At 49.4% G+C, this 144,179-nt stretch overlaps 1 protein-coding gene and 1 long non-coding RNA gene across 2 annotated transcripts; one reads left to right on the forward strand and one right to left on the reverse strand.

The window, feature by feature from the left end:
- Window positions 1-15,393: 15,393 nt before the first annotated feature.
- On the reverse strand, window positions 15,394-77,128 carry LOC102447192 (hexokinase-2). The gene is made up of 18 exons (XM_075911086.2): window positions 76,927-77,128; window positions 61,836-61,998; window positions 52,734-52,882; window positions 48,609-48,728; window positions 45,308-45,403; window positions 43,461-43,560; window positions 42,692-42,875; window positions 40,795-40,950; window positions 37,605-37,838; window positions 36,290-36,594; window positions 35,516-35,664; window positions 31,858-31,977; window positions 29,881-29,976; window positions 28,715-28,814; window positions 26,451-26,634; window positions 25,318-25,473; window positions 22,669-22,902; window positions 15,394-20,660 (listed from the first exon to the last, which is right to left on the reverse strand). The coding sequence occupies exons 1-18, from the start codon at window positions 77,098-77,100 to the stop codon at window positions 20,516-20,518; spliced, it is 2,865 nt and encodes a 954-aa protein (XP_075767201.2). The 5' UTR covers window positions 77,101-77,128; the 3' UTR covers window positions 15,394-20,515.
- Window positions 69,381-71,268, forward strand: LOC142820943 (uncharacterized). The gene is made up of 3 exons (XR_012897961.2): window positions 69,381-69,419; window positions 69,917-70,284; window positions 70,480-71,268. It is a non-coding gene; the product is annotated as an uncharacterized LOC142820943 (long non-coding RNA).
- Window positions 77,129-144,179: the final 67,051 nt, after the last annotated feature.

Consider the following 144,179-nt stretch of genomic DNA (forward strand, 5'->3'; position numbering starts at 1 on the left):
CCTGGTTGGACTAGGAATATGGGTGTTTCCTTAGCAACCAGTGATGCCACAAGCAGGTTTTATTTGACTTGCTAAGCGGCCTGTGCTACTTGCAGAGAGTCTGATGTTTATGGGCCTGGATACCAGACCTGCTTTCTCCGGTTCCATCTATCACACTGCACCAGAAAAAACCATTGATAACAAGATTAGTAGCTAGAGCAGAGTGAGTTAGTTACTGCATCTATGAATGGCAGAGAAATGTTGAAAGACTAGGTCTGGGAATAAGCACGAGTCCCAAGGAATCCCCCCCCCCTCAACTCGCAGACAGATTCTAAAATTCAAGACTTTGTAAGTGGAATCAAGAGCGCGGAGAAATGAGTCGTGTTCGCTACAGAGCCAGAGATGAAAAATCGCTTTCTCCAGCCAGAGTGGAATGTGTGCACTTGCTGACGATCTGTAGTAACCTGATCGCAGAATAGCTGCTGGGCTTTGCCTGCAGCAGAGTCCGTTCGATCTCTAAAGACACAGTGCAGGGAAATAGAGTCACGGAGCGTCTCTCACACACAAAGGTCTCCAAACCTGGCCTTTGCTTCCCGCAGAGACCGTTGATTAAGCAGCAAGGGGATGAAAACAGAACCTGCACCATGCAGCTTGTACTGCAATTCAAGCTCAAGAAGATACATGAGGTCAAACTAAAACCATAGGCAGCGCTGATCTTACCCACACGCCAAATACACACCACCGTAGGCACAAATGATTGGTGCTTGTGGGGCAGGTGACAGGCGGGTACAGAATTATGGGAAGAGGATGATACTCTCAGTGAGCATCATTTCAACACCATCCCCATCAGGGCCGGATTAAGGCGGGGGCTAGCCGGGCAGCTGCCCAGGATGCCAACCTATGGGGGGGCACCTGATTGCAGCTGTAAGGGGCGCCATGCACTCAGGGGTGGGGGCCACGCATGCGCCGTGCGCCCGCTGTCCAGGGTGCAAGAATGGCTCGAGCCGGCGCTGATCCCCATACCACCGGCTGCGGCGTATACGCTGCCTGAGCTACATGCGCTGGCTGGTGAGCCGTCCAACAGGCATTTGACCTGTACTGTCAGGTTCTGAATAGTCGACAGGACCCGAGTTTCAAATTTGCTTTAAAAATATTTCATTCGTGTGTTGGGGAAGATTAGAAAATCACCGCGCTAAAAAATCACACACACCCTGGCTGCCATCGGGCACTAGTTTAATAGTGCTGGGCAGGGCCCCACGTGTCCTGAGTGTGGCCAGAGGTGTCATTTGAAATCTATATTGGGAAGGGCCACCTCATCCGGGCAACGTGGGGGGTAAATTACACGCAGGCTCGAAGCTTTGCAGTTTGGGGGAACGCCCGCCCTGCCAACCACACCCCTGCTAAACCCTTCTAGTCAGCTGGCTCTGTGGCCTCTTCTCATATCTGAACTGTGCTCCATTTATTTTCCCTACCAGGCTAAATTAACTTTCCGTTTGTCTAACATGCACCATCTTGTGGCAAGAAGGGAAACTACAGCATGAGGGTTTTTTTATTATTTATTTATTTTAATTTTACATAGACATAAGCTTCAGTAAGACTATGGCCAGGTCTCCACTGGCAGAGAAAAATTGATGCAAGATACGCCACTCCAGCTATGTGAATTTTGCATTGATTTTCTGGGGGAGGGGGAAGACCTCACAGCAGGAGGTTGATGGGGAGCCACTCTCCTGTCAACTTCTCTTATTCCTCGCAGGAGCAAGGAATACCACCAGTGATGGGGGTGCCCTCGGCATTCAGTTTATCAGGTCTTTACTAGACCCACTAAATCAAACTCCGGAAGATTGCTCACTGGAGCATCAATCCTCCAGTAGGTGGAGACATGGCCTATGTCCCTTCCCACCTGGCCTGCCTTATGGAGTATCTGATCACCTCTTTTACCAGACCATGTATTTACTCCTAATTTTATTTACTTCTGTGGCCTTTGTTCTGTAATGGAGCATCATCTGGGCCCCTAGACATTAGCTAGTACTGCAGGGTGCTGCCCAGGCAAGATGTAGCTCGACAGCCGCTGAATTATGTATCCTTTGCCTTTTCTATAGACACTTCCATGAGAGGGCCTTGAAACTCTTCCCAGGCATTGAGTCTCTCGGCATCCCCAGGGGCGCATTGGAACCATTGAACACCCATGGCAGAAGAGACTCGCTCAGGGCTCTGCCATTGGGAACAAAACCCCAGGGCCTTGGTGTATCAACAGAAAGGAGCAGGGCCTACATCCCAGGAGCATGTTAAGCTGGGTGTCAGTGGCTGGACTAAACCGGATGTCCTGTATCACTGAGAAGCAGAAGGTTGGGAAACCAAGAGGAAACCAGGCTCATTTCTGGGAGGGGAGATCAGGAAGGTGAAGAAAGGGGGCTCAGGGCTGGCCTGGAGATGAGCACGGGAGTCTGTCCCCCGCCTGTGTGCCACAGCCCTGAGCAAACCGTTCTACGTGGGACAGGAGAGGCCTTGCACTTGACAATTCTGGAGGCCCTTCAGCAAAGTGATAATGATGGCCTGAGCCCCGTGTGGGCACCTGTGGGTCACATGCAGCCCACCGGGGTTCTATGGGTGGCCCATGAGATGTCTGAGTCACCGTTGCCCATGCACAGGGTGCCAGAGTTTGCTGGCTTTCGTCCATGTTGGTTTTTTCCTACCACTGTTACTGAAAGTGACACACACGTCAAGTGCACGTGACGTGAGGTGCGTGCTGATTGCACCACACACTGACCATTAAAGCCGTGTGATCCCTCTGCAGCCAATCACAGTGCTGCTGTGGTTCAGTCAGAACTGCCCGTGAATTCTAGGTACACGAGAGCAGTGAGCAAAACTGCCCAGGAACACGCCTGGGTGACGACAGTCTTGCAGCCCCCTGAGATGAAGTGGTGGGTTCAAGTCCTGCCTCCTTCCCCCCCAGGGAGCGACGAGACTGCCAACACCCAAGCTGCCCCCAGGATAGAGGTGGCACCAGCACCTGGAAGGCGTGATAAGGGTAAGGTGGTGGGGTGGGTTCATGCAGCCCCCTCACTAGCCCAGGTTCTCCTAACCTCTCTGCCTCCCCTTATTCACCTGTCCCTTCCTCCTCCTGTGTATATTCATATGCTCAAGCATCAGTTTTCAGCCCCATGTAAACCTGGGATGCCCCAATATTAGCTGGACAGCTTCGTGGCAGTTGGATTCTGTAGATCCCAGAAGGCCAGGCTGGAATTTCAAGGGGGCCCTAAAAGAACGAGGTGCCCATTTGCCCTTGAATTTCAATAGGCACCGAATGTTGGGGCAGCCTGAGATATCCCCAACCCAGGCGTGTTTGCGATAGCACCCGGGCGCGCCTCCCCATCGCATCCCACACGCCTCACCACAGCAAGGGGCCCCTTGGTTTCCCTCCCCGCGGGCCTCGCTCCAGCATTCTTTTGGCACGCAGGCCGAGGACGGGAGGAGACGCAGCCAGCGGAGGTGGCTGCAGCCTCTCGCCCTGTCAGAGAGGGAGATTTCAAATCCACTTGGAACCATCGCTGTGACATTCCTGGCCGGGAGCAGAGGATCTGTCTCAATGAGCTTTATCAGAAACAGGTTCCTTTGAAACAGTCCATGCCGGCAGCCGGACAGTAACACAGCACAGGCCATCAAAGCATTTACACCAACCCAGGGATTCTTTTTTAACTGAGTCATTGGCAGCATTGTACCAAGAATCCCACTCAAAAGAGCGAATATTTTCCCTCTTTAGCACAAATTAAAAGTTCAGTTATGAGAGCTGGTCTAGCCCACACAAAGAGTGTGTGCTGGGTGTGTGTGTGTTTCTTTTCTTAGCTCTCGCAACCAACCCTGCCACAGACATACTGTATAGCCTGGAGCAAGCCATAGAGGGGGAAACTGAGGTACAGATAAAGCCCAAATCAAAGGTATTTCAGCTCCTATGTTCCATTGAAATCATTGGCAGTTAGATGCTAAAATACCTTTTGAAGGTCTGGGGGGAAGAATTAATCTGTGCCTCAGTTTCCCCCCAATGTCTGTTTTACACTATCTGCAAAGTAGGAAAACAATTCGCGGGGCAGGGGATCATGAGTCAGCATTAACGACACACTCCACATCCTGAGCCGAGGAAGCCAACGATCCAGCCAGCGGACCAACTTTGGCGATGAATCCTAGTCACGTACCACCACGTTGTGAGCACGCTAAGGAGAACACTTCACTGACTCATATTGGTACTGAAAGGCATATTTAATAAATGATATGGACTCACTCAGCTCCTGGAGTGGAAGATACTTTAGAAATGTTAACAAAAGTGAAAACAAGCTAAGTATCCTGACACCACTGTTTATGCAGTCTTCCATACTTTACGTTTACATGGCTTTTTCTTCTAGGTGAGCCCTGAGTGTTTTAAAAGCTTACGTGTAAGCTATTTGCAGGAACTATTCCAACCCCTGAAATGCAGCCACCTCTAGGGTGGAACACAGTGACAGTAAATAACGACAGGGGTGGAAGCAAAGAATTCCAGAACCAAAAGAGAACATGGACAAGAATTTAATGAAGCTGGACAGGAAGTTCTTTGGATGATACACCAGCCAGCGTAGCAGTCTCCATCCTTTCCCAGAGCAGGAACAGTCCAAGTTTCCTGGAAGCAAAGGGCACGGTGGCAATGTGAGGTCTGCGCCTTAGGAGGTGGAGACAGTCACAACTGGGACACGTGTGGTCAGAACACTAGGAGGGTGGGGAAGCGCTGGGATGGGTTCCCTAGGGAGGGGGTGGAATCTCCGTCCCTAGAGGTGTTTAAGACCTGGCTTGACAAATCCCTGTCTGGGATGATTGAGTTGGGGGTGGCCCTGCTTTGGGCAGGGGGCTGGACTTGATCACTCCTGAAGTCTCTTCCAGCCTTAAGATTCTATGATTCTATGAACAGGAGTTAGGCCTAATGGTTGGAGCAAAAGCGAGCCACCTGGGCAGGAACTAGGCAGGGCTGGCACGAGGCTGAGGGCCATGTTATAATGAGCATGGCAGGAGCCACTGCTGTTGGTTAAGTGTGGGACAGCTGTATAGTGTAGTACTGGTATCAGAATGCAAGTAGGATGTGTAATGACTTGCTTAGACCTTCTGTAGGCTTCTGCTTCGCGTGCTTAGCCAGTGTCTGCATTGCAAACGGAACCATGTCTGCTAGTAACTCTGTCACCCCGTGGTTGCTGGGAGCAGAGGTGTGTGCGTGTGGAAATGTCGCAAACACCCACGTGGACAAGAAGAAGAGGGAGCCTAGAAGATAACCAGGAAAGAGCCACTGGGCCCAAGGCTGAGTTAAATTATCAGAACTGACAGAACTCGGGGGTCAGGCACCCCCTTGCCCACTGCCCCCAAGAACGAGAGACAGCCTGACAATCGCCATCACAGAGTGACTGTGGAAACCCCTGAGATTAATGCCACCTAAGGATGAAAGACTGCAGCACGACACTGCAAGACCCATAGACGACAATGGGAACGTGCATGTATGAAACGGGGCCTTTGCCATTAGACACTGGGGTGTGTCCTGTGAGCCTCAGAGGAGCCTCGAATTGCGATCAACAAACCCCGACTCCTCACTCATGCTCGGTCTTTCTTGGCCAGCAAGATGGACTTGAGGGGCGACAGATTGGTGACATAAATCATCTGCCGGACCGTGTGTGTGTGGGGGAGGGGGGTGCGCACGCGTGCGCGCTGTTATAATTTCAATAAGAGTTTTCCCCTGAAAAAGACCCTGTGTGCTTCTTCTCAGCATAACACTGCAGGGTTCTGTCCCCTGCCCTTCTTTTTAGCTACTCTGCACTTATGGGTTGATCTTAGTCCCCGTTCAAGTCACTGGAAAGATCCCCGCTGATCTCATTGGATCCACAGGTACGTCAGGCTGGAAGGGACCTCAGGAAGTCATCAAGTCCAGCCCCCTGCACTGATATACAGCTCCATAAATCTAGTCCCTCTCTGTCAGGTGTCTGCCCAGCCTGTTCTTCAAAACCTCCCTTGCCGGGGGGACCAAGCTCCTTCCTGGGAAGGGAATCCAGAGCTTAGCTACTCGTAGGGAGACTTAATTTTTCTCAGTTGGAAAAACTGAAGTCGAATCAAATATTCAATCATTTGAAAGAGTCTGGGAGAGAGGCCAAAGCGTGAATTTTAAATCATTCCGGTCGATTTGTAGCTTTCAAGCCCAGAAGGAAACTGTCTAACCTGCCACAAACAACCCGGAAAAGCAGGCCAGCTGAGAAATTGGCTGTAAAGCCTGGAGAGCTCCTTACAACACCCCCTAGACTGAGATTCCAATGGGGGTTAGGCCCCTGCGTGCCTCTGTGAATACCCTTCCAGCTCTGCTATGTGCCCAATGGTGGGTGCACTCAGGATCTTGCACGTCACCGTTTGCTTTTGATACCGATCGAACTCCCGGGCGTTTACTTCCTTTGGGAGCAGCCCTGGCACCCTAAGAAATATAGCACCCTGCCGGGGCAGTCGGAGGGAAACAGAGGAGTGGGGGAGCATGTGGGAAGTATTACGTGCTGCATTACCGGTGCGAGGGATTACTGGGCATTGCTCACCAAGCGAGGAGGAAGGGAACATGAGCTGTGTTTGAGGCCTTTTAGGAATATTAGCTTTGGTTTTCCTTTCCAAGAAATTTGCCACAGGTGATGATGGGCAATCGAGGTTAGCGAGCAAGCGAGCACAATAACTGGCCTTCCTTCATCGCAGGGGGCCACAAGAGTGTTGTAACCAAGACAGTCTCCCAGGCCAGGGCAGTTTTGCTCACTATGAACATAAGAACATAAGAGCGGCCGTACTGGGTCAGACCAAAGGTCCATCTAGCCCAGTAGCCTGTCTACTGACAGTGGCCAGCACCAGGTGCCCCAGAGAGGGTGGACCGAAGCCAATGATCAAGCGATTTGTCTCCTGCCATCCCTCTCCAGCCTCTGACAAACAGAGGCCAGGGACACCATTTTATCCCCTGGCTAATAGCCTTTTATGGACCTAACCTCCATGAATTTATCCAGCTTCTCTTTAAACTCTGTTATAGTCCTAGCCTTCATAGCCTCCTCTGGCAAGGAGTTCCACAGGTTGACAACACGCTGTGTGAAGAAGAACTTTCTTTTATTAGTTTTAAACCTGCTCCCCATTAATTTCATTTGGTGTCCTCTAGTTCTTCTATTATGGGAACTAATAAATAACTTTTCTTTATCGGCCCTCTCCACATGCTTGCATGTCTACGATTTGCGGGTTGTGCCGACTGAACCGTAGCAGCGCTGTGACTGGCTGCAGAGGGAGTGCCCGGCTCTCACGATGGTGTGTGCGATCAGCGCCCACCTCACTCCACTGGGCCTGGCTTCACATGCACCTCACTTTAGTAACACAAGTAGGAAAAAATGTACACGGGTGAAAATCAGAGGAATCTGGTGCAGGGGCAATGGTAAACAAAATGCCTTGTGGGCTGCAGGTTGCCCACCACTGCCAAAGATCTTCAGGACAGAAGGGACAATTACGATCATCGGAGAGGGAGTGATGTTGACTGGGTAGAGCACTGGCGTGGGACTCAGCAGCTGTGGGTGTTGTTCCTAGCTCTGCCACTGTCCTGCTGCATCACCTTGGGCAAGTCATTTCACCTCCAGTGCTACTTGGCCCCTGGTGTAAAGCACTATGGGATCGTTTGATGCAAAAGTGCTGTATAAAAGCTAACGTTTGATGCAAAAGTATCGGGTCTGCAGAACAAAGGCCAGAGAGTTTTCCCAGCAGTTGCCCTGCAGTTTTGCCCAGAGGCCAGTAACTTTTGTTTGAACTAGAGCAGGGCTACTTAACTTTGGAAGCCCTGGGGGCCACAATCATACTCTCGGCACATGCCGACGGCCGCAACTTAAGTGTGGTTGCATATACATGCAAATATATATGCAAATATATGCAAATAGCTTCTTTCACACTGGCAGGCATGAATACAAAGATTAAGGCCAGACTACACAACACACAGACCCTATTGAAGTCAGTTCTGCTGATATTAATACTATGCAATATTTACCTGATTTCCACCCATGAGAGAGCACTTTTAATGAGCAATGACAGTCCGGGAGTTTAACTACTAAAATGCTTATCAACAGAAGACCATTATATTGACCACTCTTTTGTTTTGGCTTCCACCTGGGGCAGTGTGTTGAGCCCTGCGTAAATCCAAACTGCACCGCAGGCCACAAACAAGCGGGCTGTGTGTTGAGTAGCCATGAACTAGAGTGTGTCTTTTGGCAAGACATCAGCTTCTGATGGAAAGAGTCCAATGGATGAAGAATCTACCACATCCCTCGGTCTCCCAGGGGTCAATTCCGTCCCTGTTACAAATGTGCATCTTCTTTCCAGTCTGCGCCTGGAAGTAATTTAGTGAAGAAAAATAAACAAGTGCAACTTTTATGCCTGCTTTGGGCTTGATTTAATCAGCCAAGTCAGGCACCGGGATGGGAGGGAGAGCAGGGGAAAGGATCCAGATGTTGTCTCTTACCATCCGGCCTGCTCTGTGCGGTTAGACTTGTCTGAATCTGTAACAAACTCTCCCAGGGAGTCGTAGCCAAGGTGGGCTGACAGCTGCCTGTTTGGGGGTTGCTGGTAGTGAGTAAATCTTTTCATTCATGTGCGAGTGGCGGTGACATCGGCGCCGAACGTCAGGATCAATTGCTAGCCTCGAGAGTTTGGCGGCTGACCTTCCGGCAACCTGCCGCACACCAGTCGGGTGCATGGGCCTGCGTCACTTGCTTGATTTTAATAGAATTCCACACCAGGGATGAAATCCAGCCCACTGCACGTCAATCGAAATTAAGAGCGGTCGTAAACAGGCATAAAAAACGAAGGAGGCTGGCTTGAGTTTTCCACTGATCTAGTCTTACATCAGAGGCCTGGCCCCTGGTCATAAGAGCTTATGTACTTGGGAACAGCCATGCACAAGAGTTCTTTATAGCTTAGAAAACTGGGCAGCTGTATATATTTAGCAGGTGGGAGAATCCCAAATACAGTGCGGCTTGTTTCCGGCCTAGGTATTGTAGGGGAGCCTGCTTAACCCCGTCTTGACCAGAATAATGGTCCAGCCCTGCCTTGACCGGACTAACGATGGCTGTCTTGCCCAAAGCGTGCCCAAAGCAAACCCAGGCCTGACTCAAGTCTGGTGCACGTACGCACACAGGCCAAGGGGGGCAGCTTTGAGAGTCAGGAGTGCTTTAAACAATAGTGTGTAGGGTTGCCAGGTGTCCGGTATTGATCTGGACAGTCCAGTATTTTCACTTCCTGCCCAGTAAAAAAATTCAGAAAATACCGGACACCTAAAATGTCGGGTATTTTCCGATTTTTTCCCTCCTGCCAGAAGGTGAAAAAAACAGACACCTGGAAACCCTACAACACACTCAGCAACTGGGCCCAGCCTCTGGGCTCCCTCTCCCCCCACCGGACCCTCTGCCGGGACCCCCCAGACTGCCGCTTACCTGGTTCTGCAGGGGAGATGTCTTGCAGCTGGAGCAGAAAACAAGATGGCTTCCGCAAAAAGCCTCTTCTTAAAGGGGCCATGCTATTTTTAAAATTTTATTTATGTATTTATTTATTTTGCTTAACGGCCGTCGGGGTCTTTTTTTTTTTTTTTTTTTCTTCTTTGCTCAGCAACTAAGCTCTCCCCTTTCTTTTGCTCAAAAGATTTTTTTTTCCAAGTGGGTTTTTTTTGGGGGGGGGGGGGAAGATGTGTGTTCTGTTCAGTATTGTTGGTTAAACCATCTGGCAACCCTAATAGTGCGTAAGGGAGTATGGTCTAGTGAACACCATGCCAAGAACATTGGGAGGAACTTGGTACTGGTACATAACACTTCTAATCGGCAAAAATCACAAACACAGCCATAGAACTGTCAATCAAGTGTAGTACAGCCTGAATAGCAGGATGTATCCCAACTATGGGCAAAATAGGTATTTCATGCAATATGTAATCAATTGGTAGCTATTGCTAGAATGACCAAGTCGAGTATAAATATAGGTAATAAAAAAATAGAAATAAAAATATTAAGTGAATCAACATGTTCCATAGAATCGCTATGGATAGTAATTCCACGCTCCAATAATAAGAAATTAACAGTAGGGATATATTACTGACCACCTGATCAGGACAGCGATACTGACATTGAAATGCTAAGGGAGATTAGAGAGGCTACCAAAATAAAGAACTCTATAATAATGGGGGATTTTAATTACCCCCATATTGACTGGATACATGTCACCTCAGGAAGAGAAGCAGAGATAAAATTTCTCAGTGGCTGAAATGACTGCTTCTTGGAGCAGCTGGTGCAGGAACCCACAACGGGAGAGGCAATTCTCGATTTAGTCCTGAGTGGAGCACAGGATCAGGTCCAGGATATAACCGTTACAGGACCGCTTGGGAATAGTGACCATAATATAATAACATTCAACATTCCTGTGGTGGGAAGAACACCTCAGCAGTCCAGCACCCTGGCATTTAATTTCAAAAAGGGGAATTACACAAAAGTGAGGAGGTTAGTTAAACAGAAATTAAAAGGCACAGAGACTAGAACCAAATCCCTGAAAGCTGCATGGAAACTTTTTAAAGACACCATAATAGAGGCCCAACTTAAATGCATACCCCAAATTTAAAAACATAGCAAGAGACCTAAAAGAGTCACCGTGGCTTAACCACCATGTAAAAGAAGCAGTGAGGGACAAAAAGGTATCTTTTAAGAAGTGGAAGTCTAATCCTAGTGAGATAAACAGAAAAGAACATAAACACTGTCAAATCAAGTGTAAAAATGTAATAAGAAAAGCAAAAAAAGATTGAGGAACAGCTAGCCAAAAACTCAAAAAGAAATAACAAAATGTTTTTTAAGTACATTAGAAGCAGGAAGCCTGCTAAAAAAACCTGTGGGTCCCCTAGATGATCGAGCTATAAAAGGAGCAATCAAGGACGATAAAGCCATTGCGGAGAAATTAAATGATTTCTTTGCTTCAGTCTTCACAGCGGAGGACGTTGGGGAGATTCCTGAATCTGCACCGTCCTTTGTGGGTGATGAATCTGAGGATTGAAGTCCCAGATTGAAGTGTCATTAGGAGGAGGTTTTGGAACAAATAGAAAAACTTAATGTTAACAAATCTCCGGGACCGTATGGCATTCATCCAAGGGTTCTAAAAGAACTCGAATGGGAAATTGCTGAGCTATTATCTGTGGTTTGTAACCTATCCTTTAAATCGGCTTCCGTACCTAATGACTGGAAGGTAGCCAACGTGACACCAATATTTAAAAAGGGCTCTAGAGGCGATCCTGGCAATTACAGACCCGTAAGTCTAACTTCAGTACAGGGCAAATTAGTCGAAACAACTATACGTACAGTATGATGGGGGCAAATTTGGCTACGACAAATCAGTAAAGAATAAAATTGTGAAGCATGTAGAAGAACATAATTTGTTGGACAAAAGTCAACATGGCTTCTGTAAAGGGAAATCCTGCCTTACTAATCTATTAGAGTTCTTTGAAGGGGTTAACAAACATGCGGACAAGGGGGATCCAGTAGATATAATATACTTAGATTTTCAGAAAGCCTTTGACAAGGTCCCTCACCAAAGGCTCTTGTGTAAATTACATGGCCATGGGATAAGAGGGAAGGTCCTTTCTTGGATTGAGAACTGGTTAAAAGACAGGAAACAAAGGGTAGGAATAAATGGTAAATTTTCAGATTGGAGAGGGGTAACTAGTGGTGTACCCCAAGGGTCAGTCCTGGGACCAATCCTTTTCAACTTATTCATAAATGATCTGGAGAAAGGGGTAAGCAGTGAGGTAGTAAAGTTTGCAGATGATACAAAACTGTTTAGGATAGATAAGACAGAAGCAGACTGTGAGGGACTCCAAGAATGATCTCACCAAACTGAGTGACTGGGCAACAAAATGGCAAATGAAATTTAATGTGAATAAGTGTAAAGTAATGCACATCGGGAGAAATAACCCCAACTATACGTACAGTATGATGGGGGCAAATTTGGCTACGACAAATCAGGAAAGAGATCTTGGAGTTATCGTGGACAGTTCTCTGAAAACTTCCACACAGAGTGCAGCGGCGGTCAAAAAGGCAAATAGGATGCTAGGAATTATTAGGAAAGGGATAGAAAATAAGACCCAGAATATCTTACTGCCCCTGTATAAAACTATGGTACGAACACATCTTGAATACTGTGTACAGATGTGGGCTCCTCACCTCAAAGAAGATATTTTGGCCTTGGAAAGGGTTCAGAAAAGGGCAACTAAAATGATTAGGGGTTTGGAACAGGTCCCATATGAGGAGAGGTTAAAGAGACTGGGACTTTTCAGTTTAGAAAACAGGAGACTGAGGGGGGATATGATAGAGGTCTATGAAATCATGAGTGGTATGGAGACGGCCGATAAAGAAAAGTTATTTATTAGTTCCCATAATAGAAGAACTAGAGGACACCAAATGAAATTAATGGGGAGCAGGTTTAAAACTAATAAAAGAAAGTTCTTCTTCACACAGAGTGTAGTCAACCTGTGGAACTCCTTGCCAGAGGAGGCTGTGAAGGCTAGGACTATAATAGAGTTTAAAGAGAAGCTAGATAATTTCATGGAGGTTAGGTCCATAAAAGGCTATTAGCCAGGGGATAAAATGGTGTCCTTGGCCTCTGTCTGTCAGAGGCTGGAGAGGGATGGCAGGAGACAAATCGCTTGATCATTGTCTTCAGTCCACCCTCTCTGGGGCACCTGGTGCTGGCCACTGTCGGTAGACAGGATACTGGGCTAGACAGACCTTTGGTCTGGTCCAGCATGGCCATTCTTATGTTCTTATGTATAGGAAAGATAATCAAAGGGAAGGAGGGAGCAGGATTTGATCCACATGTCCTGCTTGTAACTAGAAGTAATAGATCTCAAGTTGCGATGGGAGAGGTCCAGGTTGGATATTAGGAAAAACTATTTCACTAGGAGGATAGTGAAGCACTGGAATGGGTTCTCTAGGGAAGTAGTGGAGTCTCCATCCTTAGAGGTGTTTAAGTCTCGTCTTGACAAAGCTCTGGCTGGGTTGATTTAGTTGGAATTGGTCCTGCCTAGAGCAGGGGGCTGGACTTGATGACCTTCTGAGGTCTCTTCCAGCTCTATGATCCTTCACACTGGGTCCGTTAGTGCATGGGGTCCTGATGGGTGGGAATCAAAGGGACCATGACCTCCTGCCTGGTACTGTTGGTAGCATACAAGTGACATATAAGCAAACCAGGCTTAATTATTGTATTATAATAATCTTCTATTAATTGCTTTTGCATTGCTTTGTGCTGTATTACAGCTGGTCTCCGACTTACGACCACCTCCACTTATGACCATCCTCTCTTACGCCCAAAGCAGTCGTAAATGCGGTCCCTGAGTTATGAACGCAATCCACGCTTACGAACAGCGCGATCGCCATGTAACTCAATGGGATCCGAGTTACGAACACTTCGAGTCATGGCCAAGTGTTTGGTCCGTAACTCGTTCGTAACTAGGGGACAGGCTGTAATTGCTTTAGAATTTATAGTATTTAAGGTTTGAATTGTGTAGTAATTGCTTTTAAGACTTGTTACATTTAAACAACTATATTAACTGCTTCCAGCTTGCAATAAATAAGCGAGTGGTTAAGTCTCTCTGGAGTGTCCTGGTTTCCCTTGGATCTAAAATCAAACCACACGACAGTTACAGCCTGCAGAGACCTGCAATTTCCAGGGAGGTCTCACAAAGATGGAGGTTTTGTCTTTAGTGCAAAAAACCCAAAGCGTTTGTTACGCTGAGGTAGCTCTGTTGATGTGAAAAGGAGACAAAGGTATTTTAACTTTGCCGTAGCTAGCCAATTCCACACCGGGTATTGACCAATCCTGAGATGAAAAATAAATTCCATGTCCCTTCCTCCATCAGGGTTTTAAAGCACACCTCTTTTGGTAGTGGTCACTGCCAGGGTAGCTCAGGAGATACAGCTCAGTCACGACAATGCACAGGCCGCCGCTCTCTTCCGTATGACGAGAGGAATAAATATTTCCCTTCCATGCACTTGAAAAGTAGCTCCCCCCACAAAATGTGGCCCCAATGGTATACGCGGATTGACAGCATGCAGTGACAGGATTGTCAAATTGACACTGGACAGGCTGCCATGAAACCAATGGGCCATGAAGACTAGGGCCATGTCTGGAGCAGTGGCAAGGGACGGCCACTTCAGTGCGTCTAGTCACACCCCACAACCGCCTGAGAAGTTTTATCATGAGAGCTGCAGGCACTGACCAAGTCTTGCACACTCCACTGGAAACCAGAGCCAGTTAAATATACGACCACTGAAATGTTCTTCCTCTTCGTACCACACAGGAAAGCCGTGCTCTCCGGGTAGGGCTGCCTGAAGACAGTTCAGCCAAACAGATTTGTGCACCAAACACTGACAGGCGAGGCCACATCGGGCTGCTAACAACTTCCACGGCAGTGCAAATGCGCCCTCTGGTGGCCAAACTGATCATTTGGGTGGGTCTGTTTTTTTGACCGTTTTCCCACTACATTCAGTGGTTAATTTGTGCCAGGGTTTGCCAGGGCTGGCTCCTGAACCCATAGGCACCATTTCAGGAGAGTGTGCATATGGGGCAGCAGCCATGCATACCGGGAGGTGGCTTGCTTTTCTTTCCATTCCCCTTTCAGGGAGTGAAGAGAAAGTACTTGCACAGCTGCTGGCACCCTCCTCCCCTCCGCTCTCCCACAACAGTGGCAGTGATGAATGGCTTGTGCCCGGACATCTAATTGCCTCTGTCCCGCCACCTCCTGCGTTACAAATTACAGGGTGTGTGTGATGGCTGAAGTTGCTGAGGGCAGTAGAAAAGGATCCTCATGCTGACACCAGGGTATTAGAGTAACTTGATTTACACCAGAATGAAGAGTGCAGGGCAAGTGTGGGTGTGTGGTGCATGGGGGAGGGGTGTCACATTCCAGGCCTCCTCTGTGCATCAATCAAAACTAGGGCCAACACCCTCCATCTTGTCTTGGTTTCCGTAGTTTAGAAACATTTAAGTGGCCTATCAGGGATTAAGCAACCCTTGGATTGGAGGGGCTAGACGTGTGTAAGTAGGTTCTCTTTATGCACCTGATGTGTACTAACACCAGGAGCAGCACTTAACGGTCCATGGGTTGTAATCAGCGTCTGCTTTCTCAAGTCCTCCCGCCTCCTACTGTGATTCTAATGTAACTAAATCCATCTTGCGTTGGCGGGCCTGGATGCTCAGAGAGTCCCAGCCAGCATCAACAAAGACAAGGAGGATGGTCGGTGTGGATCGCTGGGAAAGGTGGCCTTCGGTACGAGATGAGATTCAGATGTTGTGCAATTATTTGAAAAGAAATAAACAAGCCCAGACAAGGTAAAGTCGTGTCTTGGGGAACCGTTTTTATTTGTAGGAGTAACCATCGTGCCATGGGGAAGCTGGAAGTACACCACCACACTAAGAAAACTGGTATGAAAAGTACAAAAATAAGGACTCCTATGTATTGCAGCAAAGTACTAAAAATAAATAGTGTAAACACAATCACAGAACAGCTGAAATCGACAGTCAGTCATTTCTGCTACTAGCGGAGCGATCTTTGGCTTGAAATCAAATCTCCTCCTGCCCCCTAAGGAGCCTAATTTTGACAACCTCATTAAGATGCACTTTTCTTTGTTTCAGCCCAAAACCAGACGGTCTCTGGGCCTCACTCACATTTTACAGAACTATTGGAAGAGCGTGAAATAACCTCTGTCCGAAATATACTGTGTATCTTGCAACACACGGTCACCTCTCAAAGGCAACGCCCATCTTTAACGATGGCTTTAAAGCAATAAAGAATAATGATGCTTCTTTCTTTTGTTAGCACTTTGCTCCCATAGATCTCAAAAATCTATTGACCAAAGTTTAAGAATTTTACCCCCATTTTACAGATGGGGAAAATGAAGCAGGTTTTTTTTTTTTTAATACCTAATTTTTGAAGGGGTTCAACATCCACAAAGCCAGCTGAGTCCAGTTGGGGTTGTGGAGGTATTCAGTATGTCTTGAGAGAAGCTTATGCAAAGAATCAGTGATTGAACTGGGACAAGAACCCAGGTCTTCTGAGTCCTATTATCCACTGGACTGGTTTGCTTCTCAAATGTTTTATTACCAGTTAGTGACTTATTGGACATCAGCTGTGTCCCCAGTAAGCTGTGTACTTGTGCAGCCACTCAGGAAAGATATAAATACTGCCCAGCTGATTAGCAGAGCACCCTCAGTGAGGTTTTCATTTCTACTGGTGGTGCACACTTGCACATGCCTCGGTACACACAAAAAATTATTCCACACATGGATGGAAAAGAATCTGTACGTGGATGGAAACAATTAGAGGGAATATTAAGTTACTTAAAGGCAAATTTCACAATAATTTGCATCTAGGTTAGATGTGTGTGTTACGGTTTTCCCTACCACGCACAACATTTTAAAAGTTTGCCAAATACAAATTTCATCCAAGGTACCAGCCAAGTGAATAAACTTTACTTCAAAGAGTACAAAGAACATACATCTTAAAGGGAACAGAAAGACCCATCCTGAAACGCATCACAACATTTTCTTCCTGGAGGAAAGAGAGCAGTGTTGAGAATCAATGCCTGTCTACATGATCTGATCTGCCGTTCTCATTTTGACACACATTAAAAATAACATCCCATTGTAATTTCTGGTTTAGAAGTTACAATCCTGCTTTGTTATAGGTCTGAGTTCCATTTCACACCAGCCAGCTTCTGAACCAAGAACAACGACCCCCTGAAAAACCTGCCATCAGCTATAAATTCTTAATCAGGTTCTCCTAGCTCCTAAGCTGGAAGTAATGGTAAGACAGCAGCTTTCTATATGCACCGATGCTTTCTCTTTCGATACAGAAAGGTACACACACTATACTCTTAAAGCAAACAGAAAACATTCTGAATAGGCGCAACTGAGCCACATGCCAAAGGCAGATTTGCAGTTACATGGTCTGGAGATGATCTGTATGTTTCAAGTATAATTTTTTTTTTATGTGAACAAGTTAGAATCAGGTTTGCATCTGAGTCCAAGTGGACAGCTAAATTCAAGTGCATCCCAAAGAAGCTGTACAAGAAGGTATAAACAGGCAGTGTTTTTAAGAAAGACGGGTCCTAAACCAGGGGTGGCCAACCCGTCACAGGCAAAGAGCCAAACTAGTGGTGGACATAGCGCAAAGAACCAAGGGGAAAAAAAGTTAGTTAAAAAAAGGTCGCTGCTCCTTTAAATGAAAATTCCAGTTTGTTTGTTTTTTGGCCATTTCTGGCTCCCGTCAGCCAACAGCATCTTGCCAGCGCCATTTTGCTTCACTGCATGGGACGGCTCCCCTGCACCCGGTGAGCACAGGGAACCGGGGGCCCTCTGTAGGGGCGCAGGGGTGGCTTTGTGAGCCACACTTTCTGCAGTGAAGAGCCTCATGCAGCTCACAAGCCGTGGGTTGGCCACCCCTGCCCTAAACCATCAACACCAGATCCCAAGTTTGGGGAAGTTTGCAGACGGCCTTCCCAACCCATTGCTCTGTACCTGGGCAAGCAGATGGGCATTCCAACCTCGAGGAAGTCTGGCTCGGCCTCCCACAGCTTGGAGATTTTAAAATAAGATTTCCCAGATGGAAATGCTTTGCTCCCACCTCTCTACAAAGCTCAGAGCCTACCCGGGGAGAAATCCCACCAGCTGCACAAATACTCGCTTGCCCAGGCAAGAAAGCTCAGAGAGGGATGTGAGCACCTTGTATTATTGCTCACACGACTGACAAGGCCACTAGCTCCAACGGGATCATTAACGCCCAGAGCCAGCGTGGCACTAACACACACTTAGCACAGTCGCGGCCCACTACACTGCAAGGAAAGGGGGAAACCAACGCTGCCGAGCCCCTGAATCAGCAGAGCACTTAAGCATGCATTTAACTTTAAGCATGTGCTTATAGCCCTTGCATCATGTGTCCAAGAGCTTTGCTGAACCAGACCCCAAATCAGCTACCAAAAGGGATTGCTTCATACCCCCGTCACGGACTGCGAAGAAAGCATCTGTGACAAAAGTGAACTCATTCACAATGAGCGACTAGTGGATTGTACACCAGGGACAGTCCCTTATCTTCAAGTTTAGAAATATTCCCCTCCAGCTAGAACCTTCTCCACTGTATGGAAGATAGAATCAAAGCCAAAATGCTCTGATTAATAGGCAGTTACTAGTCTTCCCAGTAAAAGAATCACACACAACTGCTTGGTATTGGATTAGACCATTTTCTATTGCGCTTTAACCAAAAAAAAAGTTAATTGATTTAAATTCATCTAAAATTTCTATTAAACTGAATGATTCTCTTACATTATTGCTAAACATAAATTTTGTTTTTCCCCCATTTATTTTATATTGTAATCTTGCGGCTTATAAAAAAAGCATTTAAAATGCCAAGACCCTCCCCTCCCCACCCCCTATGTGCTTTAAAATGGTGCTATTAGAATGTAGATTTTTTTTCAGTGAAGAATTTACCTCAAGTAGTATAAAAATATACCCCAAAAATACACACACACAAATCTATAGCCCTCCAAACTGACAGCCAGTTTGAGGGTTTTATGTGTAGACCACCAGACATGTGTTGCCTTGTGTTAACTAGTTACAAAAACATTTATGCCATGCCCTCCTCTACACACACATTTTGTGAATGAATTTGCTAATTTTGGAAACAAGAAGTTGCAGACTTTAATTTATCTGAACAGTTTTCTGTTGGCGAAGTGTTTCACTCTCAGGAAAAGCAGAGTGATGAGGACAGTTCTGTTTGCTTTGGGGGTGCCAATTTGGAAAACCAGAAGGATTTTGAAATTTTGCATGACAAAAATTGCCTTTCTTTCTTTGCCACTAGTAACCCGGGCTCCTGCCCCTACACACACTAGAAGCATGTGAGTGCTGCTATCAACACACATGTTTCCAAGCAAAACACAATCTCGTGCCTCTGTTTGTGGGACTGGGACGGAGGCCTGTAAGAAACGCGTCTGTTTGAATCAATAGTAAAACTCCAGTTGCTGTCAAAGGGATAAGAATAGGACAGATTTGCAAAATACAATGTTGAGTCCTTTAGATAAGAAACAGGGAAGGCCCAATCCTGGTTTACTCCAGAGAGTAAACGGTGAACCTGCTCCTACACTGCTCACGCCAATGGGAATTTTGCCAGTGACTTCAGTCTATGAAGCATTAAGACCGTGTTAGCCTCAACGGGGTGTGATTTCTCACGAGTCAGAAGTCGCAAGATCACACCCTTACACAAATAAATTAATTTGTTCCATGCCCGCTGCTATTTCTTTTGGTGCATTCAATACATGGCTTTTATACTCCTGGTATTATATAATACCTGAAATGACGGCACTCCCTTCCCCATCTGTCCTCAGAAGTGTCAACCCTTCCCTTCTGCTCCCAGAACGTTATTTTAAATAATAACAAACGAGCTTCCTGCGCTGTTCTCTCAAGCCACATAAAGGAAGCTAATGAATAACCACTCCCCATCCGGGGACTATATACATAAAGACACCAGCTATCTTGATACATAAATACAGTGCATAAATCCAGATGGGACCTATACGGGGGAGGGGGGTTACAAATAAAGATTCAGAGTTAGTTCACAGACAAAAATAAAACCAAATGCACCACATCAGGTGAGGGCACAGTGTTTACACGTTTGTGGAAGATAAACCATTCAAGTGATGGTGTTTTCTATGCACGCATGCACCATGGCTATGCGAGACAACTACAACATTTAAGTTAGGGATGAAGAAGCTGGGGAAAAAGTGGGACTAGACCCTGAATCCCCAGGTATTTCCAGGCACATGCTCTGCTGGTCACGTTAAAGAAACAACTTTAACTCGTTCTAGCAGGTACTTTAATATTACTCACCGCTCGGTACGGACACTTTGTATCCTTCGGCACAGATTCAAATGCACTGGTTTCAATTCTGCACCCTGTGCTTTTGAGAATGACCATGACTTTCATGGAAATAACACAGCCTTGATCAGGGTAGAAGACTAGCTGAAGCCTTTAACCCAATCTTAAAGGAGGTTTTGCTCTCTAGTGTGATGATACCAAGACTTGGACATATACAAGGAAGTACTGTTTGCTAGCAAAGTGACAATGCAGTGTCTTAATTGCTCTAGCATTATCCTTCTACTACTACAGAACAAACACCGCTGGGGAGGGAAATGTAGTATTTCAAATAGGCTGCGGTGGAACTAGAAGGGCTTTGACCGGAAATGTAGCTACACGGCCAAACGACACTGTTAGCTTTACTTGATATGTGGGTTTATGGCATGCACTAGAACTCCTAAGAAAAGAACGTAGAACGCACAGCATCCCAGGGTTCAGTGGTCCAAGTAAAGCTAAGAGTCTGCTTGTGAGGAGCAGCAGGAGGGTGTGTGGAGGGGTGAAAAGGGGTGCGCTGGTTTGCTCTGTTAAAGCCAAGCCTTCCAGACACTCCCTCTTATCGCTGCCCGGCCTCCCGAATCCGGCACGCCACCGCCGTGATGAGCGCAGCCCCTTTGCCGCTGCCGTCTTCTGATGGGAGGAAGGTCACGTCGCACTTCGGGGACAGCTGCTTCACTGTTTCGTGCATGATGGAGGAGAAGCTGCAGTGGGCGGAAGAAGAGGAAGGGAGTGAGAATTCTCGATCCATGTTGCTCCTCATCTCAACCCTAGACTTTGGCTTCAGTTAATTTTCAGCTCAGCTAGGGGACAGTCAGGGGGAAAAAAAGTTTCCCCAGCGCTCACACAACAACGAGGGCCCTACCAAATTCACATCTGTAAAAAACGCAGCATGGACCATGAAATCTGATCTACCCCCCATGAAATCTGGCTAGCGTCGGGGCAGGGCAAGGCTGAGAGCTCCTACAGCCTCTAGGTACAAGCCCAGGATGGATTAGGGAGGGACGGGACTTCCTCTTCTCAGCAGGAAGCTCCGCGGCTGCTGGCTGGGACTAACGTAGTCTCAGGGCTATCGCAGTTGGTACCTACTCTTCATGAACGCAACTAACCTAATGGGGTCATATAGCAGCGGCATCACTGGCCTCCGTACCCCTTTCACTACATCCCCAGGGTTGGTAGCTGAGCAGGCCGGGTTTAGCTCAATGAGTTTCCGGTGTGATGGACCAATGGGGTAAAATTCCCTTCTTCCCTGACTCTGGGGAGACTGAAACTCTGAACTTTCCAAAATGGCATCCTCAGAGCCGATCTAACACACAACCGTGCTGGCTGCATAACCCAGCCCGGGGCAGTGGGGAAAATGCTTCCTGAACCCGGCAGTGATCCAATTAGGAATGCAAATGCAGACAGAACACTGCAGGTAGACACAAACGAATGCCATGGAACTTCAAGTCTCAGGGTCTCTCAAGCAGGGATGTAAAAATCCAAACAAAACTATTCACCGCGTAACTGGTGGAATTTCTATTGGTTAGATGGTTAACCGCGGCTTCCTGCAGCACTGCCAGGGCTCCCAGCAGTCCTGTGAAGAATGTAACCGGTGCTGGTAACCGATGAGCAGCAACTTATCGATTAACCGGTGACGCTTTTACACCCCTACTCTCAAGTGTGTCTCCCAGCTCTGTGCTAAGTGACTGAGACAAGGGAGGTTCCACCCCTTCCTACAGAACATATTCCAACACCTACTGGACTGGAACTTTTTTCTTCCCGCTTTGGCCTATTCATTTCTTCGACTGCTTTTGGGCTGGTTAAAAAATGGCCCCATGTTTTTGGCAAAAGATTTAGAACCAAAAATCTCAATGGACTTCTGACAAAATGTTTGATCAGAATAAAATAATTGGTTTCGATACAGTAATTCCTCATTTAACACATGCCCACTTAAAAAAAATCATGCTATTGCGAAAACGTGTTAAGGAACGTTTTTTGAATTATACGACTGTCCCCAGAATAACACAATTTCCCCAGCCGGCCCGTTGCCGGTGGCTGCGCAGGGCTTCTTCCGCCTCCCTGCAAAGTGGTGGAGGGTTCGCCACTCGCCACACCATTCCCAGGCAACCCCCCCTCGCCGGATGCAGTGCGGGTCCCGGCAAACCCGTCAAAGGGGAAAACTCCCAACCCAATCCCCCTCCCCTCTTCTCTCCTTCCCTTCCCCAGAGCCAAACACCTCCCCTCCCTGCTGTAACCCAGTCCCCTTTTTCCCACAACCTTATGTCCCGGTCTCAACAGACACCACTGCTTGAAACGCAACCCCCAACTTTTCCATTATTTTCAATGGGAAAATTGACCCCGCATAACACGTTTTCACTTAACACAATCATTTTTTGAAACAGATCTATAGTGGTAAATGAGGAATCACTGTACTCATTTTTCACTTCTACTCACCCCCCTTTTTCAGTTCCCTGGGAAAGAGAAAGGGGTAAAAAAAAAAACCAGACCCCAAACAAGTGAACTTTTTTCCTTCATCTCAATGTGAAACAATTTCTTTGTTTCCATGGAGGAAAAAAAAAATACGGAAGGATACGAATACTTGCGGATTATCCAAAGGAAGGTGAAAAGTTTTCAGGCCACCCTGGTTGTGATCTCTGCTTTTGCAGCTTGCCTGTGATCTCTGCCAACAGCCCACTGAGCAATCTCTGACTCCCACACGAGGGCACTTACTGAGGGTGCAATTTGTAGAGTGTCCCGTCCACACCAACGGTGACCTTCAGGAAGTCCAGCTTGCGGTTGTCCCGGATCTTATCCACCACGGCTGCCATGCCAGCGCCGCAGAGCTGAGCGGCACGCCGGGCTACCACAGTGCACACCTCTTTCACAATGATGCTGTCGTCACAGGTGCTCTCCAGGCCCAGGTGCTGGAGGATGGAGCGGACCTGGAGCAGGGCAAGGCAATCGCTGGAGGAGACAGACAGGGCAGGACAGAAGTGAGAGAAACCTACAGAAACCCCGCGGGCAGCGTCCGGACGCACGGCCAGTCTGGACATAGGGTATCCTTGGAGGTGTAGTTCTCATCTGGGCTTCGAGAGACAAGCTGGATCTGTTCCTTCCTGTGCACCATCCCCGTAATAAAAGCTTCTGCAGGCCAGATCCTGCCTTCTGCGCAACCCACTGCTTGCAGGGGGCGTAACTGATTGCATCTCCCCATGTTGCGATGCCCAAGAGACCTAGGAGTTGGTCTAACTTTCAAGAGCCCCCTAAGTGCCTTTCAAACTTAACACTTCTACTGGTCACTAAGATCAGCGGCGCTGACTGGCTACCCAGAGGTAGATCTATTCCAGGGCTACACAGCCCAAGGCCTGTTTGTTTGTGGCCCACGGTGCAGGTTAGATTTATACCGGGTTCAACACACGGCCTGCAGGTGTTATCCTTTGAACATGGCCTCCACTGGGAACATGCCCCACAATGGCGGGGTGGGCACTGAAAGATGCAAGCGAATGGGCTGGCTGGAACAGTCGGGTACAGGGTGTTGGTGTTTCTAGCTCCCAGGGAGGAGGTGCCAGGAGGGCCGGGGCATTGTGGGAAGTGCTTTGTATCATGCCTGTCAGTGTGAAAGAAGCTATGTGCATATATTTGCATGTATGTGCAGCCACACTTAAGTTGCGGCCCTTGGCATGTGCTGTGAGTATCATTGTAGCCCCCGGGGCTTCCAAAGTGGAGTAGCCCTGATCTAGTCAGTCATAAAGGGGCTGCATTTCAAGTACGCTAGGAGAGCCAAAAGGTATGAAGGAAAATTGACACACCATTCCCACTGGATTTTAATGGGCTCTTGGTACCTAAATCCCTTTGGCAGCTTTGAAAACCCCCGTTTCTCCTCACAGCAGAGCTTCCTACGGCGAGCCAAGTTTGCAGCCTTATCCGAGCGGTGAATTCATCATAAAGCCACCGGTTACGAGTGCACGAGGAATGTGCACATTTAACAGTTAATAGCGAGAGCTGCGGGAATAAAGCACTCACCCAAAAAAGCCAGGCCATTCCCTTGTCTCTCATGAGTTTACATGGAGAGCAGGGGTAAGATGGTGGTGGCTTAGCCCCTCGTGGGCCGCTATCACTGCATTTACCTGTGTTGCCAGCTCCCATTGGCTGCGGATCACCATTCCCATCCAATGGGAGCTGTGGGAAATGGTGTCCCAGTCCGCAGCCCTTTCCACAACTCCCATTGGCCGGGATGGGTGATCCACAGCCAATGGGTGTTGCAAACGCCCGTACCTGTGGGCGTGCAGGTAAATAAGCAGCAGTGGCTCGCCCAGGTGAACCGTGTCCAGCCTGCAGGCTGGTTATCGCTGGTTATGCAGAGGAACAGCATCAAAGCCAGAGTCTTGGGAGTCAACCTATCTTGTTATTTATACAGAACTCATCTGTGCACCTAAGGATGGGTAAGGATTCTGGACCAAATGAGACGCTGATGAAAATCCACTGACTTCATTTGATCCAGTTGTCACTCCTGAGGACACTGAAGATTTTTGGGAGTTGCAGAATCTCTTGGGGAGTTTTACCTTCCTCAAATGCTTTAATGGTTAACAGTTTTTAAAAAACCACAACAATTAAAGGTCAACATTGTAGCCAAGCAGGGTGTGCAAGGCAGCATCCCTAAGCAACCACACAACAAACTGGAACACAAGAGTGCAAGAGGTTTCTGGAAGAAACCATCAGGTATGGGATAGTAAATATATATATATATATATATATGGGATGAACAGTCACTGCTGTCCATTGACTGGTTTTGATGCAGCATGAAAACCCTCAGTGTGAGATTGTTCTGTAAGGTCACCCTGTGGGCTGAGGGGAGGTAGGACCCAGGAAGATCCAGCAAGCTGCTGAAAGCTTAAAACCATAACTGGGCAACGTGTGTGTGTGTGTGTCAGGCTATTTTCGTGTGTTGGGGGAGGGGTGAAGGAGGCGGCAGAATCCAGATTTTGTGAAACCAAACCATTTCACCAGCTCATTTCACAAAGATCAGTTTTCAAAAGGTCTTAAAATTCAAAAAGGCTTGAATTCAAATTTAAAAAGTTCAGTTTCAGGTAAAATGAAACTTTGGGGGGCAAAGAAACACACAGCAATTTTTTTGTCCAATTTGCTAACAAATAAATACATGCACTAAAATAAATTTTTAAAAACGTGCCGGTATTTTTGAATGATCGGTGAACAAAAAATGATGTATTCCACCCTTCCCCCATACTCAAGACTCTGCTTAAATGTCATTAGGTACTTTCTCCAATTCACCCTAACCCACCTGTAGGAAAGGGACAAGCATCTTCCTGCATCCATGTTCCGTTTCTTTCCCACCCCTCCCTTTCGCCTTTGTGGCCTCACCTCTCAATCTGAGACAGGAACTTTGTCTCGAATATCCCCCTGGTCTTCAGCCTTTCGGAGATCCGCCCCCGGAAGAGCAGGCCCCGCTTGGTGAAGTCGATCAGGATGTTCCGGACAATCTCCCCGAGGTACATCCCGCTGATCATTTTCTCAAACCTGGAAGCGAAATGGCACCTCTCAGCGTGGGGTAGGAAGGACAGACCAGGCAAAGGGCCAGGACGCTGGACACCTGGGTTCCATGCCAAGCTCTGCTGCCGAGCTCAGTCAAATCACTGACTTGTCCCCCCTGCCTCAGTTTCCCCCCCATACAATGAAGATAACGATCCTTCCCTACCTCGCAGGGTACTGAGAGGATAAACCCACTTACAGTCGTGAGGCCCTTCATTGCTGCAGTAGCTAAGTACGAAGCTGCTTAAAATGGGGCGCTTTGGGGTTGTCACGTGAGGCCAGGCTCTGGTATCTGCATCCTCTGATGAACACTTCAAGGGTGCTCAGTAGGAGAAGCCCTCCCCCCCAGCACTAAGAAGAGGTGCATGAAAGGCCTCTTCTCCGCTGGAGCATTAGCCGCCTGGTTCTAGGAGGGGGGCTGCAGAGGAATTCTAAGCTGCCCTTTAAAATACTTTTGCACCTGCTTCCCAAGGATCACGACACAATGGGCAGGATTTGCCTGCCACTTAACAAGAGGGCAAATCAGTGCGAATGGTGCGAAGTCACTCCCGATTGGCCCTAGGGGGGCAGTGAAAGGGGGCTCACTGCATTCACCCCGACACCGTCCCAGTCCAGCTGTGCATGCTGCAGGTGGGAAGCAGGCACGCAGAGATGAGAAAGGAACATGATGCACCCAGGGCTTGGCCTTGGCACCCCCTCCCTCCCATCCGGTGTCAGCAGGGACAAGCCCTTAGGAACGTTCCTTTAGCGCTAGGTCTCCAAACCGCCATCCCAAGCTCCAGGCCTTGGTTCACTCTCTGTTCTGCAGAGATGATGGTCAGAAAACGGCGGGGGGAGCCTTCCAGATGCTCAGGTACCATGTAATGAAGTGAATGGGACACCTCCCAGCCCCTGGTGCGCAGCCCAGGATGAGCTAGGGGGATCCCTTCATGCCAGGTCTTCTCTTCAACGCCCCGCACACGCACCTTTGCTTCCCAGAGTTGAGAGACAGCTCGTCCACCGCCACATCGAACTCGGTCCGGATATCGTCCAAGCAGCCGCTGTCCCCGAATGCCCCCCACTCCATGTTAATGCACATTCTGCCCTCTTCACCCTCCACCAGCTCCACGTTCCTCATCTCCTCCATGTAGCAGGCGTTGCTGCCTGTGCCTGTGACGTAAGAGCACAGAAAGGTCTAAGGCGGGGCTACTCGACACACGGCCCATTTGTTTGCAGCCCGTGGGTGGGAGCCAAAGCAAAAAACCAGTCGATATAAACGGTCTTCTGTTGAGATGCATTCCAGTAGTTAAATTCCTGGACTGTCATTGCTCATTAAAGTGCTATCATATGGGTGGAAATGGGGTAAATGCTGCATTGTATTAATATCAGCAGAACTGACTTCAATAGGGCCTGCGTGTTGTGTAGTCTTGCCTTAATCTTTGTATTTATGCCCATCAGAGTGAAAGAAGCTATTTGCATATATATTTGCATGTCTATGCAACCACACTTAAGTTGTGGCCTTCGACATGCACTGACAGTATCATCGTGGCCCCCGGGGCTTCCAAAGTTGAGTAGCCCTGGTCTAAGGGCTCATGAAACATCTACTACTTTGGAGGTAATGGAGGAAAAAGAAAAAAAATGCAGAAGGCAAGAGCTAAGCTACTACTGGCGGTTAATAGAGACCCATTTGGCTCACGCAGGGGAAAGACCTACTGACTCCGGATGCTAACCGCCTGGTTTAGCAGATAGCTGTGATGTCTGCAGTGTGCAGAAACCCATCTATTACTATCTAGGATCTTACCTGCTATATGCTACAGCTTGCTAGAAACCACTCTGGCCAACCCTACATTTTCCAGGGGTCGTGTCATTTTTTACAACATTTTGCTGAGAAAATGGAAACAATTTCCCATTTGACATTTTTTGAATAGAGCATTTTTGGTTTCTTTTCTGAATTGATTCTGTATTAGCCAGTGGGGGTGGGGGGGCTGAAATCGAAAAAAATAGCTGTTTCAATTGGCCCGTGAGCAATTTTTCTACAAAGTTTTTGTTCCAAGGAAATTTGATGTGTTGTTCCAATGCAGAACAAAATTTTCAAACTGCAGGAAATTCCAGTTCACGCTCTGCTGAAGACCAAGTATTCTGCTGACACAATTCCACTGAAATCAACCAAACCAGCCCGGTGGATCACAACCCGGTACAAGCTCAGATTGCTAAATGAAGAAGTTTCTTTGATGGAAAGTGGATAACAAAATTTGGGGATTTTACTATTATTCAGATGCAACCCCGTCAAGCACATTTTACCGTCTTCATACTACATGCAACACAGGGGTCTACTATCTCTCCAGCACGGCCTACACAATGGCTGTCCTCTCGAGGTGAAAACTTGGGAGAAAGCCAGGAGCGTTATGTGAGCCATCCACAAACAAAGCAGGAAGGTCACCCAGATGGCAGCCTTAGGCCTGTCCAAACACTACCCACAAAACCTAAATATTCCACAGGAGAATTCTTTACCATTTCCAGCAGCCTTTACCACTGAAGGTAACCAAGTCACATCTGTTTATGCTCTGTCTGAATTTGGCCCCAAATACTCAAGGAAATTAAGTTGGTGGGGGAGAAGAGGCAAAAGATTTCTGGCCCCTTTTCACTCAAACGTCAAGTATTTTTAACATTTTTCAAACTATTGGTGGAAAATTCTAATGTGCACTAGACCTCCTGGGGAAGAGCTAGAAGATCACAGAAGCATAGAAAATTGGGGCTGGCAGAGACCTCAGGAGTCATCAAGTCCAACCCCCTGCCCAAAGCAGGACCAACCCCAATTCAATCATCTCTGTCAAGCCCGGACTTTAAAAATCTCTAGGGATGGAGATTCCCTCCCTAGGGAACCCGTCCGAGAGCTTCCCCACCCTCCTAGGAAAAACTATTTCCCTAATATCCAACAAGACCTCCCCCACTGCAACTTGAGCCCATTGCTCTTCGTTCTGCCATCCGCCACCACTGAGAACAGCCTCTCTCCATCGCCCACGTCAGGCTGGTATCAAATCCCCCCTCACTCTTCTCCTCTGCAGACTAAACAAGCCCAAATCCCTCAGCCTCTCCTCATAGGTCGTGTGTTCCAGCCCCAGAAGCATTGTCACTGGGCTTTGTCCAATTTGTCCACAACCTTGGAGCAGGGCAGGACATGAGTGGGGAACAGAATAGGAGCTGGGTACAGAGGAGAGATTTGTTTGTTATATAAAGTTTCAGTTCTTACCCACTATGAGCCCGACTTCACAGTAAGGATCTTCATAACCACAGGTCATCATGGTGCCGACTGTGTCATTGACCACGGCGACCACGTCCAGATCGAACTCCTGGGGAGGGAAGGGCTACCCTGCATTACACTGGGACAGCCAGCGCCTGTTTCATTCGGGGAAACAGTCCCCACTGGAATGAGGCCCAGTAGAAAGGGCCTGGCTTTTTGAAGCCTCCCTCTCCAAGTTTTGCACTGCCCCCGTTACTGGAGTTTAAGCAGCTGAGGGCCTGTCTACACTGCAGTGGGACACACGTGGCCAGTCCATGCCAGCTAACTTGGGCTCGGGCTCCAGCCTGATTGGGAACATCTCAGCGCTGAGTTTAGCCTTGTGACTGAGCGGAGACTTGCAAGCATGTCTCCACCCGCACAGTGTAGACTTCCCTTGGATGGCGATACAGTTGCACCTCTCTGGTCCGGTATCATCTGTGGTCTGGCAGGATTATGGATGTTACTGGACCAGAGAGTCCCAAGAGCCGGGAGGGAGCAGGGCCTAGTTGGGAGTCCAGCGGCAGAGCGGCTAGCAGCCAGGAATGGGGCCGGGGCCCAGAGGCTGGGACCAACAGTGGAGCCCCCCAGGGAGCCCAGACAACGACTGTAAAGGGGCTGGCGCTGCCCTCCCCTCGTTCGGGACTGGGCAGGCCACGAGGGTGCCGGACGAGGGAGGTCCAACTCTAGTGCTTGGGACTGTTTGGCTGAAGATCCAAGCACATTACAAAGCTGGGCTTTGTCCAAACTACCCCAAATAAGGTAAAACTGCCTGTAACTCGGCACATTTACATTGGCAGGTTGAAACTGGACTGATAGCACCTGTAGCTCTAAGTTTACCTAATGCCCTTTTGCAGGGCTCATTAAGCGCCCTGGAATCCACAGGAGCTGCCAGGTAGGGGACTTACTGTGACAGCTCGAGCTGTAGCTCTTGGCTCTGGAGGTCCCGAGGCCAAACCTTGGTGAGAACTAAGATACGATGCTCATTTAGCCACTCGCTGACCCTGCGCTCAAGCAGCTCCATTTCCTTCCTCGCTAAGGTGAGAACTCCCAATGGATCTGGGAGAGCTGAGCGACTCGGCACAAATTCTCCATTTCATTCCTGTCCTAAATCGCTCAGAGCAGTGTCCTATAATCACCTCTCTCCTGTGGATAGCTTCTTTCAGCAGATTCACCACATCTTCTCCTTCACAGCCAGTGGCTTTGAACCCTTTTGTCCACTTCAGGAGGATCCCCTTGAAAAGAGAACCAGACACACAATAAACCAGAGGGGAAGAGCATGCGGAAGAGTTAGTAGCCAACAAAGACTTACGGGAACTTCAGATCTGGGAAGAGCACCCTTTGTGGCTACATCAGTTCACATAGACAGCTCAAGGGAACTCTGGTCAAGATTTCAGAGCAGCTAGTAATTTTAGGTGCCCTGGTGGTGGTGAGTTAAAAGGCCCAATTTTGAGAGTAAACCTATTAAGCCAAGAAGCCCAGGCTTGGGGTGACACTAACCCTCTGACTGCCAGAAGCCAGGAGGGAAAGATGAGGTGGATCACCCCAACTATCCTGTTCTGTACAACCCCTCTCCCTCTCACAAATGTCTGGCACCCATTCAAGGTGAGGCTTACCAGTTAACCGGTTAATTGGTTAACCAGTCACATCCCTAGAACAAACCAAGTACCAATCAATCTTCCTACACACCCAGCCTCTACAATGGGGTTTACAGGGACAGTTAAGACGCGAGAAAGGAAGGTTTTCAGGTGAAGTTTAAAAAGGAAAGGGTTCTGGGCAGTGGGGAGGTGGGGAAAATGCAAAATTCTTGGTAGGGAAGGGTGAAAAATGACCTTAAAGCGACAAGTGGACAGACAGAAGGAGAAATGTTAAGAAGACAAAAAACTCCAGCTGGGCGCACGAGCTGATGGACCCGAGCTCACAAGAGGCACCACCCTGCCACTGTGGATTGGAGGACACATCTGGCTGGCTCAGACTTATAATTTAAGCCAAAGGAGGTACAGGAAGTTTTCCGAGCAACTCGGTGAATCCATGGCTGGCTGCTACATCAGGCCTTGTCTTCCTGCTTTCTTCCACTTCTCTGCTTCTGCTCCCTCAGTGCAAGCTAATGACTCCAGCTCCGACCCATAGCTTGGATCCCAGCTCTGCCAAACCCCCTCTGATCCTGCGCCAACCACTAGACCTGATGCTGCTTTGACCGCTAGGTCTGGCCACTTGCATCCCAGTCCGTGAGAGGAAACAAAGGAGAGCCAGGGAATAATCTTGTGTTGCACCTTCTTTATCTATATTTAGATCCTACGCTCCTTGGGCAGGTACCTCTCCTTTATCTTTATCAGCACTGTTTGTGGGTAGAATGAATGAAAAAGAACACAGTAACACAACAACATTTAAAAACCAATACAGAGGAGAGTGTAAGTCTCAGGGCATCCCTCCATGGAGAACAACCTGGAAGGGATGGAAACGAGGAGAAAGAGAGCAGATGTTGAGAAAGACATCCCTGGGCCGCTATCCTCAGAAGGGAGTTAGCCCCTGGTTGGTGGGATACAGAAGATGAGATGAGAGAGACCAGAAAGGCACATGGAGGGTTTTGATAAAAGTAACAGAGAGGTAGCCGTGTTAGTCTGATCTTGGTAAAACAAAGAAAAACAGTCGTGTCGCACTTTCAAGACTAACAAGATGGTTTATTAGATGATGAACTTTTGTGGGGCAGACCCACTTCTTCAGATCATACTCACGAAAGCTCATCACCTAATAAACCATCTTGTTAGTCTTGAAAGTGCTACATGAGGGTTTTGATCAGACTAAGAAGTCCAGAAAGTAACTAAGGAGAAAGCTAACGATGGTCCATCTCAGAGCAGAACTGTTCTGCCAACCGTGTGCTTTGAAGGACAACGGAAGGGGGAACTACAATCGGATGGAAAGAAGTTAGGAAATTAGCAAGGTTTCAGGTCAGGTAAGGCCACAATAAGGAGAAATGTCTAGAAGTGTCCACAGACTCACAAGCGAGGCAGGAAGTTTGAAGATCGGGGTGTGATCTTCTAACCCTTCCCTCCATTCTGAACAGTGCAGTAACACAGTTAGTAGGTACAGACAGTAGGGAGCTGGGGATAGGTTACCTCATCAAGGTTATTCTGTTGGCAAGGAAAAGAGAAGGTGAATCCCAGAGGAAGCGACACGCCCTTCATTCCCATGTATTCCAGGAAGTCAGAAATGCAGTGGACAATGTGATCGAACAGCTGCAGGCAAACAGCAAGAGGCAATTGCTTTAATAACTGCAGACAACTTGATTAAGTACCAGGCTACCAACTAAATTAGCGTGTGTCTGCTGGCACTAGCCATGGTGAATCCCATTTAATAGGCTACCACGTTAACTCAGCTGCATAACCAAGTAGCTAAAAATCCATCTCCACTGGGGTCTTCCTCTAGCTAATTATACAGCAGCGCCTATAGATTATATAATAGAGCGAGTTAACATTTAACAGTCACATTGAACCGGATCCTGAGCACTGAATTCAATAGAAGCAGTGGAGGGATATATTACCGGCAACATGACATCTAGAGCAGTCACCCTCCTCCATATGCAATGGGATCCCAACCCCACCCCCTTTAAGTCCCCAAATTATCATGTTAAGTTTCAGACTTTTCTTCACCGCCCATTTTTTAATTTAAAAGATTTTTCTTTGCATTTCAAACACAGGTAAAAATAAGCCGAGCCAGAGTTCCAATATGATTTAATATTAACACAGCGTTCTGCACCCAAATTACAAAAGCCCTTTAGAGATTTATGGGATAGCTGTAGGCACAAGCTACAGGAGTGCGATCTATTTGGTTTAACCAAAAGATGGTCAAGAAGGGACGTGATTATGATCTGTTAATACCTACGTGGGGAAGAGAGTTCAGAAAGCAACCAGCTCCGGTTGAGCAGAAAAATCCAGAAGATGAGCCAAGGGTTGGAAGCTGAAGCTAAAACAAATCCAGACTAAAACAGAAGTGTTCCTTCTTACTAAACAGGGAGGGTGGCTCCCATCGGAGAATGCGCATGGCGCATTCACCGTCATTCAAGTCTCTAAAGCAAGACTCCGGCTTTTTTATTTTTTAATTATGCTCTTGGCTCAGGCCTGTACAACATACGGCCTGAGGGCGACATGCGGCCCGCAGAGGCTCACTGTGCGGCCCGTGACAACTACAGGCGGCCCGGCTCCATCCGATCTGCCAGTCGGCCAGAGGAGTGGAGTGCTGCCGGGGAGGGGGAAGTGCGGGCTGCCTGCGTGCAGCTCCGGCGCGAGGAGGCGGGGCGTGAGCCAAAGGGCGGGATGCCAGCAGATGCCAGGACGCTGGCGTAACATCGTGAGGTCATGGCCAGCAACTGCCAGATTCAAAAAGGCAGAAGCCAGGTAGGGGAGGGAAAGGGCTTGTGCTGAGGGGAGGGGGGCAGGTCAGGAGAAAGGGGAAGACACCAAGAGGCAGGGTGAAGGAGAGACAAATGCCAGGGAGCCAAGTGGAGACATGCTGCTGTTGGTTTTTTTTTGCTCAACGAAAATTTTTAGCCGTGTGTTTGGTATTTTTTGGGAGAGCATCCCTACTTGCGGCCCGCAGCTGTTTTCTTTGGAGTAATATGGCCCTCGTCGCTTTCTGAGTTGTGCAGGCCTGCTCTTGCTCAAACCTGGGCTTGCCGCAGAGTTATTACGCCCGGTTCTTTGGCCTATGTGATGCAGGCGGTCAGAGCAGATGATCTCAAGGTCTTGGAATTGATCAGCCTATGAACTGGGGCTGATCTGCGACGCTGAGATCACTCTTCACGCTCGCCGACACTGAGTATTGAGGATGCTCCATCTCTCCGATGAGGAGTTTGACACATCACGAAAGGAGCAGTGTTTTTGCCCCACACTGAAATGCAGCCACCTCTGAGATGGAAGCCCACAGCTGTTACACCAGCCCAGAGCAACACTACAGCATTAAGGGGTGTTTGCTCAGTTACCTACAACTATGCCTCTGTGACCCCTAGGCTATGTCTACATTGCACATTTTTGCACAAGACGATATGCAAATGAGGCACGGCAATTAATATTGCCGTGCCTCATTTGCATACCTAATGAGCCACCATTTTGCGCAAGGGGCTTTTGCACAAGGAGCCGTCTACACTGCTCCTTCTTGCGCAAAACCCCCCTCTTGCGCAAGAGCCATTCTGCCGCTTATTTTCAGGCAGAATGGCTCTTGCGCAAAAATGGCGGCTCATTAGGTATGCAAATGAGGCACAGCTATATTCATCGCCACACCTCATTTGCATATCTTCCTGCACAAGAATGCGCAATATAGACGCAGCCCTGGAGCGTAGATCCAGATGATACAACAGAAGGTTTGTTGTTGTTGCTGTAGGACCTTCACCTCCCTGAGTGACCACAGGTAGGTCTATGGACTCTTCCTTCCACCAGCCCAGCTATTTATGCCCACTGGGTTAAACTGACATGACGATAGCGCACAGCACTCGAGATTTTTCAGCCTACATTCAAGCATCTCACTGAAATCTGCCTCTGCAATTTCAGCCAGGAAGAGAATTCTTCTTTGCTCCCCTCTTCGTTCACTTACTGCTGAGCTAAATTCTCTGCTGCCTTAACTCTACCAAGGGCCGTGGGGTTTCCCAGCATTCGTGGCTCACACATCTGTGATTTACTCTCCAGTGAGTGGTACAGGGGTTAATACTTCAATGGGTCATTCCAATGCATCTGTGGCTGGGGGAGGGGAAGTGGTGAGAAATCTCCTTTTGGTGGACTCTAGTTTCCCTTGTTTTTCAGATTCAGGCGATGGGGCTATTTATTAAGTTCCAGGGACAAAGCAAGAGCATGAGGGGTCTGACTGGCAGCTAGAAAAGCCTGATTTCTCAGAAGGCGGCCTTGTGAGAGGAGAAATGGGCAAGGAAGGATTGACAGAGCCACGGGGGCGTCACACACTCAGAGCATGCTGAAGGCGGGGGCTGCTCCACCACAGTGAATATGGGCCCATGGTTTTGTTCTTACTGGCTGTGGAATATTAGCAAGGCTTATTTCTTCTGTCTCTTAACCAGCTGCGTTCCCAGCCAAACTGCCACCCCAAAACTCATCCTCTTCCATGTGTCATACGTCACATGACACCCCGTGCCCCCTCTCCTCACCACACTACGGAGGTACCTTGGCCCCTTGTTTATCATTCATAACAGCTGCTTCTTTCCACTTGCTCTGTCATGGGACAAATGGCAAGTAAAGCTAGCCCAGTATGCTCTGCTCCAGCGCAGCTTTTGAGGAATAGCACTGCCTCCAAAATAGTTTGCAGAATTCTACTGACGTCACCATGTGACTCTGGGAAGTCACTCAACACCTGTGCCTCAGTTTCCCTACCCATAGACTGTGATCTTCACCTGCCTTTGTGAAGTGATTGGTGGATGGCGAGCATGACGGCAGCAGGATGAAATGGTTTTGATGGTTCCATGGCAATGTTCCCTCGAATTTTTTTCCATCAGTGTGTGGAATAAATGTTGTTGTGTGCACCGAGGCACGGGTGGATGTGCACCACCAGTACAAACACATGCTGCCGGCTGGGGGCACTCTGCTAATCACCTGGGCAGCATTTGAATCTCACCCAATTTTAAAGAGTGAGGCACGGAAGAGGAAGAGTTTGTACAAGGGAACAAACAGCCATAGCTTAGAACCCAAGTCCTCTAGCTCCCACCCGGTACCTTAATCACAAGACCACTCCAGGGGAGACACCGCCTCGTCTCCTTTCGAGCTGGCCTTTGCTCACCTCCTCTCCTGTCCCCTGCATGACCTCCTGCGGGATGGAGTAGATCTTATTGTGCATCTCAACGCCACGCCGAATGCCGCTCCGCACACGCACCAGCAGCACACGGAAATTCGTGCCCCCAAGATCCAAGGCCAGGAAGTCTCCTTTTTCTGAAACCCAAACATAGGCAGCTACAACACGATCCCCAGATGCCTCCCGACAATTACGTGGCCCGATGGCCCCAAGACCCAGCCAGCCCAGCGATCAAGGGGTGCAACCACAGTTCTGGAAATGGAAGGGTTAATTTTGACCCCGCAGGGACCCGTGGAAACAGGAGTTAAACCTGCGAACGAGCTTCGCTGGGCTAGAGGCTGCGCGGACAGAGTTCACAATCCACGTGGACAAGCCAGAGAAGGGGTGGGAGGGGAAACGGGCACAGAGCGGTAACGTGACCCCACACCAGGGGTGACAGGAGTAGAACCCAGGTGAGCCACGGCCTAGTCCGGTGCCCTAGCCACGTCAAAAGCCGTCCACGAGCTTTCTTTGCTTCCACGCGTGCATTGGAAACCCAACTGCATGGGCAAATCGGAAGTGCAACGAATCCAAAAAATATAGGGCGACTAGTCCCCCGAGAATCCCCCTACTCTTGTTAAGGCCTAGTGCCAGCATGGGAGGTGGCGTCTGAATGATTAGGCAGCAGATCCAAGCCCTGAAACACAAGGGAGCTCAGACTGAAGGTTCTGGCCCCGATGTTCTATCCAGCAGGGGGCAGGAGGGTTCACCCCGTTACGTTACCTGTTCCATCCGGAGTGGAGCACACGTAAGTGGGCAGCATTTTCACCGTGGCATCCGGGTGCGATTCTTTGCACAACCCCCTCTCCATCTCCAGCCTCATCCTGTCCTTCACTGCCAGCAGCTGCTCATGGCTCAGCTTCAGGGCTTCCAGGGTCTTCTGCCGGGCCTTATGCTGGGCCGCCAGCCGGTAGGCCACTGCTGTGACCATAGCCGCCCCTTTGCCGCTCCCGTCTTCCGACCGAACAAACCTGATGTCACAGTCTGGCAGTAGCTTCCGCACCGTCTTGTGAAGGCGTCGAGCAAAACTGCACAGGACAGAGGTGGGAGGGAGCGTCACCCCCTCAGCGTGGTGCGTGCGCCCCTCTCCTGGTGACTAGCCAGCAGATGGACACTGACAGCTAAGAGAGGCTTGTGCTTTTAGAGCCACGGTTCCCAGGTTCAATCCCTGTTGTCGATAACCCACCCAGCCTTATGCAAAGCTAGGCCTGATTTAGGTCCATCGCCTTACAAGAGCTTATCCAGCGATGGGCAAGCTTCTGAAAGTCCCTTCCTGCAGCTCTTGAATGTCTTCCATGCCAGCCTGCAAAGCCCTTTCACTCAGCCCTCTCAGCTCATTTTTTACCAATATTAATACAGGTTGAACAACCTCTCTGGTCCGGCAACATCCATGGCCCGTCATGGTTTTAGCCGGGTTCCTACTTATTATGGGTGTGGCCAAGTTTCCTGCAGTCCCCTGAAGTTTTACAGCTCTCAGTGTCCTGTGCTGGTATTTAGCTCTAATTGACCCCCATCAGCCCAGTGAGCTATGGCAGCGATGGTCATACTGCTAGACAATATCGACCTTCTGGGGTCCAGCAAATTCTCTTGTTTGCCACTGGTCAGGTCCCAGAGTGCAGGACTAGAGAGGTTCAATCTGTACTGGTGACACCTCAGGCTGGCCAGCAAGCTGGGGAAGAGACGTCCCAGTGCCCTAGCCGAGCTGGGATTAGAACCCGGGTCTCCAAGCTCCTAGGTCTGAATTCACAGGCCTACACGGCCTGTCAGATTAGAACCCTATGAGGGTCCAATTCCCAGGCCTCATGCTCTTCAGTCCCAACACAAACTTAGACTCTTATTAGAAACCACGCACCCGTTCAGGGGTCCATGAAAAGCTACTTTGTTCCTGCCCCAACTGGCACACTACTGATTTGGGTTGTAAACAGCGTACAGGGCTCTCGCTGACTTTACTGGGCGCCCCGCCCTTTAAATGTTCCGGGACTGGGTTGCTTTAAGCCCTTTCCTCCCGCCTGCACCCGGAGCCGGCCCTCTGGCTTACTGGGGGTGCTTCTTGTACACGGAGCCGTCCACGCCGACGGTGGAGCGGAGCCGGTCGACGCCTTTGTTCTCCTTGATGCGGCGCAGCACCGCGGCCAGCGTGGCGGCGCACAGGTTGGCCGAGCGCGTGGAGACGATCCGGCAGATGTGCTGGGTGGCGATGCAGTCTTCTGCCGACGGCTCCAGCCCAAGCTTGGACAAGACCTCGTGGGCTTTTTGTAGCCCTTCCTTCTCCCTGGAGGCCAGGGAAGAACAAAAGGAAGAAGTTCAATGGAGAGACTGTTGGGTTAACTCAAAGTGTCACAAGTTTTGCGGGTTCCACCTCGCATCCTACAGGTCAATGGAAGCCCAGAAGTGTAGGACTGAAAGGGCCCTTGACAGGTTGTCTAGTCCAGGCCCCGGCAATGAAGCAGGACTAAGTACTATCAAGACCAATGGTTCGCGAGCTGTGGGTCAGGATCCCAAAGCAGGTCACAACCCCATTTTAATGGGACTGACTGGGCTGGCATCAGACTTGCTGGGGCCTCGGGCCAAAGCCCAAAACCGATTGCTCAGGGCCCAAGCTCAAGTGTTTTAGCCCCACTGGGCAGGCCCTTGCGCTTTGGACTTGGGGTCAGATTTTGGGCTCCTGCCTAGGGCCGTGTGGTCATTTTTGTTGTCAGACGGTGGGGGGGGTGGGAGGGGGTCGCAATCAAGTCTGAGACCCCCTCACCCAGACCATCCTGACAGGTGTGTGTCTAACCTCTTCTTAAAAAAACTCCAGTGATGGAAATTCCACATCCATTTGTCCCCTAGGCGGAAAAGGGCGAGAAGTAACAGCCAGCGTGGATTAGTCCGGAACAAATCACACCAAACCACCTAGGGTACGTCTAGACTACATGACGGAGCCATGTACATTTGTTGTTTTGGCAAAGGCAAATGAAGCCGCGATTTAAATGATCGCGGCTTCATTTACATTTACATGGCTGCCGCGCTGAGCCGACAAACAGCTGATCAGCTGTTTGTCGGCTCAGCGCGCTAGTCTGGACGCTCCCCTGCCGACATCAAAGCCCTTTGTCGGCAGCCCCGGTAAACCCACGAGGAATGAGGGCTTTGATGTCGGCAGGGGAGCGTCCAGACTAGCACGCTGAGCGGACAAACAGCTGATCAGCTGTTTGTCGGCTCAGCATGGCAGCCATGTAAATGTAAATGAAGCCGCGATCATTTAAATCGCGGCTTCATTTGCCTTTGCCTATGTGTCTAATCTACATGGCTCTGCCGACAGAGGCATGTAGTCTAGACACAGCACTAATGTCCTTCTTTGACAGTGTTACTGGCCTAACGGATGGAGGGACACATTAAATGTGATGCATCTGGAAATCAGCGGGCTTCTGACACAGTTCCCGGGACTCTCTCATAAACTGGGGGAAATGAGATCTGGATACATTACTGAACAGTGAGTGCACAACTGGTGGGAAGGATAAAAAACAACACTCCACACTCAGAGCAGTTCTCAATGGCAGGCTGTCCGACCGGGAAGAGGTATCTAGTGGGGGGCTAGTGCTTTTTAATATTTTCATGAATGACTCGGATAATGGAGTGGAGAGCAGGCCGATTTTAGAGGAGACTCCCTCCTGGACTGGTGTCCTCACTTTGGCGGGCAGGATTAGAATTCGACGTGACCGTGACAAATTGCAGCCCCGATCAGAAATCAGTGAGGTGACATTCAGTGACGAGCCTAATGCAGCATGTGCGAAGGCAAAATCAAAGGAAGTGGTAAAAACAAACTGCAGACAACGGAAGAGACAAGAACCACACCAATTTCCCTCTGCTGGTTTTAGAGAACCCTTCTGAGTATCAGCCCACAGAGAAGGTTACTACTAAAACTAGTGTTTTAGGAATTCTTTAACGGTCAATTTAATTTTTGCCGCAGTTTTTTTTTTAAAACCAGGGTAGTACTGCAGAAAAAGATCCGGTAATTGCAGTGGATCACAAATGGACTACAAATCAGCAACATGATGTTGTAAAAAAGGCGATGATCATTGTGGGGTGTATTAACAGGAGAATCAACAGTCTGGAGGCAACTGTCTCCCTTTACTCCCCGCCATGAGACTTCAGGGGATGCCCCTCTTAAGCTCTGGGCATCATACTTGAGGAAAGAGGTGGTTAAATGGAGAGAGCCCAGAGAAGAGCAATAAAAATGATCCAAGGTTTAGAAAACCTGCCCTATGAGAAATGTTCAAAAACCAGGCACGTTTAGTCTTGAGAAAGGAAGAACAAGGGGGATATGGTAAGTCTTGAAATATATATTATGGACTGTTAAAAAAATACAGGACTATGTAGCACTTTAGAGACTAACAAGATAGTTTATTAGATGATGAGCTTTGGTGGGCCAGACCCACTTCCTCAGATCAGGCATACAGTGATCAGTGGTTCTCTATGTCCACTGAAGGTGGAACAAGAAACAATTGGCTGAATCTACAGCAAGGGAGATTTACATTGAATAGTATGAAAAACTTTCTAACTCCAAGGGCGGTTAATCTCTGGAACAGGCATCCACTGGAGGGTTTTTAAGCACAGGTTGGATAAACACCTGTCAGAAAAGATCTAGGTTCATGGTCCTGTCTCAGTTCATGGCTGGATTAGATGACCTCCCACGTCTCTTCCAGCTCAACATTTCTACAATTTTATCCCTCTTAAGGGGTCATATCTCAGAGTGCATCTACACAGCATCCTAAACGCGAAATAAGAGATGCAATTTGCACTATGCAAATTGCGCATCTCATTTCGATTGAATTTCGAAATAGCGTATTTTGAAATGTGGTGCTTCTACACAGTGCCAAATTTCAAAGGAATACAATATTTCGAGACATCCCTTGTGGAATGAGGGTTCCCGGGATGCCGAAATAGCTCTTGAAATAGCAGGCACGTTCAAATGACACGGGGTAGCTATTTCAGGATACTTCCGGTTTCCCGAAATAGCCCCGCTGTGCAGACGGACCCGCACAGAGCAGACGGGGGGGGGGGAGGGGGGGAGGAAAGCAGATAACCTGATGACTTCCTACATGGTGTCTACACAATAGATCTCTCACCGGCGGCTATAGCGCCCTTTCCCTTCCCAGGGGCACCCCTCTTGGAGAGAGGAGGTTGGCTTTCTCTCCAGCATGGGGGGTGGATCTAAGATGGAACCATTTGCTCAGTTTCTTACTTACTTTTCGATAGCAGACACGTATTTGGTCTCAAAGTGTCCCGTGATGAGCAAGTCCGGGGTAAGCCTCCCGCCAAACAAGAGCTCTTCCTTGGCCATCTTCACCAGGACGAGTCTGACCAGCTCCCCCATGTACATGCCACTGATCATCTTCTCAAACCTGCGGAGAAATGAAGCACGAGGTCTCCAGGCCGCTCCACGCTGTCGCGTTCAGAGGCCAACGGCTAGGGCCGAAACGTGCCACAAGATGTACGGGAACTGCCCGTGCCCAGCTGCATTCTACACTGGTGGCGGGTGAGCTCACAAAATCTCAGCGCGCCCCCCGCTGAGATAGCCAACGTCCGTACCAAGGCCTCGGCCATGTCAGGACTCGAGTTAGTTTGCAGGAAAGAAGAGTCGCTCTTGAACGCGTGGTCCTGCAATCTGCCCATTTAAAGAATCATGAACGACAGTGAGAGACCCTGATTCTCTCTCATACACCAGCTCACTGCAGAAACAACCAGATTTTGCTTAAAACCATGGAAGACAATCATTAGAAGAGAGGGGCTCTCGTCTGGAAAAATATCTGCGTTTCGTAGGGGTGACGAGCTTATAAGCCTCCCAGGAGCTTTGCATTAGCCCCATGGAGCCCACAAATTCAGCAAGAATCCCCGAGGCAGGATCTTCAGCAAAGTTTTGCTGGCGTCGCTCTACCTGCCTACACTGCCAGCCCAGCACCCCAGTGCAGAGGCTACTTAGATTAGTACAATCGGCGCTGTAACAAGCCGGCCTCCCCACCCAAGGGCAACATGAGCACAGCTGGTCCCCACCCAGCCATGTCAGCCAGGGATCACGTTTCTTCTGCACCCTTGAGCAACAAGCTGTGCCGGCAGGCGCTTGTAGCGTAAACACGGCCTGAGAGTAGTTTTCACAAGCGCTATGCCCCATTGAAAATCAGTGGGCTTGGGGTTTTGAATCACTCATGCTGCACGTCTGTGCTAGAGAAGCACTGCTATGGAGGGGTGGTACCCTAGCAGAGATGCCTTCTACAGCCACGGGAGAAGTGTTCCCATGACTGGATGTAAATCACCGAGTAGCAGGAGCGAACCAGTGGAGCACTCTGCCATTGACCGTGCCACGAGGGTTCAGTGCCCTCACCACGCCAGCCTAGAGTGGTGAACTTTTCGACTCCCCGAGAGACGCAGCTAGGGGAGTCGAAGTTTTAAGTGTAGACCAGACGTTGGACACTTTTCAGTCCATCACCCTACAACTCTGGGGACATGACCAATCATCACGTACCCCAGAGTTTGGGTTCAATCGCAGCGATATCCAGACAACAACAAGCACAGGCTTGGTAGAGAATTTTGGACTTAAAACAAATAGAAACACTGGGGGAGATTTTCCAAGACGCACAAGGGAGTTAAGTGCCTACCCAGCCTTGGAAATATACCCTACTTCTCCTATTTTATCCTGCAGTGGATGAGTTTGCACCGTCTGCAGGACGGGGTCCATCTCAAACTATAAATCCATCTCCACAGGAGAAGTTCGGTGTTTGTTGGTTTCATGGATGGTAGGGACACTAGGTGGCGCTGTCTGCCTTCGGGCAGCGATCGAGACATTAAATGAGAAACCGGAAGTCGCTGTCCCTCTCTATTCATTAGCAGATGAAGCAAAGTAGGGGGAGAGGATCAGGGTGCTCTTGAGGGTTCCGTCAGAAATGCCACCCCAAATTTGTGGCACAGTCCCCGTTTGTATTCATCTAATCTACGTCCCCAGGGGCCCTGTAACACAGGTAGCTTACATGACCTCTTCCTCACACCAAAACAATCACAATAGGACAGTCAATCCACAATAACTCCCCCCCCCCCACCCCCACCACACACACACACAGAGATCTGAGCCAACACCAGCAATCTGCTTACAGCTGCTTCCCCGGGTTGAGCGAACCCATGTCAATCTCACGGTCGAACTCCGTCCTGATGTCGTTCAGCGTGCCGTCGTCTCCGAAGGCGCCCCACTCCATGTTTATGCACATCCGCCCTTCGTCCCCCTCCACCAAGTCAATGTGCCGCATCTCCTCCATGTAGCACGCATTGGTCCCAGTACCTGTGCCAAGCAGATTGTGAGCTAGCTCCCTGGGAGAGGGGGAGGTAAGGACTTCATTGCTGCTTAGAGTTGCAACCCATCCCGTAAGTGTGGCCTAAAGCCCTTGTTCTTACACTAGGCCATACTGAAATGCAGCTTGTTTGCCTGAGCCCACCTCACCACTTGCTCTGGATCAGAGCCCTGGCCTTTTCATTATTTACTCCTCCCTCATTCTTTGGGGTCCTGCACATTTTGTCGACGGCTTTATGTTCTCTTCCAGGTCATTGATAAAAATGTCACCTTGCGAAGGAACAGTGGCGGATGCTACAGGACCAGAGTAAAACCACGCAGCGGCGAGTCCCCATTTACAGTTCTATTTTGAGATCTGTCCAATAAGCTGATTTTGAACGCATGCTGCATGTTCATTTGGGACCGTCCTAGCGCCTTATCCAAAATGTTGCATGGTCCCAAGTCAAACAGCTGACAAGTCTCCGAATATCACACCTTTGCGATTCCTTTCAACAGACAAGCTTGTAACGGCCACAAAACGATGCCAAATGAACTGGGCGGGGTCTATTTCCCGTTAACCGTTCCGCGGCGTCTTACCAACAATGAGCCCAACTTCGCAATTGTGATCATCGAAGCCGCAGGTCATCATTGTCCCTACGGTGTCGTTCACCACAGCGACCACGTCAATGTCGAAGTCCTGAAACAGGCGAAGAGGAGAGACATCAAGTCCCAGACGTAACGTTTGACCAAACCATCCCGTTGTCCCATTGAGTGTGGCAGTGGGGGAACCATTACAGTAGCAGCCAGGAAGAGCAGAGCCAAGACCAAGATTTGGGATCCGTGCCCAAAACATTCAGCCTCACTCGGGCCAGGAGTGTCAGCTGTGACTAATTATTTCGGCTCCCTCGATTTCTCAGCACTCAGCTGAAGGCACCATGAAGGGGCAGATGTTCCCAGGGCAGGTGGCCCAGTGCTTATCAGGTCCCTTCTTAACACAAGGTCACCATGTGAAATCACTGCTCCTTCTGAAAGCCGCAGCTCAAGTGGGAGCTGAAGGTTCATCAGCACCGATTCAGCGAAGGCAGAACATCAGGAGCCTGCCTATTATCAGTAAAAACGGCCCCTTTTCTAGTGCTCTTCGATGTTAAAACCCCGCACAAACATTCACCAAGGATCGCAGTGCTCACTTCTGAAGGGTAGCTAAGCAGCCACATTACTGATGGATTTATCTACACTTCTATTAGCCACCCCTCCCTGGCTCAGGGAGTTTTTAGAAGACTAAAAGTTATGATACAGGAAGGAAAACTTTCAACACAGGCAATAAACTGTACAGACAATGTTCTGCGGCTCACGGAAGTAACTTCACATGTAGCCAGCCCACAGCCCTCTCCTGCCCCCAAATTTAGGAGGAATCCATGTTGACGGGTGTTGTGTTAATAAATCTAGACGCCAGCACTTCCAGACTAAGAAATCCAGGCTCTTGCAATGGGAGCCATTTTGGAAATGGCAACCCCTCCGGAAAGGCACCTGGCCAACAGCCAGCGTTGCCTGCAAGTCGAATGCCTGGGCGGCCACCCAGAAGAAATTCAGAGACCGCTCAGCTGATTAGCAGAGCGCCCACAGCCGGAAGCATGCGTTTCTACTGGTGGTGCACATCCACACATGCCTTGGTGCACAACACAAAATTGATTCTGCTCATGGATGGAAAAAAGTAGAAGGAACACTGACGACAGCCCGACTTCCTGTTTCAGTCACGGAGCTGTGTACGAGATAGAGAGGCATAGCCAGAGCTCAAGCCATTTAGGGCTTTACAGGAAAAGATGGGAACATGGAGACAGAAGTTACTACATTTGCTTTTCTCCCTATCTTCAGCCCTTCTGAATGTCAGAATAACCTTGCCATCGGCAGGCACACCAACAATGTGCAATTCAGAGCAGGGTGTGAATTCAGCACTCACATAATAACCCGCCTGCACCCACTTTCACAGCCTGTTGGTAAGAGAACAATGTGAGCAGAGAGCATGGGGTGACCATGAGAAACACAATGTTTGTTGTAATCTTAAATCAAGAGGGTGTAGGGTGAACCTGATAAAAAAAAGGAAGAGGAAGTGGGGTGTTTTGGTTATTATCAAAGGAGCACACTGTTCTTGCATGTGTGTCCAGCTGAAGAGTGCCTCTATAGGACTGCCAAACCGACTGTCTGGGGGTGGAAGCCAAGTACAGGCTTTTAGTGCTTTGGCATCCTGAGGGACCCCCATCTGTGCATGCACCTTGAAATACAAAACCTCCCTTCTGTGTGCAGGGCGGTCCCTGGCCTTTGATTGGAAAACTAAAAGAAGGCCAGGATTTACAGGCGTTCTCTCTGTCCCGTTGCAAAGCCAAATCGAGTGCCCGGAGCAGCTTATTCACAACAGCCAGGGGGTTCGGAGCATGGGTAACGCTTACCCCTCGTTTCTTGATGGCTTTACGTATCATGCCGACCACATCTTTCCCCTCCACACCGCTGGATTTGAACCCTTTCGTCCACGTCACGAGGATACTCTAGGACAAGAAATAAGAACCACGTTAAGACACCACCGTTGTCAACCAACTCTAAAGCCCTAATGCTACCCTGAGGATTCTCGCCAAAAACTCCTTCCCCTGCAGCGTAGATCAGCCACACCGACATAAGACAGGGCCCTCCATTGATGCAACTTCCTGCTGTATGTACATTCCTGCGATTGGTCGCAACACCGTCCCGTGTCTATGTAACTACACCCATGTGCTTAAACTAGCAAGAATTCCCTTAGGCCAAATCTGCACCTTAACCTTACACCCGTGTAACTGTGCTGCTCAGGGATGTGAAAAGTCCACGGCCCGGAGAGACACAGTTAGACGGGCATAACCTCTGGGGTATTTTGACGGGACAGCCTCTCCTGCCGACACCGCTACTGCCTCTCAGGGCAGTGGCTAAACTACGACGCTCTCCCACCAGCTGCAGCGTTTGAAGGGTCGACCTGCCCTGAGTCTCGACGAGCCCCACGTCTCTGGAAATGCCACCAAAGTAAGGGTGCGGTCGAGCTTGCCGTTTACTTCCTCCATAGGGTAGAGCACAGGGCGACGCTGCCCAAATTCTACAGAGTCAAGTTTAGGAGGCTCCGTCCCGAAGAGCCCAAGGCACCATAGTACTTAAAAACAGCCTGAAGTTTTCTGTAAAGATCTAATAATCTGCCACAAGCACCTGGGACTTCACGAGGGTTACCTGGTTGACGGGAATATTGTTACTAACAGGAACATCATGGCCTCCCGGCTATGGCCTTTGATTAGCTGCCTCTATGCCAGTGACATGCTCTGTTCTCTCTTGTACCGGGTTCTTCTTCTCTAGGTCCCAGGGTGCTTTAGAAGCAAAAGCTTAAACAGGACTACGAGGGTCCTCTAGTCTAGCCTCCCACTGATATAATTACAAAGGGCCACCCTATTGTCTCCAAGTCACAGAGGGGGAAACAGAGCAAAAGAGAGAGAAGCATCTTGCTCCCAGGCATCCAATGAGTCCATTTCCGAACCAGGAATAGAACCTAGATCTCTGGACTCCCAACCCCACAGCTTTCTACAGGCTGGCCGGCCGCTTGGAACCTGACTGGTCCCGGGGGAGGGATTTTGCGGGACCAGGTGAGGTCATTTCTGGCCCCTCTGCTTCCTGCCCCCTGGCTGCCCCTCCCAGCCCAGCTGGGTTGCATGCCAGGGTTCCTACCCCCATCCAGCTGGGCTCCACACCAGCTCCCCTGGTCCTTCCCCTCGCAGCCCAGCTAAGCCATGTCCCGGGCTTCTCAGACCCCTTCCTTGGCCCAGCTGGGCTGCACGCCTGGCTCCCTTCCCCACCTCTGCCTCAGGCTGGCCTCCTGGGCTCCCTTTGCCCCCCGCAGCACGCTAGGACTCTCTGATGCTGCCCAACCAGAGTATCCCAGTTGACAGAGTTGCAACCTGTCCTTGAGCACCCTGCTTTCCCGAGAGCCGTATAAGGGAAGAACAGAGCATGGACACTTATTCCTTGTGCTCGAATGCAGTGAGGGTAGCCACTTGTCTGCAGCAGGAGGGCGCCCTTGCGGCGGCGTATGTGCTGCACATGGAGGCTGTGCCAAAGACAGAGAAACACCCGGCTGGCCACGTTTCCGAGGGAGGATAGAATTTGCAGCCCTCCTTTTATAAGGTGGGAAAGCCAAGACACACGAGGATGGCGGGTGCCAGAGGCCGTGCGACTACACAACAAGGGAAGTGACGCACATGCAGCGGGAAGGCACTAAAGGCCCATTTCACCTTGCGCCCCCGACACCATGGCCACCTCCCGTGCGACTGAGGCCCCCGGAGTCCGTCAATGGGACCAGGGAATTGCAAAGCACGACCGGCAGCCCAGCCATGCCTGCATTCAGTTCATCCTGCCAGCCCTGCTCCCATCTCGAGTTCTCCGCGCTCCCTTTGCCTCTCCTTCCTGCACCTGGGGCTCCAGATCTGCCTCCAGCCTGTCCATAACACCCCCTACTGATGTGACAAATAGCTTCCCCCATGGGCCAGGAGCTTCAGGGGGGAGCCGAGTTAGTCTGTTACAGGAAAAACACAACAAATGGTCTGGTAGCACTTTACAGACTAATGGAACATGTCGATGGTAGCAAATCGTACTGTAAAACCCTCTTCTCGGCCAGCCCCCAGCTCCAGTCTGGTGTTATTCACAACAATAATCCCCAGATAATCAGCCAGGAGCCTCGTGAACAACACTCCCTTCACAAGCCTTGTAAGTATCACTCCCTTTGCCCTCAAGAGCAATTTTACCTTCCCCCTTCGTTTCTCGCCCTTTCCTCTCCCCATGGTTTCCTGCCATCTCTCATTATCTTATTTCTCTAATTTGGATTGCAAATGCCCCCGGGGAGAAATCTTCTTGGTTAGTCTGTAAAATGTCTAGCACCTGACTGGCACTGTAGGATCAGATCAGTAAGAACGCTCAAGAGTTGAAGTTCCATGGGTCAGTATGCAAAAGAGGCATCTCCTTATCGCCTGTTAGCTAACCCTTGGGAACTAGCAAGAGGTGCAAGCGGAAGGAATGTTTTTTGTAGGTTTCATGGGACTGAGCAGGCAGCGTCCCTCTGTAAGGAACACTTGGGCGACCACCCAGGAGAGATTCAGGTGCCACCCAGCGGATTAGCAGAGCATCCATAGCACCCAGAGAGGGCAGCATGCGTTTCTATTGGTGGTGCACATCCCCACATGCCTTGGTGTGCATAACAAAATGTATTCCGCCCACGGATGGAAAAAATTACAGGGAACACTGTGAGTAGGTTGAGACAAACTCTGTTTCCCATGATCTCTGCCTTCCCATTCATGTTAAAGATGCAAAATGCCTTGTCTTCCTTTTACTTCACATTAGTTACCATATGGCAACTGCCACTTTTTTTCCTAGTGAAAATGCTCATATAGACAGGCTTCAGTTTTTTGCAGGTTTAAGGGAACAGATGTAAACCAAACTGAAGCAAACCCAAATCCACACTGTGGTTGGCACCAGTTTAACTAAACTAGTTCTAAAAAACATTTGAAGTCCAACTGGTGCAACTCCCATATGAGACAAGGCTGAAAGGGGATGTGTGTGATTGTGCTGTGTGTAGTCTGGGGCGATTAAAACCTACCCACTTGTCTCTTTTGCCTTTCCCGATTGCTGGCAGCAGCCCAAGCTGCCAATCCACGATGGCTTACAAGGGAGAGGAGGGGAAGTTTCACTTACCTCATCCAGTTTGGTTTGGTGGCAAGGAAAAGAGAAAGTGAATCCAAGGGGCAGTTTCTTGTCCTTCATGTTCAGTTTCTCCAGGAAGTTGGCCAAGCATTCGGCAATATGATCAAAGAGCTGCAGAATAGAAATTAGACTGTTCAGACCCTATGTCGTTCCAACCTAGTCAGCTTAAGGGCGCCCGGCACCCACTGGAGTCAGCGGGCGTGTTTCCACCGACTTCAGCGCACTTAGATCAGGTCCTGACAGCACAACGTTAGGTCAGGCTCATTTCAAAACCATGAGCATTGGATGCTCTAAGCCAGGGCTACTCAACTTTGGAAGCCCTGGGGGACACAATGGATACTCACAGCACATGCTGAGGGCTGCACCTTAAGTGTGGTTGCATAGACATGCAAATATATGCAAATAGCTTCTTTCACACTGATGGGCATGAATACAAAAACTAAACCACAGCGCTGGACCCAAACATGACCAGTGTGAGTCAGTCAGCACCTCAGGCTCTGCCCACAAAGCCAAGCAGCCAGCACTTCCCACAGTACCCCCGGGGGAGAGAAATGCCAACAACATGTACCCATCTGTTCCAGCCAGCCCGTCCGCTTTAATTGGTCATTGCTCACCCCGCCTGGGAGACGCCTTGCCTTTGTGGAGGCCATGTTCAAAGGATCCTACTCAGGTTCAGTCCTGTGTAAACCCAAACTTCACCGCGGGCCGCAAACAAACAGGCGGAGGGCCACATGCAGCCCACGGGCCATGTGTTTAGTAGCCCTGCTCTAATCCATCGGGTGCCATCGACTGTCTTTCACTGGCCCACATCACTCGCCTTCTCCACCAAGAAAGGAAACCGAGGCAACTTTTGTGGGTGTTCTCTGGAAAAGTCTGTATTCTTGATTTTAACTGGGTTTGGTATTTTGGGACTTAATAGAACACATCGTACTAAACCTCCAAATAATTATTAAGACTCTTTTGCAAGGTGCCCAATACCATGGTGTCTGGGTGCAGTTTGCTTAGTTTCAAATAAATCCCATGGGTGTCTTCTCCGGATCAGCCTTGTGGGGAAAGGGATTGGATATCATGTCATGGTTAAGGCAGGGGATCTGAGAGTTCTTAGTTCTGCTGGGGACTCTGCAAGTTTTGACAAGTCACTTCCCCTTTGCACCTCAGTGCATGCTCTGTGACAGCAGGGGTAGAGCGAACTAATTCTTTATTATATGCTTGGAGATCTTCAAACCTGGGGTGTTAGAGAGCAAAACATCAGGATTTCCTTGATAGTTCAGGACGGTCCAGAACTTTGATGAAGAAAAAAAACCCTCTCTTATTTGGTTCTTTAGACCTTGACTGCAGGGAGGCTTTGTAATGAAATTCACTAAGATATGTTAACACAACAAATCTAGCTAAGATTTAGTTGTTTCCTCCCCAAACCAAAGTTTGGAAGGGTAGCTCATTTAAGCAGTTGCTGCTGGAGCAAGCCCCTAACAGACAAAACAAACGATTTGTAGTAGTGTATCGAACTCTGGTGTCAAGCAGGGGTCAGGGCCAGGATGCAAATTTGTCTATCTGCACATAGGCCATGGTGGGTAGCCGGAATGGAGACAAATTCCCAACACAGACAAGGATCTGAATCACCCAAGCTGACCGTGGCTCAATCCTCAATATCCTAAGTTTTCAGCAAAGAACAGCACTCAATCCAGTTTCCTCAGCTCTTTAGTTCAAGGCAGTTTCCCCCCCTCTTACCACACTGTAAACGCCCAACAGAGACGAACCTCAAGGCATCGACGTTCCTCTACAAGGGATTGTAATAGGCTACAGTTGCCTCCTCCCCACAAGGCTTTCGAAATGCAAAGACAGATGATGCCAGCTTGTCTTCAAGTGGTATAAAGCAGAGGAAATACTCCTTAGGACTATCACACAAAAAAGGGAGGGATCTTAACATCCCTCTTAGCAACCATTTCAGGGACACAACACCTTGAACCACCTTGATTGATCAGACCTCATATAGGTTGTGCCGATCACAACAGGTCTTCAGTTCTTCTCTCATCTACTGGTATTTTTTTCCCATTTGCATTTGTGTTAAGCCAAAATCACCACCACAACGGGAAGGGGGGGGGGGGAGGGAGTCATACAATGTGTTTCATCACCTGCCAACCTTTATATTTCACACTTATATAGCTCTCTCTCTCTCTCTCCTCATCTCAAAACACTTGATTAATGTAGGTATCATTACATTCATAGAATCATAGAGCTGGAAGAGACCTTAGAAGGCCATCAAGTCCAGCCCCCTGCCCAAGGCAGGACCAATCCCAACTAAATCAACCTAACCAGGGCTTTGTCAAGCCGAGACTTAAACACCTCTAGGGATGGAGATTCCACTACTTCCCTAGGTAACCCATCCCAGTGCTTCACCACCTTCCTAGGGAAATAGTTTTTCCTAATATCCAACCTGGACCTCTCCCACCGCAACTTGAGACCATTGCTCCTTGTCTGCTATCAAATCCCCCCTCACTCTTCTCTTCTGCAGACTAAATAGACCCAACTCCCTCAGCCTCTCCTCGTAGGTCATATGCTCCAGCCCCCTAATCATTTTGGTTGCCCTATGCTGGACCCTCTCCAATACATCCACATCCTTCCTGTAATTGGGGACCCAGAACTGGACACAATACTCCAGATGTGGCCTCACCAGAGACGAGTAAAAAAGTCAAAGGGGGAAACTGAGGCACAGGGCAGGGACGAGACTAGCAGGTTAATGGCAGAGGAGACGACAAAACTCGGGTGTGCTGCCGACTCCCAACATCCTTCATTCCCATCCATCAGTATCTTGCAATGATACTGCAGTTTCCTTGCTCCACTCAGGGCCCTCGATCGAGTGCAAACATGTCTCATACAAAGCTTCCACGGATTAATTCTGAGCACGTGTCTTCCCAGCACCCGCTCGGGGTCACCCCTTCACATGGAGGGCGCGAGAGATCTCCCTGGGCAAGAAAGGAGCCATTGATTAATGCTTCTCACCAACCAGAGGAGAGCATCTTTCCCCTGCGTCTCCCTACGGCAAACATGATGCTGAGAGACATGTGAACGGATGGGGAGTAGAGTGGGGGAAGGGGCTCTTATGTAAGATTTAAACTGGGATTAGGCACTGTGGGGAAGATGGGATCAGAGGGGTATTAGAGCTATGTGGCTCTCTTGATTTCTGTCCTTTCAGTGCTGGCAGACCAGCACACCACCCTAAGTAGGGCCAAGATTTTTAGCAACTGGCCATTTTGAATGAACAACACCCTTTAAGTGGACTATTTTCCAGAAAGTGTCAAGGATCTGCCCCTCTGAAAACAAGGCCCCGTTACCGGATCTTCTAAGCCCAATTTGAGACCACGGCAGCCATGCTGACACGAAGGAAAAAGGTGCATTTAACATGCATTAGAAATCCCTAATGGAGAGGGTGCAAGTTGTAGTTTGAAGTAAGGAAGTTAAGGACTAGTAGACTATTCGATAAGCAAATAAGAGGCAGCAAAGGGGAGGGGGAAGAAGGGTACATCAAAGTGGCAGCACCGCATGGAGCCGGGGTCAGCTGGGGAGTCCCCAGCTGATCCTGGCTCCACATGGCATTTCAAAGCGGCAGCACCACAAGGAGCCCGGGGTCAGCGGGGGACTCAGAGTCCCCCACTGACCCCAGGCTCCATGTGGACACTGCCACTTTGAAATGCACAAGAGCCCCCACTGGGGCTCTTGCACATTTCAAAGGAGGAAGGCGGAAGTGCCTATCGACTAGTCGAGGGAAATTCCGTTGCCTATTCGGCTAGTAAATTAATCAATATTTAACATCCATTGTTTGAACATGTTAGTGGTGAACACGGGTGTAAATACCTACCAGCTAACGCATGTTAAAATGCAAACTGGCCTGTTTACACTAGGGTCAAGCGTAGTCACCTTTAGGCCTAGCGAAGGCCGGGCCCAAGAGACCTAAAATCATTAGTGGCTTGTAAAAGTCTTGGCCTTTACACTTACGCAGAGCGTGGCTTGCTTCCTGCTCAAATACCCAGCACAGTCAAAGGGCACGGCAGGCTGAGCGCTCGGAAACAAAAGCGTTATGCGTGGCTGGAGGAAAAGAGGGAGGGAGGTTAGACCTACCTGTACCCCGCTCCCACGCATGAGTTCCTCTGGTATGGCATAGATCTGATTCTCCATTTCTACCTTCCGCAGGCCGTTATCAGACACCTTCACTCTCAGCACACGGAAGTTTGTGCCGCCGAGATCCAAGGCCAAGAAGTCTCCATTCTCTGCCGGCACAAAGAGAGAAGAATGGCTCGTGAGAGGCCTCTGGTTTTATTGACACACATACACCTGCCTTTGAAATGGAGCTACAAAAAGGCTGCCTGCTTACACGGGCTGGACTGGACCGCTGCCAGCAGTAGCATTATTGTCCTGCCACCCCAACTCTGGCCAACATGGTCAGTCAGCTCCACCCCAGAAACAGGCACAGTCCAGGAAGGGCTGAAGGAGCCACTGGTCTGGTCAGATCCCAATGACCTGGCCCTGAATGGTGCTTTAAGCTGCAAAACTGCTCTCACAAAAGGGTAAAGGCTGTACTGCCAATGAGTTAATCCCTGTCCTCAGCATGGCTAATCTCACCCTCCATTGGGTGGGAGAGGGTGAAAATTAACCTCTCAGGAATAAATCTGACCATCTATCCAGGGACCCCTTCAACCACTGCTAAAATGCAACCAGCTCTGGGGTGGAGCAAGAGCAACTTGCACAAAGTCATGGGAGAACTCTGGGCTGTGACATAAATAACTCCTACAGAATTACAAGATTTTCTGTGGCCACATCGAGCAGACAGCAACACTGTTCTCAAGACAGAGGCACCGTGGTGTTAGTTAGAGCAGAGGAACCAGGCCAGGAGACCAAATGACGTTCCCGGCCTTTTCCCGCCTTGCTGCATGGCCTCAGGAGAGCCACTCACGCTCCCTGCCAAGCCAAGCCAACGCGGTTTCAAAACTAATTCTTACCGCATGAGGCGCTTTCCCTTCCAGCCAAAGAGAATGTGGCAAAAGCTCCAGTAGGAAATAAAACACCCTTAAATGTTTTCCCTTTTATTTCTTTGCTCCGCCAACGCTCTTTAACCAGCAACGTGCCAGGGAACAGAACCAGTTTAATAAGCCACTTGCTGAGTCATCACAAGCTGCCTCTGGCATTCCTACCCAATCAGGGGACCAGCTTCAAAGCAGGCCTTTTCTGAAGGGAGGATTTTGAAATGTAAATATGCCAGACTGAGGGACAGCAGAGGGACAGAATGGAAAGGCGCCTCTGAAGTATCACAGGACTGCATCAACCCGCTAGGGCAAACGTTGAAAATACAGGGCTCCATTCTCCCCTCACCTACGCTGGGATAAAACCAGCACAACCCCAGTTGCTAACAGGGAAAAGTGGAGGAATAGCACAGTAGCAGCTCTGTGGGCCCTGCACCACAGGCCCCGTCTGAAGCCTGAACTAAAGTTGCGCTCAAGCCTTGCTAATATAAAGCAAAGTTAGCAAGAAACAGGTTGCTACCCCTCCTACAATGGCCAGGAGTCTACCAGAATCAGCATCGATCTTCCAGCATCTACTGAAAGCAATCTGGGAGGTTTTAATGGGATTTTTTTTAAATGACATTATATCATGTTGGGAACATAACAATGACTATATTGGGTCAGACCAAAGGTCCATCTAGCCCGGTATGCTGTCTTCTGACAGTAGGCAATGCCAGATGCCCCAGAGGAAATGAACAGAACAAGAAATCCTCAAGTAATCCCTCCCCTGTCACCCATTTCCAGCCTTTGATAAACAGGCTAGGGACACCATTCCTGCCCATCCTGTCTAATAAGCACTTATGGATCTAACTTCCATTCTGAATTTAACTACTTCTTTTTTGAACCCTGTGATAGTTTTGGCCTTCACAACATCCTTTGGCAAGGAGTTCCACAGGTTGACTGTGCACTGCATGAAGAAAAACTTCCTTTTTTTTTGTTTTAAATCTGCTACCTATTCATTTCATTTGGTGACCCCTAGTTCTTATATTATGGGAACAAGTAAATAACTTTTCCTCATTCACTTTCTGCATCCCTGACATAATTTTCTAGACCTCTATCATATCCCCCCCTTAGTCTTTTTTAAGATGAGGCGACCACATCTGTACGTAGCATTATAGGGAAAAAATATCTCCTGGAATAGCTTCAGTGTTAGCGTTAGCAAGCCTAGACAGAAGTCAGGCTCTCCACAGGTTCCGGGAGCATTTGTACTTGACACAATAAACCTGTGCCACTCTTATCACGGCTATACTACTATTCTTAGCAGGCTGCTTTGAAGCCCTGCTTCAAGTGTAGACGTAACCTAAGATTATGGGCCAGTCAGATCCTGTAGCAATGCGGGACCAGAAAACAATGCAAGGTAGACACACAACTCGAAATCTCAAGGCTGTCTGCAAATCCTTCATCAACAGAGGGATGGGAAATGGCGTAAATCATCTACTATTTGAGAGCAATGTTATCTACCAGCACCGACAAGCAAAGAGGGAAAGTGAATCGAGTTTATCTGCATATTTTGGTTGCCGTTAGTGGAGAGTTGCAACACAAACCCAAGCGAGACAGACTCAGATAACACAGTGTCATTTGGCTTGGTCTGTCAGATTTAGCTTAACACAGTTTCTCTGGAGTATGCCTCCCTTAAATTAATTTGATTTAGGAAGCCTGTTCACCCACCCCCCCGAAGGAGATGGGAAGCGGTCTTTTTTTTTTTTTTTTTTTTTAGAAAAAAAAATTGAACTTTCTTTTTCCAGACACCATGAGCCACTGCTGAGTTTAGGACAGGTAAGTTTAATGGCAGCATGAGTGGTGGAAGCACCAAGTTTGCTCTCTTAAGTATCTAGCTGTAGGGGAGGGAGGGAGGGAGGAAAAGCCTGCAAATCAGCACTCTGTAATTTGGGAATACATTACAGCTGCTGTGCTGTCTGCTCCAGACAGATCACAGTGCCCAGGGACTGCAAAGGGCCCAATGAGTTAATATTCCAGTGGCACTGGACCGGGGGAGCGAGAGAGATGAAAAAATAAATCAGAATTGAAACAACTGTTTGTTTCCTTAGAGCTGCCCCTCTGCTATCCCTCATCTCCTGATTAAAATACCCTGAGTTTCTAGGAAACTTAAGAACTTGCCACGATCAGACCCCAAGGGGCTAATTTCTTTAAAAATCTCATCTAAACCATCCTTCTGCCTGGCACAAGAGACCCCCAAGCTGCTATGCCGGAGACGACATAAACGCGAACCAGCTCCGTAACTTAGGGCTAAGGGGCGTGCGTGATGCCTCGTGGGACACCAAGGTCAGAGGCCGTGCACTCCCTCGCGACGGATCTGATCTGATCGCTCCCTCTGGGGGCAGGCAGCCTTGTGAGGAAGGTGGCTGGTCTCCAAGGAAAGGAGGAGAAACAGATGCCTAATTCTCAAGGGCACCCTCCAGCCAATCTCACATTAGCCTCCTCAGCAAGCCTGGCAGTGAAAGCTTTGCCCGGACTGCAACTCTCTGGTTCCACCCTAATTAATTACACTCCTATTGCAGGGAGAAAATGCCAAGCTGGTTAGATCACACTGGAATCTCTCAGGAGTAGCCACCCAAGCACACAGCATACAGGGAACACCGGCTAGCACCATTCTCCACCCGACCTAAGTAAACAGGAGCTCGGGCAGCAGCTCAGGAAATCAGCTTTTTGCTTTGCTTTAAAAATTAATTTTAAAGTTTGTTTTCACTCCATCCTCCCCACCACGCCCCTTGCACAGAACTTTAGAATCCCATGACCGTGCAGATTAAGACCCCCATGGACTCAAATGCAGGTTTGTTGAATTGATCTGGAATATTCAATCTAGTCAGTTTACAAAAAAAAGAGAGAAATTGGAGCCGCTCCAGACTTTGTCCAACATGGAAACAAAGGGGCAGGGTGGGGAGGGAGTACACACCACACCACAGCTTTTTCAATGACTGTTCTGTGCCTGTTACAATCTCATTGTTGTGAATCCACCAACTACACGCACGGCAGCGATTATTTCATAAAGTTTAGATAGTTCTAGCAAAAGAACCAGGCTGCAAAAAGGACAAGCATTCTAAAAGTCCACACACCTGTGCCAAATGAGGCTGACCCTGTTACAGCAGTAGCCTAATATTGCTTTCATCTCAGTGGGAAACGATAGGGCATAACCCCCGTGTAAATCAGTTCAGAATCAGGCCCAGTAAGCTAAGTAGCTTAACCTGACAAAATAAAAACCTGTCATCAGATGGAAACAACTTGGTTTGGTTCTATCACTGCTGAGTACAGTAAAATACCAGAGATAAAGTTTTATATAGATGGGCCACTCTCTTTCTCTCTCTAAACTATGATATATTTAAAAGCCTTCAAACCCACATGCTGTGACCTATTTTTTCCAGGTCGGGCAATCACTCAGTTCTCCCACCTACTTCAGTTGTGATGGGTGCTCTGCACTCCAGGGCTATGTCTACACTGGCGCGATCTTGCGCCAGAGAGATGCAAATGAGGCTAAGCGTGGAATAGCATCGAGACTCATTTGCATATCTAATGAGCCGCCATTTTTCCTGAAAATAATCAGCGTAGCGGCATTGCGCAAGAGGGTTTTTCTTGCGCAAGAAGGGGCAGTGTAGACAGCTCCTTCGGGAGCAAGAGCCTCTTCCGGAAAAATGGCGGCTCATTAGACATGCAAATGAGGCTCGGCGATATTCCACACAGCCTCATTTGCATATCTCCGGCGCAAGATCGCGCCAGTGTAGACATAGCCCGGGGGGGGGGGGGGGGGAATTATCCCTCAGGGCTGAGGTTTTCAAAAGATCCTCAGAGTGTTAGCTACCTACGGTGGTGCACTGATTTTCAAGGAGAGATTTGGGTCTCTCACTCCTTTAGACTTCTTTGAAAATCCTCATCTAAATACACTGATCTACTTAGGGATTTAGGCAATTTATATATTGTACTAATCTAACTCCTATGTGGTCCTTACACTGAGGTGTATATGCAATGGAGTATATATCGGGGGGGGGGGGTGGAACTTTTTTGGTTCAGAGGCCACATGACCCACAGAAAAATCAGTCAGGGGCCGTACACAGGTGAGAAGCAAAAACACCAAACCCTCACTGACGTGGCCCCTGACAGAAGGACACTCCCCTCGCACTCTAGAGCCGGGGGAGGGGGATCCAGGCTAGTAGATTTTGTGGGCCGGTCTGAGGTGGGGCAGGGCACCCGCATGGGCTTCCCAATACTGGGAGGAGGAGCCCTGAGCTTCAGGGGCCAGATCCAGGGAAGCTGGGGGCTGCATCCCTGCTCTTGGGTAACATGCAGAAGGATGTAATGGTAAGAAGAAATATCTTCCCAAAGAAAGTGACCTTTCAGAATCCCATCCCTCAGGGCAAAGCAAAGGCTCAAAACATCCCAGTGGCCTGGCTACCCCAGATGTCAAAAGGAAAGGAAAACAACGGACTGGCGAGGGACCTGAACGGCCTGCGCTGTTTGGAAAAGAAACCCGACCTCTGGAGATTAAAAGCTGGTAGCGGAACGTCCCCGTCTGCAGCAGGACTATGAAGGTCTATGCAAGAAGACACAGGGACGGGGTCTCCTCTCGCTTACTCCACAGCGCGAGTTAGAAGAAACTGTACTGAAGTCAGGGAGAGTAGAACGGGGGAGAACAGGAGGGATTCGGTGCTGCTACAGGCAAGAGGCATGTGCCTGGCTTTGAGGAGCCATTTCACTTACTGAAGAAGGTGTGGCATACCGTGGTTACGCAAGCCGGGATACTGCACCCTCCTGATTAACACTTCCTCTATTTCAGGCCAGCAGAACCCAAGCTGTGTCAGAGAGAGACCTGCAGGAGGAGGAAATGGGCAAACGACACCCCCACATTCAAGCCCAGTCGGAGCTCGCTCTAAGCGCCAGGGGGAAAACCCATGGTGGTGGCACAAAGCCGAGAGGCACATTTAGCTCAGACTCCACTTTCATGTGTCACATGATTTGCCTGAGGTTCCTTTTCTGTCTTGCAGCACGTTGTTAAAACTCGACCCGCCACAGGAGCAGTCGCAATCAGCGTTTCAGTTAACCCCTCCGGTAGCAACCAGTCCACGTGCGTGGCAGAAGCCAGCTTATAATATTCTTCTTCTGGGCACACAGAATGGCTGCTGGCTCAGATTCAGCGCACACATCCCAAAAGCCCCCTGTATTGGCAGCTGGTCCTACAGCATTCGGAGCAAATCACAGCTGCCTAGAGGAGCAGTAACAGTTCCAATTTTTCTCCCTCCTCCTTGTAACACCCTTTTAAATACCTGAAAACCGCTCTCATGTCCCCTCTCAGCCTTCCCCTTTCCAAACTAAACAAGTCCAATTCTTTCAGTCTTCCTTCATAGCTCATGTTCTCTAGACTTTTAACCATTTTTGTTGCTCTTCCTGGACCTTCTCTAATTTCTCCATGTCTTTCTTGAAATGTGGCGCCCAGAACTGGGCACAATACTCCAACTGAGGCCTAATCAGCGCAGAGTAGAATGGAAGAATGACTTTTCGTGTCTTGCTCACAACACTCCTGTCCGTGCAGCCCAGAATCATGTTTGCTTTCTTTGCAACAGCATCACACTGTTGACTCCTATTTAGCTTGTGGTCCACTATGACCCCTAGATCCCTTTCTGCCGTACTTCTAGTCAGTCACATCCCAGTCTCTGTGTGTGAAACTGATTGTGCCTTCCTAAGTGGAGTACTTTGCATTTGTCCTTATTAAACATCATCCTGTCGAGCTCAGACCCATTCTCCAGTTTGTGCAGATCATTTTGAATTATGACCCTATCTTCTAAAGCAATTGCAACTCCTCCCAGCTTCATATCGCCTGCAAACTTAGTAAGCGTACTCTCTATGCCAATATCTAAATCGCCCTTCGCTTCTCCCTAACGTAAGCCTCTCTGTGCTCTTTCAAGGAACAATCAACTCCCACACCCCGTTCCCATGCAGTCATTTATCTAGAAACGTTACTAACAAACACATTAGCGCAGCTGCCACTCTCACTGTAGGCTAGCGCCCACCGGCTCCAACCAAGATCAAAGCCCAACCATGCACCTGTATGACCCTGTCACTTGTCCTGAAGGACTTTGATTCTAACAGTGATACGCTCCCTCTATCTTATCTTTCGATCTGCATAGTCTCCTTGTGATAGATTAATCACATAAAAAATGCCCTTGATTTTTATCTGAACGATACTGGTACAAAGAGGTGGCCAGATCACGCCAGGTCTTGAGAGCTTTCTGATCCTCGCAAGGCTTTCAAAACTAGAAGCACTCAGTACTTTGCAGGATCAATCCCCTAAACTGTAAATGGAGGCAGTGTATCCTAGCGGACAGAGCTCTGGCTTGGGGCTCAGAAGACCAAGGTTCTGCTCAGAGATCTCCTGCTAACCTGTTGGGTGACCCTGGGCAAGTCATATCCCCTCTCTGTACCTCAATTTTTCCATCTGTAAAATGGGAATAATGAAACTGCCCTCCTTTGTAAAGCACTTTGAGATCTACTGAGGAAAAGTACCGAGTAACAGCTCAGTGTTATTCTTATTTTTAAGGTGTTCCTGGGCCTAATTCTCCACTCCCACTGAACCAGTTTCACACCAAAATAAAATCTACTGCATCTACACTGACAACAAACTGATGTAGTCAAATTAACAATCAGATCTGGCATCAAGCATTGACTATATTTACCAGGTGGCTGCTCCTCTGTCTAGTGGCCAACCTAGAACTGGGATCTTCTTCGCCAGGATCCCAGCTTTCATCCTTCAATCTGCCTGGTATTTGCAAAGCAACTCCAGCATCTGTACGAGGCATTTGGAATATGGAGGACAGACATGCATGCTGGGAAGAGACCTGGAAGGATCCAATCCCAAGTCTCCTAGCCAAAAGACTGTAGCTTGTGCCTCTCTCACAAAGCCAGAACTTTCTTTGCCAGGCAGTTAGCAGCGCCTTTTCGGACGTCTCTCAGGACCTCAACCCCAGCTGATGTAATTATGCCTGGCCCAGAATGCTTTACAGAGACGTTACACCAGCAAATCAGCTTTAAATATCAAACTGGTGACTGCACAAAGATTGTCAGCAGTAGAGGGAACGTAATCAGCTGGGAGAACAGAACACTCAGCCACGGGAGGAAATCCTGTGGAGTGGGGGTTTTCCAGCTACGGGTCGCACCCCAGGACTGGCTCAATGGGGGTCTCATTACTGCAGGGGGATCAGGTGGACAATGCGAGGGATAAGGCAGCTTCCTGTCTGTCCTGGTACTGCAGACTGTGCTGCACCCCAGAAGCAGCCAGTAGCAGGCCCAGCTCCTATGGGGGCGGGGGGGAGAGCGCTCAGAGCTGTGCACTGCCCGTGCCCGGAGCACTAGCTCCTCACTCCCATTGGCTGGGAACATGCTGCCAGCTGCTTCTGGGGTGCAGTAGGGTCTGCGGTGCCAGGAGATGCAGGAAGCTGCCTTAGTCCCCCTGCTTCACTGCTGACTGGGAGCTACTCGAGGTAAGCCCCTCCTGCCCCAGCCCTTCCCCCCCCAAAGCCAGAGCCCCCTCCTACCCCCCAAAGCTCTCACCCTCAGCCCCACTCCGAAGTCTGCACTCCAGTCACATGATGTTGGGTCGTGGGGCACCAACGATTTTCCTCAACTGGGTCACGAGAAAAAGAAGTTTGAAAGCCGCTGCTGCAAAGGAGTTTGGTGCATCGGTCTAGATTCTTGTACCAACACTCACTGCAGTAGCCGAGCACTTTCTGGGCACTCCTACGTAGCCTCGTGGCTAGCGAGAAACAGTCTGTTAAAAGGTTCGACTGTGACTTCATAGTACCAGGAGCGAAGGTTTCATGGTGCCCCTCAGAGGCCAGTTACCCTGCTGGCAAGCGACCGTTCTTGTTAAAGCACCAGTGAGCTGCCTTTTCAGATGCTACCGAAGCCCCTTGTGTTCACCCAGGAATGAGCATTCTCTGCTTGCCCGCCCCAGGTGATGTTGGGAGTAACTCCCTTCAAGTCGAGAGAGTTACACCAGCAGGGCAAGTGAGAGGAGACCCAATTCAAACACAACTGGAGGACCAAACCAGCGGGAGCAGGGTGTAGAGAGGGACGCATAAGCCACAGGAGAGCGTGTTCCTCCTTCCAACACCCCCACCCCCATTGTAGGTAGAACAAGCGATTCTTTGCCTCAGGTTACCTGTTCCGTCTGGGGTGGATCTCACAAACGAGGGCAACATTTTCACCGACGCTGTGGGGTTGGTGTCTGTGCCGAGACCCTTCTCCATCTCCTTTCGGAAGCGCTGCGAGATATCCTGCAGGGTTTCATCGGAGAGCCGCATGTGGTAGAGGTATTTGTCAATCTGAAAGGGGCAGAGAAGCCAGGTTAGCGCGGGGTTCGGAAATTGTGCCGTTCCCATGAGGACTTTACCCAATCCCGGGTGATCGGTGGGGACCGAACCAGAGACCTTCAGCCGCAGTGCACAGGCCTCTCAACAAAGCAAACGCAGCAACTCTAGGAGCTGCTGTAGGAGCCAGCCACTGGTGTGGGACAGGACTCACTCAGTCAGCACGTTGCATTTCCAAACAGACACAGCACAGCGTCTGAAAAGCAGCAGACCCAGCAACATCTCAGCTCATATCACAGCTAACGCTTGTCTGCTGAAACTTAGTCACTACAGAGAGAATGCCTGGTGCATCCCACCTGCCTTCCTCACAGCACTTCTCACATTAGGAGGTAAGCCTCCCCACCGACAGGCAGGTCAGGTTGATCCCCTGGCACGGGGGGAAACCGAGGCACGCAGCCGCATGGTCTGATCTGCAGAATGGCTAAGCACCTCATCGCTCTCATCCACATGACACTGGTGTGTCTGTCGCTCAGCGCCTCTGACACAAGTCAGGCTGCGTATCACTTGTCTGATCGCAAAGAAAAATGGAGGCAAAAAGTGAATCCAAGAGCCTCAACTGCCCAGCCAATGCTCCCAAGACTCATCGTGGTAAGGCCTGTGAAAGCAACCAGGAGGTCCATCTCTGGGGGGTGGGTTTTATATGTTTCAGCAGAGCAGAGGATAGGCAGGGTGAGCTGCTGGGAAGGACAAAGTCTGTGGCCGAGTTTGCATCAGCCCCTTTCCCTCAGGGCTTTATTATTCAATGCTAATAAAGCAGTCAGAGCCCCACATCTCAACCCCGTCTTTTCCCCCACCCTAGAACAATGTACTGTCACTCACAGCCCCCCCCCCATTGAAAACACCTCGCCAATTTAATTACTTGGTTTCAACTAGGAGGCTGTGTCTACACTGGGCCACTTATTCCGGAAAAGCAGCCACTTTTCTGGAATAACTTGCCAGCTGTTTACACTGGCCGCTTGCTTTTCTGGAAAAGCAATGACGATCTACTGTAAAATTGTCAGTGTTTTTCCAGAAAAACTATGCTGCTCCTGTTCGGGCAAAAGTCCTTTTCCGGAAAAACTATTCCGGAAAAGGGCCGGTGTAGACAGCACAGTAGTCTTTTCCGCAAAAAAGCCCCGATCGCGAAAATGACGATCGGGGCTCTTTTCCGGAAAAGCGCGTCTACATTGGCCACGGACGCTTTTCCAGAAAAAAGTGCTTTCCAGAAAAAAGTGCTTTTCCAGAAAAGCATCCTGCCAATGTAGACGCGCTTTTCCGGAAATACTTATAATGGAAAACTGTTCCGTTTTAAGCATTTCCAGAAAAGGGTGCCAATGTAGACACAGCTGGGATGTAAAAGAGTAGTGGAGTCTACTGCTTGCTTCCCCCCCTTGCTGCCTCTGTCTCCATGGTTCTGCCTCCCCCCACTACAGCAAACAGCCTGGCCAATCTGACTTCCAAAAGCAGGCATGCTTCCTGTTCTGGCTTCTGACTTTCCAGTGGGTGGAAACACTGCAGACTTCAAAGCCGGCAGGCGCCTTTTGCTGTTCATGCCGTTGACACAAGGGCAGGGGACACAATGTCATTTCTGCGCCCGGAGCTACACGCCGGAGGAATGAAGGGATTGTGCCAATCCTGCACCGCGGACTCCTGTGGTTCGTCGCTTGCCGACCCTGAGACAGTCTCCTCCTTGGGAGAAGCCAGCCGAGCAGTAAACTAAGAACAAACTTGGAGGCCACCTTTTCTCTAGCAGGAAGATTTCACGCGGGGCTTTTTCATCATGATGGCTAGAGACAGGCTGCACCTCCAGGCGCCCAACTCCTGCAAATTCATCATCATCACGCCCCGGCCCTCCCTTTGGCAAGAATCTCCCGCTGTTTGGGGCAGCCCCGTAAAGCTGCCCTCTTCGGGGGACAGCCCCGGCTTCCCAAGCCACAGTATTTATTTTTCCTCACTTCACTGCTGAACCTTCTCTCCCCTGGTGGAAAAATCTTCCCTTCCCCACATGGGAGCCAGGTGCCCTCCAACCACTCGCCAGCTGAGACTCACTGATGTTTGCTTGTCCACCTCTGCCCAGAAACAGCGAGCAGAGAGCATGCAAGATGCTTGCCCCGCACAGACCCCGAGGTGCTTATGATTCCAGCGCATTGGAAATAATCAGCAGTCTCAAGAAGTGGAGTGAGCTTCCTCTAGTTCCACAAAGCCCCGGCAAGCTTGGAACATCGTCTCCCACACACTCAGACGGGAGCTACCGTCTTTTAGTGAATATACCCCGCACCCAAATATACCCCGCAGTTTTTGCAGTTTGAGCAGAAAAAAATCTTGCACACCCCACGCACGAGTATAACCCGCAGAGTATACAAGACTTTTTTTCAAACTGTTCGGGGAGGGGAGTCTTCTATGGGTTGAGGGGGGGAGGGGCGAGGAATTAGCCACCCTCCGGATGGGGGAAGCATTCACACCCCCCCCCCCCCCCGGGTCCTGTGCGGCCGCACAACCTCCAGGCGGGGGAATGAGAGTGCTCCCCCGCCCCTTCCTGCAGCCGCCAGCCTCCGGATGGGGGAGCGCTCATCCCCCGGTTCCTGCACAGGAGCGCTCCCCCCGCCCTTTCCTGCGGCTGCGCAGCCTCTAGCCTCCGGGCAGGGGGAGCACTCATGTCCTGGTTCCTGCGCAGCCACAGGAAGGGCAGGGGGAGCGCTCCTGCACAGGAACCGGAAGATGAGCGCTCCCCCGCCCGGAGGCTGGCGGCTGTGCAGTGGGGGAAGGGGCAGGGGAGCTTACCACCAGGTGAGTTAAAAAAAAAAAGTATACCCTGCACCCGAGTATACCCCGCGGGGGGGGGGGGGTTGCGGGGTTTGTAAAAACGAATATAACCTGCGGGGTATATTCGCTAAAATACGGTACTAGCCATGATATAACCTGCGGGGTATATTCGCTAAAATACGGTACTAGCCATGAGTCTGCCATCTAGCTAAGGCAGGTGAGGCTGTAAGCCAGGCTATCCCACAGCCACGCTGGAGAATAGCATTCAAAGCGCTTAAAAAAACCGTAAGCAGCTACTTGAGTTAGGTTAGAGAAATGGCCACGTTTGGAATCAAACCAAGGTCCCATCCAGCAAACGCAGCGGAGGTATTAAGGCCCCAATTCTGACAAATACTTAATCACCGGAGTGATTTCAGGGACTATGCTGGGGGCCGGGGGGAGGGGCATCACCAATCTGAAACCGAGACTCACCATTCCCATGCAGCGCACCGTTACAAACGAGCGCTTTGCTGACTCAGGGCCTAAGTGAGGACTCTGGATTCCGGGCAAGTTGTAACAAAGCCAGGCCTGTGGCTAGTCAGGTGGCAGTAAAGGAGGCTGAAATGCAAAACTACTTGGGAATTGACAATGTTATTTAGGAATTACCAAATGAAATCCAGAACCCCACAATGCTATGCAGTTCCAATTGGCCATTTGCATTTAGTGCAAGAGACTAACTTAATTATAATGAATCATTTATCATTATAATGTTTATCATTATAAACGATCTAGCAAGATGGGAGAATTAGCTTGTGACTGGGACAGACGAAGGCCTTTGAAATTAACAGACCAAAATGGGCTGTTCTACCTTTTTAAAGATCATTAACCATGTCTGGAATGCAATCTAGAAAAGGAAATTTCCTTGTGATGGAAAAGTTTCCCTGAAGACATCGAAACTGGGTAGGTGGCAGAAAACGGTAGTACTCGAGTTTAAGATGGAATAGGTTATACTCATGCATAGCACACATAGCAGGGAAAAAATACACTTGGATAGAAGTTCAGTTCAAGAACCAAACCTCAAGAATTAAAATTCCAGCAGAATGAGACACCAACAACCTAGTGACCCATTCCTCATTCTCCTATTAGCTACAATCCAGGCACGGTAAAAGCTGATCCCGAATCCAAATTAGAGCTATAGACTAAAGCAGACGTCATGAATATTTGGCAACTTAAAAACCAAGCATCTTTTATATTCTGAATTTAAAAATACTAAGTCTCAAACTTCCAGCTTTTTAATAATACCTCATTGAAAAACTGACTACGGTATAGTCCACTTTTTGGCCTAAACTGTTGAACAGCTGCCTTGATTCATCCCAGAGGTGGCTGCATCACCCCTGAGTGACAGGATCTCTACATAGCCCCTACCTCAGAGGAGTTAAGAGGCTTCTGCAGTCCATATTGGGGTAGTGCTCTTGAGATCCTCAGCTGGCAGTGGCTGTATAAGATGTCAGCAATGCTCATGCATAACTGCAATCCCTATTTGTGGAATTCAACCACAGTAGGAGAAACGGCAATTACACATCCTTTCACCACGCCACTCTCTCTGTTGGCAGCGCAGCGTGAGGAGGAAGAAGACAGAGATGTCTCTAAAGCCACAATCCCAGATTTAAAGAAGCCCCACATTCATATCCATATTCAAATTCTGCAGCTTGGGACCATCTCTGTGTCCATGCCTGCTGCCTTGGGGGCAGGGGGCAAATTTCAAAGGGACCCAGGGCACTGGCTGCCACTGCTACTGTGGCAGGGACGGTGGCCAGAGCCCCACTGATTAGCTTCTAGAGCGCCAGAGTTCCACTCCACACCTCTGAAGGCTGGGGAGGGGCACAGTCTGGGCGGTGCCAAAGGCTGACTGCCCTTGGCCCCTCTCCCTCCATCATTGGCCCCACCCCTAAAGGGCACAGAGCCTGCTCCCCACACCTTGCCATGGGACCCATGGTGGATGGTCACCCTGCTGTCTGGATCCATAGAGCTGCATTCAGCTATTTTCACATTTCAGGAAAAGAGGTGAAGAAATTGGAGAAGGTCCAGAGAAGAGCAACAAAAATGATGAAAGGTCTAGAGACCATGAGCTAAGAGGGAAGACTGAAAGACTTGGGCTTGTTTAGTTTAGAAAAGAAAAGACAGAGGTTGAACATGGTAGCAGCTTTCAAGTATCTAAAAGGGTGTTATAAGGAAGAGGGAGCAAAATTGTTCTCCTTGGCCTCTGAGGATAGAACAAGCAGCAATGGGCTTAAACTGCAGCAAAGGAGGTTTAGGTTGGACATTAGGAAAAACTTCCTAACTGTCAGGGTGGTTAAACACTGGAATAAATTGCCTGAGGAGGTTGTGGAATCCCCATCTCTGGAGATATTTAAGAGCAGGCTGGATAGACACCGGTCAGGAACGATCTAGATCAGGGCTACTCAACACGCGGGACGCCCGTTTGTTTGCAGCCTGCAATGCGGTTTGGGTTTATGCGGGGGGTCAACACATGGCCCACGGGTGGGAGCCAAAACAAACAAGTGGTCAATATAATGGTCGTCTGTTGATTATATTGATATGCGTTTTAGTAGTTAAACTCCTGGATGGTCATTGCTCATTAAAAGTGCTGTCATATGGGTGTAAATTGGGTAAAATATTGCATTGTATTAATATCAGCAGAATTGACTTAAATGGGGCCTGTGTGTTGTGTAGTCTTGCCTTAATCTTTGTATTCATGCCCATGAGTGTGAAAGAAGCTATCTGCATATATATTTACACAGGGATCGACAAATAATGCAATCTACTTGCCCGTGGCGAATAGATTACAACCTGGAAAAGCCGGGTTCGGGCAACTTGTGGCCCTCAGCATGTGCTGAGAGTATCATTATGGCCATTGGGGCTTCTGAAGTTGAGTAGCCCTGATCTAGATGGTGCTTGGTCCTGCCGTGAGGGCAGGGGACTAGACTCAAGGCTCCTTCCCATTCTAGTATTCTATGATCCCTAGTAATGTCCACACTGGTTATAGAAACCCTGTACAAAGTCCAATGTTATTGCCAGTATGTTATGAAGCCTCCATCACATTATCGAGAAAAAGGAAAATGAACATTTTAAATATATACGTATTTCACCTTTGGATAATGTTTGGACTTTTGGGGATAAGAAGGCTCAACAATTGATGAAAAAACAAGGGTGGAGAAAAGTCTCAGCTAGTTTTGGGGGCTACTTGGGAATGATTTTTGCAGTATTAAAGGACAGATGTACCTTCCACAACAGCCAAGTTGTGAGGTTTTTCCGTTTCCTGCAATTTGGTCTCCCCCCTCTTGATGGCATTCGGCTCGCAAAGAGCTTGATTTTTTTATTGTACACCTTAAGGGCCTGATGCAGCTAATATTTAAGTATGTGAGTTTTGTTCAAGTTCATGCAATGATTCTCACGAGGAAAGAATTAAGCCCGTGCTTGTACGATTGGTTCCATCAATGCAGCTATTTGTAGGAGTAAAATCACTCAGACCCATAAGTGCTCACAGAACCAGCATCTCCCATGGAGTCAGTAACTGGGAGCGAAAGGAATGAAGAATCAACCTCATGTTAAAGGTTAAGAGGACACGGATTCAGGCAGCACTACCATTATGTGGCTCTTTTGTCTGGTTTGGGTTTCCCCAATTGAGCGGCAATGTTTCTCTGACTACATCAGTGTTTTGTAAATCATGGAATGATAGGAACTTCCTGCTAAGCACAACCACTTCCCATGTTGCATTATCTTTGCTATACAGGAAATACTGCAGGGCTGTTTATTTTAATGCAAAAGAATCTCAACACATGCTTGGCTTAAATTACTTTTGCATGCTGGCCCTCCAAAGGAGAGCAAGGCCCTTTGCCTCTTTCTAGGAATAATCACTTCATTTTTGTGCTGGTTTTCTCAGATCCGTGAACATGGCTGGAATTAAATTCAGAATAAACGTTTCTAGATCTACGGTATTTTCTCTTCTAGCATTCTTAGATTTGCTTGTGCATTTTAGAAGCACTGAGAGAATTTAATGTTAAAAACACATTCAAGGTCTTTTTTGTGCTGGTGGGACTGAAAGTTTGGTGTGTGTAAGACCAGACTAACACGACTACATCTCTGTTAAAAAGAGGTGAGTTTAAGTTGCAAAGTTTGGGTCTGGATCATTTCAGAACTGGGATTTTGGTTTGACCTGCTCCATTGACAACTTGACAAGCTATTGACGACACTCTGATCTGCGGCTAGCTATCAAATCCTCGGGAAGTTCAGGAAAAGCTCTGCCTAGTACCAGAATCGTCTTCTCAAGTCCCGCAGGATGCTGGTCCATGTAGCTTTTCATTTTGAATCCCCATCTCAACTATAGTTAAAACGTAATTTTAAAAATAAAGGTTTTTTGGGGGTTTTTTTTTAAATGAAAGTTTCTCAAATTCTGAAGCACAAAATAATGCTCAGGGGACATCTGACGAAAAATACTGTGCAGACATTATGGAATTATCCAGCCCTCCTAAGAAGCTGGTAGGCGGATCACCTGACACACCATCATAGCCTGGAGCTATGAGGCAAGGCTGAAGGAATTGGGCTTGTTTAGTTTAGAAAAGAGAAGACAGAGGCCACATGAGAGCTGTTTTCAGGTATCTAAAAGGGTGTCATGGAGCAGGGGGGGGGATTGTCCTCCTTGGCATCTGAGGATAGGACAAGAAGCAAGGGGCTTAAATTGCAGCAAGGGGGGGGTTAGGTTGGACATTAGGAAAATCTTCCTACCTGTCAGGGTGATTAAACACTGGAATAAATTGCCTAGGGAGGTTGTGGACGCTCCATCTCTGGAGATATTTAAGACCAGGTTAGATAGACATCTATGAGGGATGATATAGACCGTGCTTGGGCCTCCCAGAAGGCAGAGGACTGGACCTGATGATCTCTCAAGGTCCCTTCCAGTTCTAGTATTCTATGAAAATACAGTCACTTTGACAGGTGATGCAGCTACTGTTTAACGACACATGGTAACACTGTCCCAACTTAGGACAGGAAGTAAATTCATATTCATCACCTACCTAGCACTTCATATTAGCAATGCATGTAAATTTCAAGGGGCTTTGCAAAAATCAGTGTCTTTATCCCCATTTTACAGAGGGTGAAACCGAGGCACAGCGAGGTGCAAGTGACTTGCCATAGGCCACATCCTGAAGCAGTGGCACAGTAAGGATCAAAACCCATTGCCTGCCTTCCCCCCTTCATAGGGACAGAAAGGAGAAAATGTTCCAGCTATTAAATTACGAAAAGTCACGAGCTGCTGCGTGACTGTACTTGAGGTGCGGATCGCTTCTATTGACCCTGATCCTGTAAAATGTTAAACAGTTCCCAGAAGACGCTGCTGGCTTTCGCCTCCGACTGAACTGCCCTGGGAGAGTGCAAGCACGTGGCAGAAATCAACCCTGTTGTGACCTTACAAGAGAAGTGGAGGCCGACACTCCTCCAGGATTCTGTTGCAGCAGAAGGGTGAGTCAGACAATTTCCTGTAGGGCCAGTTCCTCCCCACCCCCACCTCTCCAGTGTCTCATTTTACGGGACACAATGTGCGAACGGGACACCATGCGGGGTGGAGCGGAGGAACCGATTACTAAGAGAAGTCAGGCTGCAGCGCATCATCAGGGACCGACAGACTCAGTCTTGCCCATACCAAGTATTTTACAGGAAATCAGCTGCTGTACGGAGAAGTCTGAGTGCAACCCCCTGGAAAGCCCCCACTGCAGGGCAGGAAGTATTCAAAGCTTGTGGCTCTGAGCACACAAGCTGCTGTGTATTCCACTTAGCCGCTGCTGTGGCCACTGGACAAGAGAGAAGAGAGCTGAACTGTAATAAAACATCCTGTGATTTTTGCTACCTCATTCGCCCCTTTTCTTCCCTGCCCTCCCCTCCAAATACTGTATCTTGTGAGCTCTTTGTGCCAGAAAGTATCTTTTATGATGTGTTTATACAGCACCTAGTACCAAGGGGCCTTGATCTGATTGATGCTCCAATACTATAAATGGGTATTAATAATAAAGCAGCTATGCCTAATATTTTCATCAGATCTCAAAGAGGACAACATCATTGTGTCCATTTTACAGACAGGGAAAACTGAGGCTCAGGAAGGGGAAATGATTTGCTCAAGGTCATCCAGGAGGCGGTAGAGCTGGGAACCTAGGTATTCCGAGTCACAGTGCAATGCTCTAGCCACTAGATGAACCAAGTACTAAATCAGCCGTCCTGTAGGTAGACATCTTATCCAGCCAGAAAACACAGGCAACGGGGAAGATGGACAACTTCCACTTTGCAGATTTCACTTGAAGAGACAGGCAGAGACACTGTACTGAAAGGGCAGCCTCATTAGGACAGTAAAATTGAATAACTTAAAACTTCTGTACCATCCCTAATTAGTACCTTTAGGAGGAAAAGAAAAACATTCCAGCCTAATTTTTTAGCCCTGAGTCACAAGCGTCAACGTGCAATTAGTACTTTCCCTAGCGTTATTGCTGCTACAAATGACAGCAATTTAGAGCACATGGTTCAAGCTATGTTAGTGAACAAAGCACCCAGCCTGGCCCTGGGAGGAATGTGCCACCTTTAAATGTTATTAGCCTTAAAACTTTTAAAGCACCTTTCATCTGTGGATCTCAAAGTGCTCTGCAAACATTCATTATGTTTACACAACCCCTCTGAGGTTTGACAAGCGTCATTTTGACCCACTTTATAACCGGGCAGACTGAAGGGCAAGAGACTTTGCCACTGAGTTGCCACAAAACAGTGTAAGTTCAGAACAGATCCCAGGAGTGCAAGCTCATGGACTCCAGCTGTAATCTAGAGATGACACTGCCTCTTGTGAAGGACTGAACAGGAATGGTTTCCATCTGCCACCGTGGGAGTGACAGGATCACTAGCCTGCTTGGATTTTTTTTTTTAAATATATCGATATTCTTCCCTGGTCAGTTCCATGAAGACGCAAGTTAACGAAGTGTCATTTCGCTAGATCAGCAGGCCAAAGTTATTGCTGCTTCTTGTTTTACACCAGGGATTCTCCAACTGTGGGCTACAGAGGGCATTAGAAGCCATGATAAAAGACATTTGCATGTAATATGCATATGCATGTAATTGCAGCTGGATAATGTGAGGCTATGGAAAAGCTGGAGCACCTCTGCATTGTTGGTTTTTTTTTTTTTTTTTTTTTTGAGATAATAATAAGATCTCTTAGTATTGGAAAAAGTTCAAAAATGGGCAACAAAAATTATTAGGGGTTTGGAATGGCTGCCATGTGAAGAGAAATGAAAAGACAGGAACTTTTCAGCTTAGAAAAGAGGAGACAAAGGGGGGATATAATAGAGGTCTGTAAAATCATGACTGGTACAGAGACAGGCTATGTCTATGCTGGCGCAATCTTGCGCCAGAGCTATGCAAATGAGGCTACGCGTGGAATATCGCTGAGCCTCATTTGCATATCTAATGAGCCACCATTTTGCAGAAGAAGCTCTTGCGCAAGAAGGAGCTGTCTACACTGCCCCTTCTTGCTCAAGAAAAACCCTCTTGCACAATGCTGTTATTCCTGAAAATAATCAGCGTAACAGCATTGCGCAAGAGGGTTTTTCTTGCGCAAGAAGGGGCAGTGTAGACAGCTCCTTCTTGCACAAGAGCCTCTTCTGCAAAAATGGCAGCTCATTAGATATGCAAATGAGGCTCAGCAATATTCCACGCTTAGCCTCATTTGCATAGCTCTGGCGTAAGATCGCGCCAGTGTAGACACAGCCACAGTGAATAAGGAAAAGTTATTTACTTGTTCCCATAACAGAAGAACTAGGGGCCACCTAGTGAAATGAATTCATAGCGGGTTTAAAACAAACAAAAGGAAGATTTTCTTCACACAGTGCATAGCCAACCTGTGGAACTCCTTGCCAGAGGATGCTGTGAAGACCAGGATTTTAACAGGGCTCAAAAAAGAACTAGATACATTCACAGAGGACAGGTCCATCAATGGCTATTAGCCAGGATAGATAGGAATCATGTTTGTCAGAGGCTGGGAATGGATGACAGAGAGGGATCACTTGATGATTCCCTGTTCTGTTGACTCCCTCGAGGATATCTGCCATTGGAAACTGGCAGAAGACAGAATAGTGGGTTAGATGGACCTTTGGTCTGACCTAATATGGCCATTCTTATTGAATTTATAGTGCTCAACAGGCCCAGCTAACATTGGGGCCTCACCATGCTGTACACTATGCAGCTACGTCACAAGAGACAGTCAAACACAATCCACGGTCTTGCTGGCAAAAAAAAACAGCACGTGCAGTGTTCAAAGTAGTGTGGCCATTAAGAAGAGATTTTTAAAAAATAAGATGGTTGAGAACTTATTTCATAAACAAGCCTGCAAGAACTCCAAGACAGGAAGCAGTTACCCAGGGAAAGACTGTGCAAACCTGTTTCCCCACACAGACCCACAGCCAGTGTGGCTGACCCTTCTGTGGAGTATTTCGGAGGGACAGTTATTGCTTGCAACCTTTCCCCACCTCCAAACAATAGCCTGTGAGTGGTTACAGAAAGAGGGAAGCAGGCCATGCTTACCACACCCCGTACCTGGTTTGGAACCAAGTGAAATACCTTCACAAAGAACTTAACGCTAAGTTACCGATAAGGGCTGAGCAAACAGAACAGCAAGGAAGCTCAGAGTTTATGCCAACCCTTTTAGCCTATGGTGCATGTCTTATTATGCTTCATATATAATGGCATAATGGACTTTCGTGGGCAAAACCCAATTCTTTAGATGTCACCTGAAGAAGTGGGTTTTGCCCACAAAAGCTCATACCATCTACATCAGCAGTTCCCAAACTTTTCAGCATCACACCCCCTTTTAGATTTTTGAGAAACCCTCACGCCCCCCCTCCCAAAAAAATAGCAGCAAAACTTGGGGTGGAACTGACGGGGGGTGTGGCTGGGTCGCCTCACACCTCCCCTGGAATTTCTTCATGCCTCCCAGTTTGGGAACCTATGATCTACATGTTTTGTTAAGTCTTTAAGGTGCTACTAGACTGTTGTTGTTTAAGTTTTCCCTGTTACAGGGGTTTTGCCCACAAAAGCTCATGATACCATCTACATGTGTTGTTAGTCTTTAAGGTGCTACTAGACTTGTTTTTTAAGTTTTTCCTGTTACAGACTAACTCAGCTACCCTTCTGAAGCTTTTCATATATAATGGCAGCTGACTCCACTGACAAACAAGCCTTGTTATATCGAAATGCAATGGAACAAAACGGACGCTTATACTATAGATTGTTACAATCAACTTCATTTCCCGTAGGTGTTTTTACTTCCTATTTAATGCACCCTCTACCTGAGAGGGAGGTCACAGACCTAGAAGTTCTTATCTTTATGTGTCTCTCGTCTCTCACTGTTGCTACAAACGAAATCTATGGTACTAAAATGAGGAAGTGATTTTTTTCCTCTCTTTTTAAAAGGAAGCACTAACCGGAATTTAGAAATCCCGATCAGCAGCTTCAGATGAGTTACAGTGTAGCATGAGACAGTAGCCCTTAAAATTGAGCTGTAGTAAGTGCACGTACATTTAACAAACAGCTGGATCCTGCCTCTAAAATCTAATTTACGGACATTCACCAGACTAACTGGAGAATTCAGACTCCCTTTTTAGATACAGTTTTACCATCAGAGCACCCCCCCCCCCCCAAAAAAAAAAAAAACCAGTTAATTTTCAGCGACCAGCAGCTAGGTCTGTTCAAAGCAGGACAAATGCATTTAAATAAACAAATACTAACACATTTCAATATTAACAAAACATGTGGATGGTATCATGAGCTTTCGTGGTCACAACCACTTCTTCAGATGACCTTCTTCAGGAGAGGTTGTGCCCAGGAAATCTCATGATACCATCTCCATGTTTTGTTAGTCTTTAAAGTGCTACTTAATTATTTGTTGTTTTTTAAGTTTTTCCTGATACAGACTAACTCAGCTCCCTCTCTGAAACGTTTCAATAGGTCCCCATTCTGAATCCATAATTACTTGTGCAACTTGTAACTCTACAATAATCAAGTGAGATCAAACATATTGATTTGAATTTTCAATCCAGACAGAATGTATGGCTCGCATGTTTTTGTATTTTTAAAGCAATGCTGATATATTTACCCACTCACTTTCCAGACAAAGCGGTACCCAGAGTTCAAGTTTTTGTTTTCCCATTAGCATCGAAAAACATGCTGTGATGGACATTGTGCAACACAGATGTGTGGGGACTGATACTGGGTTCAAAGCTCTCACTCACAACATAATTCACTGCCCCCCCCCCACCTCATCAGAAAGCCATTTGCTTTGCAAGCCCTCAGTGATCTCTAGCCTATCCTCCTCCACCAAGCTTGCTTACCCAAAAGGGACAGCTCTGACATTCAGCATCTATCCACACTGTGTCACCATCCTGCTAATGCAGACAGTGTCCCCAGTTAACCTCTTCTGTCCCACAAGACAACGGGGAAGGGAAAGCGTTGAACTGCAGGGTTTCAGAGACACATGGCACCACTTTGGGCTGGCAGGGAGAAATCCTCCAGGGAAGGCTTCACAGAAATCGAAGCATTCCAGGCTGACATGCCCTAAAATAACCCTCACTCTTATAAACAGAGATGAGCCTAAAGCAAAACTGACACGCGCAGGGAACAATATTGGAATCAAACTCGGGTTTCTATTTCTGGGCCGCTGGAACAATTTTTATGGTAGGGGCGCTGTGAGCCCTTGAATCAAACTATAAATCCTGCATATAAGGGCACCTTCTGCACCACTACTGCCAGCCTCATGGGCAGGGATGTGTGTGAGTGAGTGAGCGAGCACAGAGGAGAGAATAACCACGTGGAAAGCCCTGGAAATCTGCTGCACACCATGTCTGCAGATCAGATGTGGGTACACATTTTGGGCCCAGGCAGGGCTGGAAGCATGTGGTTCAAGCCAGACTTGGGGATCAGGAAATCTGGATTCACCTGAGCTCTCTGCATTGGACTTCCTATGGGACCTTGGGACCCTCCCCGCCCGCCCCCCCCCCCCCCCCGGAGAGGCTGGACTATAAGAGCCTTGGATGGAACAAGCCACAGGCAGGTTATTATATAGAACAGGCCACAGCAAACTTTGGGAAACTTTAACAGAAACCGTTTTGTTGGCTGGCAGGAAAGCGCCCCCCACCCTCTTGAAAGGAGGAGATTCCGCAGGCTCTGAAAGAGTCTGGCGGGCAGGGTCCCCGTCCCTGGGATACCCAGCAGCAGGAGGGATCTGCATTCCCAAACGGCCATGAAATTCCCATCCATCCTGCTGGGCCCCTCCCGCCAGACACTTTCCAGCCGCATCCGTCCCGAGCGCAGCCCTGTCGAAACGAAACCCCCGGGAGAGGGAATCGCCCTCAGAATCAGCGTGTGTCCCCCGAATGGGTCACACACGCCCCGGATCCGCAGCCGCTTCACCCCCGGAGCGGGGGACCCTCGCCATGAAATCCAGCCCTCCCCTTCTTCCGAGCAAACCCCCCAGCCCCTCCCCTTCTTCCGAGCAAACCCCCCAGCCCCTGGGGCCGGGCCCCCCAGCCTCTGGAGGGGCCCCCATCCCGCACACTGCCGGCAATGGCAGACCGGCCCCCGCGGGACTGGGGCACACCCCCTCCCCGCCCCCGGAGCCGAGGCGGACGTGATGAACGCTCGGAGTTCCCCGAACCCGGACCTCCCAGTTCCCCGCGCTGCCCCGTCCGGCTCCGGGCTCCAGCCCCCTGGCACGTGGGGGGGGGGGGGGTTGAGAGAAGCGCGCTTCGGACTCCCACTAATCCCCCCCCCCCAGTACACAGGAACGCCCAGCCCAGGTCCGCGATCCAGCCGGACCAAGGGGGCAGCTGTGCACGCACACGGGGCTGCCGCGGGAGGGGGGCGATTATTGGAGCCCCCCCAGCAGCCAGACATCGCTCGCTCCAGCCCAGAGCGCCGGCTCAGGCACAGCCCGACCCTCCCCCGCTCCAGCCTGTAAAACCCGCCTCGATCTCTCCCCCAGCCCGGGTCCCGCTCCAAGCCTGGCCGGCCCCCCACGGGCGAGGTCTGGGAGGGGCGCACGAGTATCGATTAGCGCGGGGGGGGGGGGGCGCCCACCTTCTGGCCCTGGTCATGGCTGAGCTCGGTGAAGAAGTAGGCGAGCAGGTGGGACGCGATCATCTTCCGCGGCGGGGAGCCGAGCCCGGGCGCGATCTGCCGGCCCGGCGGCGCAGGAGGCAACGTGCAGCAGCCGGCGCGGGAGCGACTTTCCGCTGCAACAATGTGGCTCATTCAAGAGATTCCCCCGACAAGAGTGACGTGCCCGCCGGCCGCCTCCCATTGGCTGGAGCTCGAAGGTGTGCGTTCCGCGCGGGGCGGGGCCTACGCTGCTGTCTGTCGGTCAGAGCGAGCCGCGTGTCCGGCCGCCCAGCGTGGGGTAGACGTGGCTGGCTGCGCTCCATATGCGTCCCGTGCGCGGGCCGGTCGGTCTGTCTGTCTGCATGCAGGGCTGTCTGTCTATTGGACTCTGAGTGCAAAGCTGGGGGGTCTGTCCACCCAGCATGTGTCTAAGCACAGGGCTGCATGTCCGTCTGTGCATGGCTCTGCCTGCAGGGAATGTGTGTATGCATGGATCTGTCTGAGCACAGATGTGTCTGTGCATGCTTTGCATGTGGCTGGGCAGTAGTCCATCTGTCTGAGGGCAGATCCACATCTCAGCTGCACATGATTATGCATGGGTCTGTTGGCGCCCAGAGCTGTGTCTCTGCCCTGCATGTTACAGGGACAAGGTGGGGGAGGTAATCTCTTTGGGTACGTCTAGACTACAGGGTTTTGTCGACAAAGAGCGTCTAGACTACATCCAGTTCTGTCGACAAAGCAAGCCGCTTTGTTGACATAACAGTGTGGACGCAAAGGTCAGCGTAGATGCAATAATGCCTTCTAGTGATAGAACTCTGTCAACAAAAGGCGTTATTCCTCGTAGAATGAGGTTTACACACGTTGACAAAACTACTGAGTTTTGTCGACGTTATGTCGACATAACTCAAAGGCAGTCTGGACGCAGGTACAGTTTTGTAGACAAAAGTCCACTTTTGTCGACAAAACCCTGTAGTCTAGACACACCCTTTTATTGGACCCTACGTCTGTGCAGAGGGCTTTGTGTCTGACTCACTCATGGACGCATGCAGCCCATCTGTCTTGGCACAGACCCGTGTGTCTGGCTGCAGGGTCAGCTTGAACTCTACACACCACTATATAGCAATTGGTGGGTTTCTGCTACACCTAGCTTCCCCGATCCAGCAACCACCCCAGAAAACCCAAGATAGCTGTTCTGTGCCACGTAACCCACTTAAAACTTTCTTCACCCAACAGGGACACCTCACCAGAGAAGTCCTTGTGAAATAGGACTCCCAAATACAGCCAGACAAGCTGTTTCAGTACGGAAATAAAGAGCCCTCCAACCGCACATCCCTAGTTGACACGTGCCAACCAACACTGGAACCCCTCTGGGGTATCATCACTCACTGCCTACAGTTGATGGAAACCACATCCTTACCTGAACAAAATCTTTTCTGACCCCTCCCCCCTTTTCTGGACTTCTAACAACCCCCCTGCCTCTCCAAAGTCATTAGCAGAAGCCAACTCCCCACAGACCAGGAAACACCAACTCAAAGGGGCACCAGCCCATGTCAGAACAGATGCCAAACCTGCAGCCACATCTCCACTGATGATCAACACCCTCCTCAACACCCCTTTCAAGATAGTGTCACCCAGTGCTAAATAATCCAATTCATAACTGTGGGTGAAACCTGTCAATCGCTGGGCTCTCTGATCAAAGACACCACCACCCTGTCACCTGTGGGTGAGCCCTTGTCCCAAAACTATCACTCTGTTCCGACCCCTCCCAGGAACCCTGCACAGGGCCTTCGAAAGAGGTGCCTGAGAATTTACATGTATAACTTTGCTAGGCGCTAACATGAATGGGACAGAGGCAGACACTGGATTTATGGCTCATTGCAACAATCACTACCCCTTCCAAGGGCCCCACACCCTCCCTAGGAGAGGTGTTAATGGACCACTTCACTTGGAATGGTCCCTGGAAAAATGTGCTATTCATGCTAAACAATCTGTTCTCTCTCCCATTTAGCTGTGACCCTCCAACCTTGCCTGGGTGCACCTCCACCCCTGTGGTGTGTGTTAGTGAAGACAGGCCTACGCGAAGGGGACACCTCCCATCCCCACAGTTAATCCCTCTTCCAAAAGCTCTCTCCCGGGCATAGGTGGGTGTAGTTATGTCTATCAGGGGTGTGGATTCACAGCCCTGAGTACTGTAGCTATATTTCTCTAGCCTCAGATGACATTTACTAAGAATGTTAGGGGGGGGGGGGAGATATGCATCTTTTGTATCTGTGTGATATATCTGTATCTGAGCATGAGGAGGGGGGGTGAAGGGGAGCTATGCAGGACATACAGCGCCCTGGGCCTTAGATTGACAAGACGAGGCCTAGGAAAAGATTCCACTTCACCCACGTAGGCTCTCTAATATCCTGCAACCAACACGGCTACAACGACACTGAATGAGCACAGCACCGTGTGTCAGTCCGCATGGCTCTATCTGGCTGAGCATAGGGCCGTAGGTCCGGGCTGCAGCCGTAGAGGCACCGGTCCATCTGAGCACAGGGCTGTTTGTGTTGCGTGGGTCGGCTGTGTGTGGGTGGCTGGCTGGGCCCAGGTCGTCTGTCTGCATATCACTCACCGCACTGAGCCCTCAGCCAACCCGCCTGTAGCTAGGAAGGCGTGTGTCGGTCGGCCTGGGTGTCTGCATTTGGGACGCCCCCAGCATGGTTACTCAAGGGGAGGGGAAGGAGAAAGGGGCTCCATGCTACAGCGAAGCAGGGTGACTGCTACAATGCAACACCCCTTCCCCTCCCATGTCTTGTGCAACACAGGAACACAGGGGGCTGCAAGTTCTCCAGGGAGCAGCATATCTTACATTCCTCTCCTGTTAATTCGACAGGAGTCAGCCTCCACTCCCACTATTGTTTAGCAGCTTCTTTGCTTCACTCCTGGAGATGCATGTGCCTGCCAGGGCTTACCTCACCGTTGTGGAGGCCTGCGCTGATCCCTTCTGCAGCTGCCAGCCTTTCAAACTACGAACAGCTGCCTTGTCCCGCACTGGCTCCGGGAGGGGACAGCACGCCGTTTAATTTCAAACCCTTCTACCCCCGTGAAACGAGACAGGATTTCAAAGGCAGCATGGGGCTTGCCCAGTGCAGCCAGCAAAGCCTTTCCTCAGCCAGAGTCCATCCTTTTTTTTTGGGGGGGGGGGGGGGTTTGTGGATGAACTAGGCCTCGACTGACCTTATTTCATCATGCAGAAGTGGGCGTGTGGCTCTAAAGCTTGGAAGAATTGCGTCAAAAGATGATTCCATGTAATCTTTTCAGCGTGACTCCATTTCATTCCTCTCTCCCCCTCCAGCTTTTGCTAAGTACCCAACTTCTGTGCAGTTAGGGCAAAATTAAAACAGCCCAGGATAAAAATAACTCAGCACATCTGTCCCTTTTCTGCCTATGCTGGGCTTTGACTCAAAGGGAACACGTGTTTCTGGAGGCGAGAACGAGAGCCTTAAAGCAAGGACTCCTCTTTGAGATCTTATTCTTGCCTTGGCCAACTTTTCTGTGCCTCAGTTTCACCATTTGTGAATCAAGATATTCATGTCTGCGATGGAGTGAATAGGGCACTAGACAGGAAAGCAGTATGACTGGATTCTATACCCACCTCTGCCACTGACCTACTATATACCCTTGGGTAAATCCCCTTTCCCTTTCTGTTGCTCCTCCCACCGTGTGTTTATCTTATGTATTTAGACTGCAATACTCAGAGCATGGATTGTCTCTTTCTAGGTGTATCCACAATGGGGCCCTGATCTTGGTTAAGGCCCTGAGGCATCACAGCAATGCAATTCAAATAGCAAACACTGCTGCCCTTCCTGAAGAGAATGGGAGTTTTGCCATTTACTTCTATGGGAGCAGGATCTGGTTCCCCACCTCCCTTGAATATCATAAGTAGCTATGAATGGGTCTGATCCTCTCAACCTCACTCCCAGGTCAGGCCTCCCATGTACCTCAATGAGGCTATTTACAGGAGAGAGGATTATATGAATGAGTGGTGTTCTCACCCCCACACAGTCCAGTGCTACTGAAGGGCGCTGGGAATAGCAGATGAGCATTTCCATCTCTAGGGCCTGTGTATTCGTGGCACAAACTTTTCAGGATCCATTTGCTTTTGTTCTTGATTCTGCCACCCTCTCTATTCTTTGTGGGAGTGGCCCATTGCAACCACTGGGATTATTTGCAAAATCAGAGGTTACTCAGTGTAAAATGTAAGGAATGGCGTACAACTTGGGGCAAACTTGTTTTATGACGTTCTAAACAGTCCCACTGTCAAACTACATCTTTCAGTACATGATTTTAGAATTCCTTTCCCACAGAGCAGCACTCCTCAGCTTCCCCGAGACTGGTAATCAATCTAGTACAGGTAGAATAGCATTCACACTGCTTCAAAGGCATTTTAAGCTGCACATTTGGCCAAAATATTGGAAGCAGACAAGAAGAGAACTTCACTTGAGGGATGGTAGATGACAGCAGATAATGCTAATACAAGAGCTGTGTTTCTTTATAGGGATTTTTTAAAAAGACAATTACAGATGCAGAGCTGTCTTCTTAGAGAGACAATAACTTCTCCTGAGCTTCCAAGCAGGAGTGTTCACTAGTGATCCGAGCAAAGGTTTGGGAAGCGACTGTCTAGGAAGGAGTACGGCAGAAAGGGATGTAAGAGTTATAGTGGATCACAAGCTGAATATGAGTCAGCAGTGTGATGCTGCTGCAAAAAAAAGCAAACATGATTCTGGGCTGCATTAACAGGTGTGTTGTGAGCAAGACACGAGAACTCATTCTTCCGCTCTACTCTGCGCTCGTTAGGCCTCAGTTGGAGAATTGTGTCCAGTTTTAGGCACCGCATTTCAAGAAGGATGGGGAGAAATTTGAGAGGGTTCAGAGAAGAGCAACAAGACTGATTAAAGGTCTAGAGAACATGGCCTATGAGGGAAGGCTGAAAGAATTGAGTTTGTTTAGTTTAGAAAAGAGAAGATTGAGGGGGGACATGGGAGCCGTTTTCAGGTATCTAAAAGGGTGTCATAAGGAGGAGGGAGAGAACTTGTTCATCTTGGCCAAGGGTGCCCGACTAAGGAAGTTCAACTTTCAGAGTTGATTCTAACCAACAGAAAGGAATTGTGTACAACTATGAAGATGGAAGGCAACGTGAGTGAAAGTGATCAGAAATGATAGAAAAGGAAGACATGAGAGTAGGGGCATGTCTACACTACAGAGTTAGTTCGAACTAACTTAGTTCGAATTAGTTAATTCGAACTAAGCTAATTCGAACTAACGTGTCTAGAACTAAAAACTAGGTCTAATTAGCGTTTTGCTAATTCGAACTAGCAAGTCCACATTGAGTGGACCCTGAAGAGGGCTTAAGGATGGCCAGAAGCAGTGCCGGCAGGGCGTCAGAGGAGGACTTAGAGCGTGGAGATGCTGTCTCAGGCTAGCCGAGGGCTGCGCTTAAAGGGTCCCGACCCCCACCCCGGACAGACAGTTCTCAGGGGTGCCCCGCTTGCAAAGCAGTCCTGGCTTGGAGTGCCCGGAGTACCCACACTGGGCACATCACAGCACTCGGCCATCAGCCCGGCTGCACTTGCCGCAGGCTGCCATCTGGGGAGAGGGGACAATGGGGGGGCTGCAGGAGAGCTTCCACCCCCAGAAGCCCGCAGAGCCAGCCCAGTCCTCCCCATTGGGGGCTCGTACCCCATTCCTCCCTCACCTCCTTCTACTTACCCTTCCCTAGCCCCCCTTCCTGATGTACAAAATAAAGATAACGTCTTCCAACATTGACTCTGTCTTTATTGAACAAAACTGGGGGAGACTGGGAAAAGGAGGTGGGAGAGGGGAAGAGAAAGGCTGGGAGAGGGGAGGGCAACTAACATGATCAGGGGTTGGGAACAGGTCCCAGATGAAGAGAGGCTACAGGTCCCAGATGAAGAGAGGAACAGGTCCCAGATGGGACTGTTCAGCTTAGAAAAGAGACGGAGGGGGAACAGGATAGAGGTCTCTAAAAGCAGCGGTTGGGTGGAGAGGGTGCATTCAGAAAAGTTCTTCATGAGTTCCCATAAAGAAGGACTAGAGGACACCAAAGGAAATCAATGGGTAGCAGGCTTCAAACTAGTAAGAGAAAGTTGTTCTTCACAAAGCAAATAGTTAACCTCCTTGCTGCAGGAGGCTGTGAAGGCTAGAACTAGAACAGAGTTTAAAGGGAAGTGAGATCAAGTCATGGAGGTTGGGTCCGTGGAGTGGTATTAGCCAGGGGGTAGGAGTGGTGTCCCTGCCCAAAGTTTGTGGAAGGCTGGAGAGGGATGGCACGAGACAAATGGCTTGGTCACTGTCTTCAGTCCATCCCCTCCAGGGTCCCTAGGGTTGGCCGCTGTCGGCAGACAGGCTACTGGGCTAGATGGACCTTTGGTCTGACCCAGGACGGCCATTGTAAGCTCAGGGCTCAGGGTCGGGGGTCTCAGTGGACCCCCTTGATTTCCATGCAAACCTGCTCCTGGGTGGCCAGGCTGGCAGCTCTCCTGCCCTAGACGGCCACTTTCCTGTGCCTAGTGCGGAGATTGTGGACAAGGTCCACGATGTCTGCACTAGCCCAGGAAGGTGACCACCTAGTCCCGGGCAAGCTCCTGGGAGCCGCCAGCCTGGTCCCGGGAAGAGGGGGAGGGCTGGGGGACATCGGGTGGGTGGCTCTGTGCCGTGCCAGGTGCAGGGTCTGCTGGCTGGGTGCTGGCAGGCTTGCACCTGGCACGGCACCGTAGCCAGCCCGTGCCCCTTTAAGGGGTCCTGGGCCAGGAGGGGGGCATAGAGTTTCCCTGGTGTTGGCCAGAGTGGCCACCAGGGAAACCTGGGGATGGCTAGCCTCCCACTAGTTCGAATTAAGGGGCTACACACCCCTTAATTCGAACTAGTAAGTTCGAACTAGGCTTAATCCTCGTGGAATGAGGTTTTCCTAGTTCGAACAAAGCGCTCCGCTAGTTCGATTTAAATTCGAACTAACGGAGCGCTAGTGTAGCGGCTATGAATGTTAGTTCGAACTAACGTCCGTTAGTTCGAACTAACTTTGTAGTGTAGACATACCCTAGCAGACTAAGGACAATGATCATCAAAAAACCCGCAAAGAACTAGTGGTAAGGTCCCATGGGAAGGAAATTTAAGGGGGAAAAGGAGTTGTAAGCACTCCTAGAATAATAGGATTATAAGCAATAGCCAGATGGATTTCTCAAGAATAAATTACTCCAAACCAACCTAATTGGTAGCGCACAGTGTTAAAAAAGGGAAGGAGGGCAATCCAGGGAACTACAGATCAGCCAGCCTCACCTCAGTCCTGAGAAAATCATAGAGGGGATCCTCAAGGAATCCATTTTAAAACACTTGGAAGCGAGGGAAGTGATCAGGAATAGTCAACATGGATTCACCAAGGGCAAGTCGTACCTGACCAACCTGACTGCCTTCTCTGATGTGGTAACTGGCTCTGTGGACATGGGGAAGTCAACGGATGTGATGTACCTTAGCTTTAACAAAGCTTTTGATACGGTCTCCCACAATATTCTTGCCAGCAAGTTACGGAAGTATGGATTGGATAAATGGACTGTAAGGTGGATAAGAAAGCCGGCTAGACTGTTGGGCTCAACGGGTAGTGATCAACGGCCTGATGTCTGGTTGGTGGTCAGTTTCTAGTGGAGTGCCCCTAGGACAGGTTTTGTTCATCATCTTTATTAACGACCTGGATGAGGGGATGGATTGCACCCTCAGCAAGTTTACAGACGACACTAAGCTAGGGGGAGAGGTAGATACACTGGAGGGCAGGGGTAGGGTCCAGAGTGACCTAGACAAATTGGAGGATTGAGCCAAAATAAATCTGATGATGTTCAACAAGGACAAGTGTAGAGTCCTGCACTTGGGATGGAAGAATCCCAAGCATTGGTACAGGCTGGGGACCGAATGGCTAAGCAGCAGATTGCCAGAAGAGGACCTGGGGATTACAGTGGATGAGAAGCTGGATAGGAGTCAACTGTGTGCCCTGATAGCGAAGAAGATTAATGGCGTATGAGGGTGCATTAAGAGGAGCATGGCCTGCATATCTGGAGAAGTGATTATTCCCCTTTGACACTGGTGAGGCCACATCTAGAGTACGGTGTCCATTTCTGGGTCTCCAACTACAGAAAGGATGTGGCTGCATTGGAGAGGGTCCAGCAGAGGGCAACGAAAATTATTCAGGGGCTGGAGCACATGACCTATGAGGAGAGGCTGAGGGATTCGGGCTTGTTTAGTCTGCAGAGGAGAAGAGTGAGGAAGGATTTGAGAGCAGCTTTTAACTCCCTGAAGGGAGGTTCCAAAGAGGACAGAGAGAGGCTGTTCTCAGTGGTGGTAGATGGCAGAACGAGGAGCAATGGGCTCAAGTTGCAGTGGGGAGAAGGCTACTAGGTAAAACTATTTCCCTAGGAGGGTGGGAAGCACTGGGATGGGTTCCCTAGGGAGGTGGTGGAATCTCCATCCCTAGAGGTTTTTAAGTCCTGGCTGGGATGATGGGCAGGGGTCTGGACTCAATGACTCCTGAGGTCTCTTCCAGCCCTAGAATTCTAGGATTAATTTCCTTTTCTCACAAGATTACTGATCTAGTACATGGGGGAAAGCAGTGGACATGATGTATCTTGATTTTAGAAAGGCTCGAGGCAATTCCATGTGACATTCTCATAAACAAACCAGGACATTTCTAGATGAAATGCAGTAGACAGAGAAACCCTGGCACACAGGGCCCAGTGCAACACCTGAGGCCTGACCCCCCGTTAGCAACGCCAAGCCATGCTATGAGGCAAAGTCAGGCCTTGTAAAGCAGATGGATCCTTACCAATTCAGAGTCTGGAAAAGTATGAACATGGCAAAAGTACAACAAGCGCTGCTAAAACACGGGTACTCCTCAGTCCTAGATACTCAGGCAAACCCATTCCTGGGAGCGGGCACAGGAACACACCGACCTCGGGCAGGACAAGGATGGGAGGACGGCACGTGGAGGGAGACGTTTCCTTCCAACTAGCAGGCACGAGGTGGAGGGTTGGTAACTCTGTCAGGCGTGTGACACGTCATGTGTGTCTGTCAAGCTATAAGAGAGGAATCGGAGGCAGGGCACCGGTGTCCAGCCCAGGGACAGCAGGAAGTCCTGCTACCGAGCCGAGTCCACATCCTTGATTCTGTGGCATGCTCATATTCACTTCCTCACTGCTGCACCAGATAATTTCTGGTCACATCTCATTGTGCCCACAGCCACACGTCCCCTGAATGGAAAATGACCATTTATTGACATGGCATTTTCTCAGACAGGTACCAGAACCTTTTGATGCTATGCACAGCCAGCTCACTTTACACGGTTTGACATAAAAGTAACCAGACCAGTTTTCTGTTTTCCAGGCCGAGGTAAGAGAAATCATGTGACTTTCAGGGAGAACAGTGGAACGTATCCACCCTGCAACTGCATCCAAGGTCCTGCTGACCTACCGGCCACCCTGCTGTGACGACCATACCTGCGGAGAGTGGGGGAGGTAGCTCACCTCAAGAGAGGGAGCAGAGACCACAACCGAAAGGGCTGCTACTTTGTGCCCATTGTGCTCTGGACATGCAGCCACTGTTTACAATGCAAAGTAAACCAACCAAAGTGCACACAACTACCGCCCTTCTTTGGGGGCTCGGGGGATGTTTTCCTGCTGGCATCAGCCTGCCTCTGAAACTCTTTGCAAACCAGGTGCAGCTGTCCCGCCTCCTTTCTGGAGCTCCCGAAGGAAACGCCTCTGGATTCCGGTTTCCGTCCAACCAGACGTCTGCTGCTGCGCTACACTGAGGAATTTGGGGTGGGGGTTGCCATGACCACAGGGGGCCCCTTTTGGGTCCTGACAGGCCTTTCCCATTTGTCATGCTCGGACAAAGCTGGAGCCAGAATTTCTGAGGGAAGCACGGCAGGGAGATTGGAGGGATTGCTCTCTTCTATTCTCCTCAGCCCTTCCAGCAGCAGAACCGTCCTTCATCTCACCTGCAGAGTCAGATAGACAAAGCCCTTGTCAAAGGGGCCACACAAAGGCTAAAATGGAGGCGGCCTGGCTGATCAAAATCCAGATTTGAAACTCAGATGGCTGTCCTGCAATCATAACCCTAATTGCCCCTCCCCCAGTTGGCAGTAGGGGTGTAAGCGACTAGTCAACTAGTGATGTGACTAGTCACTTTCCCCACTTACTGCCTCTATCAGGGAGGGCAACAATAGGGGGGAGGGAGGGACCAGGAGCCAGTGCTGGGGGGAGCTAGCTTAAAGCCAGTTCCCCCCAGCACCATCTCCATGGGGGGCCGGGGAGGTAGAGGCACAGCTGGAAACGGCATGAGCAGGGACTGAAGCAGTCTCTGCTCCTGCCACTTCTGCTTTTGAAATGCACAAGAGCCCCCCACATCCTGGCATTATAACATTTCCTGCCTTTATAGCCTCACTCCTCTTCGTCAGCCTTGCACGATTACTTGTCAGCCACCTGCTCCACAACGTCAGGCTGTTTCGCTGCTATGCTCAAGCACGGAATGCCTCTGCATTGAGATCTGTGGGACAGTGTGAAGATTTGTACTGTCCTTGTGGACTCTTTGCTTCCCTTCACTAATAGATCCACTCCCACACCAGTGCAACCTATTGGGTCATTCTTATATGGATTGTGTGAGGGGGGCATATTATGCCAGAGTCCCCAGTGCAGGTCTAATGTGCTACCAATGACAGAGCTTTGTACTTCCAGCATCTGCCAGTCAATAACTTCCATTAAACTGCTCTCTTACTTGGGCCATGGAAAGAAGAGATTTTTCAGAGTATCCCAGGCACTTTCCTGACTCAGCATCACAGCCAGCAACAGGGTTACCCACTTCCTGAGACACATGGCAACCTCACTTCCTGTTTAGCTGTTTCCCTGCAAATCATGGGTCATTTAGAAGACCACCTGGGGATGTTCAATTTAGATTAATTAACTCATCGAATAGTCAATGGGATTTCCATCAACTATTCGATTAGTCTGTAAGGCCGTGTCCAGACTCAGGGGTTTTTTCGGGAAAAGTAGCCTTTTCCCGAAAAAACTTCCCCTGCGTCCAGACTCAAGCCGCGTTCTTTCGAAATTATTTCGAAAGAACGCGGCTTTTCTTTCGATGGCGGTAAACCTCAATTTACGAGGAAGAACGCCTTCTTTCGAAAGTTCCTCTTTCAAAAGAAGGCGTTCTTCAATGTAAATAGGCCGTCTTCGAAAGAGAGCATCCAGACTCGCTGGGTGCTCTCTTTCGAAAAAGCGGATTTCTCTTTCGAAAGATCCGCCTGCAGTCTAGACGCGATCTTTCGAAAGAGGCTCTTTCGAAAGAAGCCTGCAGTCTAGACATAGCCTAAGTGTGCTGCTGGTCCTGAGCTCCCTGCTGGGTTTCCTTTTGAAATGTACAAGAGCCCCAGAGGTATCGCAGAAAGCACGGGGCCAGTCCTTGCCGGTGCCAGACCCCTGCGAGTCTTCCACTTTTGAACTGTAGCAAGAGCCCAGTCAAGTTGGAAGCTATTTACTTGCTATCTGGAGAAGCAGGAGGAATTGGTCCCAGGGGTCACTAGCCCAATTCCTTCAAAGCACACCCGCCCCCACAGCCAACGCATCGAATGGGAGTGTGACTGTACTTTGTAAGTTAAAAGAGAAGATTCTCTGAGCTTCAGCAGCACACGAGACTCGACCGTGCGGTTAGAACACGACTGCATCAGAACCAGCTAACACTGATCACACACACACACACACACACACACACACACAAAACCAGAAGTTCCTGAGTTGTTATCCCAGTGCTGCTAGCAGGAAGAAGTCACCCATCCTAAAAAGATCCTAGGCTCCTGGCAAGAAGGAATTTGGATTTCACAGGCTTGGCCCCTCAGTTGCCCTGATCCAGGTCAGTAAAATGGGAGCAGCAGACTCTGTGGGGCTGAATGTCTAGAAGCTACTTTGAGATCCCCACAGGACATGCTGTGCCAAAATACATACAACATATTAATAGCATGCCACAGTTCCTTATGTAAAGTCGGAGTCCACTGAAGTGAAACCTAATTGAGGATGGAGAGAAATGACCCACAGCCAGGAGCAGAGATAAGATTTTAGCTGAGTGCGGAAGAAATCCAATATGGGTAAAAAGAAACACCCTTGTTATGCCCCGCTGATGGTTATTTGACATATTGTTTCATGAAACTCATCTCCTCTTGCTGAGGACAGACCTGCTGGCACACAGAAAGTATCTTTTGCAGGGCATCAATATGCCACCAGACATGGGCCGTTTGCTTTTATTAGGATTGAGTTGTAGCTGTTGCAACTAAATCTGCCTAAGGATTTCAACCACTTGGCTAAATCTGTCGTCCTGTCGAATGTTTGCAAAGGAATTCAAACACACAAAGCCGTGTTTTTGAATAAGCAGCAACCGAGTCCACGCGTGTATTTTTAAAGTGTCACCAACAGGACTGCATTTGTCATTTTAATCAGTCCAGCTTGCGTTTCGACTCCTAACCCAATGGAAGACGCTGAACAGCCAGGGCCAAAGTCACGGCATCAATTTGGGGCGGCAACGCTGACTCTTGCCAGCTACGAATTGCTCTCCAAAGTGCTCCCAGCTGGTAGAGCAATTCGGTGAGCTGCAGAAGCAGCAGTGCATTGAGGCAATCAAAGCTCAGTGACATCTCTGCCTTTCACCCGCATTCAAGAGCTGCTTTGCTGAAGACAGAGGCAAAACTCTCGTTGACTTCAATGCTGCAGGAGTGAGCCCCGGGGGCCAAGGCCCTGATCCAGCATCCATCAGAGGGACCGTCGATGGGAGTCTTTTCATTGACTTGAATGGGTAGAACAGGCCCCACAGCTGCCATCAATTGAGAGGGGCACGGGGCCCTTTGCTTTGACTGACAGTCTCTTGCTCCCTCCCCAGAGTAAAAAGACTGAACTGCATGAGGAGCAGACACCCTTCTTCAAAGGAGAGGTTGGGACGGAGGGAGCTGGGGCCCACGACTCCAGTTACATTCAGTGGGTGTGAGACGTGCAGCCCCATTGAAGATTCCAAACGGAAACAATAATACTATTGGGGGGGGGGGAGAGGAGCAAGGTGGAGAGAGAAGATTTAAAACAGCAACTGCATGTGGCCCATTGAGGCATGGCCCGTGCGTGGCCCGTGAGACATTTCGTTTACCGTTGCGTATGAGGAGAGTTGCCACATTCCGCTGGATTCTCTCTGCTTAGGGTTTTTCCTACCAGTGTTACTAAAGCGACGCACAAGACCAGGGCACAGGAAATGATCTGCGGGCTGATTGCACCCAACACTGACTGTGGGAGCCGTGCACTCCCTCTGCATCCAATCAGAGAGCTACTATGGTTCAGTCGGCACATCCCGCAAATTCCAGGCAAACAAAACGATCTGATCCTGGGAGGTAGGGATGCCAGATGGTTTAACACCCTCCCCCCCGGAAAAGAAAGAAAAAAAAACACCCTAGGAAAAAATTGTGTCGAACAAAAAAAAAGGGGGGGGGGAGGCCAAGAGGAGTGGAAGAGACCAAAGCTGTTGAGGGGAAGGGGGGGAGGAGAAGGGCGGTGCACCTTTAAATAGCCCCACACTCCTCACTCTCCCGCCAGATGCGGCAGGGGAAAATTGTCCCCGGCATCACATGTCCAGTATTTTCCCAAATAATGGACAGTCCAGGCAAAACCGGACACCTGGCAACCCTACTGGGAGGCCATCTTGGTTACCATAATCTTGAGGTTCACCTAGATGAAGGAGGAAAATTTATGCAGCCCACTCAGTAGCCTAAGTTGCCTATCACTGATTTAAAATCTAATTTCACTTCCTTTCAGCCTTGGCTACAAATGGTGGTTTTTCAACACACAAAAAGTTGGTAGAAGTGTTCAAAAGTCTGTTAAGGGCTAAGTTTCTTGGCCAGGTATGGAAAGAGGGTGTCTCTTTGGAGCTGTAATGCTACAGGGCACATTGGTAACCCGTTCATCGAAGGATCTCCTCCTTAGTGCCTTGCAAACATTAATTCCTCTCTCACAGGTGAGTCAGGATGTTCAGCCTCCCGGTCGGATTGGGGAATCTGGAGCACAGAGGCAAAGCGATGGCTATGCACATGGTGAGTCAATGGCTCAAGCAGAAACAGGAGCTAGAAGTCCTGACCTGCAGGCTTCTCTTACAACTGACACACATGCTACTTAGCTACATGAATAATTTAGCCAAAGCTGTGCTGTCCTGTCCCAGAAGAAATTGCTGCATTGGAAATTAGCTGGGGGGCAGGGTGTCTGTATCTCCAAGTGAAAAAATATCTCCGTATTTTCTTCTCTTTTGTGGAAACAAATCAGTTTACACAAAGAGGCAGCAGGGCCATTCTGTTGGGAGGAGGAGGAATAAATGAATTCTCTTGCCAAATAGACATCTGAATAACACTCACCTACAGCACCAGTTTTCGCTCAGGAAGTTGCTGGGTTTTTTTTTTTATTATTTTTTGCAACCAAAGAGATGCTGCTATTTCTTTGCCAACTCTGGCAAAAGTAACTTCCCTCTGAATCTGAAATCATAGTATCAGTCCACCTGTCAAAGTTGTTCTGATTGGACTTCCAACACTCCCGTCATCTGAAGAAGTGAGCTGTGCCCATGAAAGCTCATGATACCATCTACATGTTGTTAGTCTTTAAAGTGCTACTTAATTTGTTTTATTTTTTTAAGTTTTTGCTGTTACAGACTAACTCGGCTACCCCTCTGAAACTTTTGAAAGTCTGAAGTTCATCTGGATAATTCAGCTGAATACTAGCATCCTCGTGGAGTGGTGGCGAGTGCCTGTCAGTACCACATACCTGACAGTCTCATGTGCCAGCACCCACAAAGTTCAGCCAAGAATTTCCACCCACTAAACAAAAAGCTTGCTCTCTGCCTTCCTTCACTTTCCAGTAAGGCTGCTGTAAGGAAAGACCATGCAGAAATGACATCTAAAAATACACCAGCTATTTCCCTGTGACAGAAAGCTTTGATACCTCCCACCATGACACAGTCCTACAGATTTTAAAGAAGTCATTTAACACCCTTAAGTCATTTACTATTAGTTCACCAGGACCAGTCACATGCTCTCCTCGTATCCAGGTCAAGCCGAGATGTATCTAGTATCCAGGTCACACCTACCCTTAGTGGTAGATCTGCAGTCAAATGAGTACCCATGTGTCCTGGCTGGGGAGCCTTCAGGTTTCACTAGGATGCAGCAGGTACGCCACAACTTTCTACTAGCTCCTGGCTAAGAGGATGAGAAGAGATGGGAAATATAATCCCTGTACCTGAGTGAAGCCAGCCCCATCCTTTGCGCGCACTGAGCTTTCGGCCGACATCTTCAGCTTCTGGCGACAATTTGGGCTAGCGAGGGTATCGGAGTCGGGGGCCCGCGAGAGGCTCAGAACTGAGGAAGTTAGTGTAGAGACAGCTTTATCATCTCTGATCCCTGCAGAGGGAGGCCCTGCACGTCACGCCTGAGGTCATTGGCTGGGCATAGTGGAGCTCAATACGGATTTCAGCCGGCAGCAATTTAATCCCGGAGCTTGTGATGAGCACAAATAATAATTCATCCCTCTGGAGAAAGAGAGTGGCCTATGCTAATCTCCCATTTCCCCCCAGCCCCACCTCCAAGCTAACTCGGATCCACACTGATGTAAGAATGGACCAGGAGCAATTCCGCTGAAGGCAATAGAACTACTCTAGGGTAGCCCAGGACTTGTTTGTGCTGTGGGGTTTGCATTGATGTAGCAGCGCTGATGCAGCAACAGGGAGAAGCCCCAGTGTGGCTGCACTGTATCAGGAGAAAGGGTGATTTGCACCTGGGTAACTGCACCAAGTGGACAGAACACTGGACAGTTGCAAGAGACCTTGGTCTATTCCCACTTCTGCCACTGGTTTGCTGGAGGGCCTTGGTCATACCACTACTCTGTGGCTCAGTTTTTCCATCTGTAAAATGAGTGTAAAGATCCTGACCTCATTAATAAAGACCTGTGAGATCTTCGAAGTCACTCACGCAGCACGCCTGTGCTGATGGGTCTGACTCGCACTGCTCGGTGCGTGTGCTTACACCAGAGCCTAATGGGTGTCAAATGCTCCCAGATCAGCATAGAAGTGTTTTTACACCCCCTTTGGATGAGCACAGATGATTGTCCAAGGTGCAGGGCAACAAAGAACCGGCAGGCCCCAGGTTAGCCATGTCTTTGCAGCCAATCCTTTTGTGCCACCCAGATCAAAGTAGCAAACAATCTTTGAAACTGGCACAGGTACAGTAGCACAAAGGCAGGACTATGCAGCACTTTAAAGACTTACAAGATGGTTTAAGCTCATCACCTAATAAACCATCTTAGTCTTTAAAGTGCTGCACAGTCCTGTCTTTTGTTTCAGCAAGACCAGACTAACACGGCTACATCTGTTACAATTTCCAAAAGGTAACTATTGTTTCTAACTCAGTTACCACCATTCATAAGATTCCTCAAAAGCCTTCACTTATCCCGGACTCCAGGGGCACCAGTCAGAGTGTTGCATGTAGCTAACAGGTTGTGCGGTAACTGCCCCGGAGAGACCCAGCTGGGGCAAACTAAAAGGTGGGTTAATGCAGCTCAGGGACTTTATCGATGTCAACTTTTCAGCTCATGCCAGCAGGCCCACACAGGGCAGTTAATGCACCAGGCGCTAGTGTGCTCTATACTTCGCCCCCCTGAGCCACCACAGACTCACCCTCACCAGAGCTCACTGTCCCAGCATGGCGTGCCCTTTGAAGGCTGGGGCTAGCCAGTTCTGGTTCCCAAGCTGGCCAACAGGGTGTAGCAGAGGGAGCAGTCACTGCAGGGCCCAGCAATTCAAAAGGGCCTGAGGCTCCCGGGCCCTTTAGCTCACCTCTGGAGCAGTGTGCATCGCACTCCGGGAGGCTCTGAGGGCTGGCTACCCCAGCCTCGCCCCTTTTGCCTGAAGCCCCGCCCCTTCCAGGCACACAGAGCTGGCCTCCCTCACCTTGCCCAGGGGTCTGGCAAGTCCATCAGTCCTTCCCCTTCCTCCCCTGATTACAGAATGAGCAACACCTGGGAGATATCATGGCAATTGCCTTATAAAGAGCAGCAGGAGGCTACAGTAAAACTGAGCTACACACAATGTAATAGCACCTGGCCAGAAGCCAAAAGAAAACATCCTGGATATGAAAACGAAACGCGATGACATATGTATGCAGTAAACATGGGCTAGATGTCTTTAGAAAAAAGACCAAAAACTAGGAAGAGGACAAGGCATTTAATCTTATGAAAGTGCAGACTACATGGCAGTAGAGAACAAAAAAGAAAGCCTTGAATTTAATCTAATGAAAGCCCAGTGCAGAAAAGGAATCTTTCTCAAAGGATTTATAATATCTTTAACTTGTGTGGGGAATTAGAAAGCTCAGAGTTACAAGAAATAGTAAAGAATTCTAAAAGCCCCGATACGATACTCGGGGACATAAATAGCCATTGTAAACTGTAGGGCTGTAACACAATGGCCCATGCTTAGGGAAGTTTATTGGTCAAAACAATCTCCTGGCACTCCAGAAAGTTTAATGCGACAGATGGTGAGTAGTTTTTTTCTTGCTTAGATGTGGCAATTATAACACCAAATATTGCAAGCAGATAAAATGGAGAAATATACGAGGAAGAAGAAATGGGGAGCAATCACTTCCCCATATGTATAAGTTTTCAAGGGGAAAGAAAGGTTAAAGGGAGTAGAAAATTACCAACTTGTATTAAAAGAATTAAAGCAGCAATTACAGTAGCCATAGGTAAAATATTCCAGCATTTGTTACTTGAATGAGGCGTGCAAACAGTAATAAAAAGAGAGGAACAATGCCTTTAAAAAAAAGAAATTACACACACACACACACACACACACACACACACACACACACACACACACACACACACACACACAATAGCAAAAAGCTAATGAGCTCTGAAGGAAATAAGGCAATAGCACAAAGACTTATAAAATATCAAATAAAGTGAGGTGGGGACAGAATTGCAGGCAGATCAAGATGGCAAGACATCAGAAATATACAGGCAAATCAGAGGATTGAATGGAAACCAGAGTAAAAGTAGTCACATCCTAGGTCTTATTGGAACTGGCAAGATAGGAGTTCTGACTACAAGAAAGCAGAAAGTCTGTGCAGAAACTGAGGGGTAATGACCAATATGCAGATTAAAAGTCCATTCATTGAAGAAAATCCTGAACTATTGCATAGGGGGAGTAAACCTGAACACACTATACTGAGTGATAGAAATTTAGCCGTGTTAGTCTGGTGTAGCTGAAACAAAATACAGGACTATGTAGCACTTTAAAGACTAACAAGATGGTTTATTAGATGATGAGCTTTTGTGGGCCAGACCCACTTCCTCAGATCAAATAGTGGAAGAAAATAGTCACAGCCATATATACCAAAGGATACAATTTAAAAAAATGAACACATATGAAAAGGACAAATAAATTTCAGAACAGAAGGGCGATGGAGGGGGGAAAGGTAAATGTCTGTGAGCTAATGGTATTAGAGGTGATAATTGGGGAAGCTATCTTTGTAATGGGTAAGATAGCTAGGGTCTTTGTTGAGACCCACACGTAGAGTGTCGAATTTTAGCATGAATGACAGTTCAGAGGATTCCCTTTCAAGTGCAGATTTAAAAGGCTTCTGAAGCAGGATGCAGGTAATTAAGTCATTGCGACAGTGTCCTTTCTGGTTGAAATGGCAAGAAACTGTTTTTTCTTTGTGGTCCTGTCTAATATTTGTTTTGTGGACATTGATCCTTTGGCGAAGTGACGGAGACGTTTGTCCAATGTACAAAGCAGACGGACACTTTTGGCACATGATAGCATAAGTTATATTTCTGGATGCGCAGGAATGTGTTCTTGATCTTATAACTCACTTGGTTAGGTCCAATAATGGTATCAGCAGAGTGAATATGTGGACAAAGCTGGCAACGGGGTTTGTTGCAAGGGAAGGTACCAGGGTTGGTATTAGTGTGGTATGTCCTGTGGTTGTTGGTAAGAATCATCTTGAGGTTAGGTGGTTGTCTATAGGAGACTATGGGTCAGTTTATACTGAGTGAATGATTTTGTAGGCAAGAATGCGAGGGAGCTATTGATGGCTGCCTGCAAGAATGCATCCCCAGGTAAAGATTATAGATAGGGCTCTACCAAATTTACAGTCCATTCCAGTCCATTTCAGTTATGAGGTTTTGAAAATAGTAAATTTCAAGATTTCAAAAGATTTATAAATGTGAAGTGTCATGGTGTTGTAACTGTAAGGGGCCGGACGCGACTGAAAGCAGCAATGCGGAAGTGAGGGTGGCATGGAATAGTTTTGTGACTCTTACCTCTTTGCTGCTGCCTTCAGAGTTGGGCACCTCACCAGCAGCTGCTGCTCTCTGGCTACCAAATATGAAGCCAGTGCAGAAGTAAGGGTGGCAATACTGTGACCTCCCCCAGAATAACCTTGCAACCCCCTCCCTACCCTCTTTTGGGTCAGGATGCCTAGTTAAAGAAACCCTCGTTTCCCCTTGAAATGTGTAATTCTCAGGTAAAAGAACACAAAAGACCAGATTTCATTGTTTGTGATGCATTTTTCATGACCATGAATTTGGTAGGGTCTTAATTGTGTCTGCAGCATGTTTAACTCTCTCCCTCTGAAAGCAGTTTGAAAGTTCTTCTGGAACTATATTATACTGCAAAGGTAAAAGAGTGATCGGTAGGGCGGAAACACACAGTAATAATTCCAATACAGAAACCAGGCTAACTACTCATAGAATTAGGTGCTGATAGACCTACAGCCCTTACATCCTGTTTGGCTAAAATGATGGAATGAGTGGGGAATGGAATATTGGCTGTACCAACAGAGGCATTGTAGATAAGATACAGCGAGCGGTTTCTGGAGAGGAAGCAGCTCCGCACATTGTAAAAATCAGTCTTACAGGGGGAGCCGTGTTAGTCTGTAACTTTAAAAACAAGTAGTCCTGTGGCACCTTAGAGGTTAACAGAAATGTACAGCATCATGAGCTTTTGTGGGCAAAACCACAGCCCTACTCATTGTTCAATTAGAAACAAATATCTCTGTGCCTCACACATTTGTTTCATGACAGCTGACTTTCTAGATGCTAAAGCATGGGTGGCCCAGGCACCTGGGGCTAGGGGAGGCAGGTCCCTAGCCCCACCTACAGCCCCACCCCCTTCACTGAGGCCCCACCCCCACCACAGGGAGGGGAAGAGCACTGCACACACCCCAGCCTCCCAGGAGCAGCGGGGAGAGAAGAGGGGATGTGGACCGAGCCTCCTTGGCAGCCAGAGTAGCGGGAAAGGAGGCAGCCGTGTGGCCCAAGTCTCCCCAGCCCCCGGAGCAGTAGGGAGGGAGGCGGACACGTGGCCTGGAGGAAGTAGACACATTCTGAGTCAAAGGACCATGCGGGCCAGAGGCGGGGAAGTTATGCTGACTGTATCACATCCAGCCTCAGGGAAGTGTTATCAGCCTGACCTTAGTGGTACAGTACGTGGTCCCCTGAAACGAGCGAGCACCCAGGGAGCATCGCTCTGACGGTGACACTGCTCTGAGGGGCAGAGCAGGAATGCTGAGCTGGCAGGGAAGAGACTCGCTAACGCTTTCCCAGAGACGGGGGAAACGCACGGGGCTTTGGAGTGCTCCACCGCCAAAACCAAGCGCCTGATGCTTACAAAAAGGAAACATGGCAAAGAAGTGTAAGTGTGTCTGTGTGGAAAACAGGGGTGACACACGGAGGGGGCCATGAGGGTCACATGCCCCATCCCAACACCATGGGCAGACAGAGCTGTCCCGTCCTATAGACGATTCATCCAACTGCTCCAGGCCGTGTGCTTTGGGGGGCCCTACAGGACCCAGGGGACTAGTGGGGGGCCTGGCGCCGGCAGTTGAGGTTGCCCCCTCTCCACACTATTTGGTGGCAGCCAGAACTGGAGTAACTTGGCCCCATTCTGCTCTGATTCGCCAGCTCCCAGCTGCATAGCTCTGCCTCATGTCACCCCCGCCCCTGAGCGACCTGGTCTGAGGGAACAGTGGGGAGCAGAACCATCCCCTCCCCCACTCACTGGTGGCAGGAAGTGGAGAGAGGCGGCTGGAGCCAGGGTGCTGGTGAGTGTGGGAGGAGCATCCCCTGCTGCTGGCGCCATTCCTCCCTACCCCCAGTCTCCTGAGCTGCATCACAGAGGGGTAAGGGGCTGGGGAGGGGGAGAAGAAGTGGGGCAGGGTGGATGTAGAGCAGGGATGGGAAAGGGCAGAGGTGGGGTGGGGATAGGGCGGGGCAGAGCCCTCCCCTGGAGTCATGGTGGGGGCAATGAATGACCAAGGTCCCCCTGTGTCCTTCCCCAGCAGTTGCCACTGATGGAAAACAAATAAAGCCAAGAGGCTTCAATTCTCCTGGGATTATATTTATACTAAATTATCAAAGATCATATCAATTAACGATAAATACCGAGGAAGGATTAACCTTGCTGGGACTGATGAGGAAACACTGCTGTTGTATCCAGGACCTTAATCAGACTAAGTTACTGATTATATTTGCCAAGGCAATGCACTCCTTGGCAGTACAAACAGCATGTGGGGCATTTATGGCACTTCCACACGCCACACACACTGTTAATGAAACGACTCAGCCCGGCGTTCCGCGCTAAAGTTACTGGGAACCACAACGACAAAAGTACAATACAAGTATGTGATGAGTGTGGGGAATTCAGCTGGCAGGACAGTCAAACTACTAGGAATCAAAAGCTTCGGGGGGTAGCCGAGTTTGTTGTTTAAATTTTTCCAGTTACAGACTAATAGTCTCACAGCACCTTAAAGACTAACAAAACATGTAGATGGTATCATGAGCTCTTGTGGGCACAGCCTGCTTAGCTGTGGGATGTACACTCAGTAGCGGGGGGGAGGGAAGGTTATTTAACCTTCAGCTCAAAGGCGATAAAAAAAGTCTCTCTCAATATGAGAGAATTTCATTGGTTGAATAATTATGTCTAATATCAGAACGAGTACAGGTGGGGTACGTGTAGTGCACATGCAGACAACATGGAATGAAATGGTGGACAGAGCAGCTGAAAACACAGTAAAAAAGTGGAGAGATTGACATAGAAATACCCTGGTCAAAAGCCAAATACTGCCACATTTTAGAAGAAAGATGGCAAAAAACGTGCCCTGAAAGAAAAAGAAAAGGTTGAATTGTGCCCGTGAGTCACAGCTAATGCCATATTTCAGGTCCTGGAGCGTGAGAACGAAGGGACGTTGTTTGGAGTATGCACTGACCTTTGTGGCTTAAACATCTTTTTTAAATAAGATACAAAAATGGAGCTGAGGCTCTGGAAGACACAAGAGACTACTGATCACCCTTGATGGCTAAATAATGGCGTTGATTCAGAACGGGAAAAGCTAGCTGAGGAACATCCTAAGGTAACACAAGTTCCATTACGTTATTTAGTAAAATTGTGAAAGTGAGAGGCTACGTCTAGACTGGCAGGATTTTCCGGAAATGCTTTTAACGGAAAAGTTTTCCATTAAAGCATTTTCAGAAAAGAGCATCTAGATTGGCACGGACGCTTTTCTGCAAAAGCACTTTTTGTGGAAAAGCGTCCATGGCCAATCTAGACGCGCTTTGGCACAAAAAAGCCCCGAGCGCCATTTTCGCTATCGGGGCTTTTTTGCGCAAAACAAATCTGAGCTGTCTACACTGGCCCTTTTGCACAAAAGTTTTGAGCAAAAGGGACTTTTGTCCGAACGGGAGCAGCATAGTATTTCCGCAAGAAGCACTGATTTCTTACAGTAGGAAGCCAGTGCTTTTGTGGAAATTCAAGCTACCAGTGCAGATAGCTGGCAAGTTTTTCCGGAAAAGCGGCTGATTTTCCAGAAAAACTGGCCGGTATGGACATAGCCAGGTTGTATTAGAAACATGTTCACATGACTTGAAGGACACAGGGCAGAGCAAGAGACTATAGATGACTAGATATTTAGGGATCATTCTTAGTGACAGTTATAGATGGCTCGGTTAAGTCGGCTTCAACAATAAAAGGAAGAAAAAGGGGAGAGTGCTAGGAGATCAGAGATGGCTAGGCGTGAGCAGGCTCTATCAGTCCTCGGAGCAGAACTCCAGTCAGGTGGGGCTTGGGGTGTGAGGGTGGTTACCAAAGCAGAAAAGGTCCCAAGGAGCAAGAGAAATCTTTGTTGCATGCGGAGTACTGGATGGGCTTGAAAACTTTCTTGTGAATGTTAGTTGCATTAATAAAGCACAATCTGAGAAGGGATGGGAAAGGACTCAAGTGTTTAATAAATAATTCAAGAGGGGAAACTGAGGCAGCCTGTTACTAATAAGACTCTAGGTCAGTAGTATGACTCTAAGGGAGTGCATGGATGGTGTCCAGCCCGATTACACTCACTCGTTGTACAGTCTCCTTTACAACCTTCTGGATCCTAAATCCCTAGCACAAGGCCAGTCATGCTACACACTTCTATAGCATCTTGTGTTGGGGGCTCTGAAAGCCCTTCCCTGCCACTCATCCTCACAACAACTCAATGAGAAAATCTACATTGGTAAACGTGCCGCTCAGAGCGGCTAAAACTAGGTACTTGAAAGGGGGTCTCAGAATCAAGCCATGAATTCCAGAGGGAAGCGGCACAAATTCCAAAGCACTTGGGAAAACTGCGTTCCTGGCAGTGGGGCCTAGAAGACATCAGTGGGCAACAGAAGAAGCCAGCAGAAATGCCCCCAGGCCACGAGCTGACGGAGCGGGCTTGTGCGGGTCTTCGTGTCCATGAAGATAACGGCTGAATTTGTGATTAAAGAAGATGGTTGAATTTAAATCTGTGAATGGTATTTGAACACCAAGCCAGGGGGACTTGATCTTTCGACTTTGTGTGATCTGGGAGGTAATTTGTAGTGTAAGTGTAACCAGGGGGGTTATGACCAGGGGTGCAACTAAACAGAATAAATGGGAGAGAAACTGAAGGATTAAAAAAACCCAAACACCCTCCAGCGGGATGTGAAAAGCACCCAGATCCTCAAATGCTGAAGGGCGGGGGGACATCCTGAGCCTCAGGGGCCAGATCCAGGCGGGCGGGAGAGGGGGGAACAGACCTGGCCCCCAGGCCATAGGTTCCCCACTCCCGGCTTCAGCCTCTAGCTCTCACTATGGTGTCCAGGCCTGCTGATGTGGGGGAGGGGTTGGAAAGAGGACAATTGCCCTAAGGCTTAAGCCCTTTAAATCACTGAAAGGTTTGGTGCAGAGGGCGGGGGAAGGGGCACTGTGAGGCCTCACCTCTTCCAGGATCATGCAGCAGCCTCCCTCTGCTTTGCCCAGGGCCTGGTGGAGGCTGTCGACCCTGCTGCCAGTTCCTTGACCCGGTTTAGGAAGGCAGAGATCTGACCCTTGGCATTGAAAAGATTGAGAAACACTGCCTGCGCCAGGGCAGGGAGCCTCTCTTGGGTCAGCGCGGGAGGCGCACGAGAGTGAGACACAAAAGTAAAACCCCACCTTCCCCTAGCACACCAGAGCCCGGGGGGCCTGGCTAGTAGATTTTGTGCCACCCCATGCTCTGAGATGGGGCCAGAAATGCAGAGTTCAGCCTGTAGGAGGGAGCTGCCAGGAAGCGGGTTTGGGATGTGGTGGCTGGGGGCAGGAGAGAGCCTTGAGCTTCAAGGGCCAGATCTAGACAAGCCAGCAGCCAGATCTTGCCCCTAGGGCCTAGGCAGCAGGTTTCTCACCCCTGGCTTAAGCCTCTGGCGGTCAACCTGTCTAGACTATGGTGCCCCTTTTAGCAGGCCGACCACTTGCTTACCAAAGCAGACATAAAAACACCACAGTGCCCCAGCACACTCGTACGGAAAAAAACCACTGACTTTTATCATAGAGCAATCCCTTGGGATGGAAATAGTGCACTTACATTGCAATGTCCAGCACAGGCCAAACAAGTCACGGTCGGAAGTGGGGGGTTGGGCTGGCTTTGCTAGCGCTTGTCATGTCACCTGGTTTAGAAGTAGGCAAATCGCTAGATGAGCCGATGTGCCACCTGGAACAGCGCTGCATTCCCCTGGCTGAGCACCACTGGCTTCACCTGCCTTGAGTTAGCTCATCTGGGGGCATATGCTGATGTGTGAGCCGACAAAGGCTTGCTACCAGCTACAGCTGTTAGTAGAGACCCATTGACTTTAATGACTCTTAATGACTTGGGTAGGGCTGTACCCAGCAGGAAGCACCTCCCCTTAGTAGAACCTGCACTACAGAAACATCCCAGGAACATGCACAAAATCTCCCAGATCTCACTCTACGAGGGGGGGTGCTCCATGGCCTCTGGGGGGAGTTAGTCCTGATTTTTACATCAGCGTAACTGGGATGAGAATCAGGCTCAGGATTCTCTGACCCAGGGTGTTGGGAGGCTGATCAGCAGATGCTAAGTACTTGGAAAATGCTCCCTGCTGAGGATTGTTATTCACTCCAGAAGCAGAGAAGCACCAGGCTTCCTTGGGTGGTCATAATTTGCAAGTGATCCCTTTTCATGGGGGGGGGGGGGGGATTTGATCTCCCCTCCACCCCCCTTTCCTCTCAGACTGAGCCCAGGGCAGTTTCACTTTTTAACCTGGCAACATTCATTTCTTCTGCTAGCCACAGCTAAAAGGGTGACAGTGTTTATCGGCTGCTGCATCTGTTTCATTGCAGAGTTATTGTAGGAAAGAGCTTTATTAAGTAGTCAGGAGGCCAGGACAGTGCTGAAAGCTTGAGATGTTCATCAGCATGAGATGGGAGACAATGTCCCCTCCAATTTTTCCCCACCCTTGTGCAGAATACATTTTGTGACGTGCACTGGTGCATGTGCAGATGTGTACCACCAGTAGAAACACCTGGGCTACGTCTAGACTGGCATGATTTTCTGGAAATGCTTTTAACGGAAAAGTTTTCCGTTAAAAGCATTTTTGGAAAAGAGCATCTAGATTGGCACGGACACTTTTCCGCAAAAGCACTTTTTGCAGAAAAGCATCCGTGCCAATCTAGACGCGCTTTTGCGCAAAAAAGCTCCGATCGCCATTTTCACGATTGGGGCTTGTTTGCGGAAAACAAATCTGAGCTGTCTACACTGGCCCTTTTGCGCAAAAGCTTTGCACAAAAGGGACTTTTGCCCGAACGGGAGCAGCACAGTATTTCCGCAAGAACCACTGATTTCTTACAGTAGGAAGTCAGTGCTTTTGCGGAAATTCAAGCGGCCAGTGTAGACAGCTGGCAAGTTTTTCCGGAAAAGCGGCTGATTTTCCGGAAAAACTGGCCGGTATGGACACAGCCATGTTGCCAGCTGAGGGAGATAGAACCAGGGCAATCCAAGGTCAGCTGTCAGGGTATCCTCCGCTCCCTTTATTATTTGCAGTGTGAGCGAGAGGGCTTGTGAGTCTAGTTACTTTGGACCGAAGTGTGTGAAACTTCGTAGCTTCTAAGGGCAGAAAGGGCCACTGTGATTATCTAGTCCAGGGGTGAGCAACTTGCAGCCCATGGACCCCCACTCCTCCCCCTCCCTCCCAGAGCTGGAAGGCCACAAATCTGCTGTTTACAGCTCTGGAAGGGAGGGGGAGTGTGAATCAGCAGATTCGAGGTGTTCTGAAAGTGCTGGGAGGGAGGAGAAGAAAGTGCAGGGCTCCAGTGCCCCAGTGCATGAGAGGGGGGTGCTGCAGGTGGAACCCAAGTGGACCACAGACTGCTGTGGCCCACTGAGATGACGGGGCCCACTCACTCTCCTTGCTTGCCCATTGCTGATCTAGTCTCACTTCCTGGGTAAAAACAGGCCATCGACTGTCCCTGACACAGAACTTCCCCGCCAGGAACAACGTGAAGGCCAGAAGTATAAACTGGATTCATTGACGTATTTGCTGAGCTCACAGAGGAGAGGCCCCTCCCTGGCTATTAGCCAAGCTGGTCAGAGAGTCAACCCCCGTGCTCTGGCTGTCCCTACTCCTCTGATTGCTAGCAGCGAGGCCTGGATGATGGGATGGATCACCTGGTGCTGGGGGTTACTGTCAGAAGGCAGGGTACAGGCTAGATAGACGGTTGGTGAGACCCAGCATGGCCAGGACATCCACCCCAGCAGTGCTTTTGTAACCGCCAGCCAGCAGATTTGAAGCTGGGACCTCTAAAGCAGAGTATAGGAGCCTCTACCCTCTGAGCTAAAAGCCAGCTGGCTCCTAGCTCATGCTGTAGAGGTCTCTTGGTCTTAACTGTTGCTGTGGTCTAGGTACCGCTTGCATTGCTCAGTAACCACATTAGGTGTGGGTTACGCTTTTCCAGGTGAACAATGTCAGAAGCGAGGTGTGTCCAAGGAAAGGCCACGTGGAAAAGCTGGAAGACGTGGCACTCGGGAGAGGCACAGAAAGTGCGAAGTGGGGAAAAAGTGCTAAAACGAACCATAGGTAGCAACTTGCTTCCTGATTTTAGAGTCACTTGCTGAACCCCTAGGGGGGCCAAAAACTTGGTTTCCGCTAATCCAGCTCAGCCTATAAAATTCCTTCACCTGGGTCCTTCTCTAGGAAAAACCCTTCTGGAGTTCCTGAGGGAAAATGAGAAGACTAGCACAGATCCCAACTAACAAAGGAACCTTCCTTTCCTGATGCCGTGGGAGCTCCTGATATCTCAGGAGCCGGCACTTGGTCTTACTCCTCCGACTACGTGGTATTCGGGATCACACCGCCCGTGGGCTTCTCCGGTGCCAGCTGGCTTCACACTACAGTGTCGCACCTGGCAAAGCTCTGTCCTTAAATGCACAATCTCCAATACCACAGGCTCATGATGTTTTTTCGGTTCCCTTTTCCTACTTCCTAGGGTTCCAAGTGTAACTTCTGGTGAGCTCGCAGGGCCTTTTTCCAGTGAAAGAGCCTTGCACAGTGGTATCCTATTTATGATCCATTGCCTAGCAAGCAGAACACACATGCTACGTGCACTGTGCCCTGCTCACCGACCCTGATTGAAGCAGGAAAACTTCCCCTCCTGTTTGTGTGTTGCTGCACATCACGGTTGTGCAGAGGATTCTTGGCACCTCTGATTTTAGGCTGCGACTTGGAGGTGAGTTCTTCTTTCCTTCTTCTTCTTTCTGTTCCTTTTCCTGTCTTGCTGGTCTCCTTGGACCCCAGTTTATATCACCAAACTTGAGGCCTGCTTAGCTACACCGTAACCAATCCGTTTACTAACATTTTACTAACCAACCTTAACATATTGCAACAGATTTACCCAACCAATCACACCCCACCACCTTAACTGGTTTACACCTGGCAAAATTAATTATACAGCAGATAGAAACAATTAAAAACCAGACAGAGACCAGACAGGCAAACAATAGGAAAGTGAGGGCCCTTATCACAGAAAGAGGATTTCACAATCCCTACTACTGATTTCACAATCCCTACTACTACACAATCTGGATTTCTATATACAAAGCTTCCGCAACAACACACAGACTGACATTATATGCAAACGACAACAAGCGACACACAATCTCAGCCGCGCTGAACACCATGCCATCCAGAGTCTCAAAAACAACTTGGACATTATAATCAAACCAGCGGACAAAGGGGGTGCTGTGGTCATTATGAATAAGGCCGACTATAACCAGGAGGCAACCAGACAACTCTCCAACACCACATTTTACAAACCTCTCTCCTCTGATCCCACCTTGGAATACCAAAAGAAACTACACTGTCTCCTTAAAAGCCTCCTTACAGCTACTCGGGAACAAATCCACACAGAAACACCTTTTGACCCCCGACCAGGATTTTTCTATCTGCTTCCCAAGATCCATAAACCTGGACACCCCAGACGCCCCATCATCTCTGGTATTGGCACGCTCACTACTGGTCTATCCAGCTATGTAGACTCTCTTCTCAAACCCTACGCAACCAACACCCCCAGCTATCTCTGAGATACTACTGACTTCCTAAGGAAACTACAAAACATCGATAACCTCCCCAATAACACCATCCTTGCCACCATGGATGTAGAAGCTCTATACACCAACATCCCACATGAAGACGGATTACAAGCAATTAGAAACACTATCCCAGAGGACACCACTGCCAACCTGATAGCAGACCTATGTAACTTTGTTCTCACCCACAATTATTTCCAGTTTGAGAACAACTTATACCTCCAGATCAGCGGCACAGCCATGGGTACACGCATGGCCCCACAGTATGCTAATATCTTTATGGCTGACCTAGAACAATGTTTCCTCAACTCCCATCCCCTTTTACCCTTCTCTACTTACGCTACATCAATGAAATCTTTATGATCTGGACACATGGCCAAGAAACACTGGAGACATTCCACAGAGATTTCAACAACCTATACCCCACCATCAACCTCGGCCTGGACCATTCCCGCTAGTTCGAACTAACGGGGTAATGTATGCATACCGAACTTGCTAATGAAGCCCGGGATTTGAATTTCCCGGGCTTCATTAGCATAAAGCCGGCGCCGCCATTTTTAAAAGCCGGCTAGTGTGAACCCCGTGCCGCGCAGCTACACGCGGCACGGGCTAGATAGTTCGAACTACGTAGGCATTCCAAACTATCTGTACTCCTCGTGGAACGTGGATCTGAAATGTGATTTGTCCTATGTGTTCATTATTTTAATTGTATCCTTTGGTATATATGGCTGTGACTATTTTCTTCCATTACTTTATCTGAGGAAGTGGGTCTGGCCCACGAAAGCTCATCATCTAATAAACCATCTTGTTAGTCTTTAAAGTGCTACATAGTCCTGTGTTTTGTTTCACCTACTACTGATAAGTTGCCAGATGAGATGCTCTTAAAGTGTTTTCTTTAATCATCTTGAGAGCTGTTTCTTTATCTGGTGACAGTGGGGGCCATTAGGACGGGTTTCCTTCTGAGCAGCCTGGTGTGACACTATTTTAATGCAATTTAGGTGGAATGTGAGTGTGTAACTCCCTGCTTTGCAGCTCGGGGCTGCTGCTCTTCAGCCTGGCTGAAGACAAAGGCCTTGGGCTTTCGGCCTTCCAATATGGCGGCAGGAGAAAGACCTTGTCCTTACAACTGAGGTTTCCATGGTGAGCCTGTGGCTCCCAGTTCATTTGTGGAGAATGCTCTTGCTCAAGCTCCACTGGACAGGGTTGCCAGATGGTTTTGACAAAAATACCGGACACACTTGATCTCACACTGGGGAGGGGGAACCAGCCACTGGGGGAGTGGGGCTGGTCGGGAGGGGGTTGGGGGTAGTGGGGCTGGCCGGGAGGTCAGGGAGAGCAGGGCTGGCCGGGGGAGATCGGGGGCGGGGGAGCGGGGCTGGCTGGCGGGGAGCAGGGCTGGCTGGGAGCAGGTTGGGGGGAGCGGGGCTGGCCAGGGAAGATCAGGGGGAACCGGATGGTGGGGAGCAGGGCTGGTCAGGAGGGATTCGGGGAGAGTGAGGCTGGTCAGGAGGAGGTCAGAGGCAATGGGGCTGGCCGGGAGGGGGTCGGGGAAATGGGGCTGGCCGGGGGGGAAGAGTGGGGAGGGAACCGGCCAGCGGGGAGTGGGGCTGGTCTGGGCACACGCAGATCCCGGGGTGCTGCCCGTCCCACTCACGGTCCCGGCAGGGCGCACGGGCGAATCTGGCCCCAGTGATTCCATCCCGCCCCAGCCCTCCTCTCTATTGCGTAGTTGCGTACCGCTTGGCTGGTAGACACGCTCACGCAGGGCGCAACCACGTACGGATACTCTTGATAATAATAAAACTGACTTAATTAGAAAATACTGGACCAAAAGCTCAAAAACCGGACACCTGGCAACCCTACCCCACTGCATCAGATTCTGTGCCAGGGCCTGGCCCGAAGGCCCGTCAGTCCTGTGACCACTGGCGGCTCTCCGCTGACGCTTGGCTTTGAACCCGGCTCTGGCGCAGGGTGGTCTTGAGCAGCCCGGATATCCCCGATGTTCATCGGCCTGTTTGAAGGCAGTAGGAAGCCTGCCAGAGCCAGTGTTTGAAGATCCGAAGCCCAGTGGAGTCAAGAGAAAGGCTCCAAAACCAGCATGAGGAGGGGAGTTTCTTGCCCCGAGCACCAGACTCTGTGCTCCTGGGCAGTCTGGCGGCTCTCCGGCGGGGTGCGAAGGGTTCGTTTTTCACCTAGAAAGCTGCCGATGAAGCTGAGGCATCTCTTCCGAAAACAGCAGATGCTCTTCCACAGAACATGAGCTTAATTTGGGACTTCCCGGGAGCCGCTCATCGCGTCGTGTCCCACAGGTCAGACCAGGCAATCCTAAAGGTCCCTTCTGGCCTTAGGAAGCTATCAGCTACCAGGGCATCTGCCTCCCGGCCCATGAACTACGGCTGTAGTTGACCTCGGGAGGGGGGTTGAGTGGGACCCTACTCCCCCAAGGTGGCAGAGTTGGTTAGGATGGTCCCTTTCCCCCAGTACGTATTCTCTCATCCCGCCTGAGACCGCAACGTGGCAAAGCTCTTGGGCTGAGACACCCTCCTTTAGAAGGCTGGGAGGCCTAAGGATGGGATATTTGGTTAAGGGGATGGCATGGTGATGGGCTCTCAGCTCACTGGTTGGCAGACAGGTAATTAGCTGAGGTGTGGCAGGGGAGGGCAGGATGCTGCAGCCTTGGAGGATACGTGTTACATCCCAGGGTGCTGTGCTAGGAAGAGCTCACCCTGCGTGTTGGATGGGATCCTTCTGACATGCCGCAGCTCTTAGCTCAAAAGGCGAATACGTTTTGTCACAGCTTCCCCGGAACTGGAGGACATTTGAAGAACACTCCAGTGGATAACAGTTGCATTTGGATGTCTGTTGCTGTAGGTGAGGACGTTGAGTGGATAGCAATGTTCCCTCTAATCGTTTCCATCCATGTGCAGAATAATTTTATGTGCACTGAGGCATGTGCAAATGTGCACCACCAGCAGAAACAAAACTTAGCTCTGGGCGCTCTGCTCATCAGCTGGGTGGCATTGGAATCTTTTCTGAGAGGCTGCACAAGCACCCAGCTTACAGGGAACATGGAAGAGCACTGGATCTGGAGACCTGTTCCATTTCTGGCTTGGCCACTGGCCTGCTGGGTCACCATGAGCAAGTCCCTCAGTTTCTCCATCTGCAAGAGGAGAATGAAAATGCTGGTCTCTGTGATGGGGGGACTCACCCCCGCACTCTCGGCCCCTGGAGCCAAGCTCCGCACCCCGTGCGGCCAATCAGCTGGCGCCGGGAGTCCGGTGCGGCGCAGCAGCACAGGCAGAGGAGCCAGGGGAAACCGGCACGGCCAGCATGCATGCGCAGGGCAGCCCAAGTGATAGTCGGCGGGCACTAGGACCCCGGGGCGGCAGGGCGGCCAACGGAGGGGCGGGCCGGACGCCGAGCGGGGAATTCAAAAGGGCGGCGGGAGGAACAGGCAGGGAGGAAGGACTGGGGAGAGCAGGGGAGTTTCTGCTCTCAGCCTCCTCCACAGGGCACGCCAGAGACTCCACAGGAGGCAGTGTGGCGCCCAGAGCCCGAATCCCAGCACCCAAGGCGGACGGCTGGACCAGGGAGGAGCGGGATGGGACGGCGCAGTCCCGGGACGGCAGCGGTCACTGGGTGGACAGTTGGGGGCCGGGGGCCCGGCGATCCTGGGGACGACTGGAGTGGACGGCGGAGTAGGAGCTCGGTGGGAGCCGACTGCAGAGAGAGGACCGTGGGAGCGGCAAGGTAGAGGCCAGGAACAGGGGCAGCTCAGGACCTATTGCGGCCCGGGCTCGCGAACTGGGGGTGCCCCAGAACCCCTGAACGACCGACCCGGTTACAGTCTCCCACGTAAAGCTCTTTAAGAGCTCCTGGTGAGCGCGAGGGATTGTGTTAGGTTGGGGGTGGCTGTCCAGCACGGGAGGTTGGAGCTCCAGTAAGGAGACCTGCCTATTGTCCTGCATCCTTGGGAAATTCACTCTCCGGGCATCTGCTGTCTGCCTTTCCTGCAGCGTCCTAGCTGCAACAATTTCATCCCCAATTGTCTCAATGCCAGATCCGTGGCAGCCCTCCAACAGGGTAAAAGCAGAGGGTGGGTGTCTAATCTCTGAGAGGGCGGAAGCCATTTGGCCCTCATTCATGCCAGAGTGAACCAGGAGTTACTAAAATCAGTGGAGTTACAGCTATAGCCCATGAGAGCCGAACGAAACCCCGCAGCCTTCTCCCCATCCCTGGACACAAGCCCTACTAACAAAGAGGAGCACTAGTAACAGATGCCCAGTGAGCCAGAGGAGTGAAATAGCTGGATCTGGCACCAAACCCACTAGCTGAACCTCCCTGGTCCAGAAACAGTCATGGTCCGGCATGATTTGAGTTAGCTGAGTATCCACTTCTCATGAGTGTGGCCAAGTTTCCCGCGGTCCCATAAAGTTTGCTCACAGCCACCAGTCCTGGCTGTGAGTGTTCTGTGCTGTTATTTAGCTCTAATTTACCCCTAAATTAAGCCGTGGCACTGTGGGTAATGCTGCTAGCATGGGTTCCCAAATTGGGGGGCATGCTCCCCTGGGGGATCATGAAGAAATTCCAGGGGGGGGTGTGAGGTGACCCAGCCACACAATCCCACCCCAAGTTTTGCTGCTATTTTTTTGGGAAGAGGGGCATGAGGGTCTCTCAAAAATTTGGGCCTGGTTTTACCCCAGTGTGTTGGGAATCTCAGGGAAATGCTGGAAAGTGCTTTGAGATGCTCAGATGAAAGAGGTCGCAGAAATGCAGAGGATTATCATAATCCTCTTCCTCCCCCAGCCCCCCCCCCCCCAGCCTCCTGTTTTGTGCTGTGCCCAGACCCGGCTCCACCCATTCCTATGAGTGCCTCCCGGCAGCAGGGACGCTGGGCTGGGATGAGAGCCGGAGGTGCTGCAAGGGGCGTGGAGGGGGTGTGTGCAGCATGTGTGCGTTCACATGGCTCGCAAATGGATGCCCTCTAAAGTGCTTAATCAGATCAGCAGCTGCGGGCATCTGGTGCCGCATCATGTGAGAGCCGCTTCGGCGCTTACGCAGAGCTCCCAGGAGAGCCCCCCCCCCAAGAAGCCAAGGGGGGCGGGGGGGAAGCAAGGCATGAATGTGGCTCAAACAAAGCCACACGGAGAAATAAAGGGAGGCGCGGACCCAGCCTCCATGGAAGGAGAGAGCTGCCTGCCTAAGCACCATGGCAACATGCCATCAGAGCCCATCTCCACGCCTGAATCACCCTTCCGAGTACGTGATCTCGGGCATGCACGCGGGAGCGGCTTGCCCTGGCCCATGGCCTGGGATGAGCATTTATGAGCAAAGAGCTTTAAGCAGAGGCTCTATTAATTAAATCACATGTAGCCTCTATAGGTCTGAGAGCAGGCGTGCATGAAACAAGCCGTTCCCCTGGAGCGACCTGGCCTCAACACTCAGGCCTGGCCTGATTCTCTGGTCTTATGGGACAACGGGAAAGCGAGGCAGTAGCCCATGGCGGCCGGGAACCAGAGACCCTTGCTTAGCTCTGGCAATAAGACAGAGATTAGTTTGGGATGCGGTGGATCACCCCTCTCCCCGTAATCAGAGACAGCTGATCCTTCCGACTCCCACAAAGCCACTTCTGTTTGGCCTTTGAGATTAACTGAATTGGAGCAAATTGCAGCCATTAAAAAGTCCCCAGGGAAGAGGTCTAGAGATCCTTTAAAGTCTGCAGCCTGCACGTCCCCTCCCTTGCAGATACCCCCGTAGAATGTTACCCAGGTACAGTCTCTGCTTCCCAGGCATCCAGTATAAATGTTTCCAGCAACTTCATGCATGTTTGCCAAGTGGCATTCTTTCTCTAGATGAAAACAACAAAAGAGTCTGGTGGCATCTTAAAAACTAACACATTTATTATGGCATAAGCTTTGGTGAGTTGCAAGTTACTTTATCAGATTCATGAAGGGAAAGAAAAAGAAACAGGCAGTAGGGATACAGAACCTACTATTGATTTCTTTTCTTTCCTTTCATTCATTTGAAGTGAGCTGCAACTCAGGAAAGCTTATGCCATCATAAAATTGTTAGTCTTTAAGGGGACATCTACTCTGCACCCTTAGCTCGAAATAAGCTACGCAATTTGAGCCACAAAAATTGCGTAGCTTATTTCGAGTTAACATCGAAATAGCTTATTTCGTAATTTGGAGCTAAATTTCAAAATAAACTCCTACTCCGAAACGTCCCTTAATCCTCGTGGAACATTGGAATAGCAAACCTGTTATTTCGAAAGCTATTTCAAAATAACAGGCACACTGTCAAGGTGCAGAGATAATGGGGATACTGGATAATGGAAGTATCCGAAAATAGTGTTGCAGTGTAGACGTACCCTAAATTGCCACCGGATTCCTTGTTGCTTTTGCTGAAGGAGACTAACACGGCTACCTTGGAAACCTTTCGTTCGCTGGGAAAGCAAAGGAACGGAGTCTTTACTCTATCAACAAATGCATCAAGGGTTGGTCAGAAAGCAGAAATCTGTGTTTAAAATATTAGCAGCACTAGCCCATAGGAGAGACCTTTAACCAACTGTCCTGACAGCATTTGTTAGCAAAGGAAAAGTAGTTTCTCCAGTTGAAATGGCAGGGGAAATGGATTTACTCAAGTGTGAATCTTGCAATAAAACCAGGGTCCAGATTCTGGTCTCAGTGCTGCTGGTATAATAGGGACAGATATTGCATCTCCCATACAAGGGATATCCAAGTAGTTGGGAGACCTTAAGGGCTGTCTCTGCTTTGGACTTGCAAAGGAAGGATGCCCTCTGCATCCGGATATCCCCTTTCCTACAGTCGCATTCCAAGCTCCCTGTAAGTTGTGTGCTTGGGCAGGATTCAAATGCTGCCCAGCTGATTAGCAGAGTTCCCAGAGCGGCCACAACAGTCAGCATGTGTTTCTAATGGTGGTGCACATCTGCACCTGCTTTGGTGCACATAACAAAATTCATTCCACACATAGATGGAAAAAAATAGAGGGAATATTGGTCACATAGGAATTCTCCAGGGGTTTCTTCCAAGGAGCAACTGAATGGAGCCCTGGCCCCGACGTGCTGGCTGCCTCATGGGGATGATATGAAATATGATGGTATTAAAGTGAGGGGGAGCAGAAGAAAGCACAGCTCCCACAGCTCTGCTGGAAGCAGAAGGGAGGTGTTCCTGCCCTCTCTCTGCCTGCCTCGGGTGAGCAGCACTCCCTCAGGCCACCCGTGCTCCAGCTCCTTCTGCTTCTTGGCTGTGCAGTGAGATCTCCCCTCTCAGCCTTCTCCAGGTTATTTTACTTTACTGGGGGAAAAAATGAGGGTGGGCAGTTAAGAGTTATTCCTGCCCCCACCCAAACCTGGCAGCACAGCTTGTGCCCAGAGGCCAGATGGCCGTAGGAGAAGTCCTCTCTCCAGAACTGCTCGCGCAGCTTTACCTGGAGTGTAAGCTCCTAGGGGAAGGGGCCCGCTTTGTGTTCTGTACCGTGCCCTGCCGCACTATGGGAATACAAATCAATAACGATAATTTGTAGGGAGATTTCCATTCCACAGCGTAGACCAGGCCAGACAATAAAGCTCCCTCCCCAGTAAAGCAACTGAGGCTCAAAACCACACCGCCAGTCCCAGAGCTGGGATTATAACGCATGGCAGAGGCCAACACACAGCCCGTGGCTCTGATTGCTGTACTGCGCGCATCACATCAGACAATACCCCCTTTGTACCTTCAGCTTTTCCAAGTGCTGTGGACCCAACCTGGCGGGGGGAGGCCCTACATTTACTTGACGAAGAAAGCAATCTTTAAAAAAATGAATGAAAAGAAGGACATGCGTACGTTAGAGGAGGAAAGATACAAAACATGGCTTTTAGTTTTCTTATTTAGATAAGTCCTGTGGGAGCTTACATACATTTTGAAAAGTATGTGCAATACCGGGACTATTTAACAAAGCCTTTTATGACAATTTAATCAGTGTACATTTCCCTTTAAGGGCAAGCTTTTATTGTACTTATGTCATGATTACCTGAGGCTCTAATCTAATCTCCAAATGATACTAATTAGTCTAATCGGGAAACTTTGCTTTTCCGTTCACATTGTAGAATGTATAGGACAAAACTGGCATGAAAGAAAGCGTCATTAACTGAGTGATTGTGCATCAAAATGGAAAATAAAATTTAATGTTGATAAATGTAAAGTAATGCACATTGGAAAAAATAATCCCAGCTATATATACAATATGATGGGGACTAATTTAGCTACAACTACTCAAGAGTGAGATCTTGGAGTCATTGTGGATAGTTCTCTGAAAACATCCACTCAGTGTGCAGTGGCAGTCAAAGCTAATAGAATGTTAGGAGTCATTTAAAAAGGGGATAGAGAATAGGACAGAGAATATCTTATTGCCGCTATATAAAACCATGAATACTGCGTATAGATGTGGTTGCCTCATCTCAAAAAAGATATATTGGCATTGGAAAAGGTTCAGAAAAGGGCAACAAAAATGATGAGGGATTTGGAACGGGTCCCACATGAAGAGAGATTAAAAAGACTGGGAGTTTTCAGCTTACAAAGGAAGAGACTAAGGGGGGGATATGATAGAGATCTATAAAAGCATAATTGGTGTGGAAAAAGTGAATAAGGAAAAGGTATTTACTTATTACCACAATATAAGAACTAGGGGTCACCAAATGAAATTAATAGGCAGAGGATGAAAACAAACAAAAGGAAGCTTTTCTTCACTCAGAGCACAGTCAACCTGTGGAACTCCTTGCCAAAGGATGTGGTGAAGGCTAGAACTTTAACAGGATTCAAAAAAGAACTAGCTAGATTCATGGAGGTTAGGTTCATCAATGGCTATTAGCCAGGATAGGTAGGAATGGTACCCCTAGCCTCTGTTTCTCTGGAGGTGGATGACAGGGGAGGGATCATGTCAGGATTACCTGTTGTGTTCCCGTCCTCCGAGGCATCCGGTATAGGCCACTATAGGCAGACAAGATACTGGGCTAGATGGACCTTTGGTCTGACCCAGTACGGCCGTTCTTATGTTCTTATTTTTGTTGTTGTTGTTGCAGTCAGATAGAATGTATCGTGTGCAATAAATTCCATTGAAAATGTGATCACTCTGAACACTTTGCCACGTTTCCTTGCCACGGCCTTGGATATTGCATTTAAAAACCTCTCCACGCCTAGGGTCGTGGAATCTTAATTTTCACCTGCCTGCAGACAGGGAAGGTCTCTTTCCCAGGAACTCTGGGTAACTCCTGGCATTCCCCTGCAGGGCAAGAGGTAATTTTGAGGCTCCTTGGGAGTGTACCAGAGGCCTTTGTCTACACTACTATGGGCCGTCAATCTAAATTATGCAACATCAGCTATGTGAATAACATAGCTGAAGTCGACATACTTAGGTCTGCTTCTTGTGGTGACTTCACTGTGGTATATCGACGACTGGCGCTCTCCCGTCGATTCTGCTTTCTCTTCTCGTTCTGGCGGAGTGCCGGAGTTGACGGGTGATTGCTCAGAGGTTGATTTATCATGGCGATGCTAGACGTGATAAATCAACTTTTCTCTGGATCGATTGCTGCCCATTGACCCAGCCTGCAGTGAAGACACGCTGTAGGGTAATTCCTATTGTTACTCACCAGTTAAGGGCCAACGTTTGCAACCATTTTCTACTATAGGCTACATTTTCAACTAAGGCTAGTCAGCTCAGCTCCTTCAAACAGCTCTTCAACTGGGACATGTTATAGCAGCATCTAGAGTTCAAGTCATGGATCATGACTCCTACTGCCGGCGCCGTGCAGTCAGGACCAAATAGGCCCCTGTCCTATGGTTTTTATCTCATGTCTTGCAATCTTTGGTGGTTTTTAAAAAAGCATCCTAGCTCCCAAATTCACGCAATTATGTGAGAATCAGAGCGTTCATTCCCAAGACAGTTTTTAGCCCTCAGCTTTAACCACGTGGTCCGAGGCTGACCCTAAATGCTCAAAAATCAGGAGACAAAATGTGCTTTGATTAAGTTTAAAATTCAAAAATAAAACAAAACAAAACATGATACAAAAAATAAAACAAAACATGATACAAAATGCTGAGCCTCCACATTGAAAAATGGCATACTAAGAGTATGTCTACCAAGCAGTGTTATTTCGGAATAACATCATTTATTCCAAAATAACAGAATGCATCTACATTACAAGCCTTTATTTCAAAATAATGTCGAGCTGGAGGACTTCTTACTATGACTCATGGTAACCCTCATTTCATGAGGAGTAAGGGAAGTTGAAGGAAGAATGTTCTTCCTTCAACTTCCTGCTGTGTAGACAGCGCCAAAATTAAGCTATTTCAACTTCAGTCGAAATTAAGTCGAATTAAGCTATTTCGACTTCAACTACGGAATTGACTTAACTGAAGTTGCGTAGCTTATTCTGATTTTAGTCCTGTTGTGTAGACATACACTAAGGCTACATCTAGACAGTGGAGCTATTTTGGAATGCCGGAAGTATCCTGAAATAGCAATTCCGCATCTTTAAAAATGCCCATTGTTTCAAAATATATTTTGAAATAACGGGTATGCTATTCTGGCATCCCTGTAACTCTTGTTCCACAAGGGGTAAGGGATTTGTCAAAATAGCATTTTATTTCAAGGTAAGGGTTCTGTGTAGACGTACTCTAAGAGTGCGAGAAAGGCAGTGCTGTTTCCATTTTGGAGCTGGGAAGTTAAAGCTTAGAGATTAAGTCACTTGCCCGAGATCCAACAGGATTAAAACCCAAATGTCTCAAAGTTCTATCCATTGCTATAGCCACAAGTCCAGATTATCACAGGGCCCCCCTACGCTTTATGAAAATTAGCTTATGAATATTAATGTGCATAAACTGAAGATGCTTTAGACAAAATACCTCATGCAACATATCAATTTTAATGTTACAGTCTGCTGACTGTGCATATCCTTTTTGTGCATGTATCATTTTTGTATGTGAAGTCAAAAATATGAAGTGAGAATCTGGTTTTAATTCTAAATGTGCTCATGAGGGCACATGTCTTTCTAGGACCAAGCACAGCTCATTAATTTGAGCACCTGGTGCTGGAATCCATTTTGAACCTGGTATTTTTCCAAGGGAGTGGGGGATGCTGAACAAAGGATTCCCACCTGGGGGAAAATTTATTTAAGCAATGGGAAGAAACCTGACAAAAAAAGAACTCTGAAAAAGATGTAGACCCAGGCTAGAGTAGAGATCAACTGTGATTTGAAGCATATTATGGGAGATAAAATCAACTGGTTAGGGTAAGAATTTGTACATAAGAAGTTTTAGGATTAGCTGGCGTCTTTCTCTTTGTTTTAACTTAGTAACTTTCTTTGCTCTGTTTTCACTTGCAATCACTTAAATCCTACTTTTTATACTGAATAAAAACACTTTTGTTTTATATCGAGCCCCGTGTAAATAATTGTTACTGGGGGAAGGAGAAAGGAGGAGTAACCACTGTGCATATCTCTCTTTCCTTGAAAAAGAGGGTGGATCTAATGAGGTTTCTCTGTGCAAATCTTTTATACAGGGTAAGATATATTTGCTAGGGGTTTTGGTCCCATTTTGGGGTTGGTTCCCTGGGTGCTGAATCCTTATAGCTGAGCCCTCCCAGAGCTGAATTGGGTCAGTGTCTGTGTGGCTGCGCAGGGGGGCGGTAACCCCAACTCTGTGGTCTGGCTGAGGGTGACCAGAGGGACAGGGTACTGGGGCAAGAGCAAGAGCAAGAAGGTGGGAGTCAGTGGCATGATCAGCACACTGGGAACAACTCCAAGGGGATGTCATTGATTCAATCGATCACACATCCTTTTGCGCAGATACTGCACCATTATCCTATTGTCTCGGCCTTTGCCACTACTGCACCCATTGAACAGACAGGGAAAAGGAGAACAGACACAGAAAGTATTCAGAGTTGCACAGTGCACCAGTAGGGAGTCCTGATTCCCAAGCTAGTGGCTCACGATACCCCCCACCCCTTGATGGGGATAAAACAAACCCAAACAGCAGTTCCTGGAGCAGAACGCGGCCCACAGTGCCTTCGGCATGACACCAATGTCAATTTGACCCATTCACGTTGGTGGCTGCTGTTGCCTGCTTCCTCCAGGCCCGGAGTTTGACTCATGCTGGTGTTCTGAAGGCACTTTCTGTTATTTGGAAACATTTCTCTTCACAAGCTCCGACACGCCTAAAGCACTTAGGAAAGACGAGTGCTGCTGCTTCAGACAGCTATAACTTGACCTTGCTTCTCCACCCCGAACAGGCGTCCACAATCTGCACATCTTGGGGGGTAAAATCAGGGCACTGGGAAAGCACAGAGAACAGAGCAGCTTTGTTTTCTCCCCTTCAACAGGAGGCAAAGTGATACCAAGGGGTGGACGGTGGGTGCTTCTAGACTGTCTTTTGGCATGTCGGCATGCAGATCATACCAGGGGAAAAAATGTGACAGTTACATAACAACAAACAGGGCGAAAGGAAAGATCTGGGCTGGAACGCCAGGCTGGGCTCAGACTTTGTCTGAATTATGCAGGGTCCATGACTGTAGCAGGCATCCAGATGTCATAACACTGCTAGACCACCAGAGCTGGTTCAAAGTGGGAAATAAACCACTGGATTAGAGTCACCATTGGGTGGTTGCTGGAGGCTTTTTTGCCTGGCCTATATTTGTGCTACTGCTTATGTCAGCTGCTGTTTCTGTGCTTTATCTCAGAACAACAAGACTCCAGGTTGGATTTTCTTCCCCTGAAAATCAGGCTAGTTGTGTTACCCATCATTTCCACATCAATGATTGGGGCACATCCAGCCCACTTAATTAGCCTCGTTACCACAGGTCCTACAATTGACAGGTATGTTTGCCGTTATATAGCTCTTGGATTCTGTTATTTCCACTCCAATTCATCTGAGGAGGTGGGTTTGCCCCTGAAAGCTCATGAGTCTATATATTGTTGTTAGTCTCTAAGGTGCCACAGGACAACTCATTGTGTTTAACTTTGGAACACACTTTGGAAAGGGTGTGACTTGTCTTGGGCACACCGAGCCAAGAGTCACCACCTGCCACCAGCGCGAGGGAGTCTAGCCAGTGCCAGCGAGGGGTTCACACCCTAACACAATCAGACTGACAGAGACACCAGCCCTGCCTTTGCCCTGTGGGTTGACAGCAAGTACACCCTCGCCCCTAAGTCCCTTCAAAAGTGGGGTCTGGTTCTAGATCACTGAATAGTCACAGAGATCCCAGATCTGCCATTCCCCATGGAATATGTACCCAACTTTACCAGTTGTACCTTAAACAGCACTCCTGGATCACCACAGCTTTTGAATTCAATTTTGTTAAGGAAATAATAGAAACTCAAACAGACACAAGTGTGAGCGATGGAAACAAATGGTTACACACCAAAGAGAATCACAAAACTCAAATCACACCCTACACTCGCTAATACGGAATTTTCCTCTCTGACAAAGTAGGTTCTCTCCCTAAAGCTCAGCCTTTGCTAGCCCCATGGAGTTAGGAACAGCTGTTCATGCAGTACCGCCGTCCAGCAAGGTACCTCCACGGTGAAAGGATCTAGTCTACCGTTTTCTACCTTGTGATACACTGAATCAGTCTTTTCTTGTCTTTGTTACGTTGTTCCTTGCACTACCAAGTGATTGGATGTTTATAGAGTATCTTGGATGGTTTTCCCTTGACTTTTCTGGTTTGGTGCCAAGATAGACTGTTGAGCAATATGTTAGATAACTGGCTTGATAGGGAGGGATGACAACTTTTTTCTGCTGCAATGGGTCATATTATTTGCTGGTGGCTCCATTTTTCTCCAGGATAATAAAGTCTTAATTTCAATATAGTTACATTATTCCTTAAATATTCTCCATACACAAATCTTACTATGATTATGAGCATCAATAAGTTACATGCTTCCAGTAGAGACCTCACATGCCACCCATTATGTGTAAATACTATGAAAGCAGTGAACATAAGAACATAAGATAGGACAGACCAAAGGTCCATCTAGCCCAGTATCCTGTCTCCTGACCATGGCCAATGCCAGATGCCCCAAAGGGAGTGAACAGAACAGGGAAACATCAAGTGATCCTTCTCCTGTCATCTATTTCCAGCCCCTGACAAACAGAGGCGAGGGACACCATCCCTGCCCATCCTCGCTAATAAGCATTGATGGACCTAACCGCCATGAAGTTATCTAGCTCTTTTTTGAACCCTGTTAAAGTCCTGGTCTTCACAACATTCTCTGGCAAGGAGTTCCACAGGTTGACTGGGTGATGGGTGTACTGAGTTTGTCAGGTCTGAGCTAGGAGTTGCTTGTCAAGAACAGTGAACCCTTTTCCAGCTAGCACCAGTGGGCCTCAGTGGCACAGACAAAGACAGGACTGGGAGGAAGGAGACAAACATCTGGGAGATGGACACAGTACCCAGAACCAGGACAAAATAGAGTACCAAAATAGAACTAGATCCTTTCTCATTTACACCAGTGTAAATGAGTTTATAGTGGCATGCCTCCTGATTTATAGTAGGATGGATATGCTCCAGGAAAGTCTGACCCCTAAATGCTATTTCCTGCTCTGCCACAGACATACTGTGTGACCACGGGCATATCCTTTACCTTCTATTTCTGTCCTGTGGCCCCATCTGGGTATTGAGTGACTTGATTATTTAATGAATGCAAATATCTATGAGTATTTTACTTACCTATATCCCTGTGACACTGTGTCCCTTAATTTTTATGGAAAGATGATTTGAATATTAATATGTATAACTTGAATATGCTTTATGCAAAATAGAGCAAGTAACTTATCATTCAAGAGCCTGTGAGCCCCTGAATGTGTATATTCTATTTTTGTGCTTGTATCATTCTTGTTTGTGACATTAGAAAGATTACGTGGAAACCTGTTTTATTCATTCTAGGTCTCATGAAAGCCACTAATGGTAAGGAACCAGAAGGCAGGTAGGAGGGCGGTTTATAGGTTGCGAGGAGATTTACAGGATCTGTTGAAAAAGGCTTTCTTTCTCGACAAATCCCCCTCTAGACTGCCTCTTTTTGCCGACAAAGTGCTGAGTCAGCAAAAACGGTGGCCGTTTTTATGCAAATTAAGCGTGGGATATTTCAATCCCCACTTCATTTGCAATGTCGACCTGCCTAATCTGCATCCCTCTGCCGACAGAGGGATACAGTCTAGACATACCCCAGGAATCCCATTTTGCTTCCTGAACATGTATCATTCAGAAGGGTGATATAATGGATGGTGGATGGAAAGCCCCTCTGACCCGCCAGGCAGGAACCAGGCCTTCTGAGACCTACTCCTGTTAATAGAGGTCTCTAGACATAGTCAGCACTGAGCGATGTGCTACAGCATAGTGGACAGAGCTGGTTCGTTGCTAACCCCCCACGAGGAGGGGTAGCTGGTAAGCCCCTCTCACACAACGGTCACTATGTGTCCCGCACAGCCTTTTTGAAGTCCCTATTTTATACAAAGAGAACATGTTGTGCCTCAGTTTCCCCAGTTAAAAAAAGCCTAGTTGGAGAAGCTTACAAAAGGGTACGGTATAAAGTGCAGGGAGCATATATGGGAGGTACTCAAGGTTACAGAGAGCCTGTGGCAGGGCCTGGAATGCAAGCCAGCTGTTCGACATCCCGGCATTGTCTTAGAAGTCAGGCTCACCTTTTCCCATCCCAGAGGCTCCCCTGCCCTGTAGGTTTGATGACAAGGGTTGAGATGCTGAAGTGACAGAGGAGAGAAGAGACAATAAAATGTGTGTTCTGCCAAACCCCTTGGAATTCCTCTAATTCCTAGGAGTTTGATGTGGCAATTCCAGGTCTGAGCTCTGTTGGTAGTCAGGTGTAACACAGCTGAGATCGGCGGTGTTACGACAGCATGAAAACATGGTCTGGGTTTCCCCTGGCACGAACGATTGCAGGTACCAGCTGTGTAATGTCCCTTGTGGGAGACGAGGCACTGAGCTCTGTTACCATACAAAGAAGACCAGTGGCAGTGGAACAGTGTGTAGAGAGCTGCATCCACTCTTACCCCCATCCGTACCCTCACCGCCCCCTAGAGCCCTGGACCCAGCGTGGGGCATTGGAAAAGGTTCAGAAAAGGGCAACAAAAATGATTAACGGGTCCCTAGAAAGGAAGAGACTAAGGGGGGACAGGTATGATAGGGGTCTATAAAATCATGACTGGTATGGAAAAAGTGAATAAGGAAAAGTTATTTACTTATTCTCACAATATAAGAACTAGGGGTCACCAAATGAAATTAATAGGCAGCAGGTTTAAAACAAACAAAAGGAAGTTTTTCTTCACTCAGCACACAGTCAACCTGTGGAACTCCTTGCCAGAGGATGTGGTGAAGGCTAGGACTTTAACAGGGTTCAAAAAAGAGCTAGATAGATTCATGGAAGTTAGGTCTATCAATAGCCAGGATAGGTAGAAATGGTGTCCCTAGCCTCTGTTTCTCTAGAGGTGGGTGACAGGGAAGGTGTCACATGAGGATTACCTGTTGTGATCCCTCCCTCTGGGGCATCTGGTATTGGCCACTGTCCGCAAACAGGACACTGACCCAGTGTGGCCGTTCTTATGTTCTTATTTTTGTTGTTGTTGTTGCAGTCAGATAGACTGTATCGTGTGTAATAAATTCCATTGAAAATGTGATCACTCTGAACACTTTGCCACGTTTCCTTGCCACGGCCTTGGATATTGCATTTAAAAACCTCTCCATGCCTAGGGTCGTGGAATCTTAATTTTCACCTGCCTGCAGACCGGGAAGGTCTCTTTCCCAGGAACTCTGGGTAACTCCTGGCGTTCCCCTGCAGGGCAAGAGGTAATTTTGAGGCTCCTTGGGAGTGTACCAGAGGCCTTTGTCTACACTACTATGGGCTGTCAATCTAAATTATGCAACATCAGCTATGTGAATAACATAGCTGAAGTCGACATACTTAGGTCTGCTTCTTGTGGTGACTTCACTGTGGTATATCGACGACTGGCACTCTCCCGTCGATTCTGCTTTCTCTTCTCGTTCTGGCGGAGTGCCGCAGTTGACGGGTGATTGCTCAGAGGTTGATTTATCATGGCGATGCTAGACGTGGTAAATCAACTTTTTGATTGCTGCCCATCAACCCAGCCTGCAGTGAAGACGTGGAGTAAGGGAAGTCAAAGGAAGAGAGTTCTTCCTTCAACTTCCTGCTGTGTAGACAGCGCCAAAAGCCGAATTAAGCTATTTCGACTTTAATTGACTTAACTGAAGTTGCGTATCTTATTCCGACTTTAGTCCTGTTGTGTAGACATACACTAAGGCTACATCTAGACAGTGGAGCTATTTCAGTATCTAAAAGGGTGTCACAAGGAAGAGGGAGAAAAATTGTTCTCCTTGGCCTCTGATGACAAGACAAGAAGCAACGGGTTTAAATTGCTGCATGCAGGGGTGGATATAGGGCAGGGCGAGCGGGGCGGCGGCCCCGCGCTTCAAGAAGCCCCTCGCATGCGCCGTGTCAAAGGGGGGGGCCCTGTGAAATTGTGCTGCCCTGGGCCCCGCAAAATCCTCATCTGCTCCTGCCTGCAAGGGAGGTTTTGGTTGGACATTAGGAAAAACTTCCTATCTGTCAGGGTGGTTAAACACTGGAATCAATTGCCCAGGGAGGTTGTGGCATCTCCAGCACTGGAGATATTGAACAGCAGGCTAGACCAGGGCCAGATTAAAGGGGGGGGGCTAGCCAGGCAGCTGGTTGGGGTGCCAACCTAAGGGGCGCCCCTTAGAGCTTCCATCAGGTGCCGCGTGCTCGGGGCTGGGGCCGCATGGCGCCTCTTACAGCTGCCATCAGGTGCCGCGCGCTCGGGGCTGGGGCCGCATGGTGCCTCTTACAGTTGCCATCAGGTGCCGCGCGCTCGATGGCAGCTGTAAGGTGCGCAGCGCGCCGAGGGGCAAGGCTGCGCATGCGCCGGGGGCGGAGCCGCACATGCATCATGCGCCCACTGCCCGGGGCGCAGGAATGGCTCGAGCCAGCCCTGGGCTAGACAGACACCCATCAGGGATGATCTAGACAGTACTGGGTCCTGCCATGAAGGCAGGGGACGGGACGTGGGGATCTCTCGAGGTCCCTTCCAGCTCCGGTGCCCTATGATTTATCAGCATTGCTCTACCTAGAGGTGTCCTATGTTACTGACAGAGCTGAGGGGAGTTTATGCCAGTTGGGGGAACCAACAGAAACTACCCGTGTAAAACCACCAGAACTAGATCCCCACAGCAGGGTTTGGCCGATGTACACAGGTACCCCACCAGCTACACTCCCCTCATGCAGAGACGGTCTCTCTGCCACAGCTACTGCTACCTCACTTTCCCACAGCATCTTCTCTAAGCCCTCAATGCACTTTCCTGCTTGAGTGTGACTGAGAACGGCTCCTCCGGTGGCAGCTCAGGTCTGAATTACCCTAGAATTAGCTTCCAGGATTAGGGTGCAGGATTCAGGACTCGGGGGGGGGGGGGTTGAACCTCACAAATGCAACCCCAGTCAGTTCAGGACTCCCAGCTCTGAACCACGAGTCTCTCATTGCAGCCGGTTCCTGGGCACGAAGGCCAGCGCCGAACGGTCGTTTCAGGACAAAGCTGGCCCTGAGGGAGCGAGGGGGAGGGCGAGCGCGCAGGAGTGCATCAGAGCATCACTAACATCCAGCAGCAGCAATAACCCTTCATGGCTCGGCTCTTCCCAGCAGAGCCAGCCCCCTCCCCAGCTCCAGTGCCTTTCACCCAAAGCCATCGCCCGCTAGTGTCTCACCAAAGCCCCCAGGTGACCCGGGGAAGGAAAGGCGAGGAGAGAAGAGCCCCAGCCCTTCCTAACAAAGCACGTCCCATCCCTCCAGAAGCCCCTGACACAGATAATCCTAGTACCGTGGCTCACAATCTTTCCAGACCAGTGTACCCTTTCCAGGGCGCACTGGTTTGTCTAGTTCCGCCCGGAGATTCACCTCACTTAAAATCTACTTGTTTACACAATCAGCCATAAAAATACAAGTGTCAGAGCACCGCTCCTGCCGGAAAATCACCCCCTTTCTCTTTTTTTATAAAAGAAATCAAATGGACTATTTATAAGAACAGAAGAACGGCCACACTGGGTCAGACCAAAGGTCCATCTAGCCCAGTGTTCTGTCTGCTGAGAGTGGCCAATGCCAGGTGCCCCAAAAGGAATGAACAGACCAGGGATTCGTTGTGATCCCTCTCCTGTCATCCATTTCCAGCTCCTGACAAACACAGGCTAGGAAAACCATCCCTATCCATCGTGGCTATCAGCCATTGATGGATCTAACCTCTATGAATTTATCTATTTCTTTTTTGAACCCTGATAAAGTCTTGGTCTTCACAACATCCTCAGGCAAGGAGTTCCACAGGTTGACTGTGCATTATGTGAAGAAAAACTTCCTTTTGTTAGTTTTAAACCTGCCACCTATTCATTTCATTTGGTGACCTCCTAGTTTTTGTGTTATGGGAACAATTAAGTAACTTTTCCTTATTTACTTTCTCCACCCCGTCATGATTTATAGATGTCTATCATATAGACCCCTTAGTCTCCTCTTTTCTAAGCTGAAACACACAGTATCTAGAGAAGTATAAACAAGTCAGGGCAGGACATTTTCGATTGTACTGACTTTGCTGGTGCTTCTTAGGTAGCCTGTTGTAAAGCATGTGGAGGAGTTGATGGACCCCCTGGAAGACTCCTGCACCCTCCCCCCCACCTGGGACTTGCAGAGCCCTGGCGGAGAACCGCTGCCCTAGGCCTTCCCACTGGGACGCCATAGGAATTGCAGAGTCTCTGGATTGCAGCCACCTCCCAGCCTAAGGCAGGAGAATGAGCAGCCCAGTTAAGGGCCCCATCCTGCAAGGTGCTGAGCCCTTGTAAAGTCAATAGGCGCTGCCGAGATGTGTTCAGCATCTCACAAGATCAAGCCCCAAAAGTCCAGCGGCAGAGTCTGAGGGGAGGATGCTGAGATTTATCCCCCCTCTGCTCGCTGCTGCGCAAGGACTCAGGCAGGTCCTTCCAGGCCTGCTCCAAAGCCTAGAGAAGCCACGGAGGGCTGGATTTTGCCATCCCCGCTGACAATGAATAGTGCCCCTCCCCCGCGTGCCGAGTAAGGGGCTGTGGCTGCGTATGAGGTGCTGGAAGTGACTCAGCATGGATGGCACCAGCCTGACAACCTCTCTGGGTGATCGAGGGCCTGCTCGTAACCCTGCTCACACCAGCATACAAGCACTGAGCCAGTCCTCTGGGTTTACGTCTTTTTAGGAGAGACCCAGCCTCCGCATAAGCATGTGACCACACCCAGCTCTCTTGCAGCACTTTTCATCCACAGAGCAAATCGCTAAGGAAGGCAGTCTCATTCTCCCCATTTTACAGCTGGGGAAAACTGAGGCTCAGAGAAAGGCCCAAAGCCACCCAGCAGCAGCGCTGGGATCAGAACCCAGCTCACCGCAGTCTCAGCTGAGTAAGGGGCTGAGGCTTGGGTATGAGTTGCTAGAAGTGACTCAGAGGGGTGCTCTGAGAGCAAGGATGGCTCTAGCCACTAGACCACGTGACTGCTTCCCTAAAGCATTGATTTGCCTGAAGCCAGATTGCTGCCCCTTTGTGCATGGAGCCCAGGTAGTACCTTACTTTGCATCTATTCCCACTGGGGCCAGCTATGCCTCCATGCCAAGCGCCACATGGGGGCAGTTTGCAGCCCAGGAGCACAATGTAAAAGAGTCACCAACCATTGCTGCTGCCACAGTCCCCTCCCGTGCACACTGGGAGGCGGTTTGGGGAGGGGGTCTCGTGCTTTCCACCAGTGAGAGTCACGAATTGAGCAGAGACTCACTCTGGGCACCCTAGGAACAGGCGTGCTCCGGGGAATCCAGGAGATTTTAAATGAACCTTTGGAGCCACATTACAACCCCGGTGCAGGCTGCTTTCATGCCCAGTTAACACCTCATAGACGACCCCACTAACGAGCAGCTTCAAGTAGCAACCTGCCTTGGCCCAGGTTTATTGGCCAGTGACACATCGGCGTCTGATCCGGACGGGTAATTGCGATCTGCCTGCTGCCCAGAAATCTGTGGGTGGCGGCAGGCGCCTGACCAAGAAGTTCTCCGGGGCCTGGCCTGTCACGTCGCATCAGGTTAGCCTCAGTGCTGCCAGCCGAGAGAGAACCAGATGACTCATGATGATGTAACTCTCCAGTCGCTTCCTCTTTGCCCTGCCCATTAAAATAATAGCGAATTTTTATGTTCTCGTTGACACAGGGGCAGAAGTGCCCCCAAAGTGGGGGAGCCCCACCCCCACCAGTGCCTGAACTGAGGCCACACCCTCTGCTCCACCCCTTTCCCTCAAAACCTCACCCCTTCCCCCTCAAAGCTCCACCCGCATGCTGCCCCTTCTCCCCAAGTCCCCACCTGGCCTCCCACCAACCATTCCCTCCCAGACTCCACCTCTCAGCCACACATTCCTCTCTGCCCCCTCGACCCATATCACTCACTCTTACAGTCAGTAAAAAGTGATGGAGCCATGGCCTCCTGGCCTCTCTCTGTTCCATCCCCCTTGACTCTGGATTAGCCATTCAGGTTGCTAGGGGGGCATCTACACTGCACCCGGAGCTTGAAATAAGCGATGCAATTTGAGCAACGCAAATTGCGTAGCTTATTTTGAGTGAATTTCGAAACAGCTTTATTTCAAAATTTGGAGCAGTTTACACAGCACTTCTTTCAAAATAAACTGCTGGTCCAAAATGTCCCTTGCTCCTTGTGGAATGAGGTTTACAGGGATGTCGGAATAGTGAGCATGTTATATTTTGAAATAACAGGTGTGCTCAAAAGACGTGGAAGAGCTATTTCGGGATACCACCAACATCCCAAAAAATAGCGCTGCAGTGTAGATGTAGCCTAGTAGGCGGCCACCCATTGTAATTATTTATGTGTATTTGTCATAGAATCATAGAATACTAGGACTGGAAGGGACCTCGAGAGGTCATCGAGTCCATGATCATGAGGGTTAGCATCCTGGGGACTAAGCGGTTAACTATGTCCCTTACCTAAACCAGGTGACAGGCAGCTAATAGAAATGCAGGTAGGACTTTCAAACTGGGACAAAGGGATTTAGGGGGTTTTCCCTCCTTTGTTCGGGCAGTTCCTCTCCAGTTACTGAGAGAGACAGACATGTTTCTCTCTCCAAGAAACCATTCTTCACTTTCTGTAAGTAGAGTAAAGATTAGATAACTCCGTTAGGTTTTATTGTTGTATGGTTTGGGAAATGGGATCGGGTCTGTGCATTTACAAGTGAGGTTTGCTCTCCTTTGTAACTAAGCTCCTGCCCCATGGTAATTTCTCCTCCGTGAGTATATTATTTTGTTTCTGTTCCATCTAGTCATTATGCTGGCAACAGGAATATTGTGATGATAATAAAAGTTCTTTCTCTTTTCTTTTTATTAACTTGGTTTAGGTTAGTTTTTGTGACCTGGTTTGTACGTTAGGGGTGAGATTTCCCAAGTAGTCTCTCCCTGGTTGTTTTATTAATATTTGGGTGGTGGCAGCGTGTTTTATTCCTGAAACCTAAGTTGTTAAGATTTTGGGGGGAAGTTTTATACCAAAGCCTGGTAGATAAGGTTTTGGGGTACTTTTGCTGGCCCCCTCTTCTGCATTTATCATGCCAGAGTGGGGAAGGAGCCATGACAGTATTGCAGTAGCAACTATGGGCCCTATCTTCGGCCCGTTGTGCTAAGTGCTGTACAAAAGAAGCAAAAAGAAAAAGACACAGATGATACCTGCCCCAAGAGCCATGCAGGACAGATGCTAATGCTGCCCAGCTGATTAGCAGAGTGCCCACAGCTAGGATTGAGTTTCTACTGGTGGTGCACATCCACACATGCCTTGGTGCACATACACATTTATTCTGCACAATGATGACAAAGATTAGAAGGAGCGTTTACTCCTTTTTACTTTTGGAGAAGGTCAAGAATTTTTAAAAGCAGACAATTCCCTTTTGATGAACTCTCCTTACAACCCTTGTCGTCTGAGAGACTCCAGTGAAGTGGGAGTCAAAGTAAAATGGAGCTGGTTAGGTGTTAAAAACAGCCTGTCCTTAAGCCCCATTTCTCTCCTACAAGTTAGTTTGATTGTCATCCTCATTTTGGAGAGGAGGCAATTGAGTCCAGAGAAGCCGAGTGACTTGCAGTCACAGAGCCAGGACTAGAACACGAGTCCCCATTTCTAGCTTTAAGAAACCTAGCGGAATAAAATAGTCACCCGCACTAGGCACAGGTAAACCTCATTCCACGAGGACTAAGCCTAGTTCGAACTTACTAGTTCGAATTAAGGGGTGTGTAGCCCCTTAATTCGAACTAGTGGGAGGCTAGCCCTCCCCAGGTTTCCCTGGTGGCCAGAATGGCCAACACCAGGGAAACTCGTCTGCCCCCCTCCCGGCCCCGGACCCCTTAAAGGGGCACGGGCTGGCTACGGTGCCCGTGCCAGGTGCAAGCCTGCCAGCACCCAGCCAGCAGACCCTGCACCTGGCATGGCTCGAGCCACCCACCCGATGCCCCCCAGCCTTCCCCCTCTTCCCGGGACCAGGCTGGCGGCTCCCGGGAGCTTGCCCAGGACCACAAGAGGCGGGCACCCGCCTGGTCCAGTGCAGACAACATGGACCTTGTCCACGACCTCCGCACTAGGCACAGGAAAGTGGCCGTCTAGGGCAGGAGAGCTGCCAGCCTGGCCACCCAGGAGCAGGTTTGCATGAAAATCAAAGGGGTCCACTGAGATCCCCGACCCTGAGCCCTGAGCTTAGAATGGCCATACTGGGTCAGACCAAAGGTCCATGTAGTCCAGTAGCCTGTCTGCCGACAGCGGTCAACCCTAGGGACCCTGGAGGGGATGGACCGAAGACAGTGACCAAGCCATTTGTCTCGTGCCATCCCTCTCCAGCCTTCCACAAACTTCGGGCAGGGACACCACTCCTACCCCCTGGCTAATAGCACTCCATGGACCCAACCTCCATGAATTGATCTCACTTCTCTTTAAACTCTGTTCTAGTTGTAGCCTTCACAGCCTCCTGCAGCAAGGAGTTCCACAGGTTGACTCTTTGCTTTGTGAAGAAGAACTTTCTGTTATTAGTTTGCAGCCTGCTACCCATTCCTTTCCTTTGGTGTCCTCTAGTCCTTCTATTATGGGAACTAATGAAGAACTTTTCTTTATGCACCCTCTCCACCCCACTCATGCTTTTATAGACCGCTATCATATCCCCCCCTCCATCTCCTCTTTTCTAAGCTGAAAAGTCCCAGTCTCTTTAGACTCTCTTCATATGGGACCTGTTCCAAACCCCTCATCATTGTAGTTGCCCTCCCCTCTCCCACCCTCTCTCTTCCCCTCTCCCACCTCCTTTTCCCAGTCTCCCCCAGTTTTGTTCAATAAAGAGAGATTCTATTTTTGAACACAATTGTCCTTTATTTTGTACATCAGGAAGGGGGGCTAGGGAAGGGTAAGTGGAAGGAGGTGAGGGAGGAATGGGGTATAAGCCCCCGATGGGGAGGACTGGGCTGGCTCTGTGGGCTTCTGGGGGTGGAAGCTCTCCTGCAGCCCCCCAATTGCCTCCTCTCCCCAGATGGCAGCCTGCGGCAAGTGCAGCTGGTCTGATGGCCGAGTGCTGTGATGTGCCGAGTGTGGGTACTCCGGGCAATCCAAGCCAGGACTGCTTTGCAAGCGGGGCACCCCTGAGAACTGTCTGTCCGGGGTGGGGGTCGGGTCCCTTTAAGCACAGCCCTCTGCTAGCCTGAGACAGCAGCTCCACGCTCTAAGTCCTAATCTGATGCCCTGCCGGCACTGCTTCCGGCCATGCTTAACCCCGGTTCAGGGTCCACTCTGTGTGGACATGCTAGTTCGAATTAGCAAAACGATAATTCGAACTAGTTTTTTAGTCTGGATGCGTTAATTCGAACTAAGCTAATACGAACTAAGCTAATTCGAACTAAGTTAGTTCGAATTAGCGCTGTAGTGTAGACATACCCATAGATACTAGCCCTTCTCCTTACCCCCCTTCTGTTCTAAATCTGATTTGTCAGTTTTATAATGTGTTCACCTTTTTTCATTGTAATGTATCCCTTTGGTATATAGGGTCATGCCAGTTCTCTTCCAGAATTTGATCTGAGGAAGTGGGTCTGGCCCACGAAAGCTCATCACCTAATAGACCATCTTGTTAGTCTTTAAAGTGCTGCATAGTCCTGTCTTTTGTTTCTGGGAAGAGAGGACACCCCCAGCCCTCTCTCACTGCAGCAGCTTTGGGCCAGGTAAGACGCGCCTTTTCATGGCTGCTGTAGCTCCAGCGGGCACAGCTGGGGGAGGGTGCATGTCCCCTGGCTAGGATAGATCCAGGTTTGTCTGCCCCTTGCACTTCCCAGCCAGAGTGAGGAATGCAGCAAACTGTGCACTTTCCCCTTGCTCCCTGACAAAGGGGAACAGCCAGCAATGCTCCCGTATGAATGGGGGCGGGGAGAAGAAACCTTTCATCTTTGTCCACCCTACCTAACGGCACCTGGGGGCTGAGAGGCTCAAGGCTGGGGCAATCCCAGGTGTGGTGGGATGTGTCCCCAGCCAGCTCCTTGCACCTGCCTGGTGATGTGTCTCTTTTCTGTATGGTTTTCGGAGCAACAATCCCATTCTAGGCAACTCCCATTGTCCTGGCCCAACCAAACCCAGACCTTGCTTTAAGTTAGGATGAGAGGAAGCTGTGTGCTGAATTTGGTGGTCCTAGCTCTTACCATTTAGGAGAAGTCCTGGAACAGTCAGACAGACAGGCTCTCTCAAATATATATTATCTGATGCTATGAAGCTTTCCAGGCTGCTATACCTTTGCTACGTGCCTATTGAAAAGTCCTCAAATTGCTCATTGGCTTGAGGTTTCTAGTCTAACTACTTGGCTCCTTTCATCTGAAATTCTCCGTCTTGGTGTCTGTTCCAACCTGCATTCACCCTCCATCTATATTTGTGTGGGTACCATAAATAGACCAGGGTTATAGTCATATAGGCATCAGTATTACCAACCATGAATGTTCAAAAATCATGAGTCAGGCTTGGCAAAACCCATGAGATTGCCTTTCAAATCATGGGATTATGTAAAATTAATGGATTTTCTTTGCCTTTGCTTGCAAAGTCTTTAGGGTGCATTGCAAGTCACATTTTGAAGCTTTCTCCGCAGCCATGAGCGTAAGAAATTGAATTTGTTGTTTAAGAATGGAGTCTGACACAATCACATGGATTGATTGACATCATCCCTTGACTCCAGGAGACGGGGCTTTAAGGAAAACAGAATCTATCGTGAGATTCATGTGGAAATCAGAAGAGTTGGCAACACTGCGAATGGAGGTTCTTGCCCGAGTCCCACAGACTGACACTGGTATGAGTTACTCTGCCAATTACACACTGTCACTGAGATTAGACCCTGACTTTGCGTCTTTTGGTTTAACTTCAGGGAAACTTAAATCAGGCCGTGCAACTGATCCGGCTAAAGTGTTAATTACAAGAGGATTTTAGCCGTCTTTATTCCAATAACAAGGCTAATCCAATCAGTAAGGCACCTGCAGCACTGGATTAAGGCACATTTAATCAAGGAAACACACGATTATGCAGGGATTAGGTACCATACACCAAGCAGGGACCCTAAAGTTCCGAGTCCGGAAGTTAGATACGAAACTGAAATCCAGGGGCCACCGATTTCTGTGGAAACAGGATCCGGCCTTGAATGTGCAGAGAAGCTTTGTTGCAATTTTAGCATGAAGCTCAGTATTTAAATGCCATGTTCTCCCCACAGTGAATCTTTTCAAAAGACGGTGTGCCGTGCTCCTGTAGCTGGGTTGATCCCAGGACATTAGAGAGACAAGGTGGGCGAGGTAATATCTTGCATTAGACTTATTTCTGTCGGTAACAGAAGAGCTCTGTGCAGCTTGAAAGCTAGTCTCTTTCAACAGCAGAAGCCCATCTTGTCTCTTCAAAAGACTGTCAGCATCAGTCTACTCTGTTGTTACAGAGTGTCTTTGACTGTTTGATCCAGAACTCCTCCTAAACGGTAAGAGTTAGGAATAGAGCTTCCTCTGATCATAAGTTAAAGCAAAGTCAGGGTTTGGTTGTGCCAGGAAAATGGGATGTGCTCGGAATGAATCTGTGGCTCATAAAACCAAACAGAAAAAAAGACAAAATCACCAACGTACCGTTCTCAAAACTGACATAACTGAGCGAAGATTGGAAAAGACTGAAGCAAGCTGAGCCAGAAAACTAGAATGAACTTCTCAATAAACCTTACTGAAAAGAGATGAAATGGAGAAATGTGGAGTCGTGCTCTGTTTTGGCACAGCTAAATCAATGCTTAAGGTTTGAAAACAGGAAGGAAATGTTATGGGAAACCACATGGACTACAGCCTCTCTTTGTTAAAACCATGAGTGCATCTACACAGCACCCTAACCTTGAAATAAGATACACAATTTGTGCTACTCAAATTTGAATTTCGAAATAGGCTATTTTAAAATTTAGTGCATCTACACAGCACCAAATTTTGAAATAATGTGCTATTTCAAGACATCCCTTAACCCTCATGGAACGAGGGCTACCAGGATGCCGAAATAGTGCACCCATTATTTCAAAAAGTATTTTGAAATAACGGGCAGAGTGTTAAGACGTGGGGTAGCTATTTCAGGATACCTCTGGTATCTCAAAATAGCCGCACAGTGTAGACATACCCAGAGTAAATGATAAAAAAAAAGTAAACGATGGAATTTGAATTTTTAAGAAATTATACTAAAAAAAACAGAAAAATTTTAACAATCCCTTTTTTTTAACAATCCCTTTTTTTAAGTATCAGAGGGGTAGCCGTTTAGTCTGAATCTGCAAGAACAATGGGAAGTCCTGTGGCACCTTATAGACTAACAGATTTATTGGAGCATGAGCTTTCATGGGCAAAGACCCACTTCGTCATGCATCTGACGAAGTGGGTCTTTGCCCACGAAAGCTTATGCTCCAATAAATCTGTTAGTCTATAAGGTGCCACAGGATTCCTCGTTGTCCTTTTTTAAAGAAATCCAAAATACCAATTAACAATCAAAATAACACTGTATTTTTGAAAAATACAGTAATTTAAATAAAGCATCTACATTTTCTTTATATTTTCCAAAAAAATCCCAGAACTTTAATTGAGTTAAAGACCCAAGCAATGCCGGGTAAACCTCCTCGTAAGGGAAAACCTTGCTATGTGAATGATCAATCCATTCAAATTGGGTTGGGTTGGGATTGGGTTCGGAACACCACTAATCTTAAAGGGGCTACCTTATACGCCTGATTCTTTCCTGCCTGGCACCCTGTACAACCCTTTACTCCAGTGCAGAATGGGTGTGAAATGCTTCCCTGCTGATTTGGAGGGGATGTGCATTTACTTTGCACCGGTACAAAGGGACTGTGCAGAACGCAAGGCAGTAGGAAACCAGGCCCCCTTTGCACTGCTGTAGATGACGGTACATTTGTAAGGTTTGTGCAAGGGGCTTGACTTTTTCCAATTCCTTGCCTGTGCAGCTGAATTTGCATTGCTCCAGGAATATTTTGGGTCTGTCCATTTCTGCTTCACAAATATTCTCACTGCTGCACAGTGTTTCTATATGCCTGGATCTAGCCCAGGATTTCAGAGAGCTGTGCCAGCCATTCATCTCTCAAATTGCCTACGTTGCTACCACAAAAGCCTCTGGCCTCTTAAGTGTATTGGCCTGCCGCTCCTTTCAGCACGTCTGCATATTTCCCTCTGCGCTTGCTTGGGACAGGCAGACACTGGACCCTGGTTTAGACTCCTCAGAAGGCTCCACACTCAGTCCCCCCGGGCGTAGGCATGTCCAGGCGTGGGTCAGGGAACTTGGCCGGCAACTTTTGTGTAATTGCACAGGTCATTTGTAATTGGCGGCACTTGAAAGACAATCAGGTTAGAAGAGACCTGGGGATCCTGAAAGAAGCCAGTCTTCCCGGGCCTTGCTGAAGCAAAGGAGCTAGAAGTCAGGACTTGTTCAGCATCGTTATTAATGACCTGGATGAGGGGATGGATTGCACCCTCAGCAAGTTGGCGGATGACACAAAGCTGGGGGAGAGGTAGAGACGCTGGAGGGCAGGGAGAAGGCCTGGAATGACCTAGACTAATGGGGGGTTGAGCCACAAGAAATCTGATGAGGTTCAACAAGGACAAGTGCAGAGTCCTGGCCTTGGGCCGGAAGAATCCCAAGCATTGGTACAGGCTGGGGACCCACTGGCTAAGCAGCAGTTCAGCAGAAAAGGCCCTGGGGGTTACAGTGGGTGAGAAGCTAAGTGCTGTTGTCATGAGGGCAGAGATGGGTTGTTCTCCGTGCCCACCGAAGGCAGGACAAGAAGAAAAGGGTTTGAGCTGCAGCAAGGGAGGTTGAGCTTAGGTTAGGAAAAATGTTCTAACTCTAAGGCTGAAGTTCTGGAACAGGCTCCCAAGGGAGGTTGTGGAATCTGCTCACTGGCCGTTGAAGGACAAACACCTGCCAGGGATGATCATAGAATCCTAGAACTGGAAGAGACCTCAGAAGGTCAAGTCCAGCCCCCTGCGCTAGGTTCATTTGCTCCTCCTCAGGACCAGGGGCTGGATGTGACGACCTCTCGAGCTCTGTGATGGGGCATCTGCTCTGCACTGGCCCTGGAAGGGTTAAAACCCAGCCCTGGGAGAGGGCTAAGAGCAGGGAGCCCTCAGCTGAGGCAGATACAGCCAGTTAGGGCCCAGGTGGGGCTGTATAAAGAAGGGCTCCTGGAAGGAGGAGAGACACACTGTTGCCCAAGCTGGAGGGACCAGGCTGTCAGGGAAGCTGGAGGCTTCCTGAGACAGAGGAGGGCTGGGGAAAGGCAGGCCGAGCTGGAGAGCTGTGGCCTGACCCAACTCCCAGGCTGCAAGGCCTGAAGGGACTAAGGCTGCAGGGAGGCAGCAGGTCCACCTCCCCCCGGCCAATGCTGAGTGGCCATTTCGGGCGGCAGTGTGCCCTGGCTGGATGAAGACTGGCAGTGGGTCGCTGATGCAAGGTGGGTCTAAGGGAATTGGGGCGCTGACCTCGGACAGTGAGGAGGAAAGGGCCCCCGAGATGGGGACACCGACCAGCAGGGGGCGCTCTGAGGCAGGCGCGCTGATTCCTTGAGTAAGCACCTGGAGGCACCGTGCAGGTGACCGCCCACCATGAGACAAGGTCCCTTCAGGCCCAGCATTTCCAGGACTCTATTTCTGTTCCTCTTACACCCGCGGCTGTACTGCACTGAATCGGAGCTCCCGCGTTAGCGGGCTGGCCCCCTAGCGAGCCTCCCCAGCACCCCAGCCAGTCCCTGAAGGTCTGTATGGATCTAGGAAACCAGCCAGATGGCTTTGGCTCGCATTTCTCCATGGACGTGGATCATCCAGCAAGGGGATGCTCTAGACCTGTGACTACGTCGGTTGCAAGTGGGCCCCTCTGGTGAGAAGACCGGTCAGAGAAGCATCCCGGTGCCTTTCCGCCGCATCCTTGTTATCCTGCAGTCAGCTGGCGCCAGGCTGGCTCCCTGCACAAGCTCTCGTGGTCACGAGGCCCTCTCTTGGCTGGCACCCATTAAGACTGTTCTCACTGGCTGGGTCTTGCCAGCGTTTCATCACAGCCCTGGCTATGCCTCAGGCCCCCCTCGATCCACCTTCCTGCCACCAGCTCTCTACAGCTGAGCAATTTCATCCTGCCTGGCAGGGCAGCTTGAAATCGTTGTGCTACTAGACTATGAATATGAACCTCTTGCAGGTTACCCATACATCTATACCGAGCCAGAGCCAAACCTCCGCTCTAGCCATCCCTAGGGCTTTGGCTGTATTGAGCCCTTACCGATGGTCCCTCTAAACTCTTCCATCCAGGTGCAGATTTTTAATTCATGCACGGAATAATGTTATGTGCACTCAGGCATGTGCCAATGTGCACCACCATAAACACAAAACCTAGCTGTGGGTGCTGTGCTAATCAGCCTTATTCTGCAGCTCTGCCTCCAGTTTGCTCTAAGGAACTACCTAACGCCAGTTCATGAGCCTATGCTGCCTACTGCCGAGGACTGATCAAAGAGCCAGCCTACAGGCTGGGAAGCTGTAAAAGGCAGAACTTGATTACTAACACCATGGTTATTAACAGGGCATTGCCCGGAGCCTCTCCACTCCATTGATCTGGTCTGGCTTCAGCCCACAAAAAGTCGATTGCGATATCCTGCAGCCCAGGTGCTCGGCATCTCAGCTGACCTTCCCAGAAACATCACTGCAATAAAAAAAATGTGTTGAGGGAGGTGACGGTATTGCCACCCTCGCTTCTGCATTGCTGCCTTCAGCGCTGGGCAACTGGGAGCGGTGGCTGTAATGTGGGCCGGGCGCCCAGCGCTGAAGGCAGCGCCCCACCAGCAGCAGTGCAGAAGTAAGGGTGGCAACCGCATCCCAGGCCATCCTTCCTGCTGTGCTGCTGCCGGCAGCGGCTTTGCCTTCGGAGCTGGGCTCCTGGCCACTCTCCAGTCGCCCAGCTCTGAACGCAGCTCCACTGCCAGCCGCAGGCAGGAGGAAGGGTAGCAACGCTGCCTTGGGACCCCCACACAACTCCTCTCGGGGTCAGGACCCTACAATTACAACACGGTGATATGAGAGTTAAATATCGGATATCACAACATTTACCAGTTTAACAATCCTATGACCATGAAACTGACCGAAATGGACCGTGAGTTTGGCAGAGCCCAATCCATCGTATATTTGTCCAGTCATATACCAAGTGTAGGCCAAGCCACAAAGCCTCCCAAGGCATCAGCTGCTGCTGTTCCCGGGCCTACAAGACTAGACGCAAGGGAAAACTGAATTTTGGACTGTGCTGTGAGCTAGTGCAGCCGGGCCATTGGCCAGGTTCATTTACACTTTGGCTGTGTCTAGACTGGCCAGGTTTTCCAGAAAATCAGCCGCTTTTCCGGAAAAACTGGCCAGCTGTCTACACTGGCCGCTTGAATTTCCGCAAAAGCACTGACTTCCTACTGTAAGAAATCCGTGCTTCTTGCGGAAATACTATGCTAAAAGTCCCTTTTGCGCAAAAGGGCCAGTGTAGACAGCTGAGATTTGTTTTGCGCAAAAAAGCCCCGATTGAAAAAATGACGATCGGGGCTTTTTTGCGCAAAAGCGCGTCTAGATTGGCCATGGACGCTTTTCCACAAAAAGTGCTTTTGCGGAAATGCGTCCGTGCCAATCTAGATGCTCTTTTCCGAAAATGCTTTTAACAGAAAACTTTTCCGTTAAAAGCATTTCTGGAAAATCATGCAAGTTGTTACCCACCAGCTCTGTGATTCTTGGGAAACCAGAACATGGTCACTTGTCAGCCTTGTGCTCTTGGGGAGCCAGGGAGTGACATTCATGGAAAACCATCCCCCCTCCCTCAGGCCTCTGCTAGAATCAAAGACAAAGCAATGAAAAGGCCGGGGGAAGACACACCTAAACTGCCTCAGATAAGGGTGATAGAATTAAGGAAACACCCCAGCCTCATTTGCATTAAAGATGGAACAGAGGGACATCTCATTAGCATACAGAATGGAGAGCAGCTCTTCCAAGGCAGGAACCGCAGTGAACTATGGGACACCGAAAGCAGAGAAGCACTGCCTAATGGGAAATCCCTGCTCCAGATGCTAATGAACCTGGGCCTGCTCACGCCCAAATTAGTCATTATCAGACCAATTCTAGTAACGATCCTATTGACACCTAAAATACTGAAACTGCCTAGTTGCATTGTGAGCTCGTTCAAGGAACATCACCCATAACCAGGGGTGATCAGTCTCTATTGTCTCTCCTCTTTCTCTTTGAACTATCCCTATAAAAACACCCATCCTTGCCCCAAGAAAACTGTTCTGATTCCTGGATTTAAACTGCATCAGTTCCATTGAGACTTCTTCATCTCCTGTCTGATCGTGCTGGGGGCTCTGTCCTGCTTCTCTCCTGCCCTCTGGACCCCCGGCTACCATCATCATCTGGGAACCCCGATCAGTGCAAGCTCCGTGGAGTGGTGAGGTCGCTCTCTCTCTCTCTCTCTCTCTTTCTCTCTCTCTCTCAACTATCTCTCTAAGCATAGCCTGCTGACCCTGCCCTGTGTAAACTGTGATATGGTTACCTAACGTTTGTAATCAGTTTCAATTTAGATTTAATATTGTAATTGTTAGATTTAATATTGTAACTGTTTGAGATCTATTCACTACTCAGAAATAAATCACTTTCATTGTTAAGCTGGTTGCTTCTCTCTCTTTCTTTCTCTTTTGCTCATTCTTCCTTAAGGGGTGTTGTTTTGGCTTCCCCATTCGCTCTACAACAACGCTTCTTGTACCCAAGCAAAAGATCCCTGTAGTGCCCAAAATCCTGTGGGGTTTGCTCATCGTGTGGTTTACCAGTGAATGACTGTGGTGTGAAAGTGGGGATAGGGGGTGCTGAACCTGGGGCTTATGAGGATGGCAGCTTAAAGTGCTGTTTAATCCAGCCCACGGAGTCCAAAGGCACATGAGGGTGCAGTGTGGCATTGCTGTGAAACCAGCCAGCTGAGTCCAGGGACATATGAGGGGTCAGCTTGTGAGCGCTGAGTACCCAGTCCTCTCAGACGTGCTCTGTTAGTGGCTGTGAGTGTCTGTGTGTGTTGCCAGGGTGGTAAGAACCCCATCCTGAGGAACCTAGTTCCTGCAGGAGAGCTCCAGTGGGAGGGGGAATTGGCAGCAGGGAGAATTCAGCTCCATATGAGAGCCCAAGTAAGCACCAACAGCACACTGATAGAACTGTCAACCTTCCCCCAGTCCCATAAGGGTAACCCTGATAAATGAGCATACCCCAGAGTATTGGGCAAATCTGGTAACAAAGTCGAGACGTAGCCTTTGGGATACACTTTGCATCACTTACCTATCACAAAGCCCAGCCTTCGCGGGCACATGCTGCTGAGGCAGACAGCTCAGGGTGGGCCACACACAGGGATTAAGCACAGCTAGGAAGGAAAGGAAAGGAGGTTAAAGTCCGAAAGCCGCTGTTGGCAGTCGGGCACCAGGGAAGAGGCTGATCCTTTCTGGGGTCAGGCAGAGGACTCTCCAGCACAGTGAGTTGCATTGTTGGGGGCTCTACCTTCCCCTGGAGGGACAGAGCCAGTGAAGAGAAATGTCGCGCCCCGTGGCTGGGGGACAGATAAGGACCAAGCTGTGAACTCGTGTCAATTCAGTGAGTTCAGTGGATTTGCTCCCGAGTTACACAAGCAGGACAAGAGAACCGGTGCCGTTTCTCGCACGACGGCATTCGTAATCACCACAACATCCTTCTAATCAAAGCATCCGAGTGCCTGTTGGTCGAGGCTACGCCTCGCCGGTCACTTCGGGTTCCCACAGGCCTAATTCCCGGCGTGGCCATCACAAGACTCACTCTGTTCCTGCCAGTCGAGCCTCGCTGGACAATCATAATAAGTGACCTTATTGGCCAGGAGCATCACGCTCATCAGCCCTTGGCTCCGGGCAGATGCCGTGCAACACCCACGGCCCTGTCAGCACCTGATCCAGACCTCCTGATGCAATTCCACGGCTCCGAGTGTAATCCCTTGTGATTCATAGCAGCCTAAGCAAGAGCAAGCAAAGACTCTGTGTGTGTGTGTGTGTGTGTGTGTGTGTGTGTGTGTGTGTGTGTGTGTGTGTGTGTGTGGAGGGGGGCATTCATGTGGTTTAACTACCCCGCGTTACATTCAGATTCACTTTTTTGAACATTCCCATTTAGACAAGCCATGGGCCTGTATTTAAGTGTTCCACATGGGGCAAAATACCATGCCAGGGGGCAGAGTTCCATTGCTCCTTGGAAGGGAGATCAGCTCACGCCTGCGGTTAGGTTTGCTCTCATGAAAATACAGGCGGCACGTAGCTCTCCGCACAGCAGCATTTTCAGCCCTGTGATCCAATCACAGAGCTAGATTCGGAGCCTGTTTCCACCAGGATCTGAGGATCCGATCCAGATGACAGAGACTCCACACAGGCTGGGCCCCATTGTGCTAGGTGCTGTACAAACCCTTAGCAAATAGAATGCATACTATCTCTTTGTGTATGAATGCGCATAAATACTCTTATGCAGCATTTTGCATGAGTAGGTTTCAAAGTGCTTTATATTCAGTATCATTCATCACCACCATTTGGTGATGGGGAAACTGAGGCAGAGTGGTACAGTGACTGGCTTGGAGAATGGCCCTGCAGCAGGCCCTCCTTCTTAAGACCAGCTCAGCAGGGACATCTCAGTCTGATTTTTGGAAGGAGAGAAGGCACCAAGGCGGTGTTGTGAGTCACTGGACGGACACCCTGCACTGAGTATACATCAGTGACTTGCTAAAAGTCACCTCTCAGGCCAATGGCAGAGCTAGGAACAGAGCCCAGCCTTCCGGGGCAGCCCAGTGCCTTAGCTGCTAGGCCACTCACTCCCCCAGAGAGCTCCCTCCATGAGGCAGGAGGCAGGATGAGACAAGCCAGCAGGGTAGGGTGGCATAAGGCCACATCAGGGAACAGCGAAACGAGGAGCAAAGCCAGCTGGGAAGGGTGCTTCTACAGTCGTACTCCGACACATCCAAACTGAAGCCAGCCGAGTGTCCTATGCCGCCGTAACATTCTCTTTGCTGCAGTTACTGAGGATTTGCATTGGCGTAACAGAGCAGGAGCTGAGCCGCTGCCTAAAACTGCAGACCCGCAAGTGGTGGGTGCGAAGATCCATTGGCCTCACTCATTCCAGCTGAGGGCCTATCCCCTGTTCTCTTGACACCCGTGTCATTTAACCACGGCAGGGGCATGAGCCGGCCCACTGACCTCAGTCCCTCAGACCTAAAAATCCCCAGTTATAAAAATAAGGGTCTTCCTCTCAGACCAGTTTTACCCTGTCGCATCGCTGTTGACTTGAGGAGCGTTACTCCTGTTTACACTGGCATAAACAAGATCAGAACCAGGCCCAGGAGTTCCAGAGCTGCATCAAGGCCTGGCCTCACCCCCCACTCTGTATCAAATCACCAGTGCCATGCAGCGACATAATTAGTAAGGAGCAATGGTCTCAAGTTGCAGTGGGGGAGGTCTATGTCGGATATTAGGAAAACCTATTTCCCTAGGAGGGTGGAGAAGCGCTGGGCTGGGTTCCCTAGGGCGGGGTGGAATCTCCATCCCTAGAGGTGTTTAAGTCTTGGTTTGACAAAGCCCTGGCTGGGGTGATTGAGTTGGGTTGGTCCTGCCTTGGGCAGGGGGCTGGACTCGATGACTCCAAAGGTCTCTTCCAACCTGAGGATTCTAGGATTCTACGCACCAACTTTATAGAGAGCAGATTTTGCCCATAACTTTTCCCTCTTGATGAAGACTTCAGGCCACTAGCTCTGCTCAGTCATGGATGATTCCATCCAACTTTTCTAGTGAAGGAACAGAATTTTCCATGCGGCGCGACCTTGCACACAGGCTGTGCGGGAACAGAGGATGCTGTTTTGTTTTATCACGGGCTTTTGGGGGCCGGACGCAAACCATGGGCCACCAGTTGGACTATGGCTTTTGTGAATGCTGGGATGTGGGATGCACATGTTGCATCCCTATGTAGCACACCCAAGCAAAGACCCGTCGAGTTTCCATTCCGAAAGCGGCAAACACAAGCACACAGCTAAGGGGGATAAAAGGAATCCAGTCAGCAAGCCCGGAGTGCAGCGCTGCAAAGACTCTTACATAAAGGCAATCCTCAGAGTCAATCTGCTTATGTGCAGCAACGGAAACCTGACTCACCTCATCTGATCATGAACCAGCACTTCTGCAGCGACCAGCCCGCTGTGGCCCCTCCCTTGCACCCCTCTGCTCCTGAGGGGACGCCCAAGGCCAATTAAGAGCAACAAATTCTGACGTCCCATCGCCTGCCCCAGTGCAGGCCAAGGCCTGTTGCTTCAAGGGAGGGTGATACGTTGCTGAAATGCACCTGTCTTTACCGGTGCTGCAGACAGGCCCATTACAGACAGTCGGATTTCTTCCAGGGCTTTGGGGTCAGGCCCATGCAGTGGAAAAGGAGTTCGTCCTGGCCCCGTGCGATCCTACACCTGGAAGCGTTGGATCCAGTTACTGCTCCAGGTACCCAGCTGTAGGTCTGGCCCATTTAAAGGGATCCATCTTCCCGGAACCCTCCCGTTTGCCCACCTCTGAAGTGGGTTACTGCTGAATTCTTTGGCTTATAAAGGGAAGGGGGGGGGACTTTCTTGGAACAGGGGCTGCTGACCCAGAGAAAAATCAGTCGGGGGCTGCACAACAGTGAGACGCCAACAATGTACAACCCACCTCACTGATGTGGCCCCAACTAAGGTGCAGAAAGACCCTCCCCCACTTTCCCCTCGCACAGCAGAGCTGGGGGGCCTGGGTGAGATGGTTTTGTGGGCCCCACTGGAGGGGGCAAAATGAAGGTTTCGGCCTGTGGGAGGGGGCAGCCAGGAAGTGGGCTTGGGGGTCGGGTATGGGAAGGGGGGGAGAATGCAGACGTGGGCTGGAGGTTGATGGGACTGGGAGAGTGGGAGGGTGCAGGAGCGAAGGGGGTTCCGGAGTAGATGGGGTGCAGGAGAGGAGGGGGGTCCGGAGCAGAGGAGGGTGCAGGAGTGGAGGGGGTTCCAGAGCGGAGGGGGTGCAGGAGAGGAGGGGGGTCCGGAGCAGAGGAGGGTGCAGGAGTGGAGGGGGAGCAGGAGGAGAAGGGGGTCCAGAGCAGAGGAGGGTGCAGGAGTGGAGTGGGTTCCGGAGAGGAGGGGTGCAGGAGAGAAGGGGGGTCCGGAGCAGAGGAGGGTGCAGGAGTGGAGTGGGTCCCAGAGCAGATGGGGTGCAGGAGAGGAGGGGATGCAGGAGAAGAGGGGGTTCCAGAGTGGAGGGGGTGCAGGAGCAGAGGGGGGTTCCAGAGCAGAGGGGGTTCCGGAGAGGAGGGGGCGCTGGAGCTGAGGAGGGTGCAGGAGCTTCCCTCCCTCAGCCAAGCAGAGTCCGTGGGTCAGATCTAGCCCGAGTTTGCCTGACTCCATCCCACGAGGCTTGCCCCCCAGCACCCTCTGAGCAGGGAACTGATGATGGGGCTCCAGACCCACAGGGGGGTCGCAGGGCAGGAGCGCCAACGCCGGCTCCCCGATGCTGGGGGGGGGGAAGAGACCT

Source organism: Pelodiscus sinensis, chromosome 28 (genome assembly GCF_052426305.1).
Source record: "Pelodiscus sinensis isolate ZL-2025 chromosome 28, ASM5242630v1, whole genome shotgun sequence".
Taxonomy (NCBI): Eukaryota; Metazoa; Chordata; order Testudines; family Trionychidae; genus Pelodiscus; species Pelodiscus sinensis.

Bases quoted from the DNA above. Each gene is read 5' to 3' on its own strand.
- LOC102447192 (XM_075911086.2), bottom strand. From the start codon at position 77,100: ATGAGCCACATTGTTGCAGCGGAAAGTCGCTCCCGCGCCGGCTGCTGC. The intron at 61,999-76,926 runs GTGGGCGCCCCC...TGCCCCTTTCAG, and splicing joins GCCATGACCAGGGCCAGAAG to ATTGACAAATACCTCTACCA. The intron at 25,474-26,450 runs GTGCGTGTGCGG...TTTCGCTTCCAG, and splicing joins CTCAACTCTGGGAAGCAAAG to GTTTGAGAAAATGATCAGCG.